This window comes from Protopterus annectens, chromosome 1.part2, assembly GCF_019279795.1.
Source record: "Protopterus annectens isolate FY-2018-M chromosome 1.part2, PAN1.0, whole genome shotgun sequence".
NCBI classification, from domain to species: Eukaryota; Metazoa; Chordata; order Ceratodontiformes; family Protopteridae; genus Protopterus; species Protopterus annectens.
Window position 1 is genome coordinate 1,157,058,912 of NC_056727.1, and position 144,179 is coordinate 1,157,203,090.

Genomic DNA, 144,179 nt, shown 5'->3' on the forward strand with positions numbered 1-144,179 from the left:
TTATATTATATAAAATAGTAAAACGTCTTTTGTGTTAAAGAAGCATTTGTACAAAAAATTATTTGTATAAAAAATCAATGTTGTATATGAAGACAAGAAACAGTGCAGGCAGAGATAAACAGTTTCACAACAGCCCTCCCTATGTATGTATCCGTAAAGGGGACATCTCATAACCCCCTAAATAGTGTGTCTTGATATTTATAGTATTAATAATACCCATGTCAGCTCATTGCTCTGAAAAACAGCCTACCTTGAATAAAAATAAAGATAAAGAAGAAGATAAAAAATATAAAAATGTGTTTATAAATGTGTTTATAAATGAGAAGAACCATGACTGGACTACCCCATTATAAATATTGATGTATGCCTATTTGGTTTCATCAATAAACCTGTTCAATTAGGACCAAGCAGGCAACGTCCCCAGTCAAATTACCTAAGGTAGCTTCTGTACTTCAGCATACATGCAATATTACAACTGTCGTTGAGACCTGGGTAAGAGAATGCATCTAGCTGGAGTTGCCACTCTAACTCACGGTTTTCTAAGATTAATGTTTGTGGACCCCCCTAATGCCACACTTAATAATGTCAATGCCCATGAATTGAAAACTGTGACCGCTGTTGCTCAAAATATGTTTAGAGAGGGCGTTATCACTCCTCTTATTTTTGATGGCATAGATATGTTGGTAAATACGGTCGCGAAAACGCCTATCCGTTTTACCTACATAGAAGGCACTACAGCAGTCACAGAGGGCTAAATAGACTATTGATTTAGTATTGCAATTAATCTTGTGGTTGATGTAGTATTTCTTCCCACCCACTATGAAGGAGTTGCCTACCCAGAGAAATCTACACCATTTACAAGACCCACAGCTATGTGTCCCTTTTTGTCTCACCATAAGGTCTGTTCCTTTATTTCTCTGTAACAATTCCTTGAGATTGTTGTCTCTTTTAAATATAAATAAGGGGGTCACACCTAAACTCTCATGTAAACCTGAATTGGTTATAAAGTACCAATTCTTGCGAATAATAGAACAGAGAGGTCCAGAATCCTTATTGTACAGGGAAATAAACCCTACATTGAAATTAATGCTGTTAGACCTAGTGAGAAATAGGTCTGAGTTATCTATTGCTGGGGTGGGTTCAGGTGAACTAGAACTTGACATATTTCCAGTAACCCCCATGGAAAGTTTCGTTGTATGTGAAAGCAAAGGAAGGTAAATGCCATTAAACCGTTTCATTGATACCTCCTCTAACAACCCACTGATAAGGGTATTGGGATAACCTCGGTTCAAAAACATGTCCTTAAGAAAGGAACACTCTAGTTCAAAGCCTTCGTCTGTGCTACACATACGGGCAGCCCTCACTAGTTGCCCTTTAATGATGGAGCGCTTCTGTTTCCAGGGGTGGCAACTGGAAAAGTGCAAGAACGAGTTGCAATAAGTAGCTTTCCTGAAAACAGATGAACTAAATCTTTGGTTCCTCACATCTTTGACTAGTTGGACATCCAAATAATCAATCTTCAAAGGTGAAAAATGGTGTGTGAATTTTAAAAATTCTGTTGAGGCATTCATGTGAGATACAAGGGTCAAAGCGACCTCCTCACCCCCTTTAATTAACATGAACACGTTGTCAAGGAACCTGGTATAGATAGAAACACTCTCCGTAAAGGTTGAAAAGTTGAAAAGGTGTTTCTTTTCCCAGTAAGCTACAAAAAGGTTAGCCACACTGCTCCCACATGGGGAACCCATTGCTATGCCTTTCTTTTGAAGATGGTACTGATCCTCAAAAATAAAAAAATTAGAAGAAAGGACAATATCCAATAGTGTAGTGACTAACCTGATGTCATTGTTCAGGGCCCCAGTTTCTAATAGCATGAGTTCAATCCATTCCACAGCCTCCTCATGTGGAATAGACGTGTATAAATCGACCACGTCAATGGTCAAAAAGTTGAGGTCGCTGTCGAATTGGACTTCATTAATCATGCTCAAAAAGGACCACGAATCTTTACAAATTTGTGGTATAGTTTTTAAGTATTTCCCAATAATGTTGTCAATGAGACGGGCACAGGGGTGTGTGATAGAGCACCTACCATCCACTAGTGCACGCATAGGCAGATCGGATAAACTCTTATGTATCTTGGGGATCCCAAACATGGTTGGGATCCTAGGGAAAGAGATGTCAATGAAGTTGTATGTATCAATATTAATCAACCCCTCAAGATATAAGTCCCTGAAGTACCCTTTAATTTTATTGTAGGTGCCAGTTAGTTCGTTTAAGGAGGATCTTTCGTAAGCCGGTTGCTCTAGTACTTTTAGCATTCTAGAAGTATATTGCTCCTTATCAAACAGAACTAACCCACCTCCCTTGTCTGGTTTAATTACTCTAACGGCCATACCACAAATTTTATTCAATGCCGTAATTTGGTCTGGTGAGATGTTCTTAATTGAACTAGTATGGTTACTATATGAGACCAAATGCCTGAAGTCAAGTTCACAAGCTTTTTCAAACGTGTGGAGACCAGGGTGTAGGGGTGGGTTAAATGAACTCGCTAATTTCAAGTTGGATGGATTTGGTGGTAAAACATTGTTGAAGAAAACATTTAAATTGAGCTTTCGCACAAAAAGTTTTAAATCCATAAGACTTTTTGCTAACTTAAACTTATTGTCAGGAACAAAGTTCAAGCCTTTAGCTAAAAGTTCAATGAGTTCTTCTTCCACCAAAACGCTTGAAAAGTTATATATGTGAAAGTCACCTTTTAGGTTTGAGGTAATGACAGGGGCCTTAGACTCCTCAAGGTCATCCCCCGGTACAACAATAATGGGAACGTTCAATTCCAGTTCTTGCCTTTCTGGAACCGGTTCCCTTTCTTCCCTAAAAAAGGTTTCTGTTGGTTGTTATTGTCTTTCCTATTAAAAGATTTTATTCTGTTGCTCCTCCTGGGGCCTTGATTAGAGCTTCCTTCACTCCCAGTACCACTCTGTGAGGCTTCCAAAGGAGTTTGTGCCCCAGCCTCACTGGCAAAGTTGTCAATTGTCGAGCCTCCATTCACATTATGGTTAGCAGGCCTATTAAGCTGTTTAGTCAAATTCGGATAAACCAAATTCGACCGGTAGGCTTGTCTGTCCCTTGACAACTTTTTGACTTTAGTTTCTTTCAATTTAACCATTAACGAGTCGATACTAGTGAATGTCCTATTATATTCATATTTGTACCTTTGAAAATTAATGTCCGCTTTAATTCTATCATCAATTTGTGAAGCTTCATCCAGTAGGACTGAAACATGTTTAGAGTAATTTTTCACCATTAGCTCTAAAAGTTCGGCTCCTTGTTTATTGAAAAGGTTCTCAAGTTCACTGAGAAAGGTAGCGTCAAAAAACAGCCCTGTAGGTGAAAATGAGCTACAAAGCCCCTTTGGTATAAGGCCTTCCGATAAGCACTACTTTTTGACCATTGACGTGGTCGATTTATACACGTCTATTCCACATGAGGAGGCTGTAGAATGGATTGAACTCGTGCTATTAGAAACTGGGGCCCCGAACAATGACATCAGGTTAGTCACTACACTATTGGATATTGTCCTTTCTTCTAATTTTTTTATTTTTGAGGATCAGTACTATCTTCAAAAGAAAGGCATAGCAATGGGTTCCCCATGTGGGAGCAGTGTGGCTAACCTTTTTGTAGCTTACTGGGAAAAGAAACACCTTTTCAACTTTTCAACCTTTACGGAGAGTGTTTCTATCTATACCAGGTTCCTTGACGACGTGTTCATGTTAATTAAAGGGGATGAGGAGGTCGCTTTGACCCTTGTATCTCACATGAATGCCTCAACAGAATTTTTAAAATTCACACACCATTTTTCACCTTTGAAGATTGATTATTTGGATGCCCAACTAGTCAAAGATGTGAGGAACCAAAGATTTAGTTCATCTGTTTTCAGGAAAGCTACTTATTGCAACTCGTTCTTGCACTTTTCCAGTTGCCACCCCTGGAAACAGAAGCGCTCCATCGTTAAAGGGCAACTAGTGAGGGCTGCCCGTATGTGTAGCACAGACAAAGGCTTTGAACTAGAGTGTTCCTTTCTTAAGGACATGTTTTTGAACCAAGGTTATCCCGATACCCTTATCAGTGAGTTGTTAGAGGAGGTATCAATGAAACGGTTTAATGGCATCTACCTTCCTTTGCTTTCACATACAACGAAACTTTCCATGGGGGTTACTGGAAATATGTCAAGTTCTAGTTCACCTGAACCCACCCCAGCTATAGATAACTCAAACCTATTTCTCACTAGGTCTAACAGCATTAATTTCAATGTAGGGTTTATTTCCCTGTACAATAAGGATTCTGGACCTCTCTGTTCTATTATTCGCAAGAATTGGTACTTTATAACCAATTCAGGTTTACATGAGAGTTTAGGCGTGACCCCATTATTTATATTTAAAAGAGACAACAATCTCAAGGAATTGTTACAGAGAAATAAAGGAACAGACCTTATGGTGAGACAAAAAGGGAAACATAGCTGTGGGTCTTGTAAATGGTGTAGATTTCTCTGGGTAGGCAACTCCTTCATAGTGGGTGGGAAGAAATACTACATCAACCACAAGATTAATTGCAATACTAAATCAATAGTCTATTTAGCCCTCTGTGACTGCTGTAGTGCCTTCTATGTAGGTAAAACGGATAGGCGTTTTCGCGACCGTATTTACCAACATATCTATGCCATCAAAAATAAGAGGAGCGATAACGCCCTCTCTAAACATATTTTGAGCAACAGCGGTCACAGTTTTCAATTCATGGGCATTGACATTATTAAGTGTGGCATTAGGGGGGGTCCACAAACATTAATCTTAGAAAACCGTGAGTTAGAGTGGCAACTCCAGCTAGATGCATTCTCTTACCCAGGTCTCAACGACAGTTGTAATATTGCATGTATGCTGAAGTACAGAAGCTACCTTAGGTAATTTGACTGGGGACGTTGCCTGCTTGGTCCTAATTGAACAGGTTTATTGACGAAACCAAATAGGCATACATCAATATTTATAATGGGGTAGTCCAGTCATGGTTCTTCTCATTTATAAACACATTTATATACACATTTTTATATTTTTTATCTTCTTATCTTTATTTTTATTCAAGGTAGGCTGTTTTTCAGAGCAATGAGCTGACATGGGTATTATTAATACTATAAATATCAAGACACACTATTTAGGGGGTTATGAGATGTCCCCTTTACGGATACATACATAGGGAGGGCTGTTGTGAAACTGTTTATCTCTGCCTGCACTGTTTCTTGTCTTCATATACAACATTGATTTTTTATACAAATAATTTTTTGTACAAATGCTTCTTTAACACAAAAGATGTTTTACTATTTTATATAATATAAAGATGCTGACTTAGATTTAATGCATGTTCTTGCATATACAGGAAGTGACATCAACATCTGTCACTTAAGAAGGTTTTAAAAATCACTTGAAGTGCTTGCTTTTTGTATGCTGATGAAGCTCCAGTTTTACAGGAGCGAAAACGCTTGTTTCTAATAAGTGGAATAAAGGTGTTTCAGTTCTTAACTCGTGGCTATTGGGACTTGGTTTTGTGTTTTAAAAGTTTTTCGTTTGCTTTTTTACCAAATACAATTATATTCATCACCAGGACATTGCTGACTGCCGCTGTAAAAACAGGGACACCATATGAGAGACTGTACACATATTTTATTCACACACATGGAATTAAGGGACATGCATGGCCTGTCCATCCCTGTGGACACAGACGTTTGTGTAGCATTAGCCATCCTTGCTACTGGGGCCTTTCAGTATCCAAGCAGGAAAATACTAAAATCCTGCACCAGTTACTTGACATGATGCTGTTGCATGTGGAAGAGCATATATGACGTCTACAAACAGAAAGAGACAGAATCACTGCTATGCAGACAGTCTGCAACACAGACAATTTCCATGAAGTCACAGAAGACATTGATTGCACCTAGATTACTCTTGAGGCCTCACCGGCACCAAATGACGTACATTACCTCAGCTGGAAGGGCTCTCACTCCACTGTCATGTATTATGCAATGCACAATGTATTATATATAATGTGCTTCTGTACCACTCAGGCAGTTCCCATGATTCCCATATTGGACAAACATGCAGTCTTTACCAGCATTTCATGTGGGGAGGATTCTTACAATATCATCAGTCAGTAGGTATACATATTGGGGAGTACATAGGCCAAGAATCCTCATACCTCTCAAATGTCATTGATTTTGCAGAATGTTTCTGATTTAACCTCATATTTGTGATCTGTCCCTTGTACAACTTGTGGTTTGCTGGCAAATCCTTAAGAATTGCAGTCACTAAAAAGTGACTGACAGCTGAGTTTCAAACTTCTTATCTTTCAGAGAATATATACTAATGCAAAACATGATATTTTAATAACTTTCTAAATAGATATGTGTAATATATTTAAAATCTGTTACTGTTAATACAACTTTGACCCACATAATCTTTTGGCTCTTTCCCGGATATTTGAGCTAAGTGGATGAGAGCTATGGTCAGGATATGTTATTTTATTCACCCAGGCAGCAGGCTACATATAATGGTGTCCACAGAACCCTGGCTATGCATTTTAACCAAGATTAATGCCTTCTTTTGAAACCCCCTAGACCATTATCTGAGGTGGCAAGAAACAATGTACATTTGCTGACCTACAAAATGTGTTTGGACTTCTAAAAGGATTCTTCTGCTGCTTGGACACATCGTGTGACAGACTGCAATATACAACTGAGACCTGCAAGCAGCTATCTGTAGTCTGTGATACATGTTACAAAATACGGTAGCAATACAGAAGAATAAACAAAATAGGAACACTATATTCTTGCATTAGACACCCATTGCAACAGTGGTTAGGGAGTCAGGTGTAATGTCATCAGAAGAGCTAGATGTAACACTAGACTCTATTAGGTGGGTATGGGTGCAATCCACTGTGGCACTGGCAAAGAGGGAGCATTGTACCTATAATTACAAGTCAAAATACAGGCAGCCCAGAATAAAACTGATATATCCATTGTCACACTGCCAGCCTAGCTATCAGGAAATTTGTAAATAATTCTATGTCATTTATGAAGACTGATATGATTTATACAAAAGTGTGTGTAAAGTACTGAGTTAGAATGTAGCCACAGCATGCCCTATTGGAATAGAACAGGAATGCACTGTTATGACTGTTTAGATGTATATGTTTAATGGAAACTGGAACACAGAAGGTTAACTTGAAAAAATTTCAGAAAAATAGTTGAAATTTAATTGTTTTTTCATAATTACTGGGCCATAAACAGACGATGTTATCTTTCAGTTTCAGTGCAGTAGCAGACACAATGTCTAGAGCTGGAAGTTTTTTGTATTGTCTTGAAAGAGAAGTAATTACGAGGTTACAATGTAGAAGTGTTTTATTGTTTTATGACTTTCAAGATCTGCAAACATCTGAGACATACATATTTGTCACAGAGAGATGCTAAATTCTGTTAGTTTCTGACAATAGGGTTTAGCATGGGAACTAAAAGTCAGGTGACAAAAAGAGATGCAAGCTAACCCAGAAGTAATATTTGATATTAATTTAAGAACTCTCTCAGAGAGAGACTGTGCATTTTGTATTTTGTCTTTTACCTAACAAAAACATCTACTCACCTCTGCACTTGCCTTGCTTTAAGTAAGTTTCTAGGGCATAGTAACTCTTTTAAATTCAGATAATATAGTAAAGTATAGCTTAGATGTTGTCTTTATTTATTTGAGACTGTCCTGCAATGTTGTTTTAAATATTTCTTGTGATTTTGAACTCTGATGTAACTGATTACTTATGGAGTATTCTCTTGCTCTTTTATTATTTATTATTAAATATATTTAAACCTTTCAATGGTGGCTGGTCTGTTTACAGATATTTAAGCTCTTAGAGTACTTGCATATCTATTTGGTGACACTGTACAGGCTACTCCTAAATATGCTTGCTCTTGGTCAGACTACCATTTGGATTAATAGTAACATTACACAGTAGGATTGGACACCCTACATTAAGAGCCTTAAAGTAGCTGATAAGTAGTTGCTGGTGGCAGTGGAAACTACCTTATAGTCTGGGCAGAAGGGGGCATAGCTAGTAAACCTGTGCCAGCCTTCTCCAGGTGTGTGTGTGTGTGTGTGTGTGTGTGTGTGTGTGTGTGTGTGTGTGTGTGTGTGTGTGTGTGTTTGTGTGTATCTGTGTGTGTGTTTGTGTATAAATCCAATCTCAAGGAGTGTGTGTGTTAGTTACTTGGGCAGGGACACAAAGCACTGGTTGGATCAAAGAGAGTACTGGAGATCTTGGTTTAGCCACTCAGCTGAGATCTCAACCCTATAGCTGTGGCAGTGGGGAGTCTTTTTGAGGATCTGGAGAAAGAGGGAGAAACCAGCCCCAGACTGACTATGATCTCTGTGTGCTCTTAAGGGAAATTGCACTTTACTGTGTGTGTACTTGTCATCCTCCCAGTGTGTACATTCCCTAGTGTTGCCAGTGGTAAGGATTAATGTTCCTTCATTACTGGGCCAGTGCAGCGGTGTCACATGCTAATTGGTTGGCAGTGGTTTGATAGCCACATGACATATTAATTGGCTTATAGTGGTGTGGATATTGAATTCCTGTAGCCTGTAAACAGTGGTCACTGAAGGTGTTTGTACTCTCAATCAGCCACACAGTGAACATTCACAGTTTCATATCACAATAGTTTTATTTATTTTTTTGGTAGCTTAGTTAATCAGGGACAGTAGTCAAGCATGTAAGCAGAAGAGTATGGCAAGCTGACAAGAAGCCAGTTGGCGGAGATATGCCAAGCCAAAGGACTGGGCATGCCAACCTGACTAAGACACAAATGATTGTAGCCTTGGGCACAGCTGCATTGCAGACCAGCAATAAGGAGGACAACCAGGCTGGCCTTGGAGATATACAACTCTTAGAAAATAGACAGTTCAACCTTTCCATAGAGGACTTAAAAATCCATCTGGAGTTAAAGAGACTTGAACTGGAGACCAAATGGTTAGAAATAGAATCATCAGAGAGACAGAGGGAGGAGAAACAAATGGAATTAGAAGCAGCAGAGAGACTGAGAAGTTTGGAAGCTGAGGAGAAAGAGAGGCAGAGGCAACATGATAAGGAGATGCTGACTCTTCACCAGAATCATGGAGGTAATGGGGAAGGGAATAAATGAACCATAGAAGCAACAAAGGTCAGTAAAGTTCTTCCACAATTTGCAGATGGAGATCATTTTCATAGTTTTATTCATATGTTTGAAATGGTATGTAAACAGTATAATGTTGACCAAGGATTCCTGACCCCCTTACTCCATGGTAAAGCTGTAACTGCTATTTCTAAATTGTCTGATACCGATTGCTTAAATTATATTACCGTAAAAAAACTATATTTTAGAATATTTTAAGTTAACACCTGAAGCTTATAGAAAAAAAATTTGTGAGCATAGACACAAGGTAGATGAAAGTGTGTGTGAATATGTTGCTGAACTAAGCACTTATTTTCATAGGTGGGTGAGTGGATGTCAGGTCACCACTTTTGAAGGGCTGGTAGACCTGTTGGTGAGGGAACAAGCCCTTAGCACTTTGCCTGAGGACATGAGAATCTGGTTAGCTGATAGGCAATGCAATACTGCAGATGAGTTGAGGAAGAAGGGAGGCATATACCTAGCAACAGGGCATCATTGCATAGGAAAGGGATACCCCCTGCTGCTCATGGGTCTAAAGGAACCCATGGTGGGCAGCCTAGACTGCCCCAACAGAGTCCGCCAGTAGCAGGAGAAGCCACTAGTCCAAGCACATGTACAGGACAAAGAGTTAATGCTTTAAATGCAACCAGTGGGGCCATATAGCATATAGATGTCCATGGAGGCATGGTGGGGAACAAAAGGTGGGAGAGACAGTAAGTGGGAATGACAGAATTCCAGCAGTAAGTTTTTTCGAGACAACAAGGGTAACAAACTACCACAAGCAGTTATATTATCTTAGTAAATGGGAAAGAGGCCATTGTTATGAGAGACACAGCCTCTGACCTAATCATTGTGAAGCATGCAATGGTTAAATAGGAGCACTATTTGCTTGGGCAGTCTACTCCAGTCAGAGCTTTATGAGGGATGCCATTCCAAATACCTTTGACTAGGGTTTAACTTGACTAGGAGGGTGGAAAAGGAAGCCAGCAAGTAGGTATGTTTGAGGATATCTCTGCAGATGTCCTGACAGGGAATGATTTTGATAATGCAATATCATGTGTGCATGCAGTGACACGCAGTCAAGCTTGAAGACAAGCATGTGGGTCTGGCAGCTTGGGGAGACCCAGACAGACCTCACACTTGCAGCCAGGACAGCTGAGGTGGTTAGTTCAGGGAGGGAGCTACCCTGTAGCAGTAAGACTGAAGGTGAGCCACAGCTGCTTGTGGGTACTGATGTTCCCTTGGACAGAGTGACTGCAAGGGCAGAGGTGAGTAGTAGTAGTACCCAGAATAACAGTGAGACACTGTTGTCAGAGGATACCAGACTTCCTGTGTAAGGGGAGCTTGGAAGGGTTACCAAGAGAGAGTTGAGACAGGCTCAGCTCTCAGACCCTACATTGCAAGGCCTGAGGGAGGTAGCCAGTGGGGTACCTGATTCTCAAGGGAAAGCGGAATTTGCATACTGGGACAATGGATTACTGTATAGAGAGCTGACCCCTGAATGAGGGCTAGAGGGTGAGAGAATACAGCACTCGGTAGTGCCCAGTGCCTACCATCTTGCACTTCTAACCCTAGAAAAGTAGAAAGACCAGCATACATTGTCACCAAAAAATACTTTAATAAAAGTATTCTTAAAAAACAAACCTTGTTTCGGCTGTATAGTTACATAGCCTTCATCAGTGTGAGTAATAGCAAATTAAGAAATACTTTAAATACAAAATACATAGGACATGTGATCAATTAAAGATGCTTATTAAGTCTTGGTTTAAAGAGACCTCCCAGTTTAACAATCCATTTTTTTCTCCATAGTGTTTAACAAACCATGCCAACCTAATGTATTATTGTCAATGATAATGAAATTAAAGGTGGCATTTTTGTGTAACAGGGTATGCTTATAAAGGACATTAGTTTCTTTATGGTGTTTTATCTTGCTAAGATGTTCAGATATTCTAAATTTAAGGGGTCTGGAAATTTGCCCTATATAGAATGCCGAACAGTTACAACTAGCTAGGTAAATATCCCAATCAGAAGTGCAATTAGCAAAAAATCGAATATCATAGACTTGGGGGGTATTTTGACTACTGAAACTTTTAGTTTTTAATATCCTGGAGCAGTGAACGCAATGGCCACAAGGGTGGCAACCAATTAAAGGGTCACCTAACAAAGTAGCTTGGGTTGAAATGGTTAAAAAATGCAGCAAGATTTTTACCTTTCCTAAATGAGAAAAGACATCTATCACCCAACAATTTACTCAGTCTGGTTTCACATGTCAAGATGTTCCATTGATGTTGTACAATGTCCATTAGTGCCTTGGTGTTGCGTCCATAAGTGGGGGCCCACCTCCTCTGCCACCCTTTTCTTTATAAAGAAGAAGGTTCTCATGCTCCATATTGTCTACCACATGTTTCGTATGTAAAACTTGACCCATTTTGTAACCTCTGTCCCTGAATCTAAGCGCTAAAATCATCCCTAAAATGCGTATAAGTGTTTCTATCGGAACAGATGTGTTTCATTCTCATGAACTGAAATTTGGGATTGTTCTTACAGATATGGGGGGATGAAAGCTGGTGGCATGGAGAAGCAAATTATTTTCGGGAAATTTCCAATAGACTTCAGTGGTCAACGTGTGATCAGGTGCTCTAGAGACCAAAATATCCCAAAAAATGATTTTGTTTTTATCATAGTTGACCGTGAATTCAATTCCCCATTTTTTTCTCATTTAGATATGTGATGAATTCCAAAAGGTATTCCGTATCCAATCTCCACACCAACCAGCAATCATCCAAGTATCTCCTCCAGATGTCCATTTCTTCTAGATATAAGTTATGGGAGTTGTCATAAATAATCTGTTCTTCAATATAAGCCATAAATAAGTCAGCATATATTGGTGCAAAAGATGCTCCTATAGCTGTACCTTTTATCTGTAAGAAGCATTTGTCCCGATAGAAAAAGATGTTCTTCGTGAGCACATGTTCAGTCAGACACAGTAGCAGTGTATTAAAACCTGGTTTGTACATTTCTGTTTTATTTAACCAATATTCTAAGGCCTCTAACCCTGCCCAGTGTAGAATATTGGTATAAAGAGATGTGACATCTAATGTACACATCAAGCAATCTGGTTCTAATTGTACCTCAGAAATGATCTGAAAAAAATCTGTGGTGTCTCTGATATGTGCTCTAACACATTTGAAAAGTGGTTGCAGGTATTTAGTAAGGAAAAGGGACAGAGGTTCAGTGAGTGAATTCCTGCCAGAGACAATAGGTCTACCAGGGAGGTTTTTTGGATCTTTATGTATTTTCGGCAGAAAATATATGTATTGTGGGCATGGGTTAGTTATGGTCAATTGTGTTTTGGTGTTATTGCTAATAATACCCTCTTCTGCTGCTAAAGAAAGGAAATTGTCAGGTTTTTTTTGTTTAAAGAAGGGGGTGGGGTCGATACTAAGGTGAGTATAATATCATACATCAGACAGTTGTCTATTAGCTTCCTTATCATACTGATGCCAATCTTGTACAACTACAGCCCCTCCCTTATTGGCCCCTATAATAATTAACTCATGGTTGTTGGCAAACTTGATGATATTATTCATAGATGTTTTGGATATATTGTTTGCCAAGGGACTATGGTTCCTAAACTGAAAGTGAAGATCCTTTATAATAGCATTTTGGAATAATGACACATTCTGATTCATAGGGTGTATAAAGGAAGACTTGTGATATTTAAAGTCATCAGTGATCTTTGAGGTTGTCTGTTCCTGAAAAAACAATTTTAGATTAAGATTTCTGCAAAATGAAAGTATATCATTAACAACACTTTCTTCAGAAACAAAAAAACAGGTATGATTGATAGTCCTTTATTCAAATTTCAACATCTGAGGCAGTGAGGGTATGTGTAGAAATATTAGTTATATTCACATTTGTTCCTTGTGTACAAACATTTGGAGCAAAGTCTCCATATTGTCTACTTCCACGGTGTTTCCTGCCCCCCCCCTCCTAGGTGTAAATCCTGTAGGGCAGTAGAATTCCTTCTTTTCATAGTGGGGGAGTCAGTGGTACCCACTGAATCAGTCTCTAAGGATGATTCCTCGCCTGATGTATCTATGTTGCGTATGGAGCCCTTTTTTAAAATAGATTTAGTACGTTTCCTTTTAAAAGGTGTCTGATTGTGTTGTGTAAATCGAACATGTTTGTCCTTACGAATGTTAAAAGGGTCCCCTTTATCATAATCCCCTAAGTCCCTAAGGAACTTCTTTTTCTTTCATTCCTTAAGCTGGGTTTCCAGAGTGATCAACTCTTTACCAAGATTCTTAAGGCTACTCTGATATATGGGTTGCCCTTCGCACTTTTTGGCCATATCACATAACTGGGTGATGGATTCTATCTCTTTGTCTATGATCCTATTGTGATGATTAGCTAGTATCTCCACAAATTTAAGAGAAGCCTGCTGTTGCACTTCCCCCCACTGTTTGATTAAAATGTCATCAGGGTTACTGTCCAGTGGTTGTGTGCGAATAAGTAAACCACGTGGTGTTATGCCTTTGGTTAAATAAGCCCGAAAAAGCTTGTAGTGCCAAACATTATTGCGTAATAAACACATGTTTATTTAAATTCAAAAATATTGCCTCACAACTTTTGACATTGGGGCCAGCATCAGTGCCTTCCACATTCTCTCCAAGCGTCCCTAGTCCAAAGTTTGATAAGTCATCCCTATCAGAAGCAAGGCCCTTTAATACATTATCCAATTCCATAATGTATGAGAAAGGTATAACAAAATATTAACTAAATGGGCCCAGAATCAATGATAAAATCCAAAATACTTGAAAAACAGAACCCAAAAGTTCTTGAAATATTAATAAATAAAGTAGCCACTGTGTTATTATAGCTGAAAACAATGTATCTCTTAATGTTATTATGTTTTTATGTATAGAAAAGACCATGGCCGATTCATACATAGGTCAATAAGCACTAGGCCCGGAATCATATGGTCACAAAGATATCACCAAAATATGATACATCCCATAATACTGTATCATATAAAACAATAGGCCATTAGCCAATCACTGTGTGAACCAATACGCCCCAGGTCTATAGAAAAGACATCCAAAATCCAAATGTAATGTTATACAAATTGTTTCCAGAATCAGTAGTCAACAGTGACTAGTGTAGGGATGAAAATGGGACCATCAATAGGAGATGAATGAAGGGACCCACTAATGCTGTGCACCAAGGCCAAAAATCAAGGAGCTAGGCTAAAAAATAAACAGTAATGTGGTCCAATACAAGCTTTTCAAGAAATGACCATAAGGAGCTTAGCTTATGTGTTGATATTAATCAACATTCAAAAAATGTAATCATAAACATGTGATATAATTATGTCTGAATGTAAGACAAAAAAATAGCATGATCCTCTAGGTCCAGCCAGCTATGCGTATCTGTAAGGATAAATCCAAATCATGGGTCTATCCAACCAAAAGACTAGAGTCCCTCAAAACCTAAATTGAATAATGCCAATGCTTACAGAACTGCCGGAATAAATAATCTTCGTAAAAAAGTGAAAAAACGAAATATCTAACTAATCTAATAGGATCAAATATGTAATAATCAATAAACCACACAAATATGCAAAGGTACAGGATATTAAATAAAATCTGTTATTGCAAGAAAATATGCAACAGCCTGTGATCGATTAGGCACTGCTCATAAGAAAACTAATTTCAAAAATGAGTAAAAGTCCCCAGTCTGTAAATCGCATTGTTGACCATCTTTGTTTCTTCCAATACAAATACTTGTTGTAGTAAATAAACAAAGTTATCAATCTGAAGACATAGATCGGTAAGGCAAATGATTCTGTATATCCAAAAGTATATTTATGTCCACACTCGCATATTTAAGATGGAATCTCAAGCACAACCTGCCTTAGTTACATCTCTCATGCCGAACTCCTGTTTAAATATATTGGCCCCATTAGTAGTGTAAGAAATGTAAAAAAATCATTGCCCTTGTCTTGATCCGATGGAAAAAAGGTCCAAAGAATGACACCAACAGTTATACACACAACCGCCCAAAAGAAACAAATGAATTAGTTACCAAAAATCCAATAATGGCGTTTCAAATAAAAGAAACCAAAAATCCAAGCAGAAATGTTACCAGAAAGGTCGTGTCCCAAAAAGTGCGTTGAAGCCCAAGAATATATTTCAAATATGTTCAAGCTGATATAATCCAACTAGAAGGCCGTAGCTAGATGAATGAATGTTTCTTGAAAAGAAGAAACGGCTCAAGCATACTGCAAAACACCACCGGTTGAGGAAAACATCCAAATGTTATATATTGATAAATAGAATCCATCTCCTTCAACTTATGGAGAAAATGGAAAATATTCCAAACAGGGTCCTCAGAAGAGCAAATAAGACCACAAAACTACATCCTAAGTGCAAAGGGGGCCACAGGCCAACCGCAGAGAAAAGCAAGGAACTGGAACAACAGAAAACTCTGCAAGTGCGGCAGCTGCACGGTCTCAATAAAGGTGAATGCACTTCAAAAAAGTAGAAAGACCAGCATACATTGGCAACAAAAAATAGTTTAATAAAAGTATTCTTAAAAAACAAACCGGTAGCATTCATCAGTGTGATTAACAACAAATTAAGAAATACTTTAAATACAAAATACATAGGAAATGTGATAAATTAAAGATGCTCATTAAGTCTTGGTTTAAAGAGACCTCCCAGTTTAACAATCTATTTTTTCTCCATAGTGTTTAACAAATCATGCCAACCCAATTTATTATTCCTGGGCCCCATGATTTTGTCAATGATAGTGAAATTAAATGTGACATTTTTGCGTAACAGGGTATGCTTATAAAGGGCATTAGTTTCTTTATGGTGTTTTATCTCATACGATGTTTAGATATTCTAAATTTAAGGGGTCTGGAAGTTTGCCCTATATAGAATGCTTAACAGTTACAACTAGCTAGGTAAATCACCCAATCAGAAGTGCAATTAGCAAAAAATCGAATATCATAGAGTTGGGTGGTATTTTGACAACAGAAACTTTTAGTTTTTAATATCCTGGAGCAGTGAACGCAATGGCCACAAGGGTGGCAACCAATTAAAGGGTCACCTAACAAAGTAGCTTGGGTTGATTTTATATTAGAAGACTGCCCATGTTTGAACTGGTTAAAAAATGCAGCAAGATTTTTACCTTTCCTAAATGAGAAAAGACATCTATCACCCAACAATTCACTAAGTCTGGTTTCACGTCAAGATGTTCCAGTGATGTTGTACAATGTCCATTAGTACCTTGGTGTTGCTTCCATAAGTGGTTATTAATCTTGGGGGCCCACCCCCTCTGTCACCATTTTCTTTATAAAGAAGGTTCTTACACTCCATATTGTCTACCACATGTTTCGTATGTAAAACTTGACCCATTTTGTAACCTCTGTCCCTGAATGTAAGCACTAAATGATCCCTAAAATGTGTATGTGTTTCTATCGGAACAGATGTATTTCATTCTCATGAATTGAGATGCAGGGATGTTCTTACAGATATGTGGTGGATGAAAGATGGTGGCATGGAGAAGCAATTTCTTTGGGGAAATTTCCGATAGACTTCAGTGGTCAACGTGTGGTCAGGTGCTCTAGAGACCAAAACATCCAAAAAATGATTTTGTTTTTATCATAGTTGTTTTTTAAGATTACTTTTATTAAAGTATTTTGTTGTATGTTGTTCCACTTCTAGCCATAGCCCATGATATTCCCTTTGCAGATCATATGGTCATAAAATGTACAGAGACATATTATGCAGAACGTTTATTGGCCTGGGATTTCCAAAGATGTAACAGGGTACTGCAGTTCCTGTGAGCAGTGCCAAATGGTAGACAAGGCAGGAGACAAGATGAAAGCTCTTTTGATGGCTTTGCCTGTGATTGGGGAGCCATTTCAGAGGGTAGCTATGCATATTGTGGGGTCTTGGTGTACCCCAAGTTCCACCAGGAAAAGGTATATCCTAGTGGTAGTAGATTATGCTACCAAATGCCCTGAGACAGTGGCTCTGTTTTCTATTGAGGCAGAAAAGGTGGCAAATGCTTTGCTAGAGATTTTCAGCAGGGTATGTTTCCCAAAAGATATACTGACTGACAGAGGTGCCAATTTCACATCAGACCTGCTGGCTTTTCTGTGGAAGCACTGTGGGATGAAGCACCTTAAGACCACTCCCTACCATCTCCAGATTAATGGTCTTGTTGAGAGGTTAAACTCAACACTTAAGACAATGCTATGGACACTTGCAGACCAGTTTAAGAGTGACTGGGACAAATATTTGCCCTGTCTATTCTTTGCTTACAGAGAGGTGCCCCAGGAATCCACAGGTTTTTCGCCCTTCGAGTTGCTCTATAGGAATAGTGTGAGGGGACCTCTAGATTTGATTAGAGATGAGTGGGAGGGTGAGTGTGAATCCTACAAGAAGTCTGTTGTGGCATACATCCTAAACCTCAGGACAAGGCTCAGGGAACTCATGGACTTGGTCCAGGATAACCTGACAGAAGCCTTACAGCAGACAGAGGTCTGGTATGACAGGAATTCTTGAGCTAGAAAGTATGCTGTAGGGAAGCAGGTAATGGCTTTCATTCCTGTCAGACACAACACGCTGCAGGCAGCTTGTGAGGGACCCTTCACGGTGGTAAGGAAGGTCAGTGATGTTAACTACATGGTAGAACTGCTAGGCAGGAGGCAGGGGCATAAATTGTACCATGTTAACATGATGAAACCTTACCGTGATAATGAGGCAGATGTGCTGAGTATTCACAGTAGATGGCAGGAGGAGTCTGAGGGGGATCTGGTGAGTGATCACTTCAGTGAGCCTCGGACTGATACCTCAGTGGAAGGGGTAGCAATGTCCCAGTAGCTATCCCCTACCCAAGTTCAAGAAATCCAAGCAGTGTTACAGGAGTTTGGGGTCATGTTTGCTGGAAAACTAGGGTCCACCCACCTGGTGCAACACCATGTGGATACAGGACCCCAAAGGCTAATTAAGCAGACCCCTTACAGGGTGCCTGAGAGAGTCAAACAGACCCTGAGGGAGGAGATACAGGAAATGTTAAAACTAGGGGTAATTCAGGAGTCCAGCAGTCCCTGGGCCTCCCCAGTGATGCTGGTACCAAAGAAGGATGGTAGCACCAGGTTCTGTGTGGACTACAGGAAATTAAATAGTCACACAGAGTCAGATGCTTACCCCATGCCTAGAACAGATGAAGCCCTAAAGCATCTTACCAGTATTGGTCTTACCAAGGGTTACTGGCAGGTGCCCTTGACTCCCAGCGCTAGACAGAGGTCAGCCTTTGTTACTCCTTTTGGCTTGTATGAGTTCATGAAGATGCCCTTTTGGATGAAACGTGCCCCAGTGCCTTTCCAACAGCTGGTAGATCATATCCTAGCAAGCGCAGGAGATTTTGCCCTTGCTTACCTGGGGTATATTTTTTAACAGTGAACGATCAAAAGATCGAATGCTGTTATATCAACCACAAAAGAACAAAAACAAAAAAGAGTGAACAGCCAGAACATCAAACCCCCCACCAAAAAAACACACTAAACACTACTTTAAGTGGGGGGCTTCGCACCCCACACCCCTTACTTAAATATACCAACTCAGAGATCACACTACAGTGCCAGAAATGGCAAAGTGACAAAGCGGCCAAGCGACTTCTTTCCCAGAGAAAGAATTCGCTTAAAAGCAGCTTCGGCATTTTGCATTTTTGACATTTCCAGTTTGACGAAGATGCATGCAACATAATGTGCCTTCATTCTTCTGACAGGAACCCGCTTACCTGGATGATATTGCCATCTACAGCCATTCCTGGCAAGAGCACCTCCAACATGTCAGGGAGGTACTGGGCAGACTACATAGGGCAGGGTTGACCATTAAGCCCAGTAAGTGTCAGGTGGGTATGGCAGAGGTCTCCTACCTGTGACATAGAGTGGGGAGTGGTAAGAACAGGCCAGAACCTGCCAAGGTGGAAGCCATTCAGGCATGGCTTGCCCTGTTACCAAAAAGCAGGTGAGGGCATTTTAGGGACAGCAGGGTACTGCAGAATGTTTGTCCCCAAATATAGTACCATAGCTGCTCCCCCTCACAGACCTGAGAAGGAAAAACAAACCAGATAAGGTAGTGTGGACCCTAGTATGTGAGCAGGCATTCCAGAAGCTTAAAGGAACTTTGGGAGGATGCCCTGTGTTAGCCAGTCCAGATTACAGCAAAGAATTTGTTGTGCAGGTAGATGCTTCAAACCATGGGGTGGGGGCTGTACCCAGCCATGTCTCTTCAGAGAGAGAAGAGCACCCAGTGGTATATCTCAGTCATAGGCTCCAACCCAGGGAGGAATGCTATGCAGCTGTAAAAAGGAATGTGTACCCACAGTGTGGGCACTGTAGAAACTTTAGCCTTATCTGTATGGAAGGAAATTAACTATAGCTACAGACCAAAATCCCTTAACATGGTTACATTGAGCCAGCCAGAAAAATGCCAAGTTACTAATGTGGAGCCTGGGGTTGCAAGCATATATGACAGTGCAGCACCGCAGTGGGGTTAGCAATGCCTGCAGATGGGCTCTCAAGACAGGGAATGGGGTGAGGTATTCCCATATGGTCACCCCATTCAAGCAGAGTTTCTCAAGGATCGCTTGAAAAACTAGCTTGAGTTTTCAGGGCTGGGGGAAATGTCACACTGCCAGCCCAGCTATCAGGAATTTTGTAAATAATACTGTCATTTGTGTATATTGATATGATTTATACAGAAATATGTGTAAAGTACTGAGCTAAAATGTAACCACAGCATACCCTTTTGGAACACAACAGGAATGTACCTGCACTATTGTGACTGCTTAGATGTATATGTTTAATGCAAACTGGAACACGGGAGGTTAACTTGAAAAAAATTCAAAGAAAATAGTTGAAATTAAATTTTTTTTATAATTACTCGGCCATACACAGAAGATGCTATCTCTCAGTTTTAGTGCAATAGCAGACACAATGTCTAGAGCTGGAAGTTTTTTGTATTGTCTTAAAAGAGAAATAATTACTAGATTTGAGATATAGCTGTGTTTTATTGTTTTATGACTTCCACAATCTGCAAACATCTGAGAGATATGTATTTTTCACAGAGAGATGCTAAATTCTGTTAGTTTCTGAGAATGGGGGTTTAGCTTGGGAAATGAAAGTCAGGTGACAAAAACTGATGTCATCCAAGCTAAGCCAGCAGTAATATTTGATATTAATTTAAGAACTCTCTTAGAAAGAGACTGTGCATTTTGTATTTTGTCTTTGACCTAACAAGAATATCCACTCACCTCTGCACTTGCCTTTAGTAAGTAACTTTCTAGGTCATAGTAACTCTTTTAGATTCAGATGAGAATATAATAAAGTATAGCTTAGATGTTTTCTTTACTTATTTGATATGGTCCTGCAATGTTGTTTTAAATATTTCCTGTGATTTTGAACTCTGATGTAACTGATTACTTACTGAGTATTGTCTTGTTATTTTATTATTTATTATTAAATATATTTAAACTGTTTAATTGTGGCTGGTCTGTTTATAGATATTTAAGTTCTCAGCATACTTGCATATCTATTTGGTGACACTGTACAGGCTACTCCTAAATAGCCTTTCTCTTGGTCAGACTACCATTTAGATTAATAGCAACATTACACAGTAGGATTGTACACCCTTTGTTATGGGCCTTAAAATACCTAATAAGTGGTGGCTGGTGGTAGTGGAAACTACCTTATAGTCTGGGCAGAAGGGGGCATAGCTAGGAAACCTGTGACAGCCTTCCCCAGCTGAGTGTTTGTTTGTATATAAATCAAATCTCAAGGAGTATGGGTGTCAGCTACTTGGGCAGGGACATAAAGCACTGGTTAGACAGAGAGGGTACTGGAGATCTTGGTCTGGCCACTCAGCTGAGATCTCAACCCTATAGTTGTGCCAGTGGGAATCTTCTTGGGGATCTGGAGAAAGAGGCCGAATCCAGCCCCAGACTGACTGTGATCTCTGTGTGATCCTATGGGAAATTGTACTTTACTGCATGTGTACTTGTTATCCTCCCAGTGTGTACATTCCCCACTGTTGCCAGTGAGGCTCCTTGATTACTGGGCCAGTGCAGGGGTGTCACATCCATTGTCACATGGGCTATCCAATGTAGTGTATTGACTAGCCTTGCCTTTCATCACACATCACCATATTGAGATAAGATAGATGCTGGGTAGGTACAGTCATCATCATTTGCACAGGTAGGTTGGGGCACACTGACAGCTAAACACAATGCTGTCATATGGGTTAGGATCATGGGAGGTCAATACACTCAAGTCTGGTAGCAGGATGAGTGGAGACAGGAATCATATCTTTCAGCGGCAGGGTGGTTCTGCTGTGTCATGAATGCTGGTCATGTTTATTGTGTTGTCATGTAGATGATGTGTTCACTGGTAATGATGACATAATGTTTCCGGTGCATGCAGAGGAACCCAGATATGGTGTGTGATGTTAGGAGTGAATAGATTGATAAGGTCCATGATCCAGATGATGGCCACAAATGTTCTTGCATTCCAAAAGACAACAGGTCATATGGATGGTGTAGAAATGTGGGAACTAGAGTGGGTGACTTGATGAGGTGTTCCAGGGTTAGAACCTAAGGACTGTCTTCAGCCATGAAAACGAATAAACACAAATGTATAAAAAACTGTATAACCAAAAAGTCATTGATACTATCATTTATTTGTTGGAATTAGTACTTAAAAACAACTATTTTTTGTTTAATGGACATCTGTACCTGCAAAAAACTGGGGTGGCTATGGGTTCCCCCTGTGGCGCAACTTTCGTCAATGTAGTAATGGCATTTTGGGAGAAACATTACCTGTTTACCAACTCTATTTTTGAGAACAAAGTTGCATGGTACACCAGATATTTGGATGATATTTTCATCTTATGGAAGGGCGACAGCACTTCAGCTAGCAACCTTTTGAATGAAATGGAGAAACAGACTAACTTTTTGAAATTTACCTGGGAATTTCGAACTGACTTATTCTCATATTTAGATGTAGAACTAAGAAAGGATTTAGGTAGAAGGAGTTTCACTTCTAAAATCTTTAGAAAATCAACATACTCTAATGCCTTCTTACACTTCTCCAGTTGCCATCCACAACATCAGAAGAGAGGGGTTGTCAAGGGACAATTAGTTAGAGCCTCAAGGATGACAACTTTAGATGATGATTTTTTTTCAAGAATGTGAAATTCTGAAGAACATGTTTGTGAAACATGGTTACCCCAACAGATTGGTTAACAACTTGATTAGGGAAGTTTCAAATAAAAGGACCAGTGGTAGTTTCAAGCCAATCTTAAACATCAGGGAACTGAATACAATGCTAGAACAAGTCATAGAGAGAACTGATGTAGGAACACAGATAGATTTGGGGTACCCACATTTAGATAACTGTTCCCAAATTCATTTGAGGACCGATGGGTTGACCAGTTTGAATTTCATCACTACATTTTCCTCAGACGCAGACTTGTTAAAATCTATTTTTTGTAAAAACTGGTGTTTTTTTGTCTGAAGATCAAAGTGTCAATAAATACATCACCGAATACCCCCAGTTTACCTTTAGGAGGGGAATGAATTTGAAAAGCATATTAGAACACAGTAAACCTTACTGCCACAAACCACACTGTGGTATGTACAAATGTGAGAACTGCAGTTGGTGTAAATACATCAAAGTGACTAGTTCATTAACAGTGGGTAGAATTAAAATTTACATCAATGACAAATTCAATTGTAACACCAGAGGAGTAGTTTATTTAGGGTTATGTTCCCAATGCTCTTCTTTTTATGTGGGCAAAACGGATAGATCACTGAAAAATAGAATTTATGAGCATTGTTATGCTATTAGGAAGAACAATTCCAATAATGCACTAGCTAGACATGTGTTTAGCTTTCCAGGACATGAATTTCAGTTTTTAATAATTGATAAGGTCTCAGATAGTGGTAAGGGTGGCCCTATTTATTTAAAACTAGAGGAAAAAGAAGTGTTGTAGCAACTAAAATTGAATGCTGCAACACCACCATGATGTTATTTCCATCAAAAGCATTTTAAAATTAAAAGCTTTAATAAGATGAGATATTTCTCTCATTAGGTATACGTTATGTGTCTTTTACGACAGTAAATGGAACATTTCATGCTATTTAGTACTATTTATTGCATTTTATACCATGCTTTATTATGCTTGTTATTTGTTTCTTTAAAATGAGGTGGGTCATTTCTTCAATTGATGACATCACTAATTTAATTGTATTTAAGGTTTGTGAATTGAATTTTGATTGTCTGAAGAAGTTTACAACATTCAAGTAAACGAAAGCGCTAACTTTTAAGTGTGTTGTTTCCAGTGTGTTTTTATCCTCTTTCTTTTTTGGTTATACTGTCTTCAGCCATGACCATCAGAATAGGAACACTTAGGTGTGCTGGCTGCTCTGGCCAGAGATGATAATGATGCAGTCTTTGAAACTGTGTTTGCCATCTGTTTAACATAGACATATGAACATATCTATCACATCTGGGCCATTGTTTCCTCAAAGGCCAGTATGGTCTGCAGAAATATAGTGGGGCAGTTGCCCCTACCTTATATGCATGCCATTAGAGGCCACGTGAGCTATCTAGGATCTGAAAAGTCATGTTTGATCCAAGTCCCTTTATACAGGATCACTCTGTATGTGCAGGTAGTTGGTGCTTGCCTTCATGCAGGCCATCAACCACAAAAACCCTGTCTAACTTGGTGTTTAAAGAAGATGTCTGCATTGTTTCACAGACCTGCATATCCACTAATTAAATAATTAAATCCAAGTGTGATACCCTCTTAGGAAAGTACCTGGAATCATGGCAGCAATGCTCACCAGCATGTCTTCTTCAATATGGTTTGCGCATGTACATTGAAAGCAGTGTGGCTAACAGATGCAATGTGTCATGATGACTCATGTATTCCCTGGTGGAGCTCATATTTATGTGACCTCCATCACCAAGCACTGGTGATGCTGAAAGTCTCACCTATATCATCCAGTATTACCTCAAATGTAGGGGTTGTTTCTGAGCTCTCCAATGTTACCACTGTTGATGGTGCCACTATGTCATCTAATTGTCACATGTGTAAGTTGCCATCATTGTCAGTCAAGTATAAAATGCCATCAGGCATGGGCAGTCCTGTTGTGCTGGACCCTCTACCAATGAAACATTTGAAATCATAAAGATAATATACCTGCCTCAGTGCTGAAACATATGCCTCATGCCACCCTATACATACTGGTATATGACAGTTCTATAAATAGCATAGATGCACATAGTGAATTACAAAGAGTATTGCAGTTATGACCATAATTTACTTGCCAATCAGATATGCAATCAAGGAGCCCCAATCCTCACCATTAACACCAGAGAGGGTGTCTCATATATGAGTAAAGGATAACAAATACACACAGTAAAGTGCAATTTCCCTTAAGAGCACACAGAGATCACAGTCAGTCTGGAGCTGGTCACTCCCTTGCTTTCCGGGTCCCCAATAAGGGTCCCCACTGGCACAGCTATAGGGTCATGATCTCAGCCTAGTGGGCAAGCTAAAACCTCTAGCACACTCTCTGTCCAACCAGTGCTTTGTGTCCCTGCCCAAGTAGCTGACACATGCACACAGTCGTGCACTCTGAAATAAGAGTTTATACAACCACACAGACACTCCTGGGAAAGGCTGGCAAAGTTTCTCCAGCTGTGACCCTTTCTCCAAGACTATATGGTAGTTCCACTTGCCACCACCCACTAATACTTATCAGTTACTCAAAGGCCCTTAAAAGGGTGTCCAATTATTACTGTGCAATATTATTATCCAATTGGTAGTTGTGACTAAACAATCAAGGTTTATTTAGAGTGACTTGGGCAGTAAACTCTATAAATATGTAATGTACGCTAGAGCTTAAATTATCTTTACACAAAACAGCCACAGTTAAAAGGGTTTAAAAATATTTAATAATAAATAATTAAAAACACAAGACAATACTTTCTGCTACACAATGCTAGTCAAGAGTTGAGAGATCACAGAGAAATACTTAAAATAATGTAGTAAAGTTCTGACATCACAGAAAAACAAAGTCTAATCTTTCTAGTTCATAGCTATTTCTAAAAGAAAACACAAGTCTAAGATAACTTATATATGAGCAAGACAGTGCTGTGAGCTGGATGATCAAGAAAAAATGCTTAATGCCTTCTGATTCTCTCTGTTTAAATTGCTATTGCAGTCCTGATTCCCATTACATCATTTTTACATGTTCCTGATGTTCCCAGGCTGACAGAAACTGCATTTACATTCTTTTACACCTAGGCAGAAACCAGATCAATAAAGGACATTCCACCTGTAAATTCTGGTCATTAACTTTAGCCTTAAAACAATAGGCAGGAAGCCTTCACCTAGCTTGGCTGGAGCCAAATTGTAAACATCAAAGACAGTCATGAAATAATTTCAATTTCAAAGGAGACACAAGAAATGCTTGACTTAGCTTTCTTACAGCAGAGGCAATGTTGCTACATTGTTTTGAGGGGTTCCTATTAGAACCATGAACATTTGAAATTTCGAATGGCATATGGTCGACACCATATGATTAAAATTTCAAGAGTTCGAAGGTTAAACGTAACAGCGCCGTTTGGTGCAGACTGAGAGAATTTCCCTTTTCTGCACTGAAGTGAGATCTCGGAGTTGGTATATTTAAATAGGGGGTGTGGGGGCTGCAGTCATGCACCGCTAAGGTAAGCTTTTTTTTTGTTTGTTTTATTATATACTTGAACTTTCAAACTTTGATCATATGTTGTCGAACTTATGGGATTCAAAGTTTAGAAAGTTCATATATATAATATAGACTCGTTTTGAGTTCAACATTTCACAGCATATTCTTTTATTTAAGAAAACAAGCCTGTATGCCAACATTTATATTTATAAATGACAGAATTATTTGCACAATTCTATCTGGCTAGGCTGGCAGCCTTCATCCATCTCTACCAGTCTTCACACACAACATGGAAATGTACCTGCTATTCTTTGTTAGGTGAATCCCTTATAGGCACTTAGGAAGTAGTCACAAGCCAAATTCCCACATTCACATCACATCCAGGTATGAGGGTCTGCTCACCTATCACAGACAAATACATGAGTGAACCCAACAATGAGCTGCTCATGTACTAGTGGTTCACCTCCTGTGATAGGCCTGATCCTGACAAAATCTATTGCCTTGGTGGGCAATATTTTACTGGTGACTATTCACTATATTCATACAAGTATTCAATTATGACATCATCAATATATTGAACTACTCCTGCCATACCTTGTCCCAAAAAGCCTTGTCTGCTTTACCTTTCTCCAGGTTGCACATACCATGTATGCAAAGGGCCTGTGGTAATATTTCTTTCTCCTGGATGGTGAACCTTTTGTTATTGCTTTCTTGATAGGCTCATGACAAAATAAGCACACATGTGGACTGCATGTAGTCAATGTTTTTGTGTATGGCTGTCCTTTGTTGAACCCTGTGTATATGCACTACCACCCTCATGCCCTTGTACTATGTTCATTTCTATAGTGGACCCCCACAAAATCTGTATGTGCATCTGCTGTGTCCTTTTCTTGAGTTTTATGTGATAGTGAGGCTCTCCAGAAGGACACGCACTTGTTATACCTTTGAGGTGCATACTCTGTGATAGTAAGCACCTTACCCCCTTGAAAGAGATGTGTGTCTTGATGTTGTTTTGTGTTCTATATCTTGGTGGGCCCTTGCAAAATGGATGTGTGCCTGCCATGCCATAGTGATGTGTTCCCTTCCATGAAAGCTACCTGTTATGCCATTGTGCTATGTCACCTAACCCACATCTACTGACTTCACTCTGTACCTGTTGCTGACATCCACCATGAGTGCTCAGTATAGAGCAAATGTACATTACCAGGCATTTTGTCTATCTTCACTCTGTCTGTACCAAAGTTAGATGAATTCACCAGTGAAATTTACACCTGACTTGCTCATCTCAGTGTCTTTTGTAGTAACATGACCTACATTTTTATCTCTCAAAGCAGGCTTTGTAAAATGGCAATTATGCTGATGGTGGAATCTGGCATAATTGTCTCTGAATTGCTGCCATAATGCATTGCACTGTCATATCCAAGCATCATTAGCATGCCAGTCTCTACCTCTCATTGGCTAATGAGACTTGTGCCCAGAATTCTGGTAAATGGACCTTAAAAGCCCATAAATAATGCTGTGACTGTTCTAGTGATACAGTTCGCGGATCATTGTTGTCCAGACTCCAGCAAAGTGCATCATATGATATCCAAACAGGCAGCTATGTGTACAGGGTTGCCTTTTTGTTCCATGTTATGAACAGTAGAGTGGACATGACAGGTTCAGCTACTGGTTTCAGTAGGGATATTGCCTAGTGTGAATATGAGATCAGTATTTTCCTGTCCCTGCTGCAAAGGGACTATAAGAAGCATCTGCTGAACAGTTATGATGGCCCATTATGTAAGGTGGGTGCCTGGCAACAACTTTCCAGGGATGTGTGTCATACCTGTAACTTGGGGAGGATAAAGAGGGCAACCTGTTAGAGGATATTATCATGGAGTGTGAGTGCAGTACTACATGCACAATCCATAGTTCCTGAAGGGATGTGAGTTCAGCACTGGCATTTATTTAAGAAGTCTTGGGTGATATTGTGGCCTTTTAAATAAATGTATTTAGTAGCCTAATGTGTTGGTAACAGTTGTTGCAGTTAAAGTGAGCTTTCCCACCTTGGTCCTTAGTTTGGATTAGGGCACCAATCTGGAACTGCCAGGGTGCTAGAAGATGTAGTTATGGCTATGTGGTGTTTGATAACACTGGCATTGCCCTCACTGGTGAGCAATGCAGGCATTGCTACAGTAACCTACATTGGTGGCACCCCAGCTTGCTTCAACAGAGGACGGTAGATGTTAGGAAGAGTTGTTCACTGCAAACCTTTTTATTGTAAGCACCAATATGTTTTTTTTTTTTTTTTTTTTTTTTTGCTGTTGTCTGCTTTCTTGCAATCATTTAAAATGTTTCATAGCATTTTGAATTATCCCTTCTTTCTTTCAGGGCAACCAAGGAGTGTAAGTTCAACAAGTAAGTCTGTCTCAGAGAAGATGACAGCCTACCTTGACAGTGGGTTTGAATATTGCGTTTCTGACTGCATTATGCACGTTCAATTATATCTGTAACATATATGTGTAATAATGTGCTTTGTTTGTTCTCTTTCTGATATTTTCTCATCCTTACACAGGCCCAGCAGTGGTTCAGGATGAGGAGTGGCAGGAGACATGTTAGTCTGCATCAGGTGAGACATCTGGTGCTATGTCACTAGTGGTTTCTCAGTCCTGCCTCTCATCAGTGGGATGAATGTTACTCTCATAAAGTCAGTCTGTAGCACTCACTGGTGGTGTTTCTGGTCATATTTCAGGAGAGATTATGAAGGCTCCTCCTCTGAGGGTACCATGGAAGAGTCCCTATGATAACCTACAATCAAGTGCAGATGCATGTTCCATTCAAGATGCATCAGTTATAGACCATCAGCCTAACTAACCTGATCTGCAAGGCCATGGAACGGATTATCATGGACCTCATTAACAAGGACATTGGCAACCTCCAAATACTTAATCCCACACAGTTTGGCTTCATCAAGGAGAGGTCATGTCTGTTAAATTTGGTTGACTTTTTTGACACAGTCACCAAACCCATTGACAAAGGGAAGGAAGTGCACAAGCTTACCTTGACCCGGCCAAAGCATTTTGACACTATTCCCCACTTGGGCATAATAGACAAACTCTCTCAACTAGACATCAATCCATATGTTACCAGATGGGTAGCTAACTGGGTCACTGATAGAACCCACCTAGTCAAAATAGGGGAAGCTACCTCAAGCAGTAGACCCATATCGAGTGGTATATCCCAGGGTTCAGTCTTGGAGCCTCTGTTATTTGGGATATACTTTTCTGAGGTGCAGGCCAAAACCAGTGGGCTATGGCTGACCAAGTTTGCAGATGACTGCAAGCTGGGTGCTGTCATCAATTCCCCTAGTGAGGTGGACATCCTCCAAGAGTGTCACACCCAAATAAATGACTGGTGCCAGAAGCATGGCCTCAAGCTAAATACAAAAAAAAATGCATCATCATCCCCTTTGGGGAGAGTGATGTCCTCACAAATTATCACATTAATAACAATGTCCTAAGCATGCAGTCAGTGTGAGGGATTTGGGCACCCAGATTAATAGCAGCTTACCTTTTGACAACCATGTTGCTACCATTGTACTGAAAGCTTTCTACATGGCCTACCTCATAAGTAAGGGTATCTCATCCAGGGACAAGGAGGTCATAACATCCCTGTATTCTTCCCTTATAAGGCCCATTATTGCGCACAATGCCTCATTCGGCATGTACCTTGCAAAGCACATGCAGCAGCTGGCAAAACCACAGAGATTCCTAACCAGGAGAATCCAAGGCCTCAAAAATCTATCATACACAGATAGGGTAAAATCCCTATCCCTCTACTCTGTTTCATACAGACTCCTCAGAGGTTACCTCTGTCTGGCATACAAAGTGATATCGGACCCCGCCTTGATGGGACTGCTGCATATCCACAAGTCAAGCTCCACTCTAGTAACCTGCAGTCCTGCACACGCAGCCTCAGCCTGGTCTGTGACATTAATAGGACTTGTTGGTAGGGCAGATTTGTGTCCCAGAGACGCTCCCATCTGTGGAATAGACTCCCTCTCCATGTCAAGCAGAGTACTTCTTTATCACTTTTTAAGCGCAACCTGGATAACTTGATGGAAAATAAAAAATACATCCCTGGGATTCCACCCGTGTCTCTGCTGGACAGGGGCATTGGGTACTGATTTGCCTATACATGGGCTAAACTCTTGGCTAGGCATATAAGGGCCTGAGGGCCAATAGCCTTGTAACTTCCTATGATCCTATGATCCTAAGAAGTTGACTGCTCACATCTGCACTGTGAAGCTCCTCCTGGTATGGCTAGTACAGCTGTGTAATTATCTGATCCTGACTATTGGGCCACTGGAGACAGAGGATTCCTATTAAATCAGCAACAGAGTTGAGTGGTATATGGGCCAATCAGACAGAACATTTGAACCCCACCCTATCTTCCTTACTGATGTTCTAATCTCTTCTTTGCCATTCTCCATACCCTGTTTGAAATATAAAAATCCCATCACCATTTTGTCGTCTCTTTGTACATCTACATTCCTTAGCTGGTATCCTCTTCTTATGTGCCCATACTGCCCCATCCATCCATGACATGCATTTTATGTTTGTTTGCCCCTGTTACCTTTACTGTTCCCTCTGTCCATCAAAAACAAGCACTTTGCTACCTTCCCAATCTACCCTTCTTCTTTTTTTCAGATATATAAAATGGAAGTTGTCTTTCATCCAACAATTTTTCCTCCAACTAACTTTACTTTTTATTGCTACTGTGCATGTTCCTTTAGTTGCTATTCCCCCTTTTTCTGCCAGTGCTATCACCTCTTTTTTCTCCATTTAGATTACTTAGATGAACTGTTGATTCTTCCTCTGCTTGACTTCTATGGCTTGCTCACATTGCCTGAGTTACAGCTATGAGGAATGTCATTAACTGAGTGAGCATGCATACCCTTGGCATACCCTTGGGCACAGCAGCATTCAGTTCTTATCCCATTCATTATATCACCAGCAGTAGTGCAGCTCCTTTTGCTGCAGTTTGGTAGGGTGACTGCTGTGAGTAACATAGCTGCACTACTGTACTAGGCAGTCCCTTCTTCGAAGTACTGCTGCAATGCAGGTGCTAATATATAGCTAAGCAGTACCACATCATATCTCACTGCACAATCTTTGATATTTGCTGCTGTACTTTGTTGTAGTGCGAGTTTCCGAATAATCCTTCCCCGTGTACTTTCATGCTTAAAATCAATAAAAATATTTTCTATCAAAAATGTATCTGATGCTGAGTAGAACTAAGCACACTTTGAATTTCATGATTGTTACAGCTAACAGTATGTTTTCCTTAGAGTGCAAATGGCACCAGACTTCAATTCCAGCAATCCTTAGTTTAATATAGTGAGATGGAGGTTAGTCTTGATGCATTTATTCTGATACTCGGAACTTCAGAACAGATCTACTTCAAGCAAACCAAGCAGTTCTTAAAAGTCAGGCCATGACTGTGGACAGATAGTATAGTGTATGCACCAGTAACACTGTTTATTACTTTTCCTATTAAATATCCAAACATACTACTCAGAATTAAGTTTGGTTTGTGACCCAGTGGCAAACATGACAAGATAAAGAGTTCAGAGTTTGCATATCGCCGTTATAATTTCCCTGCAGCAATAGGAAAAATAAAGTATAAATACACTGAGCACTTGTCTGAGAAGTGCAATACATAATAATAATAATAACCATAATAATAATAATGAAATATTATAATCCCTCCCCATGTTTTTTTCTTGCTTAGTCAATGACATTCACTCAATCAACGACATTCCTCATGAATTTTAGAAGAAAATAGCTCTTGCATGTATAAGGAAAGATGAATCTGAGTACAGAGTAGAAATGATGGTAGCTATGTGACAAAATGGCACAAACAATAATAAAAACAATGCATACTCTCCACCTGTAGTGTATTCTTCTAAATACCTGTTGACTAAAACCATTATACCAAGTGGCTAAATTTTACCATTTAGAAAACTTAGCAAACAACTGACATTCCACCTGCTAAAAAGAGCAACGACTCAGGTAAATCATAATCCACCACAAAAAGAAAAAACAGGAATTGATTCACCATAAAACCATAAAACTTTCAATTCACGCACAGAATCTATTCTCTTAGTGCCTCAGCTGACAAATAGCCTTTATAGAGTAGTATCACTTGTCACAAGCCTCAGCTTCTAGAATTTTACATCACTTTCTTAATGCAATGCTACAGCATGCAAGGGATCATATATAATTCCCATATACAGCAGAGGATAGATCCACAATCATGCAACGATTGTATGCCATAGCACACATCCCTGAGGTTCTGGGGGCCATAGACTTCACACACATAAAAACAAAACTCCACTCAGTGAATAGGAAGAGTGATACATCAACAGAAAAGGATTCCACTCCATTAACTGTCAAGTTTTCTGAATGCCAAAGGTATCATTTATAATGTGTGTGCAGGTAATCCTGGTAGTTTCACAACTCACACATAGGGTACACCAGTGACAGGTACACATGGTTTGCTATGGCTGACTTTTCACAAAGGTCATCTAATGCGGGATGCAGGCTATGCACTAGAACCATGACTCAAGACACCCATTAAAAACTCACGCAACCATACTGAGCAAGGATGCAATAATGCCCAAACTCAAATTAGGAATATAATATATAGTATATTTGACTTTCTCAAATCAATGTTTCATTGCCTAGACACGTCAGAAGGTGCTCTGCAATATGACCCAGCAACTTCTGTAAAACTACTCACTGTCTGTACCATGTTGCATAGTATAAATCTCAGGAAACAGCTTCAACAAAGACAACGAGGCCCTGGACCACGGTTCCCAGAACCACAGCCAGAACCAGCAGCTGCAGCAGATACAGGTGAGGAATCTGAGGAAGAACCAGCAGCTGCAGATGGTGCTGGCAGGCGTAGGTGTGCACAGTATGCCATGACTCTGGCTAAAAGGCAAAGGATAGCACACACACTAACTACTTAAGAGAAAAACTAAGATTCTAACCAGAAGCAAATATTAAAAGTGATGCCTGCAAAGTCCTCAACCTTTACTTAACCATATAATGACTGTGTCCTGTCAGCATCAAACAGAATCATCCCCCAGGATACATCTTGTAGCTGCAGTTTTATCCAAGTTAAGTGTTGAACATGTCACGGTGGTGCAGCGGTTAGCGTTGCCACCTCACAGCAAGAGGCTCTCTGGTTCGATTCTCGGCTGGGGTGCCTTCTGTGTGGAGTCTGCATGTCCTCCCTGTGGTCATGTAGGTTTCCTCCCACATCCCAAAGACATGCAGTAGGTGGATTGGACACTAAATTGGCCCTAGGTGTGAGTGTGTGCATGTGTGTGCCTTCTGTGGAAGGTTGGGCGCCGGGCTGGCAATTCGACACTGTAAAGCTCCACTGCCAATCATGAGCAAACAGATGATCTGCTGTGGTGACCCCTAACTGGAAAAAGCCAAAAGAAGAAGTGTTGAACATGTAAAAAAAAATTCTGAATGTTTGCTTTCATATGCAAATACTTATTTGACAGCATGATGAAACATGTCTCAACTATACAATAATGTCAGCAGTAAATCATAATTGAGTTATGCAATATACATCTCTGATTGTGCCAAATACAGTGGATCATGCATGTCATTTGACCAATGTAGATAACACAACAGTGAGCAGGTCAATGTTAGCCATCATTTTCACAAGTTTAACAGCAAGGAGCAATTCATAACTTATAAGACTGAATTACTAAGTATAATACAACCGATACTATTAAAGTCAACGAGTGCATAATTAATGCTTTACACAACTGAACAATAAAAAGAAATGCTAATAAAACATTTTTGCAATACATGTGATGAAAGCAAGTATCTGACTAAGCAAGCTTAGCTATTAACTCTGTGAATAAGACATAGGCAACCCAGAATCACAGAGAAATGTGCAATGGGCAGGGCACAGTCATCATGACTTGCACATGGTGGGGTTGGGAGAGGTTACAGGACGGCAAGTCTGACATCAAAGAGTTGAGAGTGTGTCTGGGAGTAAGAGAGTAAGAAACCAGTTTTGCAACAAGTATACAACTTTCAAGGTTATTAACAACAGATTGCTATCACTCGGTAATAATTGTTTAAATAAAATTTGTTTGTGTGTGAGGTGGTATAGGCAAGATTATCTTTAACGTGTATGGATCTGCATGAACACAATCAAAACACATGTGCTAGTACTACATCCTTGCATTTTGTATAGGTATGAGCTGTGCAAGATAGAGTAGTCAGTTCACCATCGTTTTCCCTGACCATCAGAACGACCTGTGTCAGGAGTTGTACTGCTGGAGGTTGGGGTGCTCTGTGAATGTGAATGTTGCCTGCTGGATGAACTGTCATCATGATGACATCCAGGACCACAACCACATGGTCTACCACACCTGGGTAAGGACACTCAACAACTAACAGAGCAGTGAAAGTATCGCCAGTATAGGAGCAGGATCTTACACAGACATGTCAGCTAATACCTGAAGATGTAGTGCCTCTCTGAACATGCGGATGCTCCAGCAGACATTCCTTTACAGACACGGCCCGGTCCAATGCTTCATTCATCCTGTCCGAGGAGTCACCCATACAGTTCAGGTAGTCCCACACATCAGGATGCACAACATTTATAACTCCCACTGTCTCTTCCAAGGGCCTTTGTGAAATGTGCTTTTGGTTCCATGATGGCCTTACACATACATTGTGCTGTACCTAATGACACACCAACAGTAAGAGTGTGGATAGCAGACCTCCTCTAAGTACTTCTATCAATACCCCTGTGTGGTACCTTGCCCTCACAATGGCTATGGGGATACTCAGCCAGCTCTACATCTGAAATAACCATACTACCCTGATCAACTGTGTTAAACTCAACCTGTCCTGTCTCTTAGGGTTCCATGTCATGGGATGTAAATATACTATGTCCGAAATATGGGCAGGGGATGGGTGAGCCACAACCTGAGTGCCAGACTTACCCTCTGCATCACAAGGCTGTGCCTCATCATCACCAGACTCTATCATTTCCCTAACATCAAGCACTAGGAGTTCCACAGTGCCAATGTCAGGATCACCTATGATTACAAGCAGTTAACACAACAAAGAGAGAAACAGAATAAAAAAAATATTAAACTTATGTCATAGAAAACATAATTTAAACAATACTCAATGTAATGCAATTAAAAAAGTACTTTAATATATGCAGAAATCTACTTTATGTACAGTAATAAGAAAAAATGTCTAGGTGTTCATGCAAAAGTAGTACCAGATGTGCTTAGAAGAAATGGAGATAAAAGATGGATGATAAGTATCATAATGCAAATGATACAATAAGCAGAAAACAATCCACTTTACATCTGCTTAATAAGAAACATGTATACAGAAATCCTCTTTCCAGTTTCTTTCTCCACCAACCATTATCTCTCTCTCTCTCTTTCAGTCTCTCTTCTCTCCCACAATTTCTTATACGGCACACCTGGAAGTTCAGCAGTAGACACACTTTGGTTGTCCTCTACCTCAGCATCAACATCAATGGCTCTTTGTGAACCTCCTGATGAGCTCTCTGGATCTCTAACAGTGGACAGGAATTCCTCTCACTCAGTTAGTGGTGGTTTTCTAGCAGGACCACCACCTGTAGATATGCTTTCCAGGGCAACTGCAGCTGCACTACTGGCATGATGCCTTATCTACTGGTAATCCCAACAATGTCCTCCAACTGCACTAATGTTGTTGACTATCTGATCCAAATTTTTTATTTATTTATTTAACATTTGTTTACCAGGATAATCCAACTGGACAACTGGTGTCCATTTTCAGCAGAGTCCTGGGGAGAAGAATTCCATACAGTACAGACAGTAAAAGTAATGGTAACATTATTTGGTTAGAAAATGAAAAATGCTAGTAACAATTAGATGACATGCTATACCTAGTAGATGCAATATTTGCAATATAAACAATGAGCATAGTTAGAACACAGTATTGTAAGGCATTTACTGAGTAATAGCAATCATACACTATGTGCAGTAAGCATTGGTAGAGAACAATAATAGTGAACAGCAGAAGCATAAGTGAATAAAGTCTTACAATAGGGGGAGGCTTCAGGGGGGGCATTGCAGTGATAAAAAATGGTTAGTGTAAAGGTATGATTTAAGAAGGTTTTTGAAAATGGAAGTACAGTTTTGTAATCTGAGGTCAGGGGGAGGGTATTCCATGTTTTGGTGACTTCATTAGGGAAAAGAGATTCACCAGAGCTATTTTTACATGGAATTGTATCGATCAGAGCTTTATTACTGGATCATAAATATCTATTTGAATGTAAAATTTAGAAGATCAGTCAGGGCATGGGTTTTCTTAGGATAATATAGTATTTGATGAGCTAGGCTGAGTTGGGGTAGAGTAGTAAATTAGGAAATTTGAGCAAAAGTAATGAATGTAGGGATTGGCAGTGGTGGGAATGTGATTTTGCACTGATTGGAAACCTGGCAAGTTTGTTGTAGCAAGTTGAAAGGTTGTTCAGGTCAGTTTTATTTAGTTTTTTTAGAACTGTGGATGCAAAAAGTAATGTGGATAACAGATGGGTTCTGGCTATATCAGTTCTAGACTTGGAGGTAAGGTACCTTTTAGATAGAGGGTCCCTAGCTTCTTATGGACTTTGGAAATAGTTATGGAGATATTTTATTTATTTATTTATTATTATTTATTCCAGTTTGGTGACTGGGGAGGTCCACTGGGCTCGAGAGCCCATTTTCAGTGGAGGCCCGGGGAGAAAAGCTCCACATAACTAGTTACATAATAGTTTTGTTTGTTGTATCTTAGTTATGTTATGTTTGTTGTATCTTAGTTGTGGATCAATTGTAAGTCCTAGTAGTTTGGTCTCTGATACTGGGGTGATGAGGGTCTTGTTGACTGAGAATATGGAGAAGGTAGGGTCACTGGTCTTTGTTTGGTGGAATAACATAAGTTGTGTTTTCTTGGGGGTTAATGTCAATTGTGACTTACTTAGCCACTTTTATATCTCTGTGAAGGATTCTTGGGCTTTTTGTCAGAGAAATTGGATGTTAGAAGCAGAACAGATCAGTGTTGTGTCATGAGCATATTGGACCACATCAACTATTGTGGTTCCTAAGTAAAGTTGGTTTGTAAAGATGTTAAAAAGAAGGGGGCCTAGAATTGAGCCTTGCTGTATGCCTAGTGTCACAGGAAGTGGAGAGGATAGGGAAGAGAGTCATTTGACAGATTGTTGGCAGTTGTCTAGGTAACTTTGAACCAGAGTATGGTGGGGTTGTTGATGTTAAGTTTAGAGAGGCTGGTTAAGTGTTTATTGTGGGAAACTGTATCAAATACATTGGATAAGTCTAGAAAGGTAGTGGAGACAAGTTTGCCTTGGTTCCTGAGTGAGTTTAAAGTGTTGGTGAAGTGTATTAGGGCAGGGGTGGTACTGTGGGATGGGTGAAATCCATGTTGAGATTTAGAGAGTAGGTTATTGGAGAGAAGGTGGGTGAGGAGTTGGTGATGGATGCATTTTTCTAAAGTCTCTGATAGGGGTGAGAGGATTGCAATGTGTTGGTAGTTAGAGAGATCGGTAGAGGGGCCATCCTTGTGAAGGGGAATGATGAATGACATCTTCCACAAGGGTGGGATGGTATTTTCAGTAATGGATCTATTTATTAGTAATGAAATGGGGTAAGCTATAGCTCTGGATGCAAGTTGAAAGTATTCAATGGGAGAATTGTCTGCAGCAAGGGTGGTTGATTTAAGTTTAGTTAAGTATTTTTGGATGATAGAAGTTGGTACTGGAATGAGAGACAAGGGGTAGTGTTCTTTTGGGCCTTAGGGGCTTGTGGTAGGTTGGTAGTGCTTGTATTGTTTATGAGTTTAAGTAAAGAGGAGGTAAAGTAGTTGTTGAAGTTGTAGGCTATGTCTTGAGTTTGTACCTTCTATATTGGGGTTATGGTGCTGTGGTTTTTCTGGGCTGGAGGATGTTGTTCATTGCAACCCAGAATTTTTTAGGGTTGGTATTGTATTTTTTTGTAGGGACATGTACTGATTTTGCTTGTCAATCTTAATTTTTTTTGCCTTATTTCAAAGTTCAAGAAAGTTTTGTCTAGTTGTGGTGTCTTATGTTGTCACCAGATTTTCCAAGCTTTGTTCCTGTCTTTGAGTAAGACACTTGTGGTTTTCTGTATCCAGAGGCAGGATTACTATGTTTCCTAATTGCTTTAACTGGGGCTATGTGGTTAAGGATGTTTAGAAATGTGGAGATGAAGTATTCAACTGCCTTGTCAAGTAGGAGGCTTTTGATGGGAGACCAGTTACAGGATTTTAAGGCTTCTAAGAAGTGGTCTGTGGGAAGTTTTTGTGGGAGTGGGTTTGTATTATGGAAGGGGAGCTAATAGTTTTAAGTTTGTGTTTATGGATAAAGGTGGGTTTGTGGTCACTGAGAGAGTTGGGAATGTACTGCACTGATGGGCTGTATTGTGTTGTTTTGTGAGGATACAGTCTAATATGGATTCTCTTTTAGTAGACTTACCAATGAGAGTAGGTGTATGCATGAGTTGGGTGAAGTTATAAAGGTTAATATGGCTGGTGGATGTTGGGGAGTGGATAAAGTTCCAGTCAATGTTGGCATCACCTAGGACTATAGTTTCATGGAGAAGGGAGTGGGAAGCCCAATGAAGTATGGATTCTAGGATGGCTAGGTTATCGTCTGGGGGTATGTAAATCTTGAGCAAGTTTAGATGCTTGTGCTGGCTTAAGTGAAGCTTAGCAAATATAGTTTCTGCATTTTTGAAGTCTGGGGATTCATTTTGTAGAAGATTAAATTTTAAACTAGTTTTGTGAAGCAGGGAAATGCCACCACCTCTTTTGTTAACACTGTCAGTCTTCAGAATGTTGTATCCAGGTGGGGTTATGTGCTTATCTTTGATATGTTGTTTAAGCCACATATCTATAATGAGCATTATATCAGGGTTATAAATTGAGATAGTAAAATGCAGCTCTGCTGTTTTGTTTATAATACTATGAATATTCAAGTTGAGTGTTAGTATGTCAGTGGGTTTATGTTTAAATGGGAGGTAGAAATGGCAGGTGTTAGTTTGAATTGTTACTGCTCTGGAATTGGGGTGGATATTACCTCCTAGTAGTAACTGGGCTGCTATGGTAGTGATTGTTTTGAGGTATAGCATTGTTCTTGTTCTTCTTTCAGCTTTTCCCAGTTAGGGGTCACCACAGTGAAACTCAGATCAGCTAATGATTGGCAGTAGATTTTTACAGTACCAAGGTGCCACTCCGATGCCCAACCTTCAACGAAGGTATGCCCATTCACACATGTCTTACAAACACCACTCGACAGTGGGGAGGACAGACAGACACCACACAGAAGTGTTATAACATCAAGAATCCGCCACATAACACAAGCACTCAGGTCACTCCAAAGCAGGTACAAATATGACTCAGTCATTGTCCATGCTGGTGTGAATGACTTGAGACGTACCTCCCTGGACTACATGAAAAGAGACATAGAGGAGCTCTCTGATTATGTAGCCCAGGCCGGTATGACCCTGACCTTGAGCAGCATGTTACCCTCACCAAGAATGATGCCACAGTACAAAGACAAAATGATCAATTTTAACAATTGGCTTAAGTATTGGTGTCATTCTAAGGGGATCCAATGTCTGTCTGCTTGGGATGACATGCTCGACAAGCCACGCTGCTTAGCAAGGGACGGCTTGCACCTGTCACCCCTGGGCTTTCGGATATTGGCAAAGTCTCTTGCCACCCCCATAGTGCCTTTTTTAGGCAAGGCTCAAAAGACAAACCCACCTCCCTAAAAAACACAAGTAAAAAGAAACTAAGGGTAATGCTGCTCAACGCCAGAAGTCTAAACCTCAAGATGCATGCTCTCGATGCCCTCCTCAGCATGGAGAACATAGATGTCTGTGCAGTGACAGAAACCTGGTTCAAGGCTCCAGAGAGCACCCCAGCACTACCAGGTTATACCTCATATCATGCTTTCCAGCCCCAGAACTTGGACCAAACCACAAAAGGAGGGGGAGTGTCCATATTCATCAAGGATATCCACACCTCCAGGTTAGTGGCAATGCACAAAGCATCGGAGACCATCCATGTGCAACTAACAGTGGGCAAAACCGCCCTCCAGTTTGTAGCATGCTACAGACCACCCACTCAAACTCAGGAACCCCACTCGGCCTTCCTAAAGACACTGGAGAATATGAAGGTCTCTCCAAACACCAGCATATTGGGGGACTTCAACTACCCAAACATAGACTGGGAGCATTACTCAAGCCCCAATACCCTAGCCCAAAGGTTCCTAGAATTCATAAACTCAAATGCTATGGAACAACTAGTCACCTCTCCCTCAAGAGGGGAAAACATATTAGACCTGATCATCACAAACATGGGGACACAATGCTCCATACCTGAAGTATACCCCTCATTGGTAAGATCGGACCATAAATTAATCTCCCTGGAAATCCACATCCCGCCCCCACCCCCAGCACAGAAGACCACAGTGAAAAACTTCTCAAAAGCTGACTTCACACTTCTTAAGACCAAAGTGGAATCCTTCAAGGCCCCTGGGCCAGTGGAAACCACAGCCCACTCTGCTGAATCCTTTATAAATGATTTCTATGGACACCTACAGGAATGCATGGATCATGCAATCCCAAATAAAACCAAGACCCATTCCCCCAAAGGCAGGCGTCCTGTCTGGTGGACCCCAGCCATTAATAAACTATACAACAGAAGGAGGAAGCTACTACATGATAGAGCAAAATCCATAAAAGGGAAGGCATCTCTGATCAGTACTAGCAAAAAACTACGATCACTCATAAAATCATCCAAGGCCAACTTTGAGAGAAAAATTGCACAAGACACTAAAGATAATCACAAGGCTTTCTTTAGTTATGTTAGAAACCTGAGTGGAAACTCTCAGATATGCTCAGAGTTAGTCCAGGATGACAAAAAATACACTGAACCCACAGACATTGCCAACATACTGGCAGACAGGTTAGTGCAAATTTTTCTCCCCACTCCATCTATCCCAGCAGAGTGTTGCCTCCCTGACATCTCAGATGCCCAGGTGAGAGCCGCCCTCTCCAAAGCTAAAAACACAGCATCAATGGGACCAGATGGTGTCCCGGGTTGCGTGCTACATGAACTCCAAGAAGAGCTAAACCCACACATAAGGCAGCTGTTTAATCTCAGTCTTACTATAGGATATGTACCCAAAGAATGGCGTACAGCAACAGTGGTCCCACTCCACAAAGGAGGTGCTTCTATGGACCCTGGAAACTACCGCCCCATAAGCTTGACAAGCCTTGTCTGCAAAGCTATGGAAAGGATCATTATGGACCTCATTAACAAAGACATTGGGGACCTACAGACACTGGATTCTACCCAATTCGGCTTTGTTAAGGGCAGATCCGGCCTCTTGAACCTGGTCAACTTCTTTGAAACAGTCACCAAGGCCATTGACGAGGGTAAGGTAGTTCACACAGCCTACCTTGACCTTGCAAAAGCCTTCGACACAATACCCCACTCGGGCATCATAGACAAGCTCTCCAGCTTAAATATAAACCCCTATGTCATAAGATGGGTTGCAAACTGGCTCAAGGATAGAACCCACAAGGTTAGAACTGCTGGAGTAATGTCAGACTCTAAACCAGTCACAAGTGGCATCCCACAGGGCTTGGTCCTGGGACCCCTCTTGTTTGGTATTTATTTTTCTGAGGTACAGGCAAACATGGGAGGATTGTGGCTGACCAAGTTCACAGATGACTGCAAACTGGGTGCCATAATTGATTCTCCAGCGGACACAAGCATCCTTCAAAAGGGTCTCATAGAAATGGAAAACTGGTACCAGAGCCATGGCCTTAAACTAAACTCCAAAAAGTGTATAGTCATACCCTTTGAGAAAAACAAAGTGCCCACAAATTACATACCACATAGGTGGTAATCCATTAAGTACGGAAGAAGTAATTAGGGACCTAGGGACCCAAGTTGACAGTAACCTCTCATTTGACATGCACATTGCCAAAGTGGTTAGAAAGACCTTCTATATTGCCCACCTTATCATAAAGGGATTCACATCTAGATCGGGAGAGGTCATTGTGCCCCTTTACTCTTCCCTCATCAGGCCCATAATTGAGTACAATGCCCCATTTGGGATGTACCTTACCTGACACCTGCAGCAATCGGAAAGACCCCAAAAGTACCTCACCAAGAGGATCAAGGTACTCAAACATATGCCATATGCTGCCCGGCTAAAGAAACTCCAGCTCTACTCAGTAGCATACCGTCTACTCAGAGACGATCTATGCCTGACGTACAAGGCCATGTCCAACCCAGAATTAATGGACATTCTCCACCTCAGAAAATCCAAATCCACCAGAGCTACGCGAGTGAGAGATTTGAACCTCAGCACAGAAATAAATAGGACATGCTGGAGGGACAGATTCATAACCCAGAGGTTCCCTTCACTCTGGAATAAAATCCCAGTCCATGTTAGGCAGAACCCCACACTGACTCTCTTCAAGAGAAATCTTGATGAGTGGATGGGAGATCGTAGATTTACCCCGGGGGTCACTTCTGTGTCACTGTTAGACAGAGGTACAGTAAACTAAACCTTAAAATGGGCACAGTATACTCATTCCAAGGGGTGGCGAAAGCTAAACACGCTCTGGCTAGGCTTATAAATGCCCTAGAGCAGACAGCCTAGTATGAACCTATGAACCTATGAAATATGGCCACCGAGTGATTCGGGTATGAGTTGTTTCCACGTACACTACCTGCATACGCTACGCCCGCACAACTCCTGAGCCTTGTATGCTAATTACCCAATGTTCAGCAGTGTAGCATGTAAATGAAGGTATGTAGCAATTCAGGAAGTGGTGCAGGTGTAGTGTAAGCATGCAGAAATGTAAACCGTAGAAAACGGTTTACATTTTTGCAAACATAAAATTGAAGCCATGACAGCTGGCCAAACACATGCATTATATTATTAATATAAGCCAATGGCTAAATATATAGCCATTGGCATAAAAAACATGTACAAAATATAAAATTAACATTTAATATATATAGCCGCACTATCGCGATGTGGAAGCGCAGGGCAGCAGTGCGCAAAGGGGATCACAAGGAATATATACAAATATAGAGTAAAACTGCAATGAAACACATATCATGATTTCCCCATAGTAGTCAATGGCAAGCATGCTACACCATATTTATGGTGCAAGGGTTGTTAAGGGGCAGTGACAGTGTTATGCGCAATAGCTAGGAATTAGTAGGCAATGCTATGCAAATGAGAGGAGTAATAGTGAATCACAGAATCCCTGCTGGTGTAAGGATGCACCTTACAGCGTAATGGTATAACACCGAGGTGTGCCCTTGCGATAAAGATGACATCAAGAGATGGGTGTGTCGCCACTGCTGTAAGCACATTGGAGCATTGCTAAACCAGATTGCCTCTAGCTAGGCAAAGCTGCAGGATAGGGGTGTGTCGAATTGGCCATAGCTATGCTTAGCTGAGAGTACACAAGGTAAATGAGTATGCACATGAACGGAGATGAAAACGCACGTAAACCCGGTATACGGGTATGAGCAGCCAGCACTGCAGCTGGAACAGGAAGGATATAGGAAAAATAAGGAAATGCTGCAGCAGTGAAATTGGAGTATAAAAGACTAAATAACACCTAGGAGCCTACAGTGGGCCATTGGCAACAGCTAACAAGGCTGCAAGCAGCTACCTGCAGACAGGAAATGGGTGGGGCTGAACTGCAAAGAAAACAGTAAAGTGTCAAAGCAGAACAAAGCCGATTTGCAGTATATCAGCTACAAGGCATGTTTTGCCATGACTGGGTAGAGAAAGTACAAAACAAGAAAGACGGCAGGTGGATCCATGCCTGATAATAGGAGGCGATCCAGGTCCAAAAGTGAATTAAAGGGCAACAGATTAATCAAGGCAGGCAAGTACATCTCCACAGTAATGGCCCCACACTTGCAGTACTCATTGCAAAACCCATAATTAGGACACACTGCAGCTGGAATAGCTCATACACACCCACTGACATCAGCAGCATCCATAGCACAACCCTATAAAGTGTGAAAGCACCTCACACACATTTGTGTATTCCCATACACTGTAAACCAGTGGTGTATACAGATGGAGAACTTTTATTATTTTCCTGTTAGGGGCTGCCATAGCTTTGATCTGCCAGCATGTGCTGGAGACTGAAGGTGGTGAGGAGGATGATGCACTCGACCACCTCGGGCACCAGAAGAGGAGGTGAGTGTTCAGAACCAGAGTAACCTACCAGGGACTTCATAGTCTGGAGATAGTAGAGCATTACAGGGTGGACAGGGACATCCTACAGCAACTTGTGGAGCTGTGCCCCCCACACCTCAGAGCCAGAACAAACAGAGGGGAACCCATCCCAGTGGATACAAAGGTATGTGTAAGCCTGATAATACTAGCTACAGGTACCTTTCAAAGACCAACTGGAGATATCATGGGGATCTCACAGGCATCAGCATCCAGGGTACTACACCAGTTCCTGGATGCCATGTTACCACATGCCAATGAGCACATATACTTCCCCCAAATGCAGGAGGAGTTGGCCAGCAATATGCATCTCTTCCACCATGTGGCAAAATACCCGGAGGTACTGGGTGCAATAGACTGCACGCACATACACATCAAGTCACCACCCGATGAGTAGGGTAGGCACTACATAAACCACAAGGGATACCCCTCCCTCAAAGCTATCACGACTCCCACATCTGGCATGCCTCACAGCTGTTTCAGTTATTTGCCAGGGGTGACATCCCAAATGGCCACCTGGTGGGGGATGCTGGCTATGCACTGGAACCGTGGATGATGACTCCCATCAGAAATGCACACACACACCCATGCAGGAACACCATAATGAGGCACACGCACAAATAAGAATCATCATAGAGAGTGTGTTTGGGATGCTGAAATCATAGTTCTATTGCTTGGACATATCTGGTGGAGCATTGCAGTAGTTTCCAGGCACATGTGCCCACATCTTCATAGTGTGTGCCATGCTACACAATATGGTCCTGTGGAAACAGCTGCAGCAGGGACAGAATGGTGAAGGCCCTCACAGCCCACCACCTTTGCCAAGGGCCCCACAGGCACAGAGGTACTCAGACCAAGAACACCCTGAGCCAGCCCCAGTAGGCAGACGGAGGCATGCCCAGGATGCCCATGCCTTAGCAAAGATGGAACATATAGCACACACACTGACAGTGTTGGCACCTAGGGACTGACACCTTTCTCCACCTGCACACACAGTAAAAATGGATGGCACACACACAAGACTACCTGTAAATTGCCATTTATAGGCAGTCTACTGAGTGCATCCAACATAGGCAGCCCTCAACTATTGCACACACAACTGCCATTGGCACAAAGTAAGTCAGCACCTGAACAGTAAATTAAGCTATCAGCATATGCAGATACTGTATGCACAGATTCATAGGTAGTTACTTAGCCAACTGCCAGGGGCCATTCATAAGCCCAGCAAAAATGTGTCAGCTTTTTCCACCCCATGGATTCATTAACTATCCATCTGTGGAGCAGAGCCAATGGCAGGATCCCTGGGATGCATCTACTGTTCCCCATCCACTATTCAAGGTTTCTCTTGCAGAGTGTTAGTGAGGGGCTCTGTATAATGTAGTTAGGGATGTTGTTCCAAAGTATGGGGAGTGTCTGTGACAGGAAGCTGTCCCTTCAGCATCTTCCAGTTATTGTTGTTGCAAGGTTCAACTCACTACAGTGTGTGGCTCACTGTGACATGGATTCCCATAGGAGGAGCATATCCATCAAGCCTGAGTTCGACACAGCTGTGTTGGCCAGTGGAGACCATTTGTGGGTAAACAAGATGCCACTGAGTAAAGCAGGAGTTTATTCAGTCTGGCTGCATAGGCCATATATTGGAGGCCAATATTTCCTTTAGCGAGGTACATTTGTGGACCCCCAGCTTTTGGAAGTGTCTTCTGAAGTACATCCCACATGGGTTATTATACCCTATGAAGGGACTGATGAGTGATGAGTAAAGGGGCACTATAACCTCAGTATGTCTAGATGGGAATCCTTTAGTAATCAGATGCCCTGCATACAAGGATGTCCTAACTACTGTGTAGATATGATTGCCAAAGGGGAGATCACTATCTTCCTTGGTGCCCAGATACCCCAATACCTCATCCGTATTAAAGTGGCTGCCACTTATGTGTTAATATGTGGGTGCCAATTCCACAATGGAATGGCTATGCAGTTAGTGGCACTTGGCTGGAGGCCATGATGTTGACATCCTCTGACATTCTCTGTGAGGCCCCTTGAGGGATGTCTGTGTCAGCTGGACTATCAATCATGGCTCTGAGTTCACAGTCATTGCCAAACATGGTCTGTCGTAGTCCACCTATGTTTGCCTGTACCTCTGAGATGTATATGACAAATAGTAGGGCTCACAGGACTGAATCCTGTGGGACACCAGTCATGACTGGTCAAGTTTTGGACCTAGAGACAGCTAGTCGTACCATGTGGGTTCTGTGTGTAAGCCCATTGGCAACCCAAACTGTGGTGTATGGGTATATGTACAGGCTGGTGTGTTTATCAATAATACCTGAGTGGGGCATGGTGTCAAAAGCCTTGGCAAGGTCCAGGTAGTATGTGTGAACCACCTCCCCCATCATCTAATGTCTTGGTGACAGTTTGTAAGACATCAAACAGGTTCAGTAGGCATGAACAGCACTCAACCAAGTTGACCGGGGTTGGGTCACGTGTTCGTGGGTTACCAATGTCTTTGTTAATGAGTGCCATGAGGATGTGAACCATACCATTGCAGACCAGGCTAGTTAGGCTTATGGGGTGGTAGTTACTATGGCCAGTTGTGATTCCACCTTGATGGAGTGGAATAATCATTGCCACGCGCCATTGTACGGGCATGCAGCCTGTGGAGAGGCTGAGGTAGGAAAGCTTAATTGGGTGGGGGACAGGTTGTCCTGTACAGTTTGCAAGATGCAGTCTGGGACAACATCTGCCTCCATTGATGCTTTGTTTTGCTGTTAGAGAGGGCCATTTCTACCTGTGTGTCTCTGATGTGTGGGATACTGCACCTTTCAGGTAGTGTAGTGGGCTCTTTAGGAGGTGAAGTATGCACAGAATGTATCTACAAGGATGTTGGCGATATCAATAGGGTCAGCATATTTTGTGCTATATTTCACTGGCACAGTGCAAATCTGTGTGTCACCATGTAGATCCTTGACATAGCCAATGAAGGCTTTGTGGTTAACTTTCAAATCCTTATGTATTCTCCTGCTGATGTTAGCCTTGGATGATGTCATGAGGGACCTATGTATCATACTAATAGTGTTCATGGATGTCTGCCCATCATGGGATTTGCTGTTTGTCTGGAACACTGTCCTACTTCTGTAGTATAGCCTGTTTAGTGCAGAGGTCCACCAGACCGGTGTCCTTGTCTAGGAGGAGTGTGCCTTGGTTTACCAGTGATGGCACGATCCATACATCTGTGTAGGTGCTTATACACTGCATTTGTAAATCTGTCTGTATCTTGAGCAGTGTTTCCCTTAGAGTGGGGGATGTGAAACCCCCCACCTCTGCCACTAGTAGTGTAAATTTAGCTGTAGGAAAGGTATACACTGTGGTATCCATGGGTGGGAGAGATGCTTGGGTGTGGAAACAGTGAATGTTATGGTCAGATCAAACCAGTCACCGGTTAACCTCTCTTGTGGTGCACCTGTTGCACATGTTGGTGATGACCACTTCTAGTAGTTTCCACCCCACATTAGGGAGGTTATCACCTGATACAGGGCATATGTGGTGATAAATTCCAGGAAGCGCTGGGCCTGGAAGTGAGTACCGGAGTAACTATCCCAGTTAATGTTATGGTAGTTGACATTGACCAATGCCACGGTGTGAGTTAGGCCAGACATGTTCACCACTGTCTCCAAGTAGGTGAAGTGGTGGTCCTGGGTCATGGAGGGTGATCCGTAGCAGGCCACAGTTTACATTGCAGTTGTGGTTGATGTTAGTTGCACATGGATGATCTCAGAACTATCATGCTGCCCCAGTAACCTGGAGGTGTAGGTATTCCTGATGAATATGGGTACAGCCCCCCCATGTCTGTTAGTCCATGTTCTGGGGCTGAAATGTGCAGTATGGGTTGTAGTCTGGTAGTGCTGGTGTGCTCTCAGGAGCCTTAAAACAGATCTCTGTTACTGCACAGATGTTGATGTTGTCCATCCTGAGGAGTGCTGTGAGTGCAAGCATGTTGTGATCACAACCCCTGGTGTTGAGTAGCATAACCCTCATTGAATCTTCTATTGTGCTGTTTATGGAGCTGGTATTCACCTTTGAGACTCTCTTAAATAAGGTACCATGGGGGCGCCAATAGCCTTGGACAGTATTCTAAAGCCTAAGGCTGACACATAGGCCTGTATGGTATCATTGCATGCATGGTCCCCATCTGTGATTGTTGTTCATCTCTCCTGTAGGTAACCAACTGACAAGCAACTGAAAGCCTTAAACTTATACAAGTCTTCTAGCTTCCAAGATAGGCTTTTGGAGTGACTAAGTATCGGTGCTCTGTATGTTCTTGCTGTACTTAACTGTTACCTGATTACATGGTGATTTCTCACTGTATATTATGATCTGAAGGTCTGTTTATTCACATAGTATGGCTGTGATGGCCTGTACTTTAGAGGTTCACAGATAGCCTACTACATATGTGCCCAAGGGTAATTAGAAGCATAGCTACAGTGTATTGGCTGTCCCTGCACCATTGATGAAGTAACTGAGCCTCTGTCAAGCATAGCCAATTAAGCAATTCCAGGCAGAGTTGCTGGAAGCTGTTGAAGACTGGGGTTGTGGAGGGTGATAGGGGCACTTAGTGATCGAAAGAGGGCATGTTAATGTGACAATTCAACACCATTCAATTCTCCCAACAGGTCTCACAGCTATAAAACTGGACAGGCTCCCCCACCCCCTGGTTGTATGGTTCTGGGACACATGATCCTGGGGTATATATTCTGTTACCCATTCACACAACAAGGTTTCCCTTGAAGTGTGTCAGTGAGGGGCTATGCCCAATGTAGTTAGGAATGTAATGTATTGTCTCACAGTACATTTGTTGCATGTTGTTATTTCAAGAGTACGTGAAGCTCAGTGAGTATGGGGGCCTCCGCCCTTTGCTTAGCCTAGCTTACACATAGAAAGCATCTAAATAGGAAATAGATGGAAGCAACATTAATGTAAACAGTGTAATGGTTACAGCATCAGCATAGTATCTGTGCATTCCAGGTTCCAATCCTGATAAAGGCAGGGATGTTTATCATGTTCAAAAGTATACCTTAACCACAACTTGCATATATAGGTAGTAATCGTCTGAATAATAAAAATTTGAGAAACCCATATAAACCCATGTGTGCTGAAGATTACAGTCAACAGAGAATGTAATGTTATGTCAACACATAGTTTGATGTTACTTCACTGACATGTATATATCCTGAGTAGTTAGCGGGTGTGGCCGTGTTTGCGCGCACAGGTTATACATTACAAAGTTTGCTTAAATGTGTTTAACCACTGCAATAATGTCACACAAACACTTTTAAACATGCTTACAACTGCTTAAATGAGCCTTATTCTGGAGTAAAAAACATTTGTAAAGCATTGCAGGTGTTGAACCCTGGAACATGCATTCTATAGTTATGGGACTTACCACTAAGCCATCCAAGGTGTATACATGTTTCATGGTCCTGAGACTACACCTTACACCATATGCATTCCACTGTAATGATCACAAATGGGACAGTCACTTTGTGTACATATGTACAATATATTGTAATGTACTGTAGTTCATGAACCAACACATTCCAGTCCACATATGTATTACCGTTACACATTAATATGAAAAAAAAAAATATATATATATATATATATATATATATATATATATATACATACATACATGTTAGTGATGTCTGCACATATATATATATATATATATATATATATATATATATATATATATATATATATATATATATATATATATATATATATATATATATATATATATATATATATATATATATATATATATATATTATACAGTTACATCAATAGCCATATATATGTTCTTGTAATACTCCAGGCTAACTTCCCTCTCCTTACTCTCTCCTTACCTTTTACCCTTCATTCTGCCTCAAATCAAACTTCTACCCTGCTTCCCTTCCCAGCTGTCCTCTTATGCTCTGACCTACATCTACTATCTCTCCCACCTCATCTTGGCTGTCTTTTTCCTTCTCCTCTCTTATGACTCTGGCCTTGTGCCTTATCTTTTCTTTCCTTCATACTCCTTCCACTTCCCTTCCCTTCGAGCTATTACTGTAATCTGCTTGGCTGATGCCTTACTGCATTACCTTTTGCTTTAGTAACCTTGCTTTGAAGTCGACTGAACATTGTGTATGAGTTTAAATTGTTGAGTTCCTTTAATGTATGCTGATTTTGACTACAAGTTTATTTAAATGTATATTTTATGTGTAAGTCTTTATTAACAATTTGTCTATCTGTATTGCTAATGTTATGTGTGGAGCTTTTCTCCCCGGGCCTCTACTGAAAATGGACATATATCCAGCTGGATTAGCCCGGTCAACAAATGTAAAATAAAAATAATAAAAAAATATATAAACATCTATGAACACACTTCGTGACACAGAAGCACTCCAAAGGAATTGAAGTGTACAAAAAACACATGCAGCTCTGGTATTATAACAATTAATATTAACCTAATTCACCATAGAAGCGGTGATTGTTGAGTATGTGAAGATTGTGGGTGGGGGAAGAATGATGGGTAATGCAATCATGCATCAAGGAGGGCCTGGGTCGGATGTCCAATAAGTGAACTGGAGGGGTATACATGGAGTATCGGGACAATATAAAAAGGACACAAAGCAAGAACCTTTCTCATTCATAATACACCCTGTCATTTCACATTGCAACACGTAATTTCACAAACATATGAACATTAACATGTATCACATATATTTACACCAACTGACTGTCACATTTGTATTCAATAGTAAGGAATGTCTGTAGTACAATGTATATTCTAAACACCATAACATTTGTACATATCTCAGATGCCATAGTGGTAAAGTCAGTGACTGTGGTGTTCATGGTCCCAGGTGCAAGGGCTGTTAGGTTATTTTGAGGGCCAGAGTAAGGGCTGTTGGATGCAGGTGGATTAAAGCACTCTTAGGCTGTTGTAAGCGGGTTTCCCTGGGTTTGTGCGATGGCAAGCAGTGTTGAAACATGGTAAATGGAGAAGCGTCTCACAAGTTTAACCTTTGCTTAACGTCGTGCAGACCACGAGCAAACCCGCTTACAACTGCATAAATGTGCGTTATTCACACTTACCATACCAGTGCCTACTGAGAGGTAAAATAATAACACCTTCCAGGAGAAGAACCTGCAACCATGTACTCCATCCTCAGAGTAACCTAACACTAAGCTACCTGGGATGTACGTATCCCAGTTGTGTATGCAGACAGGTTAAAACACAAAAGGGAGGAATGTGTTGAAATAGGACAACCTGCCATGTACCCAATTAAAGGTGTATACTCATCTATATATATATATATATATATATATATATATATATATATATATATATATATATATATATATATATATATATATATAGAGAGAGAGAGAGAGAGATACATAGAGACATGTCGATACATACAGGTCTACATACATATGTAGACATATAGATAGATTAAAAAAATCTACACATCTATGGAGGTACAGATAAACGTATGCAATAATATATATATATCCATATATATATATATATATATATATATATATATATATATATATACATATATATATATATATATATATATACATATATATATATATATATATATATATATATATATATATATATATATATATATATATATATATATATATATATATATATATATATATATATATATATATATAGATATACACACACATGCATACATGTCTGTAGACAGCATCCGAAGTGGTCATATCTGAGGATAACATGGACCATAGCAATCACACATTACACCTCCCCCAAACAATATGAACATAACATATGAAGAGTATATGCCAATACACTACTACAAATATGTTCTATGGACACAGTCACCAACACATCTGCAATGACTGCAAGTATCTATGGCAGAAATACACAGACAGCTTTCATTTTGCAAAATGTTGATACATTCCGATGTATTGCCAAAAGGATTCAAGGACTAACATTACCTGCACGCTATACAGGAAGCATTTAATAGTGCCTTAATGAATCAGCCTGCAATTACCATACTATTAGTCCACTAAGGGATAGGCGTTCACATAGGGAAAGAACACCCCACACATATAGACGTTGTATAAAAGGTGTTCCTACACACCTGCATGTGCTATGTACACCACCAACATCTACCCCACATCCAAACTAATTACATCAATACATACTGTCATACCATAACTAATTATTCAACTACTGTACAACATCTGCTGAAACCTTAACATACCTGGACACAGACACGCTACCACGGCCCTATGTGAAATAGTTGCCATTATACAATTGAACAGCTGCTAATGTCACAGGGTTTGTATGAACTAATCCCGTTTCAGAGGGTTGAAAGGTTCGTACACCAGGAAGTTTTACCAAGTATTGATTATCAGCACAGTATGATACACAGTAACACCAAAATAAATATGTCTGGCAAGCACACTGTAAACCCCCTAACATTATATGCATAGCTATGCAGCCTTGAGCTGGTCAAACAACCTGGCTACACTGAAACATATGCAGAAGTATTAGGTACAGACAAACCCTGCACAAGTAGCAATGTTCAGAAATATAACAGCAGTACTCACATTTAGACCAAATCCTCTAGGCATTATACAGAATATATTACTGTTCATCTCCATACAGCTGTTGCAATAGATTACAAACAAAACTTCCACACTGTCTTCCTCACAAGTAAGGCAAACGGACAACGCCCAAGTGGAGTACTCAGCTATACTCCACTGTAGCCATGGTATTGGCTAAGGCAGTAGCAGCACAGCTGATGTGCATGTAATTAGCTACTTAGGAACACCAATTGGTTATCGGGATAGCACATGTTACTGATCTGTAACTATAAAAGGTTGCCCTGTCACACATTCAAACCATCTGTATCTACCTGTAGGACAGTGCAAAACACTGAAAGACAAAATGAAAATTAGTATTATACTAATCAATAACACCTCCAATTACTAAGAAGGTATGTATAACATGTAGTATGGCTGTGTATGTAGTACCTGTACAGTAAGAATTACAGTGTAATCAATGCATATAGTGGAAATAGCTATCTTGTAGCGATTTATTGTTGAGCAGTAGTAATGCTTGTAGTATTCTATGTGTGTACTGCTGTAGGTCACACGACAACCTCCGCATACACCACAAGAGATGATATGGGCTTGGAACCCACCAATTCGCTTCCAGCCACTGTCAGTGTCAGGACTGATCCAACAAGTATGTGCTATAACAGGGGATAGTATATGTTGATATATTGTAACAGTCAACATATGTATGGGTGTATAAGTAAGATGAACATGTTAAAGGTGGGATTACTGTGCAAATATGGTGTGCAGTGTGGGATATTGTGTCAATAACTGTGTAATGTACAGTATTCTAGGCAGATCTGTATTCTATTCCACATAGCAGTTCCATTATGTTATGCAAACAGTAGTTATGTCTCTTGGCAATTACAATACCCAGTAACAGGATACATATCATTTGTATTCATCTGACAGTTTAGCAGCATGATAGCAAAGATAACTGGAAGAGCCAGGTAACTATCCATGCACATAACACATGTATTATCCATCTCTCTAGTATCATTTGCAAGCAATAACAGCTGTGCATGCGCACATGATATGCAAATGTGTAGTGACCCTTGTTACAGGGCTGAACCTCTCTAGTATCGTTCACAAGCGATATCAGCTGTGCATGTGCACATGTTATGCAAATGTGTAGTGACCCTTGTTACAGGGCTGGTCCTCTTTAGTATCGTTTGCAAGCAATAACATCTGTGCATGTGTACATGTTATGCAAATGTGTAGTGACCCTTGTCACAGGGCTGGGCCAAATGACTATGTGCACACCTACATAGAGTGGATATTGAGAGTACAGACACACTCGGTGAACTACCAGGTTTGTGTAGCCCAACCTCTCATTGCCAACCTAACAGCTGCTTGCACATACTGTATGTAAGGTTGTGCACAGCACTGGTAATGAAACAGGTTGCATATCATCTTTAACTCCAGTGTAACATCTGCAGTAGGAGTGTAAAATGTAGGGGACAGCTGCCCATGTGTAATAGCCACTTCATAGGTGATGGCGCACACTATCTGATTGTATCCAGATCATGTTGATAGTGGCATCAGAGTCTATTGATACATGCCTCTGTTTGGAGAGTGGGTGTCTGTGCCCAACAGAGCTCATGGTCCTGGTGGATATGTGAGTATATACCCAGAGAAGGAAACAGACCTGTAGACACTTGCACATCTGTAATCGACTAACAGGATGTGATGTGCTCCTCAGAGGAGGACTGCTGCTAATGGTAGCTACAATGTTTCCGTAATACCCAGTGTTGTCACGTCCATAACACAAATAGTTACATGTGAACATCACTGTCAAAAACATCATATGCAATACGTAAACTAAATACAGTACTTGGTACTTGTAGTACTGAATGCTCATACAGGCATGTCCACTAGTCAGCTACTGGTGTCTACTAATGTCAACTTTGTGTATGTGGCCATCCTGGGGGAATGTAAACTCTATGCCATGTACACTGCCAAACCCACCTAACACCATGCCCCACACATTGTTTGGGATGCAGCTACAGGGGTAAGCTGCAAGGCAGCCCAGTCTACAGCCATAACTGGACTGGAAAGTCATGAGGTGCAGGGTAACACAAGCAGCTCATCAACACAACCTACACATACCTTTACTAGAACACAGTAAGGACACCCACACACACTATCAGAAATCACACACATTCACAGACGCTTCTAAGTATCTGGCCAAACAAGTGACCCCCCCCCCCCCCCGAAGCAGGAAGAGACAGACACTGAATACACAAACTGTATGACATAGTTTGCATAATTGTGCCACACATCAGAACACGTGACCGGAAACATGCCCAACAGTACTCATTTGTGAATGCAAACTCCAGCACTATGTTACACACCAACCTATAAGAGGGCATACATACTGTCAGCTGCCTGTCTGCCATGATTGACCACATACCCATACACTCAGACAACAGTTTGAACTGTACACATGGCTCTGTCATATTCCACATTGTTGTGCAGGACCTGTGATGCAGTAGCCTGGACTGCATGGAAGCACATGTAGGAACTGTCAGGTCTTGTAGCCCATGCAGGTATTTCCCAAGGCCTGGGAAGCATTCTGCCATTGGCCAGAATGATACTAAAGTACAGGGACAGAGAGATTGTATTCCACAATTGTCTAGTGTAGTGGTGCAAGTCAAAGGGTATCCACTATCTGTCGTCCTGGTATAACATGGTTGACAGACCATGACACTTTGCCAGACATGGCCTGCACCTGTCACCCCTGGGAATCTGGATACTGGCAAGGGCTCATGCTTCCCCTAGAGTGCCTTCATCATGCATGGTTCAAGTGAAGGTTCACTGTTGTTACAGGAAGAGCCAAGCAATAAACTGCGGGTCTCGCTACACAATGATACATGTCAGAAACAATATACGGACACACATATGTCAATCCCTAACATGGAGAACATATCTGTGCAGTGGCTGAGACATGTTTCCATGCTCCGGAGAGCACACCTGCATGACCATGTTGTAACACATGCCTCACCTCTTGCCCATTATCCTTTATTGGAACACACGGGCCGCAGGTGTGTCCATATTCCTGAAGGATATGTACACCCCCATGCTAGTTGCACTTGCATAATGTCAGATGCATTATGCTGAGCAACTACCTTTGCGCCAAAGTGGAATTCAAATTGCACCTTGAGACAGATCACCCACCAGGCCGCGAATTTCCCAACTGTCATAATGTGCTGCAATGGGGAAGATTAGGTCTGAGACAGAACCATAATAATGGCTACTCTCAACTATTCCATTATGAACTGGGAAGATTCCTCATGTACCAACACCTGTGCTCAATGCATGTTGGATTCCATCAACCCCACTGACCTGGATCACAGTGGTCACACAAACAGGGCTAACAGTAAGCTACACATAGTTAGTCTCCAATGCCAATTTTATGTTTCCTAAGAGCAGAGTGATGACTGTCATGGCACCCATGCAGATGGATAATGCATATGCAAATGCTGAATCCTACACAAATGAACCTTAAGCAGTCACATATGTGCGATGATTGTGCCATTGAAACAGAACAAGGATGCAACCCAACACAAACAAGAAGGCAAATAGGTGGAAACATGCTTTAAACTGTACCACAGAAGGTAGTAACTGTTGCAAGAGTGTACACACATGAGTGTAGGTGATCCCTGGTCAGCCTTAGTAAGATGCAGATACACCATATAAAACCACACAAAGCTACTGTGGAACTAATCAGCCACATATTATGAGGCCAAACACAGAGCATTCTATAGCTGTGTCGTTAATCGTAATGGCAACAATAAGACCTGCCGTGCTGCACAACACTACGGCATGGGAAGTACTGCACCTACAGAAATAGCACCCGTTCATCCAGATAGGGTCTTGAAGAACCTAAACCCACTCCCACCCCCCCCAAAAGGTACATTTAGTAATATATATCTATGTACACTACAGGGCCCCTGTAAAAACGACTATGCAGGTACAAGCTGCACTCTCTAAAGCCATACATACAGCTTTCATGGAACCTGTCAACATCCCAGGGTGTATCCTACACAGATGTAAGGACATTCAGCTAACCGCATACATATCATGTTCAATCATAGCTCCATGTCAGGCTGTGTACACACTAAATGGTGCACAGCAACAGTTATCACACTCCACAAAGGGGGAGATATCATTGATAATGGGAAATAGTGCACAACTACCCTGCTGAGTCTGGTCTGTAAGACCATGAACCGTGATCAATGTATTTGATATACACGGTATAGATGTAAATGACAATAGGGTTGATTCACATTGCATATCATGACCTTGCCAGTTCGTAGGACACCATCACCCATACTGTGTTCCGGTTACACTCAGTAAACTAGGTGTATATTCCTATGTCACAGGAGTTGTTGGCAACTGGACTGCTGGCAGAATCAACACTACAGAAGGTGTCTGACTAATATACTCACATCAAACCAGTGCCAGCCACAGTAATACAGGGTTCATTCATAGTACTCCCCCTCTTTGTTATCTATACCACACAGACTAACACAGAAGGCATCAGCCTATTGATGTTTGCAAATGACTATGAACTAGGAGCAATAGTTGACACAATGTGTGCTGCGTACAACATACAGAAGGGCTTTTGTGTGTCAGATGTGTGGTGTGTGATGTATGGCCACAATCTGACAGCTACATATTGCATTGTAATCCCCTATGTTACAAATCCTGTACCCATGAACTACCACCTAGGCAGCGGTCAACATAATGACAACTGTGTGTATGGGATGCAGCTGGACAATACTCTTTCCTTTGATAGTTACTTCACCACACCAGACAGGTAGACATATGTGGCACCCCTAATCATGACAGGGTGCCATCCAGGAATATAGTGATAATTGCTCAGCCATACTCAACACCCATGTGACCCATAATAGATCACGTATTTCCTTTAAGCATTATTGCCCATGTATAGATGGCCTACACTGCCCTTACCAATCCCTAGCTGCACTATGTAATTTACAGCCTACCCTAAATAAAGTCATGTCCAACCCAGAGGTGTTGGACATGCTACATGGAATACATCCTTACCCCAGATAAACACATACTTAATGGACATTCACCTTTCTAGTACAAGGATCACAACATGCCTGACAGATCTCTGTCCCATTCACTTAACATACTCTTGCTATACTATGCATCCCTGTCAAGCGAAGATGCACATCACCCCTCTCTGTGACATGGTGTGAAGACCGCTTGCCAAATATATCAGTAACCCTGTGGAACAGTTTTGTGGCACTGCTTGAACTGGCCACTGAAACATACCTGTCTGTTGCTTACAGCTAGGTAACCTGTCTGCCTAGGCTCATAAATTGCCCAGGGCATATACCCTACTAGATCACTATGACCATACATGCTATAGTTGATATCCAACTCTGCAAATAACATCAGGCTAGCTATTGTCCCATGTGCTACACATGTGCAACACAGGCAATACATGGCAGTATGCTACACAGCTGTACAGTGCCACGTAGATGTATATGGCAAAACACATACATGCTTGCAAGTCTTGAGGGTCACAAGTCATGTCCCTCATGGCTATGTATGTCTATATATGTAACATATACACAGCATTAAGGTCGATTGCATTAATGTGAACACATCCAGGCATGCGCTGATAGGTAAAGACACCAATAGAGGCAAACAGACATGCCCACGTCAAGACAACATCCACATGGTGTATGAGCAATGTCATCACATGACACACGCATATATGGTGATAACATCACATCACCAGTAAGTGTCAAATGTGTGTGACTAATACATGTCAGTGGTGTTAGTGTCATGTAGATCTGCAAAGAAGTATTTGTAATCTTAATACTTTCTGGATTTAAGTATCTTTGCTGCTTTTTTACTTGAAATAGCTTCTCTAGCTTACCCTAAACAAGCTTAAACTGTTTTTTAGCTGTTTGCTGCATTATTTTAAAATCTGCACTTAAAGTTACTTTTTAGTCGGATTTGATCGAAAGTTTGTTTGTTTGTTTAATTTAACTGTTGAGGCTGCCCACTAAAGTGTGCTAGCCTGTGTAACTGATTTAATACTGTTTCTGCATTTTCTGTGTGTTTCTATCTAAAAACAAAAAAAAACAAAAAAAAAATCCTTGTTTTCCCGCCTCTCCTCGACTAGTTTAGACCAGTTTACAGGCATTGCTGTATTCTGGGCTGTGGTGTAGTTCCTGTGTTGTCCATTACCTTACTTGGATAGAAGGAAGTTTCTTTGCTCACCAGTGGGAGTGGGGAGCCTTGAGCAGCCAACCTGTCACTGTAGGAAGTGATCTCAGAACAAGAGCTGTAGTAATTGGTTGATTTGGACCATTTCTAGCTCTTTTGAAGTTCCCTGTTTAAAATCCGCCTCTGGGCGTTTTTTTCTGGCTATACTACTCAGACAAGCTCCACGTGGTCCCGCAGAGTGGTCCTAGCTACAGAGAACTCAGAAAAGTGACTACTTTCTGGATTTAAGTATCTTTGCTGCTTTTTTACTTGAAATAGCTTCTCTAGCTTACCCTAAACAAGCTTAAACTGTTTTTATAGCTGTTTGCTGCATTATTTTAAAATCTGCACTTAAAGTTACTTTTTAGTCGAATTTGATCGAATGTTTGTTTGTTTGTTTGTTTAATTTAACTGTTGAGGCTGCCGACTAAAGTGTGCTAGCCTGTGTAACTGATTTATTACTGTTTCTGCATTTTCTGTGTGTTTCTATCTAAAAACAAAAAAAAAAAAATAATCCTAGTTTTCCCGCCTCTCCTCGACTAGTTTAAACCAGTTTACAGGCATTGCTGTATTCTGGGCTGTGGTGTAGTTCCTGTGTTGTCCATTACCTTACTTGGATAGAGGGAAGTTTCTTTGCTCACCAGTGGGAGTGGGGAGCCTTGAGCAGCCTACCTGTCCCTGTGCGAAGTGACCTCAGCACAAGAGCTGTAGTAATTGGTTGTTTTGGACCATTTCTAGCTCTTTTGATGTTCCCTGTTTAAAATCCGCCTCTGGGCGTTTTTTTCTGGCTATACTACTCAGACAAGCTCCACGTGGTCCTGCAGAGTGGTCCTAGCTACAGAGAACTCAGAAAACCGACTACTTTCTGGATTTAAGTATTTTTGCTGTTTTTTTTCTTGAAATAGCTTCTCTAGCTTACCCTAAACAAGCTTAAACTGTTTTTTTAGCTGTTTGCTGCATTATTTTGAAATCTGCACTTAAAGTTACTTTTTATCGAATTTGATCGAAAGTTTATTTGTTTGTTTGTTTAATTTAACTGTTGAGGCTGCCCACTAAAGTGTGCTAGCCTGTGTAACTGATTTATTACTGTTTCTGCATTTTCTGTGTGTTTCTATCTAAAAACAAAAAAAAAACAAAAAAATTATTCTTGTTGTCCCGCGTCTCCACAATTAGTTTAGACCAGTTTACAGGCATTGCTGTATTCTGGGCTGTGGTGTAGTTCCTGTGTTGTCCATTACCTTGCTTGGATAGAAGGAAGTTTCTTTGCTCACTAGTGGGAGTGGGGAGCATTGAGCAGCCTACCTGTCCCTGTGGGAAGTGACCTCTGCACAAGAGCTGTAGTAATTGGTTGTTTTGGACCATTTCTAGCTCTTTTGAAGTTCCCTGTTTAAAATCCACCTCTGGGCGTTTTTTCTGGCTGTACTACTCAGACAAGCTCCTCGTGGTCCTGCAGAGTGGTCCTAGCTACAGAGAACTCAGAAAAGTGACTACTTTCTGGATTTAAGTATCTTTGCTGCTTTTTTACTTGAAATAGCTTCTCTAGCTTACCCTAAACAAGCTTAAACTGTTTTTATAGCTGTTTGCTGCATTATTTTAAAATCTGCACTTAAAGTTACTTTTTAGTCGAATTTGATCGAAAGTTTGTTTGTTTGTTTAATTTAACTGTTGAGGCTGCCCACTAAAGTGTGCTAGCCTGTGTAACTGATTTATTACTGTTTCTGCATTTTCTGTGTGTTTCTATCTAAAAACAAAAAAACAAAAAAATAATCCTAGTTTTCCCGCCTCTCCTCGACTAGTTTAGACCAATTTACAGGCATTGCTGTATTCTGGGCTGTGGTGTAGTTCCTGTGTTGTCCATTACCTTACTTGGATAGAGGGAAGTTTATTTGCTCACCAGTGGGAGTGGGGAGCCTTGAGCAGCCTACCTGGCCCTGTGGGAAGTGACCTCAGCACAAGAGCTGTAGTAATTGGTTGCTTTGGACCATTTCTAGCTCTTTTGAAGTTCCCTGTTTAAAATCCGCCTCTGGGTATTTTTTTCTGGCTATACTACTCAGACAAGCTCCACGTGGTCCTGCAGAGTGGTCCTAGCTACAGAAAACTCAGAAAACTGACTACTCTCTGGATTTAAGTATCTTTGCTGTTTTTTTTCTTGAAAAAGCTTCTCTAGCTTACCCTAAACAAGCTTAAACTGTTTTTTAGCTGTTTGCTGCATTATTTTGAAATCTACACTTAAAGTTACTTTTTATCGAATTTGATCGAAAGTTTGTTTGTTTGTTTGTTTAATTTAACTGTTGAGGCTGCCCACTAAAGTGTGCTAGCCTGTGTAACTGATTTATTACCGTTTCTGCATTTTCTGTGTGTTTCTATCTAAAAACAAAAAAAACAAAAAAAATAATCCTTGTTTTCCCGCCTCTCCTCGACTAGTTTAGACCAGTTTACAGGCATTGCTGTATTCTGGGCTGTGGTGTAGTTCCTGTGTTGTTCATTACCTTACTTGGATAGAAGGAAGATTCTTTGCTCACCAGTGGGAGTGGGGAGCCTTGAGCAGCCTACCTGTCCCTGTAGGAAGTGACCTCAGCACAAGAGCTGTAGTAATTGGTTGTTTTGGACCATTTCTAGCTCTTTTGAAATTCCCTTTTTAAAATCCACGTTTGCATGGCTTTGCGCGGTTGTGCACATAGAGCAGCGCTGGTTAAACAAGGTTAAACTTCTTCTGGCTCCGCCAAGTCTGCTCTTCAAATTTTCCCTTAAGAAAGCTCTACTTTTAGTATAATCAGACTACTCGCTATATTATAAGCCTAGCACTTGTTCTCAAAACTTCTCTACTAAGTAAGCACTCTCATACTAAGTAAGCACTACATCCACCTACCACCCCTGTGAATATCCACTTCCCTTAAAGGCACAGCACTCCCTTATACTGTTCTAGCATGTCGAGTGGTAGATTACTGGCATCCTCTCCAGTTCAGCTGGTTAATCTGGGTATCTTGAGACAATGCTACAATTGTCTCATGTACACAGACAACCCTCTCCTCCCAACAAACACAAATACATGTGAGAGATGCAACTATATAGCCAAACTGGAGGCTGAACTCTCTCAACTCAGGGCTGGCATGACCAGACAGGAGGAGATGGTAACCACACACACAACAAACCCAGTCCCACATAGACCTATCACAACTGCAAACCAAACACATAAAAACACAAAGACATACTCGGAGGCTCTAATAAAAAACTTACCAAAACAACAGAGGCTCCCAAAGCAGACATCCAAAAATCCACCACCTCAAAACAAAACACATGCAACACATACTTCAATAAATCAGTGTGTCAATCAATCACAGCCCTTAAGGCCAAACACCATGCCTGATACACTAGTAATAGGTGACTCTATAGTCAGACACACTGATGTCCCGCTTACCAGGCTGAGCAAGGAGAGGGTGACTGTGAGCTGCCTATCGGGAGCTAGGATCCGCCACATAACACATACACTCAGGTCACTCCAAAGCAAGTACAAATATGACTCCGTCATTGTCCATGCTGGCATGAATGACCTGAGACGTACCTCCCTGGACTACATGAAAAGAGACATAGAGGAGCTCTCTGATTATGTAGCCCAGGCTGGTATGACCCTGACCCTGAGCAGCATTTTGCCCTCACCAAGAATGATGCCACAATAGAAAGACAAGATGATCAGCTTTAATAATTGGCTCAAGTACTGATGTCATTCTAAGGGGATCCAATGTCTGTCTGCCTGGGATGACATGTTGGACAAGCCACACTGCTTCACAAGGGACGGCTTGCACCTGTCACCACTGGGATTCCGGATATTGGCTAAGACTCTTGCCACCCCCATAGTGCCTTTTTTAGGCAAGGCTCAAAAGGCAAACCCACCTCCTTAGAAAACAAAAATGGAAAAAAACTAAGGGTAATGCTGCTCAACGCCAGAAGTCTAAATCTCAAGATGCATGCACTCGATGCACTCCTCAGTACGGAGAACATCGACGTCTGTGCAGTAACTGAAACCTGGTTCAAGGCTCCTGAGAGCACCCCAACGCTACCAGGCTATACCTCGTATCATGCTTTTCGGCCCCAAAACCCAGGCCGAACCACAAAGGGAGGGGGAGTGTCCATATTCATCAAGGACACCCACACATCCAGGTTAGTAGCAACACATGAAGCATCAGAGACCATACAGGTGAAACTAACCATAGGCAAAACTGATATACAACTGGTAGCATGTTACAGACCACCCTCCCAATCTCAGGAACCACACTCAGCCTTCCTGAAGACGTTGGAGGATATGAATGTATCACAAAATACTATCATACTGGGAGACTTCAACTACCCAAACATAGATTGGGTACATTATTCTAGCCCTAACACCCTAGCCCAAAGGTTCCTGGAATTCATAAATTCAAATGCACTGGAACAACTAGTCACCTCTCCCACTAGGGGAGATAATATACTAGACCTGATCATCACAAACATGGGGACAAAATGCTCCACACCGGAGGTATACCCCTCACTAGTGAGATCTGACCACAAACTAATCACCCTGGATATACATATCCCACCTCCACCCCTAGCACAAAAGACCACAGTGAAAAACTTCTCAAAAGCAGATTTCACTCTTCTTAAGACTGAGATGGTATCCTTTAAGCCCACTGGGCCAGTGGATACCACATCCCACAATGCCAAATCCTTCACAAATGCTTTCTATGGACATCTCCAAGAATGCATGGATCATGCAATCCCAAATAAATCCAAGTCCCTCTCCGCCAAAGGCAAGCGTCCTGTCTGGTGGACCTCAGCCAATAACAAATTGTATAACAAAAGAAGGAAGCTACTACATGACAGAGCAAAATCCCATAAAGGGAAGACTTCTCTGATCAACACTAGCAGAAAACTACGTTCTCTCATAAAAACATCCAAGGCCAACTTTGAGAGAAAAATCGCTAAAGACACTAAAGATAACCACAAAGCCTTCTTCAGCTATGTTAGAAACCTGGGCGGAAACCCTCAGATATGCTCAGAGTTAGTTCACAACAACAAAAAATACACTGAACCCACAGATATTGCCAACATTCTGGCTGACAGGTTCAGTGCAAATTTCTCCCCTCCCTCACCTCCAAAAGAAGAAATACTTATCCCAGCTGAATGTAATCTCCCTGTCATCTCAGATGTCCAAGTGAGAACCGCCCTCAACAAAGCTAAAAACACAGCATCAATGGGACCTGACGGTATCCTGGGTTGTGTGCTACGTGAACTCCAAGAGGAGCTAAACACACACATAAAAATGCTATTTAACCATAGCCTTACTACGGGATATGTACCTGAACACTGGTGTACAGCAACAGTGGTCCCACTCCACAAAGGGGGTACCTCTACAGACCATGGGAACTACCACCCCATAAGCTTAACCAGACTGGTCTGCAAAGCTATGGAAAGAATCATTATGGAACTCATAAACAGAGACATTGGGGACCTACAGACACTTGACCCCACCCAGTTCGGCTTTGTAAAGGGCAGATCCTGCCTTTTGAACCTGGTTGACTTTTTCGAAACAGTCACTAGAGCCATTGATGAGGGCAAAGCAGTCCATACAGCCTACCTGAACTTGGCTAAGGCCTTCGACACAATACCCCACTCAGGCATCATAGATAAGCTCAACAGCTTAAATGTAAACCCTTATGTCACTAGATGGGTTGCAAACTGGCTAAAGGACAGAACCCATAAAGTTAAAATCGCTGGAGCAATGTCAGACTCAAAGCCAGTCACAAGTGGTGTCCCACAGGGATCTGTCCTGGGACCCCTCTTGTTCGGCATTTATTTCTCAGATGTTAAAGCAAACATGGGAGGGTTGTGGCTGACAAAGTTCGCAGATGACTGCAAACTAGGCGCCATAGTCGATACACCAACTGACACATACATCCTACAAAAAGGCCTCACAGAAACGGACAACTGGTGCCGGAGTCATTGCCTTAAACTAAATGCCAAAAAATGTATAGTCATCCCCTTTGGGAAAAACAAAGTACCCACAAATTATCACATAGACAGCAACCCACTGAGTACGGAAAAAGTAATCAGAGACCTAGGGACCCAAGTCGACAGCGACCTCTCATTTGACACCCACGTTGCCAAAGTGGTTAGAAAAACATTCTACCTTGCACACCTTATCATGAAGGGATTCACATCCAGATCCAAGGATGTCATTGCACCCCTGTACTCCTCCCTCATCAGACCCATGATTGAGTACAATGCCCCATTTGGTATGTACCTCACCCGGCATTTGCAACAGCTGGAGAGACCACAAAAGTACCTCACCAAGAGGATCAAGGGTCTCCAACATATGTCTTATTCTGTCAGACTAAAGAAACTCCAGCGCTATTCAGTAGCATACCGCCTGCTCAGAGGTGATCTCTGCCTGACGTATGAGGCCATGTCCAATCAGGAACTGATGGACATGCTCCTCCTCAAAAAATCCAAATCCATCAAGACCACGAGAGCTAAAGACTTAAACCTCTGCACAAGTATGAATAGGACATGCTGGAGGAATAGATTCATAACGCAGAGGCTTCCCATGCTCGGGAACAAGATCCCAGTTCATGTTAGGCAGAGCCCCTCACTGACTCTCTTCAAGAGAAATCTTGATGAGTGGATTAGAGATCATAAGTTTACCCCAGGGGTCACATCTGTGTCACTACTAGACAGGGGCACAGTAAACTAATTCTATTATATAAGGGGACCTTCACTGTGTCACTACTAGACAGAGGCACAGTATTCTAAATCTATTCTGTGCATTTTTGTACCATTTCATGGGGTGGTGAAAGCCACATCTCTATGGCTAGACTTACAAATGCCCCAGGGCAGATAGCCTAGTACTAAACTATGAAACTATGAAACTATGAATAAATGTGATGCACATGTATGTTCAGCTGTACTTCTCTGTGAGTTACTGTGACCTGTCTCCATCATTATGTCTTCCAGGTATGCCATGTAGCAGACTGCCGGCATATAGCCACTTGGAGGATGAGGTCCTTGTCCCATACCTCCTCGACAACCACACCACACTATTCAGCCATGTGCTATAGGAGGCACAGCAGCAGGATGCCCTGTGGGAGGATCTCTGCAAGAGGGTAAATGATATTGGTGGTCACAATCACACCTATCAGCAGGTGCATTGCTACCGCACTGACCTCATAAGATGGATGAAACAGCATGCTAATGCAATCGCCAGGGAACAAGGTGCAACAGGTGGGGGGCCACACACCCAGCCCCCACTCACATGTACCGAGGAGCTTCTGGCTGACTGGGGACACCTGCAGACCTCCATCCACAAGCTTTAGCTGGTATTGTGGAGGTGGGTGTCTCTAAACCACTGGGCCTGGAGTTGCCTGGTAAGTCACTACTGCACATATAACACAACTATATTTCACATAGTTACATGTGTTACTGTGCAATATGTAATGTAACATCATATGCAAGGCATGTATGCACACATGCCACATACTATTGTCAGCTACTCTATGTATGGTCTGCCACTCTATGTATGCACAGATGTGCATACTCCATGGTATAGTGTATTGTTATGGCTTATGTGCTAACCTGGACATTGCACCCTGTAGCTATCACACAGGTGTGTATAATGTTCTTACCAATGTGATACTCCTGTTTAGGTACCTCTGGCATTTTGCAGTGACAGCAGCCTGTGTCAGGTGAGATTGTTATTATTTACCAGGTTTGATAATGCATGGAACATATTAATTGCATGCTATCTGCCATAACGCACGTACTCAGAATTTATGGTGGTCTTGTTAATGGACACTGGTCAGACCTGCAATGCATCACAGTGTCTACCCATGTGAAACAATTGAAGACTATATGAAGCACCTATACTAACCCTTCCAAACTGTCATTGTCAGATGTGTGGACAACACTGAATACAATGGTGGAGGTGTGTTCCAAGGTAGGGACAGGTACTACATAACAGCATTACACATGTTGGAAATATGAACAGTACTTACAGAGAGCATATGTGTGCACACACTCTAAATGTGTTGGATCTGGAGTATAAACAGCCCACAGGATGCACCATTGTGGAATATACCCTTGCTATGAATGTCACACAATGTCATGTGCAATCTGACATGTCCATGACATGTAGTGGGCTGACTGCAACACTGCTCAACTATCCTGCAAAACATGTCTTACATACCACCCTTTGTCTGCATAACCCTGTCCTCAGTGGAGTATATGACATCTATGGGTGTATGTCATATGGGATAATACTGACATGTGAAATAGGATGGCCATCACAACCATTGGACAGAACATGTGCACACATGGCCATGGAGGATGGACAGAGACATGAAGCAACACACACAGTAGAAGCGATGTACATGTGTGTACACCCTGTTGTACATTGGCTCGACACAATACAACTATGGCCTTTGTGTAATGGTGAATTGCAGATGTGAAACACCAAACATCATACAGGCCCATGCACAGCTTGTGTAGGCATAACATGAAACCACCACATAACATGTCTTGAACATCTTGAGTGTGTCACGACATGGAATCATTCACCTATACAGTATCCATATACATACATGTGTTGCACAACATACACATACAACCAAATCAGGCCATAGATACAGTACAGTCACCTTGCTGGTGTCAGACATCACTGTCATGCCTGCTCCTCATGTGTGTGAGGTACACAGATGGCATGTGGGACATAGAGTACTGCTAAGTTAGCCATGTGTGGGCATAGTTGCCTAGCATCAGTAATATGGTTGCAGATGTGCAGGGGTTTCACCTGTATACCCTTCTGTGACCTGTGTCACACATTCCACATTAGGGTTTAGTGTGTATACACCTAAGTGATGTGGGCCACATTCTACATTAGATATGTATTGTATGTGAACATAGTCATGGCTATGAACTGTCAGTAGCTCACACTGTATAGAACTTGTGAAGCCACATGATGCCCTGCAATGACTATGCACATCAGCTCAATGTGCAGTATGTCCCTGCATATTTGTAGGGTGGACAGACAACACTGCATCAGCTGAAGGCCCAAGTTAGTATAAACGCCTCTGCATTGGGACACCATTACCGTACTGTAGATTGGAATGGACACCATTGTGTTACACATGTATGCATGTCATTCAACACGTAAGCAAATGGCATGTCATACTACATGTAATTGGCAAGGTCATACACCACACAGCAGGCCGGAGTACTGTAAACCTGTGCTGGTCTGTGGCACCATTGCAAAGTAGGGACAACCATGTCAAACATGTGTGTACAGCCACATGCTCAATGTCTAGACTCAGCTCAGGAGTAGGTGGAATAATGTTGAAGAGACATGCACTGCTTTCAGGGAGATAAGCAAGCTAGAGTTCAGGCAAACAGTATGCAGTTGACATACCCTACTGCTCATGTCCTCACACATAGGGTGGTGGCCAACACAAAGCATCAGTGGCAGATGTACAAAGGTCAACGATGGTCTGTTAACATGTGGTGTATGTTACACACACAATGGCAGTGCGGTGCAATGGTGCAAAGTGAATGCATTGTGTTGCAGGTATGGGGCATTGGCTACTAACACAAATGGTGCAATACAGGTATGTATGGTAACCACCACTATAATTGTGTAAGGTGCACGCCATCTACTGTAACACATGCATGCTGTTGTGTGCAACTCAGGGATGTCTGATAACTACCACTATAATTGTCTAAGCTGAAACTATAATTGTCTAAGCTGAATGCAATATCACCTGCATGTAGTGTGTTTCTGTGTGTGTGTGTCTGTGTGTGTGTGTCTATATGTGTGTGTGTGTGTGTGTGTGTGTGTGTGTGTGTGTGTGTGTGTGTGTGTGTGTGTGTGTGTGTGTGTGTGCATATGTGTGTGTGTGTGTGTGTGTGTCTGTGTATGTGTGTATCTGTGTGTGTGTGTGTGTGTGTGTGTGTGTGTGTGTGTGTGTGTGTGAGTGTGTGTGTGTGTGAGTGTGTGTGTCTGTCTGTGTCTGTTATAGCTTGTAATGTACAGTTCTTGTCTTCCTCTCACAGGTGTTGATGTAGGTGTGTTGCCTTCCTGCAGCCACCTGATGTTAGTGTCCCCACAGACTCTAGCAGTGGTGATGATAGTATGACTGAGGCACAGGCAGGTTTGTCAGGGGCTGAATCTGTGCTATTGGTTGCCATTCCACCTGTCTCCCCCTCATTTTTGCACACAGTTCCCCTGCCTACACATACCACATCACCACTGGCCATAGAGGAAGGACAGTTTACAGGTGGTAGCATGGAACAGGGAAGTGTGGAGACTATGGAAAGTGTGCCTGCAGACCATAATCCCAGTCAACTGACTGGTGATGCCCCACACAGGCATGTGCCCAGCGCTGCCTGTAGGAGGACCACTGGCCAACATGCCCCTGCAGGACAAAGCACATCGACTGGAGTCACCAGGTGCATGTTTCGGGCTGTAATAGAGGCACAGGAATGTGCTAAACATCACAATAGAGATGGTCTGAGGCATCAGAGGGCTGCTGTCCATTCATTAACTGACAACATCCAGGCACTTGCAAATGCTCACCATGATCTTGCAGATGTTTTGGATAGACGATTGGTTGACATGGTGGGAGTCCTTGACCATGGCATGTCCATCCTCAAGCGTGGAATGTCTGTGCTGGAACATCTGGTGGGAGTGATGTATCGGGCACAAGGACGTAGATCAGCTACATCACTTGTTGAAGGTCTACGTGAACATGCTAATTCATATGCCCGCTCCCATAGAGGTGGTAGCAGCAGCAATGCAGCTGGTGCTGTGCAGTCCACACCAAGACACAGCAGGCCACGTGCTTGTGGTCCTGGATGATCCCAACAGGGACACGATTCCAGTGGACATGTGTCATCAGACAGTACCCAATCTGAACCTCTGCCTGGTAGTGCCCGTGCAACCCCTGGCAGGTGCAGATCACGTGGCCATGGCCGGACACCATGAACTGTGAAACTTGCCTTGTAAAGTCTGCAGCTGTCAATAATACCCCTGTGTAGGTCAGCCACATGCCAGACCTGTGTGCATGCATGCACACATACTGAAAACAAATGTAGGGCACCTCAACACACACGCATAACATCCACACACGCCCAATGATATCACAGGCCCTAACACACACACATGATGTCATCCAATGGCACAGCCTATGCCTCTGGCAAACATTATCACCCTGTGCATATGATGATGCCTGTGCTGCATCCCTGTCATCCACACCATCAATGCAGGGACATGCTCATATGGTCTGATACACAGGGTGAACATACTAGGTAGAAAATTGTAGATTACTATTGTTGAGTAGTGCTGACAGGCAGCAGACATACCATATATTACAGTTTTAAATGCATTTTGTATGTTTGACAGTATGTATAATGTGTAACAACACTAACAGTATGTTGATCTTGACGTTCTGCCTTCCTCTTTCAGGTGTAGTTGCATGTGCTGGGGGATGTCGGTGTCTGCGGTTAGTGTCCCATATGTACATGTTGACTACCCACAGGTCAATATGACAAATACCTGCATGCACATTGTAGCGTCCACATCACAGTTATATTCGCCCATGTTCATAGGTTCATAGGTTCATAGGTTCATACTAGGCTATCTGCCCTAGGGCATTTATAAGCCTAGCCAGAATGTGTTTGGCTTTCGCCACCCATTTTAAATTAATTTTGCTATGCCCTTTTTCGAGGTTAGCATACTGTGCCTTTGTCTAACAGTGACACAGAAGTGATACCCGGGTTAAACCTACTTTCAATTATGTTTACTGTTCTAATGATCCAAGAGCATGATAGCTGTGTATTAAGCTACTGTGTTCAGAGCCGTCATATCCATAGTGGGTAACATCACAGGTATAGTTACCTGGAGCACGGAGGAGGTAAAAGAGTGGTATGCTAGTTGACAAGGGTAAAGGCCAGTGGAAATAGTGGCTTCTCATTGGGAAGCAGTAATACCCACTGCCAAGGCAGCATGCAAACACAGACACACCCACACACCCAGGGATTCACAGACACAGTAACACACTGACATACACACACAGTTGCCAGTGTTTGGATGAGAACCCCTGCCTATGTGCATATCATCTTTATAATGCTATGCAATTACAAGACTTGCCACAGAGATTACACATGTACAGGTAGTTGGAATAGCCTAAGATCGAGGACATTGACAGGGATACTACAGTGCAGTGAGTGTATGTGGGGAGGGGGGTCCATCAGTAGGCTATGTAACAACAGGTCACACCCCAGGATGTACATGTTAACATTCGGTTAGATTGCCTGTGTACGATTGATGATATCTACAGGGATGCTAGATTGCATTGAGTGGATGGGGGAGGGGCTATTAACATTTCACTATGGTAAAATACAGCCTCACTCCAGGGACCGGACAGCCACACACACACACACACACACACACACACACACACACACACACACACACACACACACACACACACACACACACACACTGTGGCATTCACAAAGAAGTACACCTATGTCACACATATACAGACACTTTACATGTGTGAGGTTCAACCACCTGCCTATGCCTTTCTTTATACACTTCACTCTGTACTGGTGTCAACAACAGTGTTCAGGAGAATGATAACATGTGGGATGTATTCCCAACCATACTTGACATATATGGACACACACACCCACACGTACCAGTACTGTGAATCAATCACCTGCCTATCCCATGATAGGTATTACAGTTGTACAGCACTACCACATCTGGTATAAAGCTTAATGACATTTTCCTTTGCCAACTGTGCTGATATATGCACAATATATGCACAGGGGAGGTATTACTGTTATAGGTGTCATGAGGTTTGCCTTCAGTGTCACCCTTACAGCATTCTACATTGTCTGTCTTCCACTTCATTTAACAAAACCTGACCTTAGCAGTTACACAGGTTATTGTAGGACTGGTTGTAACACACCAGTGAGCTGTCCTCAGTAATCATTCATCTGCAAAGAAGCCCCACCACTTAGTAGTCATGTCCAAACATCTGTCCATACCTCATGTACGACTTACTGTACATAGAGCATATCAGTGTATACAGTTGGCAATTTTGAGGCTGTATTGCAACAGCATGATGTACTAAGACAACAGTCACCTTCAGACATCAGACACTGCACACACATAAAATCTACACAAACATCAATACATGTACACATATGTGGTCTACATCAGTAAGTGCACTAGCAGGTCAAGAGGATACATTCCACACATTCCCCATGCCATGAGTGAAACATAGCCGAGCATTACACCATAATGGATGTTGTATTCATGTACTGGTAAGACACCACCACCTTAACCGAATATATATGACAACAGCACATATCAGCGAGACACACACAGCATTATTCCATGTCATGCTCCTACAAACTGTTACTTGACAGTGCCATGGTAAAGCCAGGGCTCTGTAATGGTCAACAGTGAGCACATTTTATTTGCCACACACATCTCATGTTTACTGGAAGAGTGCCAGCAATGTGTTCTATTAGAGCTAGGCGGTACACTCATTCAAGCATGTACGAGGTCAGTGGCTTGTAAGCATCTCACCCCAGCATGTACTGGCTATTTTGGTACTAAGGCTAATGTCCAAACAGCACACAGCATGCATGGCATGCAATTGTTGACATGGGGTATATGTAGGAGCTGTGGCCATACATGGCTGTACATGTCATGAACATATCACCTGTGACCACTCAGGAACATACAGAGTAGAGCTGGATTTCCCTGAGTCTGTCAATACAGGCCTTGTGTAGGTTCTATGATCCTGTTATTTGGGTATGTTTGTAGGCATTGCATTAGGTGGACATGTCTAGAGACATACATGCCACATGGGGGTGTTGTATGATATGATAAGTGCCATGGGTGACCAGTAGAGAGGGAATATTACCTATATTAACATAGATATCAAACCTTATGTACTGTTAGCATGCTATCTGCCATGTGCATGTGTGTAATGACTGTAGCCACTTGTATGTAGAAAGGATAACGAAAGCTATGGTAATGTCATTTATGTTGTATGATTGTCGGATGTACATATCTAGGGCAGGTACAGTTAAGTCATATCTAACCATGAGGGTGTTGTTTACTGGTGTACAGCAACAGTTGAACGTGTTACTGCTGACAACATCTGAGAGACCCTGGTATGTGTACAACTGAGCTGGTTAAAAACAGTGGTATTATTGCATTGCATATCACATTATGCAGCTGTGTCTGTACATGGGTACTTTGCACAGTTGATGTAGGCCTAGGTACAGTCCACCACTCGAGGGTTATCTGGTGGTCTACCATACTGTGTCATACCACATATGTATGTGTGTTGGTAGTCTGGGGACAAAGTGGTGGATGTATATGGGGATACATCCTAGAATGCAACATTTTTCACTGTTGCCTGTACATGACTCATCTGTGATGCGTTATGACAGAGTAGTGATCTTTACATGTGAGTAGCCTTTATGAATATGTCCATACCACTGTTATAGCCCACATGTCTGGATCTGAGTTATATAGTGGTAGTGCAATTGTGCACTACAGAGTCTTCAGCCAGGTGTTCCTCACTGCACAGATGTCAGCATTCCCCATTGTAGGTTCTACATTGAGCAAATGGATTACTAAATCCACACATCTAGCACTGGTTAACATAAGCATTCATTGCATTTGTCTTGTAGGTGTCAGGGTGTAACTTCTGTGTGTAGGACATTTGCCTTGGAATGCAGCTGTATGGGTAAAAGTGACCTAGGTATTATCCACACACACGTGAAACATGGATTCATGTGCTCTGTGTTGAAGGCATGTCGTTCAGTCATGATAGCTTGGAATGACAGACACTTGACAACCTCATAATAACAGCAGGACATTGGCTCATTGTTTTGTTCTAGCAGTTGCCACTTGAACCATGACATCACTGCGAGTGGCAGTAATGTGCTTGGTAGCAAATGCCTCATGTAAGGTGACGGACAGCAGCAGAGATTGTGTATATGACCAATGTGAGATATACTTAGGGTAGCAGTCCTGCTAATAATGACAGCTACTAACACAGCCGGGAGAGGTCAGCCTGACACCTGCACCTCAGTACCATTACACAATGTGGCTCACAAATTATGCTTGCACATCCCACTGTTCCACGTATAATGCCACTGTCCACAACCTGCTATCAATGTATGCCTTTCAGGGCAGCAAGGTGTGGGACACATGCTGTAGGTAGCATCCACCTGTGTGACCCAGGTCACCAGTTGTCTGTCACGTCCACACATGCATGAATGTGTATACTTAACATATATATGTCAATACTTCATGTGCATGTATGCATGTGTATTACATAGCACAGACACAGATATATCATTTACGGCCACATACAGGTATCAGGTAGTAAATCAATATGATGTGCATATACACTGACAGCTAAGATGTACATATCTGTAAACCTGTGTGTTTACAATAGGAGTCCATTACAATGTGTTCTGTACATGTAAGTGTATGAACATGCACACTGTGGCCTTCTGTGGTTAGAATTGGAGTGTATCCCAAACAGCCCTGTGCTAAGTGTATGAGCGTACCCATTGCCAACTTTTGTAATTTGAGTCAGTGCATCCAACAAGCCCTTTGTTACTAAGTGAATTAGCATGCCCAGTATAACCTTATGTAGTTGTAGTCATAGTGCATCCCAAATGGCCCTGTGCTACTAAGTGTATGAGCATGCCCATTATAACCCTGCATAGTGACAGCAGTTGTCCATTCCACACATCACCATACTCCAGTTCAGGTTCCTGTTGTGCTACAACTATACCTCTCAAGCCTACCTGCAGATGATGTGTCTTGTTTGTGCATACAGGTTGTAATGGACACCTACTTTAAACACACAGGTTTACAGCTATGTACTTTGTGACTGTCAGTCTCCCTGTTGTTGTCCTCAATCTTAGAAGGGCAGTCTAACTGCTTTGGAATGAGTAATCTCTGTGGCACGTCACTTAACTGAATAGTACTATAATAGTGATCTGTAGATAGGCAGGTGTTCTGATCCCACCACTAGCAACTGTGTGCGTGCGTTTGTGTGTGTGTGTAACAAATGCCTGAGCATGTGTGTGTCTCAGCAAATGCCTGAGTGTGTGTGTCAGCAAATGGTTGAGTGTGTGTGTGTCTCAGCAAATGTCTGAGTGTGTGTGGCTGAGTGTGGTTTTGTGTGTGTATTTGTGCCTGCCTCCAGTCATGACAGTGGGTTTTACTGCATTCCAAAGTGATGCCTCCTTTTGCACTGGCCTTTACCCTTATCAAGTGCTAAACCTCTCTCTTCCCCCTCCCCAATGCAAGTAATCGGTCCTGTGATGTCACCCAGCTCAGAATTGGAATCAGTAAGTGTAATTGTATGTGTTCTGTGGCACATACCCCAACTGCATACCACTGTACTAGATACCTTTACATAGTCAAGACGTGTATGCACAATACTGGCAAGTGTGTGTGTGTGTGTTTGTGTGTGTGACTACCTTGTAGCCAGGCATACACATGTGTAATGTCTTTTAGCACACCATGGTAGCCATCTGTGGTGACCGGTGTTTACAAACTATTACATAGTTAGAAATGGTAAAGAATATACAGTCAAGCATGATTACAGTTGGGTGTGTTATTTTCCTGTGCCACTGTCGAGCAGTGACACAGAAGTGGTCACTGGGGTGTAAGTCCATACCCGTCATTCACCCACACTAACTCCACAATCCCCGGGGTAGATTATATTAGCCATCATTCCCCACCCCAGACTCCACATACACAACAACCATCCCTTCTTTTGTGAACTGCTTAAGATGTAAATGGTATAACACAAGGGATGCCTCTGTTTTGTGTACACGTCAGTTCCTTTGGAACCTTTCTGTGTCAAACGGTGCTAAGACACACACACACACACACACACACACACACACACATATATATATATATATATATATATATATATATATATATATATATATATATATACATATATATATATATATATATATTTTATATATATATATGGCTATAGCTGTGTACATGCATATGTATATATATATATATATATATATATATGTGTGTGTGTGTGTGTGTGTGTGTGTGTGTGTGTGTGTGTGTGTGTACACATCCCGTAGGTGCATATATATTTATATATGTATATAACATATATATATATATATATATATATATATATATATATATATATATATATGTAGTTATGACAGTTGTACAGATGTAGACTTGTCTTTGATGTTTCATAGAGTACAGTACATTCAAGGGTACTGTGCATATGTAAACAAAGTGACTGTCCCATTTGTTTTCAGTACTGTGGAATACCTGTAGTAAGATGTGCATTATAGACTCTGTGCAACATGTATACAACCCTGATGGCTTATTGATACTTCCAGTGACCTCAGTGTGCATAGTCCAGGGTTCCAGACCTCCAAGCCTTGTTGATACTGTCTTTTAGCACTGCATAAGACACTTTTAAGAAGTTGTATGCAAGTGTAAATGTGTTTTCATGACAGTAAGCAGTGGGTACATGCAGGTAACAGACATGTACAACTCGCAGTACACTTGAAATGCCCTTTCTGGCAATCCTGCTGATGTTACCCACCTATGAATACACCTCTGGGAGTGCTGGAATCCAATAATCTCCATTGCGCATGCTGTAACTGCATAATACTGCAGTGTGTTAAACTAATTTGGTAGGGGTTTTATTCCAAGAGAAGCCAACTCTGTGTGTGTCTCTTTCTGCCTGAGAAAGGAACAATGCTTTTTAGAGTATTCATTCTTTACAGTCCACATACCCACCTTTGGCAATCATGCTGATGTCACCCACCTAGAATTATACCTCTGATACTGCTGTAATCCAGTATTCTCTGTAGTAGCATATTGCTGTAGTGTGATAAACTAGTTAGGTAGGGGCTCTATTCCAAGAAAGGCTGACTGTGTGTGTGTGTGTGTGTGTGTGTGTGTGTGTGTGTGTGTGTGTGTGTGTGTGTGTGTGTGTGTGTGTGTGTGTCTGCCTGAGAAAGGAACAATGCTTTTTAGAGTATGCACACTCTTTACTATTCACGTATCCACCTTTGGCAATCCTGCTGATGTCACCCACCTAAAATTGCACCTCTGGTAGTACTGTAATCCAGTATTCTCCATAGCACGTGCTGTATCTGCGTATTGCTGTAGTGTGATAAACTAGTTAGGTAGGGGTTTTATTCTGAGAAAGGCTGACTGTGTGTGTGCGTTTCTGTCTGCCTGAGAAAGAATCAATGCTTTTTAGAGTATGCACACTGTTTACAATTCACATATCCACCTTTGGCAATCCTGCTGATGTCACCCACCTAGAATTATACCTCTGGTACTGCTGTAACTCAGTATTCTCCATAGCGCGTGCTATAACTGCGTATTGCTGTAGTGTGATAAACTAGTTAGGTAGGGGTTTTATTCCAAGAGAGGCTGACTATGTGTGTGTGTGTGGGGGGGGGGGTGCCTCTGTCTGCCTGAGAAAGGAATAATGCTTTTTAGAGTATGCAAACTCTTTACAATTCACATATCCACCTTTGGCAATCCTGCTGTTGACACCCACCTAGTAATACACCTCTGGGACTGTTGCAACCTGGTAATCTCTGTAGTGCCTGCTGTAACTGTGTAATGCTGTAACGTGATACACTAGTTAAGTGGGGTTTCTATTCCAAGACATGGCAGGTGTGTGTATGTGTGTGTGTGTGTGTGTGTGTGTGTGTGTGTGTGTGTGTGTGTGTGTGTGTGTGTGTGTGTGTGTGTGTGTGTTTGACAGTCAGAGCCTGTGTGGAGGTGGCTGTGAGTGTCTAACCACTAGACATGTTGGGGAGTGGATTTTGTAGTTTTCCTATATGGTGACCATATTATATGTTACAATGTCCACCTCACGAGGAGTACAGATGTCAGTCAGTCAAGGGACTGTGTTGGTAAGCCATACCCCTACATCTGGCAAAAGGCCTGGTGAACAAAGTATGCAACCCTACTGTTATCCGGAATACGTTCTGAACCCATGTGTCATACACAAACACACTTGCCTAGAATACCCCCTATGTTCCTAGTACCCAGCACATTGATGACAGATAGTAGGCATGGTGTGATTGCAGTGGGCTGCAGAGGGCATGGCACCCTGTACAGCAGTACAATAGGCACATAATTGCAGACAATGTGCCTTCACTATGTTCCCCACTGGATGCCTGCAACATATGTGGTGCAATCAAATGTGATCCACAGAGGCCAAACAATGCCTGACACATGTGCCCTGTATGGACCGATGCCACTGACAACAGGGAATATCTGTATCATGCTATCAATGCAGGTGCAGGGTTAACCTACCGTCTATAAGCAGGTCCTGCCACACCAGGCCAGTGTTGGCATATCTGAGGGTAACAGTCTGTGTACACAACATGTGCCAGCTAAACCAGGTACGCTTGTACATGCCACTGTACATTATTGTGGGACGTGTACATCCCAGGCAATGTCCATGTCAAGGACTATCAAACACAGACATGGCAAGCATTGTAAAGCTATGGTCATACACAATGGTAACCAGGATGTCAGGGCAGTTCTTACAATACCCATCTGTGTGAGACATTGCAGACACTACACCCCTGTACCACACTGCACACCATTGTCAGGTGATGTGATGCCAAGAATTACCCCTCACCCTGCCTTGTACAGCCATCTTGCAAAGCCAACCACTACACACCCATGTAAAAATGCACACATGCATGTCAGTACTGGCACTTTGTGTCTGCGTATGGGGTATGATGCTTCCAACCACAGTCACACCCAGTATAACACCCATTGGCATACCGGCTGATATCAAACACGTTCACATGCCCTAGCCCATAGAACCTCCGGATATCCCCTGTGGAGCATGTAGTACTTGAGCATTACTGCAATGTGGCAAACTAAGTTGTTAGAAAGTGTATTTGTGGGCCTGGCAAGGTGTGTCAATGTGAGTCCATTAGAGAGTGTGGTTGTGTTGACAATGACATCCATTCATGTGGACAGCCATGTGTGCTACACCTAATGTATGTCTACTATATCTCTGTTACAGATGTCTCTCACCAGCACCCATATATGTTCTTACAGCGCACCAACATGTCAGCTTTGTGACGCATGGAGTAACTGCATGTACTTGTAATAGTAATGACTAGGCAGTCAGGGGTTTGAACCAATGTATTGGTAGGTGTGTGACAGATGATGTTTAGGTTTTAGTCTCCAAGCCCTTCTCTGATGTACCTTGCCTCTGTCTGTCTCTCCCACATACTCTCTGGTGGCTGTGGAGTTGTACACCTGCTCAGCAGCAGCTTGCGTTTTGTACATGATGTTCATGATCAGGTGATAACCTCTGTACTTATTGCAGTCCTCCTCTAGCTGATTGCATGTGGAACAGCTGTGATGTTGTTCTCATAGCCAATCACATGGAAACACAGTACAATATCTAGGAACATCATGTTGGTGTTTGCCCATGACAGTCGCTGTGAGTGATACCTGGATCTGGTGCTTGGTAAACGGCATCACAGATGCTACCTGGATGTTCCTCAAATAACATACACCATGGGAAATAGCCTAAAGACAGCAGAGTGTTGTGCCAGACATGACTACAGCATGTAAGTGTAGCTATGCTTCATTGAGACTACAGCCTGCTTAACAAGTTGTGTGTGGTAATGGCTATTCTGCATGTTTTAACACTGACAAGACAGTGCTATATTTGTGAGAGACCCCCATCTGTTGGACCATCTGTGGACAGGTCAGTGTGTTGAACCATGTTTCCTGTGTTCCTCATGGAACACACATTTGTGAACTGCAGGAGCATAGTGTGAGGATTGCACTCAGTACACAGTGATAGTGATGGGTTACTGCCATCGCATCCCTGATTGGACATATGTCACATGAAACAGTGGTATGACAGACACTGTCTGGGGTTCTCAGTGACATGCCAATAATGGCCCACTCTTCATAGCTGCAGTCACAAATCTTCTACACTTTGTACAGATGTCATGCAGTATATATGCATGTGATGTGCTCCCTCTGCAAATGTATACCATCTGTTGTGTGGGGTTGATGGTCATATTTACGTATGATGTTATAGGTAATCCTGAATGCTGTTGACTAATACTAAGCAATATCTGCGTTTAAACTGCAACACCATAAGCTGTATGGGTTTTGAGGTCCCGGCAGGATCTTCTGTCCCACTTCAGCTGGCCATGGCACCAGGCACCAGCACATCTGGGGCCCAGCCTAGGACCTCCACCTCTGCTGGCTCTGCACCACCTTCTGGTGGAACCGCCACTGAGGATGGGGCCTGTGTCCCCCCTGGGAGCAAGTCCAGACAGGAACATGTCCGCTGTCGTACAATCCCGGACGTGGTGCGTAGGGGGCTCAATAAGGGGTTTTGAGGCCAGATACACCAGCTCAAGGGCAGAGTGTCATATTTACAGGGTGAGCCTGCCCCTCCTAGACAGCCCCCAGCACTGCCACTTTTGCGGCTGTTTTGGTGCAGTGGTGGCTGCCCATGGCTGGGGACCTCTGTCCCACTGTTTCCATCTGGGGGCTCATGGGCTTGTGACTGCTGAACACCCCTCCCCATCCAAGGTGTATCCCCCACATGTGTCATATACCGACCCTGTATGCTGTCTTGTCTGTCATCCTACCAAACCTATCCTCCACGAGCATACCTACTCTCCTTCCCCCACATCCCACTCTCACCCTATGGAAACAAAAGGCCAATCGGTTCCAAGAACAACATTTGCCCCATACATAGCTGTCCATTTCACACACGTGTCCACTGGACACATGGAACCCTTTTAATATGCATCACAACATACTCCAGTTGTCCTCACTCGTCTCTCAGGCACACGATCCTGGTATGCACATGACTCCTAAAGGTTCCAGGTACACATGATGCAGGTGACCCCATTGTACACACAACACTACAGGTCCCTCTATGGGTACCCCATTTACCTTTTTCATGATGCTGATATCGCACACAGCACCTTGCAAAAGTACTGTTCTCACATAATGATTGGACAGAAACTGTTGCGTTAATGTAAATAAAATGCACAGAGTGATGTATTTGGCCAATGTACAAATGTTTGCGTGTATTAATGACACATGTCTGTCTGAGGGAGTATTGATATTACATAGGACAACAACAATACATAATACAGGCGTTGCTGGTGTTTCCTTTTTCATTCCTTTGTAATGCTTTATTGTCACATGGGACATTCTTGATATATCTATATAGATATATATATATATATATATATATATATATATATATATATATATATATATATATAGATATGCATGTATCTATATCTGGACATAAACACACACACATACATCTGCATGATGGAATACATTGCCTATACTGTTGAATGACTGCGCTGGATGATATGTCTGTGATAACATCTGATGTCTGTATATCTGTCATGGCTTAGTGGTAAATCACAATAGCTGTGTGTGCAGGGTCCTGAATTCAAGACTTGCAGAGGCCATTTATTTTGTTGCTGGGCAGAACAAGGTCGTTGGATAGAGAATGAATAAGGCACATTAAAGCAGTTGTGAGCAGGTGTGCGTGGGTTTGCATAGAGCTAAGCAATGCTAACCTCCGATTACAGTTTCATACACTCAGTTAGCCTCTGCATTCCATCACCAGTGTAATACTCGCATACTGGCGGCCAAACAGGCTTACACCCGCTTACTCCCACACTTGCAACTGCACTGCATTTGGTGTTTGCATCTGACACTCACACACCTGGGTGGGAGTGAGGACTACGATATTACCTTGTGATGCCTATTACATCGGATTACATGCCTACAGTAATGGAAATGGCTGCCCTTAGGCGAAAGCATGCCATTCGACTGTACGGAATCCACGGCCTGTCCAGAGTTTCATCCATATTATTGGTGTGTTCCTGTTACAATCTGCATCTGTTTGGCTAATACATCGGAGCTGACACTCTTCAATACAAACAAGTAATTGGGTTTTGGAACCCACATCCTTCAGCCGAGTCATGCTACTGCATACCTAATATTCTATCATCTTTCTAAGGTTGTCAGTGGAATATATGCTTTCTGTTCCTATCAGACCTCTCATACGATTGGGGAAAACTACCAGCTGAATCAGGGACACGTCATAACAACATCAGGGACACATTTAAATTATTAGTGCTATTAACGTGACACATTGACAGACTCAGACCATATGAATTAATACACATTTTCTGAGATAAATGATGTTTATAACCCTTAATTGCTGTCATTATTCATTACATGTAATTCAACACCTTTCCTCCAAATGTCACTTGTTTTAGGAGGGATTAAGTGGGACAGAGTTAGAAAGTGAGTCAAAATCAGGGACATCCATGGAAATTGGGGACAGTCCAGAGGTATGGTCCCTATTTGTTCTCCCAATGGTTTATGTCCTGTCCAGTGGATTTGCTCTTAGGGGTTGAGAGGTATGGGCATCAGCTATGCCCATTTCGGAATATTACTTACATCCCCGGGGCGGTCCTAATATGACTTCGCCAGCCAACACCTGCATCCCTAGGCCCATAATTGCATACCCATAGTTCCCCCACCTGCCCCTCCTCTACAGCACTCATCCTTACTGTGGGAGCAGGTGCAGGTGGGGTATAAACACACCACTACACACTGCCCACTCTCCCCATGGGTTATCAGGCTTGCACAACCTACTGGTCCGTGTACATCTACAGCCTGGTTTGATGAATCATTACGGGACTGCCTCCGGTGATCATTAATTTTTGGTATTCCACAAGGGACATCGAAGTCTATGTTTCAAGATTAGACCTGGCAGGTCTCTCCCACTGTTAGTATCCTGCCAGTGGTCTGGGAAGCAGTGGTGTGTTTACAATTATTGTGTGTCTGTATGTCTCACAGCCTAGCTGGGTGGGTGGGGGGTTTGATGCTACGTGTTACACGTTTGTTTATTGGATCCCTCACCCCCTTATGCACGGCCTGTGAACATATGTAACTCGTAACTGCTGTATCATATCCTAGCTATATACATGTGCATATTTACAGTTCTATATATATATATATATATATATATATATATATATATATATATATATATATATATATATACATATATATATATACACGTATATGTATATGTCTGCAACTATATATATATATATATATATATATATATATATAAATATATATGTATGTATATATATATATATATATATATATATATATATATATATATACGTGTGTGTGTGTGTGTGTGTGTGTGTGTGCACCTGTAAAGCGATGCATACCCCGCGCAAATGCACTTACACATGCTTACTGGTGTTTATATATGCTTAAACCTGCTTACTAGTGCCTTATTCATTATGACACTTCGCTCCAGTTAACTTTTAATTGTTATTTTATAGGTTATACAGTGGACAGATGTTGCAATATCTTCATGTGCAGATTACCGATGGTAAACGGTATGTGATGCAGTGGGATTCAGTAGGGGAATGTCTGTTCGTTAGGCGGTTGCTCTAACCAATACACTATTGCTGTGCTGCTTCTTTTGCATATATACCCATATACCCATGGCTCCTGGTTCCCAAACACACACCCCAACGCCTCCCTAACACTGCAGTAATCCATTCTCCAGCTGGATTCACGGTGTATCCACACCACTACACATTGGCCACTCCCTACTCCTATAGACCCATCCCATCGGTTGACTCAGTCCATGTATCCTCTGAACGTCCAAACTTTTAGTCCAGAAACATTGGTGACATGAGCGACCAAAAGGACACTATTCGCAATTTTTGGGTTGTCTCACATGGGACATGCATGTGTTTATGTCAAGATTAGACTCTATGCTTCATTACATCCTTACTCCCATTAACATGACACTACAATAAATTAATAAGTATGACTATGTGGTAACGCACACGTTACACATGAGAGCCGAATTATGTACGTGTTCGGCGTATTTCTTTTACAAATAGACCGGTTTAGTAATTGGCGTTGCCGTAGCAGGCAGTTCACAGGAATTATTCCATGTATGGGAAAGTCCTCACATTTGATTTTTTTCAGCACAGCACTGACTTCGGACATTGTACACACTTCTGCATTTTAGCAATTTCGTCCCTTCCCTCTTATGCACAACCTATTATTCTATCTACTGTCGAGGTTTGTAAGGGTACATTCATGTTACTTATGTCTGCAAATGGAATGAATGTGTTACAGAGAATGTACTTCTACATATTGATGTCTGCATGTGTGTATGCATATATACTTATAACGACCTTGTTGACCATGGGGCAGACCAATTAGAACCAGCCCGTCCCAGCATTAGGGGCCCTACACATATGTTGTCTCAACCCATGTATTCTCAGGCTCTCCCACCATTTAGTCCTTGAACATACCTGCCCTTGCTTGTGTAATGGTCGGATGGCCAAATAGCCTATCAATTTTTGGATAGTCCCACCAGGGACTACCCCCTGTGTGCAAAGGAGACTTATCAGATCAACAATGTTGCTCCCACTGGAAATATCCTACCTGTGGTGTGAGTAGCAGTGCTTTTCTCACTCCTGCCCAGCTTGATATGACATATGCTGACAGTGCTATATAATACTGGGGTTGCTGTTGACTCCCTTCTCATTCCTTTTGTATGCTTTACTGTTACGTCATTCTTTCTTCATAAATAAATAGATATATATATGTGTATATATATATATATATATATATATATATATATATATATATATATATATATATATATTTTTTTTTTTTTTTTTTTTCCCTATGCTGGGCACTGCTTAGACCAGCGCAAGCACACTCAGACTTGCTTAATGGTACTTATATGTGTTTACTGCTGCTTATTTGTGCTTACACCTGCTTACTAGTGCCTTATTCATTATGAGAGTGCCAATTTGCTTGAATACTATTTAAATTAAATATCTCATGCGATACTCTTATGTTGGTTTTACAGCAAAACGACATGCATTCCACATGGAAAATGATATGTGCTATTGTTGGGCTCGAACCGTGAATGCCTGTTCATTAGGCAGATGCTCGAAGCACTACACTATCGACATTTATGTTGATTCTGCATGTGTTTCTCTATTTGACTGAATTTGATGTGTAAGCTACACTCGGCGAAGGGCAATGATGTGCAAACACGCTTACACCTTCGATATTGCAGCAATTCAAATGTATAAAAGGGACACAGGGAATCTAATTGTGAAAGTTCCTTGGACAGGGCTCAACATTCCACTACATGCTTGTGTGTTTACTACTTTGATTTAATTTCATTGTTCGTGGGCACTCTTGTATGCTTAGCATACATTTCGGTATCCACAGACACTGGATTACTGACTTTCTATTAGAGGCGGCTTCTACTAGCTGGCATAGTAGGTTTTGCAACTGTCGGGGCATGTTTACTCCTCCGTAGAGCACTTGTACACACTCCCTGCACTTGCACACATTTCCTGTGCACGTCGAGGGTGCAGTGGCATCCCCTCATATATATTCATATGGTGCTACTGCACCATCTGTAGTGCGGATGCTCAGCACAAGGCTAAAACCGTCCTTGAGCTGAGCTTCTTGAATCATGGGGAGAGTCGTTCAATGTGGAACATTGAGGAAATTCGAGGATCATGAACTTTTTAAGACCCCAAATGAGGTACATTCCTTGTAATGAGGTACACTTGAGAGGTATGATGATGCCTTCATTCTCTGCATCTGTGTATGGAGGTTTATGGAGAACAGATGTCTTGGACACCATAACCCTTTTTTTAATTTCTCCAAATCTTTTGGGTTTCTAATACCATAATGGGAATTGACACCATAACCCACTATGAGATGAAACATATGAAGAGATAAAAAGTGAAATCAACCAAAAATGTCAGGTGTTAATGAAATAAATATGAATGCATTTATTCAGGCATCCTACACAGAATAAAAATAAAATATAAGAGTCTCCAGGAGTCCACAGAAAGGTACTACAATCATGTACCCCCCCACCCCAACAAAACAAAGTAGATGAAAAACACTGATAAATGTCTGTAATGATGATACCAACTGTGCATACCATACAGTGGCATTATAAAGATATTTCTACTTAATTACAAATTAATTGGATATCTACTTGTGCTGATGGCAGACAGATGTATGTCAAAGACTTAACACACTTGTTAGACTAGAAATGTAGACCTCCCAACATTGCTAATACTGATAGAACACACTTTTGTAAAAAATGTTCATATTCTCACAGAAATTTTTTTTCTAAGGGCAGGCAACATGTATATGAAACAAACATTTCCATTAAAACAAATAACTTATATACATGGCTATGACAACAGCAATGGAGAAGTAGTGCAGATAGCAAACAATGGTTATACAGAGTTAAATGGATTTATAATGCCAAAACAAATCCCTTGATAAGAAACAATGGAGGCAATTTAATAAAGCCTACATGGTCTTTTTTACCATGTAGACATTGTGCCGTGCTGCTTACATGAAAGTAAATAGGTTTTCAATTCAGTAAAGACTGCTGGGCGGCATGCATGCACATGCCAACACAGGAAGTTCCATGGTATACAAATCACCTCATAAGTAGGTGAATCGCATGCAAATGAGGCAGGTAGACTGATCCAGCAAGCAGATAGGCAGCTCTGCAGACCCCATGTCAGTGCCCTTAGTGTACATGAAAAAATTCTCTGTACAGGAATGTAGACAAAAAAAAGGGGCTGTATAGCTTTACATAGATGGACTGAAATGCCATAGCACGTACAGATATGAGTGAAAATATCCTCTATGTGTCTGAAAAATTAAAGGAAATAAGTTAAATTAAAATTATTCTTTTTAATAATCTGGGCATGTTTGCACGGCATGCCGCAGTAAGCAAACATGCCTTATAAAAAAAAAAAATTGGAAAAACTAAATTAATAGTATGTGACACAAATGCATTACAGGACCCTGCATGAAGTATCTGCAATGGTGCACTGATGCAGTTGCTAATGTGGTAGGGCTTTGAAGTGTGTAGTTTCCAGGCTGTGAGCATGGATCCCTATGCAAATGATATGGAGTTACTGAATAGAGTATAGAGGTAGTCATGTCCGCATATCCCCTCCGTGTAGGCAGAGAACTATGTTCGTGTTTACAGAGATAGTAGGTGACATCAGAGGAGGGTGTGTCCAATAACTTCTAAGCTTATCTCAGCTGATCTGCTCCTGTTTGCACGGTGTGTCACCATGCTGAGCATGTGTTTTCAGTGGGCTGTGTGCACTAACTTCTAAGCTTTGTTTAGCTAAGGGGCATGTGTTTCATCGCCATGCTGAGCGTGTCCTTTCAGGGGTGTGTGTACACTGACTGTTAAGCTTTGTTTACCTACTTGGCCCATGTTTGCATGACACACTGCAGTGCTGAGTGTATCTAAAAGCCAATGGCATATTAATTAGTTTGACCCCTGTTTATCTTAAACTAAGGCCATTAAATGATGTTAATGATATACTAGGCAGGTGGGATGCATCACAGGTATCCAATCACACAGTCAGCACCCATAGCAGAGCACTATAAAGTATGCACACACCCTACACTCTGATTTTTCCCCCCATACTCTGCACCATTGGAGTACAGGCTTGTGAATTTTAACTGAGAGAATGCTAGGGGCTGCTGCAGGTCTGCTACATCTGTATGTGCTGGATGCTGAAGTCAATGCTGCTGCTGACAGTACACCTAGACAGAGAAGGAGAAAAGTGTTCAGGCCCAGGGTAACCTTCCAGGAGCTACATTTGCTGCTGATTGTAGAGTGCTACAGGGTGGACAGGGACATACTACAAGAGCTCACTGAGCTCTGCCGCCCTTAACTCAGACCCAGAGCCAACAGAGGGGAAACCATCCCAGTGGAAACAAAGGTATGTGTAGCCCTTAGGATACTAGCTACAGGTACCTTTTAAAGACCAACTGGGGACATGATGGGGGTCTCACAGACATCAGCATCCAGGTTACTCCACCAGCTTCTGAATGCCATGCCACCACATGCCAGTGAGCACATTTCTTTGCCCCTCACCCCTGAGGTGAGGGCCAGCAATATGCAACACTTTTAACATGTATCACACTATCCTCAGGTACTGGGTGCCATAGATTGCACTCATGTACATATCAAGTCACCACCCAGTGAGGAGGGTAGAATCTACGTCAACCGTAAGGGTACCACTCCATCAACTGCCAGATCGTGTGCAATATCTAGGGCATTATCATGAATGTGTGTGCTGGCAACCCTGGCAGTTATCATGACTCCCATTTCTGGCGTGCATCACAGCTGTAATGGATGTTTGCTGGGGGGGGCATCCCACATGGTCATTTACTGGGGGATGCTTGCTATGCACTGTAACTGTGAATGATGATACCCATCAGAAATGCACATACACCTATGGAAGAATGCCATAATGAGGCACATGCACAAACTAGGAACATCATAGAGCATGTGTTTGGGCTTCTGAAGTCATGATTCCAGTGCCTCTATATATCTGGTGGAGCCCTGCAGTACATTCCAGCCACATGTGCACATATGTTCACAGTATGTGCCATGCTGCACAATATGATCCTGTGGAAACAGATGCAGCAGGATCAGCAAAAGGAAGTGATACACAGCCCCCAACCAGTGCCTAGGTCACCACAGCCACACTTACAGGATAACTCTTAAGATGAACCTCCTGATGATGTTCCTGTAGGCAGACACAGGTGTGCTGAGTATGCCCTGGCTTTGGCTAATAAACAACCCATAACACATTCATTGACAATCTAGGGCCCTAGTGACTGGCATCTTACTCCTACTCACATACATAGTGTAAAATTGTTGAAGCCAGGCAACACACACAACCTGGACCTATCCATGTATTGGCTATTTACTGCTTACATCACACAGAGTAAGCCCTGAGCTACAGTATTGTCAACTGCTGCATTTGCAAAGTAAGTCTCTAATCTACACACTACTTGTCAGGATTAATATAATATGGCATTGTATATATGGATCTGCTGCATTTATGCAAGGAAATATAGTGGGGTATTTTGACAGCTGTAACATCCACATAGGACTATAGATACCCAGTCCAATAGTACATGTCCCCTAATGATCACTACGTCTCATAGTTGGAATATTCACTACATCAGTGAAAGGAGATGATATCTGGACTACTGTCTATCCCAGCAGATCATGTGCTGTTGTTCCCACACCCCCGACATGACAGTGTTGCCATATAACTGCATTAACAGTAAGTCAGCAATGCTATATCAGCATACCAGACAATCTCAGGGCTGTAACATAGTGCTCTATTACACATTGTATGTTCCACATAAAGCAGAAATAACAATGTACATATTTATGTTATTAAATGTGTGACGAATGACTCATCTCTGTCTGGCAGCCTGTGTGGCTCAGTGGATTAGGGAAATTAGCATGGGTGATAGTGATGATGGGTCTAATCTGGAAGTAGTTAAATCTTTTGCACGTGAGGTATTATTGTGTCAGTGTTTTTACATGTTGTCATTTTGTGTGTGGGGTAACATTGTGAACCTCAGTCACATATTAAGTACAGCAGACAGCTGGGGCATGCCATGGACATTTTGAGTGAAGCGCATTACTACAGAAACAGGGACAGATGTCAATGTTTGTAACATACCTTTCAACCTCTTAATGCAAGAAATCTGGACAAAGCATGACAAAATGGGGGTTAAAGGCCCACAGAGAGGGGCATATTTTAAATATTGCTCTCATAAAGTTAAAAAGTTGCTAGAATAGCAGGGTTTGTTTCAACATACACTTTTCTGAAGGATTTGAAGTCAGAATCTCAAATGTATGTCATTATTTAGGGACTTCAAGTCCTCAGTTCATCCAAGTGATTTGTGATAAAAATGCAAATTTTATGAGGAACAGACCAAAACTATGAGCCAAAACTCGGGACAGTTTGCAAAACTCTGAACAATTTAGAGGTATGGTCTGTAGCACACAAAATCCTGGACTGGAGTATGGGTAGGTGTGGCCTGGAGTCAATTTATAAGTACTGACAGTCTCACTGGGCATGCACAAACACTTAGTTAAAATGAACACAATTCTGTTGCCCCATCATCAGAATGACCTGTTATATATAGATATGTCTATAAATACAGACATATACATATACATATCCGTCTGTCACTATCTCTCTCTCACATGCATAGTATATCTGTTGCTATGTACTGTCAAATATAGACCAATATATATAGCTATATATATCACAATGACACAATGATATACAGACTCTCCCCATATATCTACATAACACATATACATATTACACACACGCACACACACACACACACACACACACACACACACACACACACACACACACACACACACACACAGATATTTATATACACATCCCTTTTAATTACTTAAATATGTGTGTGGATGTGTATATTGTCCTACATACCCTAACAATGGTGAGTAAATCTGCACTATCACACATCCATACTTTTGCTCAAAGGATCCAAACAAAGGGCACAACAGTACATAATCCACTTACCTATAGACCCCTGTGCCTGCTGGATGCCACCAGTTAGAGAGCCACAGATGAGCAAGTGGTGTAATGTATAATGTTATCAATGCACGCATGGACAGGGCACATTGTTCCTGCACACAGGTGTGTCTATCTAACTGCAAGCAGCCACATATGGCCATACCACTGTAGAGACTGTACACACATAGCTAGATAAATAATAGTTATCCCACTGCTAGGATACTAGATGCAGATAACAGTATGAAGTAATATCACTTTGCTGGGCACAGATGCTGTTCAGTACAAGCCTAGTTTGTGCAATGCACAAGTACTGTGCCTGCAATCACATGTACAATAGACTCAACCTGTGTTGCATGTGATAGTACTGTGATCTATACTGAGTAAAACTAGATAGGTACAGGTTCTAATCTCACTCCAAGCTACTTGGTGTGTGCCTGTGTGTGTATCCCCTTGCAGAACAACTGACATGCCCTTATGGGCAGGGGTGTAGCCAGGATTTTAAGATTTGTACTCACAACTCCCAGTCTGCTGCCCCACCACCAAACCACACCCACGTCAACACATTGATCTCCACCCACATCCCTTACAAATTGCTGTTCAAGTCACATCCCCTTCACAGTGCAGCTCTCTCTCCCATCCCCGACAAATACATGCCAGGATGCTAATCATTTATAGGATGAAACAATAAAACAAAAATGGATATTTCAGTTCAAGTGTGGAAAAGCATGTAAAGTAGATTACCACATTTACATTATGGCTAAATGAATCCAGATAAGCACTCGTGAGTGCATTTTTAACATTGCGTGGCACAGCTCTCAAACATCCATCATATAAGTGACTGGCCTTTTGTGGTAGTGTTACAGTTCAAAAAGTCACATTACTGTCCCACAAATAATCTTTGTACCATGTCAATCTAGCCAGTCACAGCAGTCCATTCAGTTCACACAGTTATAACTATACTAGGTGAAGGCTGTCAAGGAGTTTACCCAACTAACCATTGAATGTTATATTCATACACCAAATTTACATAGGTACATACAATATGTCAAATAAACCAGGATAACTATAGCTACCAGTGACAGAAAACTGCACCAAACACTTGTTGTGATATAAAACTGTTGAATACAGCAGTACTGCCTGATCAGATTGTCTATCTATCTATCTATCTAGCAAACTATCGTTGATCAGGTCAGTCCCTCTAGGCCAGAGGCTTCTTTTCAGGAGACCGCAGGTAGTATTCATACTGACTACAGGAAATTTGGCCAGGTCAAAGGGCAGCATTCTCTATTTTTATCTTAACCAGATTCTCCCCACAATTCCTTGGCACAAATTCTCTAAATGACTTCACTCACTGCACTGCTTAAAATCATATTTCCAGAGAATAGAAGAGTGTCTTTACTAACAACTCTTAAATAACCATCAAAGGATCTCTTCCTCATGAATGCTTGCTCACTAAATTTATCCAGTGTCACCTCCAATGCCAATAAACTCTTCATCGCCAGATGCACAGCGTCCCAAGCTCTACCTGTTTGGTATTGAAAACATAACCAATAAAATTCCCGGTGACAACCTTCAAAACAATATTATAACTCTACAGACCCTACATCAGCATTTAGTATGTCACGTATCATACTGGCCATAATGCAAAAGAAGCTTGTGGTTCATAAAATCTAATGCTGAACTATTTCATTCACTCTTCTTATGCTGCAATTAGTTCCTAAAATATAGAACGGTGCCATTACTAAATAGATTCCAAAAACAACCCAAATGCACACCCATTTCAATACCCCAAATGCTTGGTAAAGTGCCAAAAAAATTAGATTAAGTGTGTTGCTGACCAAGTACTCCTATTCCCCAACCACCATGGATTCTGGGCCAAAAGGACCACAACGACAGCTATTGAGACAGTAAGTGATGACATCCTAGTGGATACAGCAAACAGCAAGTCACAGTAGCAATTGTTTACATCTAACTAAAGCAGTTGACATGGTAGCGCATCCACTCTTTCACACTGCCCTTCTAGCCCATGGTATCCAAGCCAGGCTTCCAATAGTTCCTCATCTTTCTTTCCAACCATAATTTCAAAGTTTAAATAGGCTATTCATCCTCAACCAAAGCTCCCAACTCAAATGAGTTCCTTGGGGCTCCATTCTATCATGCCTGCATTTCTTCATTTACTTCAAAAGACTCTCAACAGACCTCCCAAATCTCTGCATTATTGTCTATGCCAGCAGCATGGTTATCAACAGATCTCATCAATCCCTTCACAATATTAACATTCAACATCAATAAGTCCTCCTTCCCCTTTCCTTTTTCAAATGGTTAAGCTCAGAGTACCTGACTGTTTGATTTAACCACACCTTTTCTATATTAAACACCACATTCTGGAAAACTATAATGCCAGCTGTAAAAACTAATTCACTCCACTGCAATTCAGGAAAGTCTAAAACATTACCTAACTTAATTAGCAGAATGATAACTTAACCCATGCAACATATAATAGCTGCTACCTAATTTCTTTAAAAATAATTATGCCATCACTATCCAGCAATTTTTGAACACCTAAACCAATGCCATTTAAAGGCTCTGTTCCAGTTTCTTCTTCCAACTGCCCCAACTCCCCATCATACCCCCTTAACACTCCTCTTTACACCCTCCTCCTTCCTTCGCACTCCCCTGTTCCCATTCTTCTCGCTTAACATCTAGCTCTCAATACTTCCATTTTTGATAGCTTACTCAGTAAACAATTCTCTCTTAACTGACTGCTTCCATCTCTCTTCCTCTGTACCTTCCCACCACTCATGCTTCTGTTACCAGCCAGCATCCCTCTTGTTCTCATTATACATTTTTTATTTGTTTATCTATTCTTTGTTGACTGGGTTAGTCCCAAGGCTTAATGTTAAAAGATGACCAAATAATCATCCCCTATAAACTGTGAAGATGAATGGTTTGAAGGATGCATAAACAATATCAGGAAATAGTGCCTACCTTAATACCCTCAAAAAATAAATTTAGTTACCTTCTGTGAAATTCCATGCTGTTACATTGGAATGAATATGAAAGATCAAATGCCCATCATCATAAATTTCAAGTTATTGCTGCCATACCCACAACAGCATGCCTCTTCTCTCTTATCCCTAAGCCAGCAACTTTTTGTGTACCTCTCGGGTATTAGACTTTAACAAAAGTAAAAGAATATACAGTGACAGTAATATAATACAATGTGTTGCCATCAAATGTGCATAGACAGCATGAGTCTGTACCCCTATTCACAAAAGATAGCCACCTGCCTGATATTTGACTGAGAGGAAAGTGGAAAAAAATCATTTCAGAAACATATTTGAACTTGTTTTGCTTAGACAGTATGATACCTTAGATAAGGTATGGAGACCTTCTCTGTACACTTCTGAAATTTGAGAATAAGGAACGTTAAAGAAATAATGACCAAACAGTCACCAGCACATCAGCCAGAAGAGTTATTTGCTCCTCATGCATTGTGTATCTTTAAATAAAAATACTGCTATTTGTCCACAGATTAAAACAAAGTTACACTGCCCCTGACAAGCCAGGTCTATCACTAGATGTACACACATGCATGCATATGTATCATACACACACACACACACACACACACACACACACACACACACACACACACACACACACACACACACACACACACACACACACACACACACACACACACACACACACACACACACTTATTGCACAATTGCTGCCTTGGCTGTTACAGTTTAATATAATAACTGTGGATAACAGATTACACAAAATAATAAAACATACTACTTGCCAGCTTGTATAAAAAAACTTCTTCAAAACTTTCATTGTTCTCAAATGCTTGCTAAGTTGCGGTTACTTACCTTACTCTGCCCTACATATTCAGGAGTGAGACATGCTCTCTGTCAAGAGGAAAAGAACAGTAGACTTTACTGAAGAAAACCACAGTCAGACAAAGCAGTTAACAGTCTAGAGCTTGAGATCAGTAAAATAAAAATAAAAAATAAACAAGGATTAGCAGCCAGTACACAAGTACACAAAAGAAATAGCCACAATCTCCACCCCTCCCTTCTAGCACAACTCTTTCTGCAGGCATGATAGGTACAGGCAGCACCACTACTCACTGAAGCAATACTGGAAAAAGAACTAAGGGAAATCCACACCAGGGCACCAGGAGATCATTTTGATTTCATACAGCCCCCCCCCCCCTTTCAGATAGCGTTCATTTGTCAGTCAGCGCTCTTTAGACAACATCTTTCTGATGCAGTCTTAACCAAGGCATTTTTTGCATTATGTGACTATCATTTATTTAGTTGTCTTTCATTTTTTTTCTGTTTGCCCCTACATTTAAGACAGTAAATATTTCCTGCCTCAGCTATTACTACTAACATCAATATCATTAATATACAATGATATAAATGTTAATTGGGATACAACAGAAGAAAAATCTGCAGACAAAAAACGTTTAATAATAAGAAACAGTTTCTGAAAAGTGTTATAGTTAACTGTGTTCTAAAACAGCCATCATAAAAATTAAAGCACATACTGCATCTGAACTGCTAAGCCTGTAATGCCACACTGGCAAGTGACAAGATGTTGCTTGTTTACAGAGATCATAATATAACATAATCTATAGACATTGTTCTAAAACATTAAGGGATTAAAGAAGTGCTTAGAAAGTTATGGAAGATACAAATTCAGTACCCCTGTGAATTCAAATTTATAGTTTAATCTACATGTTTGACATACTACATTCTATATTAGATAACAGCATATAATTTTTTTTAATACTACCTCTCAGCACCTTATAATATCTCCTTGCAACAGACTCAGTGAAACTCTTCTGCTTGCACAAAGAGCCCTGTATATCCAGTCCCATAATATCCATACTATATTATCTGCTGCCTGGCCTGGGTTATTTTTCTGTTTTACTTACTAATTTTACGATCTCATCCTGCTGGCGGTATGGAGTGCACCAGTGCTTTTGCTTCCTGTTCGTTCGTGAGTCAATGTTCGCTCGCATCTGCATTGGAATCTGCCAAGCTAATAGCTCTTCTTTTCTTTCCTGACTCTCCCAACTAGATTAGAAGATTTGGGTGCAGTAAAACTTCAGAAATCCTCTCAATGTGTTTTGGCGCAATGCCGCGTACTAGCAGTCACGCAAAGTTGCCAGATAATGATTGCTTTACTTTCCCGATAGTTAGTTGTTCATGCAACACATGGCTCTGAGTCTAATTGTAATCCCATTCATCCTTGCGCATTGCTGACACACCCCAGGGCATGTTGGCACTGTATGATGATGCAAATTAAGTGAAAGATAAACCGGAACCATTCAGGAATATGTGACACCCTCTTACTTTCATACCTAAAACAGATCTTTCTGTAAAATTCGGGATAGTTGAGAGTTTTTTTTTCTTTTCAGTTTGGCATGGGGTTCTCCCTGGGTCCTAGTGCCTATCTTCTACCCCTCCATTTGAAAAACTGTACTGAAGTGCGTACAGTACGTACGCTTCCCGACGTCCTTGCTCATGGGCTATCCACCTGCAATGGTTATGAATATTTTGGCCTTCTAACTTGCTGCTGACCTCCAAACTGCCCTCTTCTACAAGGCCTGATTATGTCATTCACCTTAAGGCTACCATCTGACAGTGTACTGTCAGACTTAAGCCATGGCATGTGCGATAAGTGCTGTGATATATAGTGAGTAAAACTAGATAGGTAGGGGTTCTAATCTCACACCAGGCTTCTTGGTGTGTGTGTGTGTGTGTGTGTGTGTGTGTGTGTGTGTGTGTGTGTGTGTGTGTGTGTGTGTGTCTGTATGGCGTAAATATTATCACCTAGGTAACTTAAGAATAAGTAGGGTTTTGCAGTGTTTTATTTGTAGCAGGTGTTGTGGCCCTCAAAGGACTGACCACAACAATGCCTGCTGATGTCATCAAGCATAATATGTCATAAACTGATAATAATAGCAGACATGTGGTGTGTTGCATGCAACATGTACTGTGGTCTGTAGAATGCACCATTACATAGGAAAGTGTTCTCATCTACAAACAGACAACTTTTACTAAGTGTGTGCCTTGGCATGTCTTGTGCACAGTGATTGGAAATGGTGCTAGCCTCAGTATAGCCTTGATTGTGTGTGAGCCTGTTAGAACATTTTACATCATGTTATAGAACCATAAGATGTTTTATACTTAACTAGCATAATAGCGATACAGTCCACACAATCATAGACATCTTTATACAGGATCAGCACATATTGCCCCAGACCAAGAAGGACATAGGCAGATGCCATGTGTTGAGATGACGGTCTCCTAGACAATCATACAGATGACATGTGTTGAAGTGCACTGAGGTGTTCTGCATGCCATTAAGCAGGCTTCTGTGTCATGGGTGTGTTTACATCTGCTAGACAAATCTTTCCCACAAGCATGTACTACTAATGTCACATACTAGGTTAATGTCCTTACAGTGAGTCATCCATCTAATATGCCACCTGCAAATAGGCAGCATAGGAAATCAAGCAGGGCCACACATTGCCCTTTATGCAAGGCACAGATTACCTCTGAGTAGTCTATATGCTGCAGGCAACAATAGCACTCATTGCAGACATTCCCCAATGAACACATACTGAAGACATGAAGTGTCCTTGTGAGGGACTATACTGTTGTGTGCAATTGCCAGTACTGCTTGGAATGGTATGGCAATAAATGGCCATTGCACTCAGATATTGGCATGCTGAGGGTAGAGTAGGTGGATGTTAAGAGTATTTTGCGTACTGGTGACTGTGTCCTCATTTCCTCAGCTATACCATATGTTTGCTGCCATACCACTGTAGAGACATGTTGATTTCAGGCACATTAGGTGTAAACCTGTGTGACCAGGTCTGTGTATGCAGTTCTTTCACCCCTGAGTATGGATATCGCATGCTGTGACTGATGTGCTACTTACCAGGTACATAGGTCTAGCTGATAGAAATTATACTATATATATATATATATATATATATATATATATATATATATATATATTTGCATGGAGTTTATGGCCATTACTGTGTCAAAATGCATGTGTTCACAATACCCTCTTGCAGGATAGTGACACACCACAGAGACTCTATGAGTGCTCACAATTTGCAGGAATCAACCAACATTGTTAGCCACAGTCAGTCAGTAGTTGTGTGTATTGTGGTTAAATGGATTCCAAGCAGTAGAAGACCCAGGACTGCACCCTGGTGTGCACTGCTGCTTACAGATACGCTATTGGATGTGGATGTCTCTATGTTGTCTATTTGTGCCATCAGTAGGGCCCATAATGACCCCTACAATGACAGTATTGTGGATGCCTACATGGGTGCTTTGTAAATGTTGCCAGAGTGTGGACTATAGTCAGACAGCTTGTTTCACTCTGAGGGTTGTACGCCCTGATATACCATCACACAGGTCCTTGGTGACTGCCTTGGACATGTCCACCATGTGTAACAGATATGCTCCCCCATCACACATCCAAGCTGTGTATAGATTACATAGATGTGTGCTGATCAGCTCAATGATGATTGCCCCTTCAGGCATACAGATATGGATACATAGACAAAGAGGTGCATAGTTCTGTTTGTTAGTGAATGCACCACCTCTGTGCAAGGGTGTAACAGTTGCCGCTGTCCACCCAGCTGGTGTGCAGCCAGTGGTGTCAGTATGATTGCAAGGTTTGCCCAATGGTGTGAGTCATCCTTGCCAGATCACATGTGGGTTACAACCTGGTATGTTAGCATGTGTAATAGATGCTGTGTACCTTCCATTGACAGACCATTTACTAACTGCTCTGTAAATATGGACATTATGGGACATGTTGTAGAAATGTCATGTGTCACATGTGTTGGATAAAAAGGGAGTGTAGTTGATGAAGACATTGTGGGAGCACAGGTTAGGTATGACTACAGACACACCATATGTGGCATCATGGTGTATGAGGTCATAGACAACCTGGGCCTGTCCTTTGAGTCCACACATGCAATTACACGGTGCCTTCTGGTTCTGCTTTGTGTGGGTGGCTAATTTTGGCACTTGTCGTATTTGCACAACATCACAACAACACCATGTGCTTCTATTAGATGAAGAGGTAGTCCCTCCATGTTTGGAGGGCATCCTCGCCCCAGCTGTCAAACAGCACTGTCCACCTGTTATTGTACAGCCGGCTAATGGCAGCTGTCCACCAGTTAGGTTTGCTGAGCCATAATGAGCCTGTGTCCCACCTGTCCCATACAGCCAAGTTCATGGACTTGTAATGCTGCTGACATAATGCATTGTTGTACAGCTCTGCATACTTTTCTGTCCAATCTGAAGGCGAGTTGCAGTCATGCTATGTCAACCATCCCACAGGATATGTCTATATTGTCTGCAAGCGGGGGGGGGGGTGTGCACTGGTTGTTCTATGGAGTCTGATCTGTGGCCAGATCCCACTAGGGAGGACCTCACATTGGGGGTGGCTTTAGGGGTTACACATATTGGTAGACATATGATGTGATACGTTGATTCCCATTGCAGAGATGTCATGGCACTGCTCCAGGGCATGGTAGGTAAGGACCTGGACCATCCTTTGGGCAAGTGAGCCATGGCATGACTAAGCAACACAGTGTGTACATATTACACTTCCCTAACGTGTTTGTCTGTGCTACACACCTATAACATCACTGTGGTGTACATCGGACATGCTGGAGAGACAGGTATGTAACACAGACAGTACACCCTACCTGAAATAGACCCCATACATGTAAAGCACACATCTGCTGTGACACACATCATGTGCAGGTTACACAATGGGATGCAGAACATGACAATCATAACTGGTGTCCGGCAACTGTCAGTACTGGACAAAGGATATTTGTAGATGGGTCATCATCATCACTACAACTTGTAGTTGTGTTAGTTCCCAAAATCCTGGTGACATTTATCAATAGCAGCAGACCTTATCACAGATTAATGGTGCATGGGTACACTGTATGCTACCATTGTCCTTGTTAGCCTATTATACACACAAGAAACTATGGAGCCATGCACTTATAGTGCTGTACCTTGCTGAAGACATATTTCTGCTGTGCTGACATACCATCCTGTGCTGCTTTATTGCCACTGTGCATCCATAGGTTATCTCAGCAAACTCCTGAAACAGAAACAAGTCCATGACACACCTGTTATTGTGTAACTATGCAGCCAGTACAACATCATACAACATAAGGTACACCTGATGGTGACTGCTGTCTGCTGGGACCATGTCCCCCATAGGACTAGCCAGAACCACAAGTCCATGGCATGCCACATCATGGTGTGGACAGCACACTCCCCTCTGTAACCTTGGATGTGCTGCCACTATGGGAGCATGATTGTGCAAGGCCACGTAGACTCTCAGAAGATGGGGTTGCTGAACTATGTCCATGGTTCCAATGCTCAACTCCAGCCAGACATTCCATCACATTGTGCAGTCAAAAGCAGACACTGTCTTAGCCCACCTTATGTCCACTGCATCAATGAACCAATCCAGAGTGTGCTCAATGTGGTGGAGGCAGTCACAGATGTCAGACTGTGCTGCATCCATAACCCTGAGCATACGTCTGGTGTTCATTTCAAAATGTGCCTGTGCCTCCATGATGGCCTGAAACATGTGCTGAGTGACCCATGATGTGACACCTGCAACAGGTGGTGGATGGACAGCAGGCATCCTACAAGCAACCATGTCAATCTGACTGTCTGAGACCTCATCAGGTCCCTGGTTATGGCCAGTGTCTACACTCAATGGAGCCATAGTTGCCACACTTTCCTGTTTAATGTCCCCACCTTCTGACTGTCCAAAATCTGTGGCCTCCAGGACTGGGTATGTGTGGGCATACTGACTGTGTGCAGTGACAATGGAGGCAGAAGAGGGATGTTTACCTCTGGGACAGATTCAGCCCCCAACATCCCCACCTAGGCCTCACTGTGGCCAACATCATCATCAGAGTCCAAAGAAGCACTGACATCAGGTTGTGTAGGGAACAGACATCATCCCCTCAGTAACCTGTGATAAGAAAGGAAAAAGCGGTACATGAATACCTGCACTATTGTGTGTGAAACATCTACCAGTACTCATAATAATGAATAGCCACAACTGGATTAGTAGTCAAAAATTTTTCTTTTCCATTTTCCTCCAAAAAAGACTTCCTCAGAACAAAATACACATTCAACTCAAGATCTTTATAACAATCACTTCAAGTAAATCAAGCACAATTTGACCAGTAAAATTTGCCTTGTAATTAATCAATATGAAACTATACTTGATAAAACAACACATAAAAACCCAGTACACCTATCTTAAATATATTGAAATGGATCTATGACATTTGCCCGAATGAGCAAATGCCCGACTCCATAACAACTGAACACACTTTAATGAAAGCACTTTTATCAAAAAAGCACTTTCATTAAAGCATGTTACAAAAAAAAAATACTGCATTAACGTTTTAGCAGAGGGGGCTTTGCCCCCCTGTGCCCCCCACACCCCCTACTTTAATATTCTCCCTTCAAGACCACACTACAGTGGAGAAAAGGGAATTTTCCCTTATCTGCACCATAGTACGGCCTTGGCAACAGGCATACTTATGTGAAAGTGCTTATTCAGTGAAAAGCACTTTCGCGTAAGTATACTTGGCCATTTATGTTTCGGACATTTGCTCATTTGAGCAAATGTCCGAGACCCATGTAACTACATGTTTCACTGCCTAATTTATTTTCCTTTCAACCTTTTGCTTTTTTAAAAGGCATTTTAGAATAATTTCCTCATTTAAACCAGGAGGTTTATCTGCTCTTAACTGTCACTGCCAAAGTGTTTCTTTCTGTTGAACTACACTCCTGTGATTACCCCCTCTAAAATCATTTGGTACCTGTTCCAGAATGGAAAATAAAAATATTTTACTCTGTTTGCACACAAAATTATGTTTAAACAGGGCATTAGTCTGGCCCTTAACTTTTATAGAATGTAAATGTTCTTTAACAAAACAATGTCATGCTTATCAGGAGCAAGACTGTGGCCTTGGCCAATAAATGATGGACCTGTGAAAAGTTTAGGGTGAGGTATTGTCAGTACCAACTCATGTTGCAACACAACAAGGTAATACATTCATATATCTCACATTTACAGTAGCTACTGTGTTACTTGTTGTATTGGTCACAATCTGAGTATAACAGTATAACTGAGGTTAACCCCCCAAAGAAGAAAGACCTGATACCCATGTAAAAGTATGTACAGCCTGACACACTGACTGCTGCAACATTACAATGTTGATCACAGTAAGCCTACCTGCATGCTCCTCAGCTGTGGAATATGTGGCACCCACCTTCATGATGTATGTTGGGATGGATGCCTGGGAGCTGTCATGTGTGCCTAGGTTCACCAGGAATTCCTCAGTGGTCGAGAGTGGTTATTCCACTGCAGGCCCTCCACCTGTGATGGCATGATCCCTGGCTACATCTGTTGCCCTTCATCATGCAGCATTGATTATGTCCATTGTGTGGTGTCAAATCTGCTCATATGTCCTGCCTGATAGCCCATGCCATTGACATCAAGTACAAGGGCTGCCCACAATGTAGCACACTGTCCATGTTTTGCCTCCCCTTGGACAGTAGGATGTGATGATGTTGCCTTAGTCCTTCCAGTATAATTTCATTTCCAGCATATGAGAAGGGTGCATGGCATCTAAGGTACATGATTCCTGAGAGGCATCAAAAAGGGAACGCAGTACAGGATCGCATACATGGAAGTATACTATGTAGAGATACAGCAAGGACTAAATGGCTGGCAATATCCACTGCTTGCTCACCCATGTCATACTCCACAGTGTGCAAACTTACTAAGTGTGTGGATACAACTGAGGTAGTAGCAATAGTCAGGTATTTAAGTGTGTTCCATGACAAATACTGCTTGAGTCTACTGTGGTGTGCCCCCTACGGGAATCCCACTGATAATATGTCATAAGAACAGTGCCACATAAATAGCAGTGTACTATTACAACAACTATAAAGGGACAGTCCAATAAGAGCAGTGTGCCACAAAGAGAAAAGACAATGCACCCTTGATGTATTGTACGTCCCGTGTAGGTGCAAGACAGCAGGAGATCAAAGACATGTCATTATCACAGGTCTAAGACAGGCTTAATGCTGTAATCCCTATTCCCTGTAAGTCTATTCACCCATCTGCATCCTGTTGCACACAAAATCAGTCACATACATGATGGACTGCAGTACTCCTCTGTTGATATGTGATGATAGCAAAGTTTTCACAAAGGCTTGCTCTGTGTGATGACAATCTCATACAGAATGTTTGCCCATAGCCAGCTGCTTGTCTTTTAAACATGCTTCTCATCAGCAGGTGATTGGCTCTAAATCAATCTGTGGGTCTGAAATGCTAATTGCAGCCAATACAGCTGAGTTGCACTATCATCAACCAATGACATGTAACCACTGTACAATATATAAGGCCTTCATATAGATTAGGGCCCTTTTCTAATATGATGTGCTGGACATTACTGGGGTTAGGAGACTGCATCGTCACAGAGGGCAGGTCTGTAGTAGAAACCTTTATATAAAAATGTGTGTGCTACAAGCTGCAGCTGCTGCTGCAGGTAATAGACATAAGTAGAGAGTGTGAACACTTTGGAGGACAACAAGCTGTAGGAGTAACTGTGGGAGCTGTTTCAGCCTTGTTGTAGAAGCAGAGCCAGAGTGAAGCTACCCTTTCCACCCCAGTTAAGGCATGTGCTTAAGATAGGTATGTTAGGCAACAGTATTAATAACAGAGTACTAGGCGACATGTTTGGTGTGTCCTTGAGTAAGATGGGGTAAGGATATAAGAATATGTCCACAATTTGTGAAACAGTAGGGCCTTGTGTTACTGACTGGTAGTAATTTGCAGCATGTATGAGGGCAGGCCTTGTTATAAGCAGGGACTTCCAATGTATATGTTAGCTGTGCAGCTGTGATAATCTGCACAGTGACTTTGGAAAGATTGTGTGGTGCAATCTGATATTAGCAGCCCTCATTTGCAGTAATGGCATTGACATTCTCTGTAAATGCATATTAATGCATGACATAGCAATTTATGCACATATAGTTTTACTATATGGAAATGTGAAGTGTGTTCCTACCTGCAGACCTATGACTTCCATTAGTGAAAAGCAGACGTGTCATTTGCAATGTATTGTGTGGATAAAGAGTGCATGACTCAGTTATTAATTGCTGCATTCACAATACTGTAAATTCATTTCTACACATTAATCATAGGCACTAAACAGCCTATAATTGCAAAGTACCTTGCAAAGGTAAGGGAAAACAGCTCTTAAACTTTACAAAAAAGCACCTAAACAGGCATGTCCAAGGGTCAGCTTCTGGTGATTTCTCCTGTCCACCTGGTGAATCTGGGCATACTGGGGCAATGCGGCAACTGCCTCATGTACACAGACAATCCTCTCCTCCTACCACCCAACACTACAACCTGCGAGAGATGCACTTACATAGCCAAACTGGAAGCAAAGCTCTCTCCGACCAAGATTGTGCTAGGCAGTCAAGAGGAGAAGGTTAACACCTGCATTACACCTCAAGCAACTCATAGCCATTCAAAACCCACACCATCAACACCCACACATAGCAACACTAAACCCGCATATGCGGAGGCCCTTAACATTAACCTGCCCAAGCAAGAAGGACCTCCGAAACTGAAATGCAAACACCAGTGACAACCAAAGTGACACATAGCTCACAACACCAGTGTGCCACCCAACAACAGCCCCTAAGGCAAGACAATGTACCCACTTTAGTCATAGGTGACTCTATAGTCAGGCACACTGATGTCCCACTGACCAGGCTGAACAAGGAGAAAATTACAGTCAGCTGCCTATCGGGTGCCAGGATCCACCACATGATGCATGCACTCAAGTCACTCCACAGCAAGTACAAATATGACTCTGTCATTGTCCATGCTGGAGTGAATGACTTGAGACATACCTCCCTGGACTACATGAAAAGAGACATGGAAGAGCTCTTGGATCATGTGACCCAGGCAGGTATGACACTAGCCCTGAGTAGCATCCTGCCTTCACCCAGAATGATACCACAGTATAAGGACAAAATGACTGACTTCAACAATTGGCTAAGCTTCTGGTGTCATTCAAAGGGGATCCAGTATTTGTCTGCCTGGGAAGACATGATCGACAAACCACAATGCATTGCCAGAGATGGTCTGCACCTGTCACCCCTGGGATTCAGGTTACTGGCTAAAGCTCTTGCCACCCCTATAGTGCCTTTTTTAGGCAAGTTTCAAAGGATAAAACCACCACCGTAACAGATACAAGCATGCAAAATCTGAAGGTAATGCTACTTAATGCTACAAGTCTAAACCTCAAAATGCACTCTCTTGAGGCACTCCTAAAAATGGAGAACATCGATATCTGTGCAGTAACTGAGACCTGGTTCAAGGCTCCAGAGAGCACCCCTGCAATACCAGGCTACAATTCTTACCACACTTTTTGGCCACAAAACCAAGACTGAAACACTGAAGGTGAAGGAGTGTCCATATTCACCAAGGATATTCACACCTCCTGGCTAGTTGCCCAACACAATGCATCTGAAATTCTCCAGGTGCAACTAACACTAGGTAAGACTGCAATCCAAACTGTAGCTTGCTACAGATCCCCCACCATCCTCCAAGATTCTCAATACACCTTTCTAAACATAATGGAAAATAATAAGATACAACCAAACACCCTAATACTGGGTGATTTTAATTACCCTGCCATTAACTGGGAAAACTAATCGGGTACCAACTCCTTTTCCCAACGGTTCTTGGAATTCATAAATTCCAACACCTTGGATCAACTAATCCATTGTCCCACCAGGGGCTCCAATATCCTAGACCTGGTCATTACCAACATGGGAGATAGATGCTCCACACCAGTGGTCACCCCCTCATTGGTCAGGTCTGATCATAAGCAAATCACCCTTGACATCCATATCCCACCCCCACCCCCCAGTAAGGAAACCTCCTTAAAAAACTTCTCCAAAGTCAACTTCATGGAACTGAAGTCAGACGTTTCAAACTTCACAACACCCATGCAGACAGGATCTGGAAGTTCGACTGCAGAATCCTACACTAAGGCACTGTGCGAGCACATCCACTCGTGCATGAATTGTGCCATCCCAAATAGATGCACTTCTCCAAAAAAAGGAAGCCAATCTGGTGGTCCCCTGCTATAAACAAACTATACAACAGAAGGAAGATACTGTTGCAGAAAAGAGGAAAATCCCAGGATGCAAAAATCTCCCTCATCAGCCTCAGTAAGAAGCTGAGATCCCTCATAAAATCCTCAAAAGCTAGTTACGAAAATAAAATTGCCAAAGATTCCAAAGACAACCACAAGGCATTCTATAGTTATGTCAAGAATCTAAATGACAATGATCAGATCTGCTCTGAGCTACAACAGAATTGCATTAAATATACTGATCCCAAGGATATTGCCAATATCCTGGCAGATCGATTTAGTGCCAACTTCACCCCTCTCTCACCCCCTAAGGGGCCCATCTCAATACCAAAAGATTGCCAAATTCCGGTAATCATGGCCACACAGGTAGAAACCGCACTCTCCAAAACTAAGAATACAGCATCCATGGGACCAGATGACATCCCAGGCTATGTACTACATGAACTACAAAATGAACTGGCACCTCACCTAAATGTCATGTTTAATCATAGCCTCACCTCAGGCTTCGTGCCCACTGAGTGGCACACAGCTACAGTTATCCTGCTCCACAAAGGAGAATCTGCCTTGGATCCCAGGAACTGCCATCCCATCAGTCTGACAAGCCTGATCTGCAAGGGCATGGAATGCATTATCATGGAACTTATAAACAAAGACATTGGCAACCTTCAAACACTGGATCCCACCCAGTTTGGGTTTGTGATGGGCTGCTCTTGTCTCCTGAATCTGATCGACTTCTTTGAATCAGTCTCCAGAGCTGTGGACGAGGGTAAGGCAGTCCACACAGCCTATCTGGACCTTGCCAAGGCCTTCGACACCACCCCCCCACTCTGGAATCATAGATAAACTTAATAAGCTGGGAATAAATCCCTATGTCACTCGATGGGTTGCCAACTGGCTTACTGACAGAACCCAGACTGTAAAAGTAGCCAACTCCAAATCCAGTTCCAGAGAAGTGACAAGTGGAGTACCTCAGGGTTCAGTCCTGGGACCACTCTTGTTTGGCATCTACTTCTCTGAAGTACAGGCCAACACTAAGGGACTCTGGCTAACAAAGTTCGCAGAATACTGCAAACTGGGAGCCATTACTGAATCCCCAAATGATGTGGATATTCTACAAAAGAGCCTTACAGAAACAGATGCCTGGTGCCAGAGCCATGAGCTCAAGCTTAATGCCAAGAAAAGTATAGTTATACCCTTTGGAAAAAAACATGTACCCATGAATTACCACACAGGTGGCAGGACACTAAACATCGAAAGTGTGATGAGAGACTTAGGGACACAGGTGGACAGTGGTCTCACTTTCGATAACCACATCACCACAACAGTCAGGAAATCCTTCTATGTGGCACACCTCATCACTAAGGGCTTTTCATCCAGAAAAAAGGAGGTCATTGTCCCACTGTACTCATCCCTCATTAGACCCATTATAGAGTATAATGCCCCATTTGGTATGTACCTCACAAGACATCTGCAATAGCTGGAAAGGTCACAGAAATACCTCACTAAAAGAATCACAGGCCAAAAGCAGATTCCATATGCTGACCGTTTAAAAAAAGTCCAGCTATACTCTGTGGCATATCGTCTACTCAGAGGCGATCTCTGCTTAACATACAAGGCCATGTCAAACACTGAGCTGTTGGACATGCTCCACTTAAAGAAATCCCAATCCCTCAGAGCCACATGCTCCAGGGATCTAAACCTTGTAATTACAATGAACAAAACATGCTGGAGGGATAGGTTCCTGACTCAGAGACTCCCCATACTCTGGAATAGACTGCCCATACTTGTCAAGCAGAGCGCCTCATTGGCCCTCTTCAACAGGAACCTTGATGATTGGATGGGAGATAGGAAATTCACCCCGGGGATCATGTCAGTCACCCTGCTAGACAGGGGTCCAGAGAAGTAAATATTGTGGGAAGAAATATCCAGGGAATTGTTATGGCTAGGCTTGCATAGGCTCTAGGGCTGATAGCCTAGTACCAACCTATGAACCTATGAACAAATCATCAGATTTGAACCCAGGACTATGTGTGGCAAAATATACTGCTTGCAAGGCAATTAAAAGACTGATTACTGCTACACAGCTGTATTTGCAAGATATATGTGCACACATACAGGTTGTGACATACATTTTCTACATCCATCAGTATGTGCTTGGCTTTATATGAATGTATGTCTGTACCAGGGTCCCAGTTGAACATGTATTTTGCCAATAATGCCTTAGCAGGTGTCATTCTACATGATGCTGATGACGGGTGCATTTACCTGCTACCACAGGCCCCACTTACATCCATTATTATGTCTTTGGCTTTCTAGAAGTGTACTATTGCTCCAGAGTCCAAAATACACTCTGATTTTTTTCTATTACCTCTTAATCAAGTTTGCTCAGCATGCAGCTCCATTGAAACACACTTAGTGACTGCAACTGGCAATTATTATGTTTTGTTTAAAACACCTGCTTTAATTAAGAGTTGTGTGGCTTGGCAGGTTAATGCAGTTGTCTGCAAGTGTGATGTTCTTGGGTCTGAAACATGGGACAGGTGTTTATTTTGTAAGTGTGTATTAGTTTAAAAACACATATAATCAATATAGCTCGATTTAGCTGAGCTTAGCAAAGCTACACGATGTGGCTTTGAACAGCAAAGTGGTAAAAAATATAAAGAAAAGAAAAATGGGGAGATAGAAAAATGATAAAATGGGGTACAAGCAGGGGGAAAAACATAATGAAAGGTAAACAGGTATGTGCAGGAAGGGTGTGAAAAGTACCATAGCTATCCATTTCTTGTACAGCAACAACTGTGCATGTTGAATTTGTACATGAATTGGAACTCTCAACCCCAGAGAGAGGGGTGTGGGCAACATAACTGCATTGTCAAGCCAGTTGGATCAACTTAATTGTGTCTAATGGACACATGTTCAAAATGGAGAGCTATGTATAGGATGATATTTTTGGGGGGAGACTGGTGCCCTTTTTTTTACGGTGAGAGTGGAATGTTGGGGAAGGGTCATAGGTATGTGTGGGGTAAGTAAATTGGGTAGGTGAGGATGCATTTGCAGACAGACAAGACAGACAGGGGTGGTGTGTAACAAATGAGGGGGTGAACACCTTGAAAAGAGAGGATGTTGTGGAATCTGAGTCCGATGGGCCTCCACAAGGCAGCAGAGTGGCTCACATCCCCACCCATGTGACTATCTGCACTGCTCTTCATTTCCCCAGGGGTAGCAGTGCAGGTGGCTAGGCACCAGGGTGAGGATGCCCTACCAGGTCAGCCAGCATACCATCCATCTGGCACAGGCGGTGTTGAAACCCATGGTAGACTATCCTGTGCACAAGTCGAGCAGCTCAGCCTGGGTGACAACTCCCCCTCCACCACCATTCCCAGAGGGAGGCCCGTCCTCATCCAGTGGGGTAGTACTACCAGATGCCACAGGTAGTGCAGGGGCAGCAGAGGGAGTAATACCTGTTTGAGTCCCAGATGTGCTGGGACCCAGTGCTACGGACGGTTAAGGCAAGGTAGGCGGATCAATCAGAACCGGCCCTTCCTTGACATGCTGTGGTAAATAAGGTATAGCAATAAGTTAAGGTCGGTATTAACCACACCATTGTTAGTATTAACAGAATGGAACATCATTTTAATTAATCCAAATACATATTAATGTATATTATGTGTAACACAACAGTAAATAAAATAACAGTCAGTATGTTAACAGCATGCCAGTAAGAATTAAACCATAAGGCCAATAAAACATTTAGTTTAACAAGATATGTTAATATTGAATTATAATGAAACATAACAATAATAAACCACATTTTTCAAAAATATAGTTAAATAAAATATGTTAATATTAAATCATAATAAAATATAATAATAAACCATATATTTTCAAAATATAGTTAGTTTAACAAAAATATGTTATAATTACATCATAATAATAAATAACAATAATAAATAAATGAAGTTAAGGGTGGGTAGAGATAGAAAAATATTCCATTACTGACATTGCAGATTATATCCCTGAAAACACTGATAATAAATACTCTACAGATGTGTAGTGTGAGTTTTAAGTACAGTGACTACAGTTCTCCTATAGCTGATGTGGCATGTACATACCTCTCAAGCTGTTAGCATGAGTCACTATGGGTCAAACAATAACAAATGCAGGTACACAATTAAACAGAACAGTTTCATATAATGTGGACTTATATAACAAACAAGGTGTTCTGTAAGTGGATTTCATAATACATTGCATTTCAGGTAATCATTCTTCTGATACTCCTGTGACAGATGGATTAGGCAGTTTTAATTACATCACAAGAAATCATGACACTTGAGAGGCATGTTTGTGTACAGTACATAAAACAGACATCTGTCATACCTTAGTTGGTAGGCATTGGAATAGAACACAATAGCTGTAACCGCAGGGGACATCTGCAAATACTATAATAATTGACTTCGGCAACTTAGTACAGACATGCAAGGAATACATCAAAACTGAAAATTGTTACACAGATGTATTTAGGAATCAGCAATGCTGACTAACACTTTATTGATATTGCTGATAAGTGTCTGTGAAATCTAAACGCAATATCTGCTCATAACTTGGGCTACCTCACCCATATACCTTTTGTTTCTAGAGTGGAGGGAAATGAGAGCATTATGTGACTGATAATAGCCTGGAGACCACCTTGTACCAGTAGTATGAGTTTAACAATACATGTTACAGGACATTCATTTTGTATTCTAGAACTATTACAGTGTTATATTGACCGCAGTGACAGGAGAACTTACATGCATGGAATACAACTGTACTGCATATATTACATCAGATTTATTTAGGAATCAACAATGCTGGTAAACTTTATTGGTATTTCTGATAAATGTCTGTGAAATCCACACAATATCTGCCCATAGAGTGGGCTAACTCACCCATATACCTTTATTACCTGAAGTAAGAGGAACAAAGAGCATTATGTGACCGATATTGGCCTGGAGACAGCCTTGGACCATACTATGAGTTAAACAGTGCAGTTTGCAGGTTATTGGTTTTACATTCTACAGCTATTACAGTGTTACACTTGATTGAGGCAACCTTACCATAGAAAAGCAATGCATGCAGCTCTACTGCAAAGGTTATGACAACACAATCCTGCTGTACACCATTTTGCTTACTGTTATTGGTATTGTTTATTGTTTATTCAAATACAGTTGTTATTGCTCATTTATTGCACTACAGCTCTAATTGTCCATTTATTGCACTTCAGTTCTACTTGCCCATTTATTGTACTGCAGTTTGTATTGTGTATACTTTATTGCAGTAAATGCTTTACTCTTTATTGCTTATTGCACTACAGTTAGCATAATAAATCCATACTTACCACACTCACGGTGCAACCTTGCCAGGTGCCCGGCATGGGACTCAACATTGCAAGACCTCTCAGCTGCAAACCAGTTTTGCAGACATTCACCTTGCATATAGGTAAAACACTAGAAAACATGCTTACATATTTGTGGGCCATTCCCTACTCTGGCATCTTGGACCTGGGTGCCCAAGGTTCCCCTCTTGTTCCTCTTCAGGCCATCAAAATGGTGTCAACACTGCTCATCTGTGTGGGGGATAGCAGTAACACTGGTGAGTTCCCTGGCCAACTGGTCATACCTCTCAACTGTACAGATTTTTGCAGACTGTCCAGATTTTTGCCTAATATTTTTGGTAATTTTTCATAGAATTGTGGCTTTCTGAAAAAAATTGTGGCAAATCATTAAAGACTGAAGTTAAAAAATAATGACAAATGTTTGAGTTTAAAAATTCATACCAATCAAAAAATTCATACAAATGCAAAACCTGTTATTCTATCAACTTTCTAAGTTTGTAGGAACAATATTTAAAAACTGTCCCTATTTCTGGGCCTTTGTTCCACTTTTATTTTTGGCTTTGTCCATATTTCATGCTCTAAGAGGTTGAGAGGTATGCAACCAGTCCCAGGCCTCTGCCTTACACTACGAGCCCTGGAAACTGTCTTGAAGCAGCCTGGGTTCATATTTTTTTACCAGGAGCCCAACAAAGATACTGGACTCCTGAACACCCCTTTTCTGCACCCAAAAGCATGCACAGCACTGCTCACCATATCCACAGTCAAATAGACTCCAAGTAATGGTGCAAAATTCCTACTTATTGCACTTAATATAGGTTGTTTTCTCACCCTTACACGTCATTGAGTTACAGTCAAAAAAGCACCACATTGCTTAGCAGTGTGCAAACCAGCTAAGTAGAGCTGAGCAGCGAGAAAGCTCGTACAATTAAGATTTTTGCGAAACTTAGCACTGTGAAAAGTACACTAGCCAGTAATATGTTTAAGCAGTGCTTCGCACCACACACTGCATTGCCATATTTCTCAATTTTTTATAAAATTAAAAAAAAAAACAGTAAATTACATTACAGACATGTTATGACTGCTATGGACTTGAACCCAGTACCTACTACACATTAGGCTGTAACTTTATCCATTTAGCTACTTGGATAGCATGATAACTAGTATACCTTCACATACACCACTAGGGTAGCTGTGAGCATCCTGCACCCTGAAAACAGGCTTAAACAAACCTAGACATAATCAATTAATTACATACAGTTTCAATTTTTAGATGTCTGGCAGGTGTCGGCTATGTATGTATGAGAGCTGCTTGGCTTTTCTGCACTTCACGCCATGCAAATGGAAACAAAACAAAACAAAAAATAAATGAATAAAAGAATAAATTAAACAATTTAATCATGATAATTACATCTGGTTTCTATTTTTAGATGTGTAGCAGTTGTCAGCTTTATATATCTGAGTGCAGCTTGGCATTGCTGTCCTTCATGCCAGAAAAACATACAAATAGGAAGAAAATTCATAAAAATAAAATATTACATGTTTAAAACAATTCACAGCATTTCAACAGTAGTGGGGAGCATTACAGGTTGCCTCACCCTGTACATTACATCTGACCAGGCATCCGCAACCATGGGTAGCCTCTACACTTCTCCATACATGGATTCAATAACTCTGTTCCTATGCTTTCTCTCAGCAGTGTGCCATCATTAATATACACAGTGCACTGTCGAGGGGGAACCATGGTCATGTACACAGACACATTCCATGTAGGCTCTACACAGTACCTACATATATTTTATTAAATCCTGGGGAATAACATACCTTTACAGAAAATCAGTTCTGAAAGTAGACAAAAGTATTGCTAGTCAAATAACATTAAAAAGTGAGTATCCCCTCCTATGATACAAGTGCCTTACCTACATTTATAGCTTATGTAAAGCAGATTAAACCTTGTGAGCACTTTGAATATACAAATTATGTGTCCAATCATTAGCATTCATGAATACCACAATCTGCACTAAATTCTGGGAAGGAAAACATGGTGTAAGGACCTACTCAATTTTGTGCATACACCCTAGCAATGCAAGAACAGGCATTGAAAAGTGTTACTTGCTAAGGGCTTGAAAGTGTGAATGATTAGTCTTACTTCAGGAATAATTATGTTTTTCACACTCCTGCTAATTTGATATATATTTATTGAGGGTGTGACAGGGAGAATAGAATAAACAAAAAGTTAGAACATTAAATTAACTGACAAGAGAAAAACCCTTTGTTTTACTGCAATTTGTATTACTAAATGCTTATGATCCAAATGCAACTATGAGTGCAAGTTGGTTTCTGTAATTCATATGCATGACATAGGAAATTATAAAATGTGTATCAAAATAAATGTAAATGACATTGCATTTATGTCAGACTAGCACAAAAAGGGGAATAATGCTAATAAAAGAAAGGTTGTCAAAAGCTGTTTTACTGTAAATATTTATTATTATTGTGACAGGAATTATTAGCTTAATTGCTGCATATGTACTGATTATTTGCAGCTCTACTGGGAATTTACAAAGAACAACTGTAAAAAGATGTTTATGTAGGATCTTTACTGTAAAGTGGTACAGTGCCACTTCTTGAGTATGCATAAGCTACTTTCTCTTCTTCATAAAGCAGTCTGTTGTCTGTGCTAAACAGTGAAAATAGTCTGAAATGTGCAATGGTCATGCAATGGTATCAAGGCTCAAATCTAGATGTGGTGTTGTTTGTGTACCAGTAGTAATGTGTCTATTTTCATCTAATAAGAAAGCCAAAGTTGAGAGAACTCCACAAACAGATACACACACACACAAAAATATTATTTATTTTTTTATCATCATACTTTGGATGGTGCTTGACATTGCACTAGGGATTGGCTGTGGTCACTAACAGTGAACAATGGTTCATTTTTCAAGGCAAAAAAAAAGATGTAATTTGGCCTGTTGGGCCTAGTGCTGATGGGCTGCCTTGTGTACTTTAGATATTTGTGAGTAAAGAAAATGGGCCTGCTAACTACCAGTCTCTGTGTCATAATATATAATTGCACTGAGTTTAGGGAAAAAGTTTAGATAGCATAGGGCTTGAATCCAGTTTACTTGTAATTGTGGTTAAGAATATATATACCTTGAGATACATCTTTGTATATGAATGTATTGTTATTAGAATCTCAAGTTTTCTTAGTATTAATAATGTGACATGCATGAGGTGAAATTTGGCATTTTCTAAATTATTATAACAGAAAAGCTGTAACATGACATTTGGAAAGCTATATTATATTTGATGCATTATATCAACATATCTCATGTAATAATCCTGATAGATATTTCCTTTGAAATGATGTCAGTATTAATTGTAGCTATACCCTTTGGTTGTTTTCATTTCCTTTTAATGTTCTTTTAAGTGCATTGTTTTCATTTTTACATTTGCATGCCGCTTGGCAGTGCATAAGCATGGTTCACATCTGAAGACAAAAATATGAAATTTAATTTTAGCTGCCTTCTGTAGTGCAAACGAGATTGGTGTTAGTCTGCCACCATCAGCACTATGGATAGTACTGAGTGAAAAAAAATGTTCCTCCCAGCTATCTATCTCTGAGGCACAGGGTGTAAGTACAATAAGTCTGGAAAAAGGAATGGTAATGCAGGGTTCAAATCCAGTTTACATATATTTTTACTGAGGGGGTCAGAATTACATTTGTCACAAATGATTATTTAGGACAGTAACAGGATATACATATGAGTACTATAAATATGATTTTTGCAGCAAAGTTATCATTGATGTCTTGCTATACAAGTCCAATATAATGTGAATAAATTATGTTAAGCACGATAGTGATAAGGATAGCTAATTTAAAATACACTTGCATAGGTATGATGTGCACAATTGCTTTGTTATAATTATTATGATTCATCACATATTGCAAGTATGTGTTTAGGACAGTATGCCATACAGAGTATGTACAGAACATACCTCAGCATGTATTACTCATGTCATGAAATTCCATGCCTCTGAAATGTATTTATAACCATGAATGCTTCCTTTTGATATACATCTAGCACCATGAGTAGTACAAGTCACACACATACAGGCATATCTTAAGTACATTTCAACTAATTTTGAAAATAATATATCTCAAGTGAAAATGTAAAAAGGTATGTTCTATTGTGGCATTGACACTTTATAAGTAAATGTTAACATTCTTCCTTCTTTTTCTCATGGGTTCAATTCCAAGGTGATAGTACTAAATGTTGACAGTGTGTTCCTCCCAAAATCCTAGTATGTCACAAGCCATACTATTTTCCCTCCAACCAGCAATGATTGTAAGAAACATCATAAGTGTGTCAATATCTAACACTGGAACATCTGTAAATAAGTTGAATATTGCATATGGCCAAATCTCACTGCCACATTTCACATCTTCATTGCTTTTGCATGTAATCCATGCCATTGTGTCTGCCAAGCCGTTTTTGTGCTTTAAGTTGTGCAAATGTAGCTGACAAGGTTGTTTGTCTTTGTGCATTGTTACCTATGAGATCATAATTGGTCATCAATTCAAAAGCATAGGTCTAGCTTGACTTCTATAGACATGGGTGGTAAAGGTAAGGATGGTGTTCCATTTTGAGCACAAATCTGGGGTGTTGAGAAGTCCAAGACTTTTGTGGCACTCCTTGCAAAGTACTACAGCTGTAGGCTACTGCAAGGGGATTATACTAGCTCTCAGTATGAGGCTGAGACTTAGAAGAGCTTGGCCAAGGCTGTTTCCAGTGCAACTGTCATTGTGTGCAATTTCATCACCTTTACAGTGACATGAAGAGGCACAAGCAGGAACTTCTGAAATGATAGGATGATGAATTTAACACACAAAGCATCCTTCAGTCATGTAAGTATAGTGGTCCATCACCAGTCAGTGATATTGCATGGAATATCCAGCCAATACAGTTATTCTTTATGCTTATATAGTGTTTATTTTGTTCCCTTACTGCACAGCTGCAGAAGAAATAACACGGGACTGTGAAGCACTACAGGAGAGAATATTTCACCTCAGAGAGACACAGGGTAAGCATGTATCAGGTATGAATGCAAGCCAGATAATGTTTTTCATGCCATTAATCCATATTACCTTGAGCAGGCATGCCCACACTTTTGTACCAAGCAGACATAGCTTCACCAATAGCTCTTAGTGATTGCATTAGGCAATGAGTATACAAGCTTAGCTGTATGTGAGTTCAATTCCCATAAGCAGAAATTAGCTTTTATTACAGGGTAGCATTTATAAAATAACTGCAATACTGAATGTTATTAACAATTCAAAGTTGGAAAATGAAATTATTAACTTGGAAAGCATGTATTTCGTATGGCTTAGTCAAATAAATGTTTCCATTTCTTATTGGGCCTCTGCTGAAAATGAGCATTTCAGTTCCCAGATGGACTTTGCCAGTAAAGAAAAGCAAATAGATTATATAATAGCACTGAGATTGATTTATTTCATGACACATTAATGCCTTCACATCATATCTGGATGTGTCAAAGGTGAACATGTTTATTTATTTGTCAGATTTGTTTTTGTAGTGAAATAATAAAAACAATGTGACATGCCACTGAAATATTTCTCTCTGTTTTGTTGCCCTTAACCCTATCTATCTCTCTTTTTTGGGGGGATATATTGCTGCTGAAAGCAAAATGACCATCAGCACAGGCGCTAGACTGACCCCTGCAGTTCAGCTCAACATACATCCACAGCAGTCTGCAACAGCACCAGTACAGGTAGCATTGACACCCGCTCATCTGGGTCACAATCTGTCAGCACTGCCTCCAGAGCTGCTGCTCTACCAGCTCCACCTGCGTAAGGTAGCTCTACCCCCACTGCTGTTGCAGTGGTACCCTCTTGGAGCAGTACTAGTGGAGGTGGTAATTTTTCACCCATTGGGAGCTGACAGGGATGATGGAGGACATTATGGAGAGGGCCATCAGTGCCTGAATCAGCAAAGTTAAAAAAGTTCCTGTGCTGTACTGACAAAACAGAACCAAGAAACTGACACAGGAGACAGTGATGACAGTTCTGAGGGTGGGGACTAGATTCTCACTGTCCTCAAGTTGGATACAGATACATATCCAATGTACCCAACCTTTTGTAGCCATCACCATCCCTGTCTGTGTTGTATGTCCTGTATGTCTGCACTTGCTACCTAACCTATCTACCTGACCCTCTTATTCCTAAGCACCTTCTGTAACAGTCCATAATCTCCACAAAAAGGAAAAAAAATGGGCACCTGTACCACAAACAAAATCATGCACCATACATTGTTGTCTGCTTCACCTATATGTCATCTTCACACTCTTGATTTAGTCCATTTGGCTATATAACATTATTATGTTGTTGTTGTCACATTGCTAGCCCAGCTATCTGGAATGTTGTAAATAATTATATGTCATTTGAAAATATTAATATGATTTAGATAGAAGTGTGACAGAGTGAGATACTGTAAGCAAGGACAGCTATCTGGAATTTTGCAAATAGTTACATGTCATTTGTGAATATCAGCAGGATGGAATTGCTTGTGTTACCACTATATTAGAACTATATGTCATATTGCGTAGACATGTGTGCTGAAGAGATATTTTATACACTATAGTAATTGTTTAGATTTATGTATTTTAACAGGGGATTAGCTTGCAAAACTTAAGAATACTTGAGGTTAATTTACTTGATAGCTGGGCCATAAACAAAATATGTTATTTCTCAGTTTCAGTGCAGTAGCAGACACAATGTCTAGAACTAGAAGCTTTTTTGCATTGTCTTTACATGTGGAGGAATGTAAATTATTTTATAACTGACACCATTTGACAAAAGATCCAAGAAGGTCCTTGTTTATGTGTTTTCACAAGGAGATGTTAAATGCTACTAGATTCTAACAATGGGGGTTTAGCCTGGGAACTGAGGTCAGGTGACAAAAAGTGATATAATGCTGCAAGTATCCCAGCAGTAATATTTGATATTAATTTAAAAGCTCTCTGAGAGACACAGAGAGAGAGAGAGCGAGAGAGAGAAACAGGGCATTTTATATTTTGTCTTTGACTTAAGAACATCCACTCACCACTTCTGCACTTGCCTTGCTGTAAGTAAGTCTAGGGTACAGTAATTTATCTTTAATTCAGATGGGAATATAGTAAAGTATAGCTTAGATATTTTCTTTATTTATTTGAAAATGTCCTGCAATGTTGTTTTACATATTTCTTGTGATTTTTAACTCTGCTGTAACTGATTACTTACTGGATATTGTTTTCTTCATTTATTATTTATTATTAAATATATTTAAACCCATCTTTGTGGCTGATATTTGTGAGACATATTTAAGCTCTGAGAGTACTTGCATATTTATTTGTTGAAACTGTGTGCTACTCCTAATAGCCTTGTCTCTTGGTCAAACTACCATTTGGATTAATAGTAACATTACACAGAAGGACTGGACACACTTTGCTGAGGGCCTTAAAGTAGCTGATAAGGAGCTGGCTGGTGGCCATGAAAACTACCTTATAGTCTGGGCAGAAGAGGGCATAGCTAGTAATCCTGTGCCAGCCTTCCACAGGTGAGTGTGTGGGTTTGTATATAAATCAAATCTCAAGGAGTATGTGTGTCAGCTACTTGGGCAGGGACAAGAGGCACTTTTTGGACAGAGAGGGTGCTGGAGGTCTTAGCTTGGCGACTCAGCTGAGATCTCAACTCTATAGCTGTACCAGTGGAGAGTCGTATTGGGGATCTGGAGGGAGGGAGAAACCAGCCCAGACTGACTGTGATCTCTGTGTATTCTTAAGGGAAATTGCACTTTACTGTGTGTGTACTTGTCATTCTCCCAGTGTATAAGTTCCCCATTGTTGTCAGTTGTCAGTTGTGAGGATTGAGGCTCCTTGATTACTGGGCCAGTGTTGGAGCGTCACAGTTGTCACCTATCCCTGGTGTGCTGACTCACCCAAATGCATCAAGTTTTGTGTTCAATTCTGCATATAGGTTGTGTAGAAGTGGATAGCTATAGTACTCTCCCACCAACATCCTGAAAATTCCGGTGTTCTTTCCCCTGTGTCCACCCCTCTGATTTCCTACCATTATCATCACTGTGCTATCCACCCCTTTTTCATGTTTAACCTGGTCAAAAATTAAATAATACACAGTGCATATGGCCATAAATGGCCCATACCAAAAGCCTTTACTTTTTATATACAACAGTTTCACAGAGATTGGCATCTTGCACCAGTGCTGAGTCACATCCTATGACAAAAAAAACTGCTGAGTTCTTGCCTTAACACCATGCTTGTATGGTTACCTTCATGCAAATGTGCTTAACCTACTGTGCTAAAGAAAAACAGACTTAAAGCAGAATTGTGAGATATTTATTAGGCTGCTAAATGTTACATATACTTTATGTGATTTTATAGTCTTTATTACTATAATGAAGGCTAATGCAAACATTCTACTTTGATTCAATCTGCTGTTGTATTTTTAACTTTCTGAAAAAGAAATTCTAATATAGAGTATTGTGAAAATGCTCAAGTATGAAGATTCCTTTTGCATACTGTCAAGGTTTGAATCCAAAAGTATACAAAAGGGTTATTGAATATATTTAGAGGACTCTTGTGTGCAAATTTGGAATAGGTATTTTATTAACACAAGATCATCCTGCTTCTGTATCATTATGCTTGGTCCCTATTGGGAATTCTTTACTGTACAGATTATGACAGAATGATTATGATGACAAACATAAGAGTAAAACTATACAAACATAGGCTGAAATGTCCAATTAAACATAAATGCATCCTGGTCTATCAATACTGCCAACCCTACCCACTCTGTCTCTTTATTGCTTGCCCTCAATATTTGTGTGATGCCTGGCAATGTGCAGTACTAAGTGATGGCAAATGGCAGTTCATGTTAAGGCAAAACCAGGTGAGTTTTTGCCTTAGACCACACTATTACTTCCTGTGATAAACTGAGATGCTGCCAGCCCAACTAGATAGAATTTTGCAAATAATTCTATGCCCTTGTAACTATTAATATAATCCACAGGCTAGTTTGACAAATGTAAGAAAACTGTGCTATGTGCTGAGCTTCAAAAATGCAACCAAAGTGCACCCTGCTGGAAGAAAGCTGATAAGTAAATAATTTTATGACTTTGTGCGATCTCAAGCTAGGAGACAGGATGTCTGCAGCTGGAAATTCTTTCTATTGTCTTAAGACAGAGATAATTACTAGGTTTCATATGTAAAGTGTTTTTTGTTGCTGTGACTTCCTGGCAGCTGCAGATCACAAATAAATGTTAAATTTTGAGTTCTGTTAGCCTGGGAACTAAATCAGAAGTGACAGGAATGCTGCAATCTGAAATTACTCTAAATAAATGTGTATTATCAAGTTTAGGACTATCTCAGAAAAAAACAAGTGCATTTTGTGTTTTGTTCTGAAGCTGACAACAACTCACCAGCACTTGCTTGCTCTGTAAGAAGGATTTAGATCTTAGTATTTTTCTTAGAGATAGATAGGAGTATAGCAAGATTAGTCTAGCTGTTTTCTATATTTATGTCAGACTGTCCTACAATTCTGTTTTAAAGCATTTCCTGTGATTTCTGAACTCTCTATTATCACTGTGTTGAATTAATGAGTATTGTCTTGTCTTTTTATTATTTATTATGAAATATTTTAAACATTTTAACTGTGGCTGTTTTGTGTAGAGATAATTTAAGCACTTAAAGTACTTGCATGTATTTGGTGATAATATACAAGCCACTCCAATAGCCTTAGCCCTGGGTCACACTTACTCTTTGGATAAAAGTAACATTGCACAGTAGAATTGGACACCCCTTGGTAAGGGCCTTTATAGTAGCTGATAAGAGTAGTTGGTGGCAGTGATTACTACCTTGGGCAGAAGCGGGCATAGCTAGGGAACCTATGCCAGCCTTCCCCAGGAGTTTCTGTGTGCTTGTATATAAATCAAATCTCAAAGTGTGTGTGTCAGCTACTTGGGCAGAGACATGAAGCACTGGTTGGACAGAGAGGGTACCCAGGTTTTGGCTTGAATACTCAGCTGAAATATGAACCCTATAGCTGTGCCAGTAGGGAGTCTTATTGGGGATCTGGAAAGACAGGGAGAAACAGCCCCAGACTGACTGTGATCTTTGTGTGCTCTTAAGGGAAATTGTACTTTACTGTGTGTGCACTTGTTATCCTCTCAATGTTAACATCCCTCACTGGTGTTAGTGGTGAGGATTGAGGCTCCTTGATCACTGGGCCAGTGCACAGGCATCACACTTCCATACAAACATGCTTAAGGTATTGCACTGTAGGAAAACAGAGTAAAAGTATCAAAGTGTGATACAATTACTCTTGCATATCTATTTGGCTGCTGGATATCATGCATACCTTAAAGGATATTACTATTGATATAATGTTGATGAAAGCTGATGCTTACATTCTCTCTTTCTTCAACCTGTTGTCACTATCTCTTAAAAAGAGAGATTTTAACTTAACCCAATATGACTTCCCATGTGGTGATTTGAGATAATCCTCCAGTCTTCATATTTTTATTTTATACTGTCAAGGGTTTGAATCCACACATATGTCACACAGGTAATATTTTCCCATATTAATAGTATGTGTGTAACTGTGCTCTGCATATATTATTAACCCACCACTATCCCCATTCTGTCCTCATCATGTTTCCACTCTCTGACCCCTTCTCGATCCATATTGTAAACATTTTATTCTACAGAACAGTACGTTTAAACTATACAGATTTCCACATTTATGCATCTCGATGTTTGGAGTTTTCATCACTACATTAGTAAATTTCTGGGAAATCATTGAGAAGTAAAGTAATACATTTGACTGGCAAAATTTATAGATGACAGAAAAAGCATGCTAACAGAAAGCCTGTTATCCTAGCAACTTTGCATATTTTTAGGATTATTATTTAAAATATGTCCCTATGTCATTCTCCTTAGCATTTGGAAGATAACTGATGCTGAACAGCACATGTGACTGATAGGAAATGGCAGTACTCGGCTTATGGCAAAATCTTGTGAGTTTTTCCTTAAGACAAATTAGTCAGTAGGCCTATGTGCTACTCTGCTTGGCATTGGTGCTGCACATAAACTCAGGCTGATAGCAGGATGATGGGTTAGTTTGGGTCATGTCTTGCACATGCTGCCATATATGATGTTCAATTGCAAATTCAAGCAATTTTCTTCATTAGCACTCTAAAAGAAAAATATTGACGAGTGGATGGGAAATAGGAGATACACTTCTGTGTCTTTGCTGGACAATGGCACAGGAGAATAACTTTCTTGGGTGGCGTAAGCTATGGAACCTTGCTGGCTAGGCTTACGTAGGCCCTTGGGCCGATAGCCTAGTACCTACCTATAAACCTATGAACCTGTGAAATACTGTTTCAAAGCATACTGGCCAAAATATTCCTGGCTTCATAGTATTTCCATTGTCTTTTCTTACACCAACATTCACATGCTTTGTCCCTCATGTGTTTCAGAAATATTCACACCATGCTCATATCTGCCAAGAAATTACTGTAGGACATTAGGTACAATTATGCTTTTATGTGTTAACAAGCATAGTACAATAAGCACTTTTGGACAGTATTGCTTCTATGCATACATAAGGTGATATTATGAATGTTGTGTCATTTCCATCTGTGATCTGAGGCATATTAATTATGACTCATACATATCTGTTATATATGTCTTCAGTTCATTACTTAATCAAGTCATACAAATATGTACTACTGCAGAACAGTAATATATTGTATATATTATATATAGTTAATTTCTGTGTGCCTTTACTTTTGCTATATGTTACCATTTGTGCTTTGTCACTTTACTTTTAATGCTTTTCTTTTTCTTCTTCCCTCCTTGCTCTAACCATCCTTTCCTATTATCCCTTGTACTGTGTACTTTATTATTATTACTATTATTGATTCCTTGCTATCTGCCCACAACATTCTGTTTGCATTCATAATATTTCTTGTTAACTTGCTTGTCAACTGTTTTTTATATTTGTCTAGGCTGAGACTGAAATAGGTCCATTTGGATCAGTATTCTACTGAGCTTATCAAATTGCATAAAAAAATAAAAAACAATTGCAGTATGCCTAAATAAATGGACAGTTACCAGATATGAGGGCTGTGCAACTATAGACTTGTACCATGTATATAATGATTCATGTAATGCAAGTGTCCTGAGAAATGTGCAAATCATGACACATAATCCTTACGATAGCACATCTCTTTTCTGCATTGGATCATTTATTATGCTGCTTGATGTAATGTACAGAATGGATGTTCAAATTGTCATTACTGTGATAAAGCCTGTTGCCTACATTCTCCCTTGCTTCATTCTTTTGTCACTGTCCCTTCAATCAAGTCTATTTATGGCTGTGAACTAATATTTGCTGTGTAATGTGCTGAGATAATTTACATCTGTGGACTGCTTTTTGCATAGTGTTAAGACTTCAAATCCAGAACGTGAAAGTATTATTTAATATTTTATTTATATTACCATTATGTCTAAGTGTTGGCTGCATATGTTATTAAACCAAAATTATCCTGATTATGTCTTAATCATGTTTCTAATTTTTGACCCTTGCTTGCTTTGTAGTGGAGTCATGTGATTGTACAGAGCATTACAGGTTTATTACCAACACAGCCCAAAGATGTTCAGCAATGGCCCAGAAAAAGTATTTGTCTGTCTATATCCCTGTCACCATTCACAATCTCTCTCTCTGGTCCTCCTTCTGTATCTTCACTTTTTACTCTTGCATAGTTATTAGGCTACTGGGTGTTATATATAGCTTATGTGGTTTTACAACTGACATGGCTGCAATAAAGACTAATGGATGCATTCTACTTTGCTTTAATTTGCTGTCAGATTGCAACTTTGTGAAGTAGGAGTCCATATGCAAGGCGCTGAGATAAAGCTGAGGTCTTTAGATTGCTTTTTGTATAGTGTCACGCTTCAAATCCATGAGTATCTCAGAGTGTTACTGAATGTGTTTTATATGACTGTTTTGTGTGTAACTGCTGGCTACATATTTTATTAACACAGCATTATCTGGCTGTTGTATTAATCTGCTTACTCCCTACTGGGAACACTTTCTTGCACAGATTCTGACAGAATAATTATGATGACAAACCTAAAGTAACACAACACAAATGTGCAAAAATAGCCTGTAAGCAAATCTCTTCCCCTTTTATTGTCCTGAGCTTTTGTGTGGAGCTTGGCATTGCAGAGCAATGCTATCTGGCATTATGGTAAAAGCTGAAGATTGTAATTTTGACTGCACTAGCATGGTTCATGTCATGCAAATCTGCTTAGCTGTGCTGCACTATAAAAATGCAGACTGATAGGGCTATTGTGAGACATTTACTGTAATATATTTATTAGGCTGCTGGATGTAATATTCACCTTATGGGGTGTTGTAAACATCATCTCTGTAATAAAGCCTGATGCCTACATTTTCCTTTGTTTCAGTTTATCATTGGCCTTTCAAATGTGTGATTTTGACTTAAGAAAGAACAACTTCCTATACGGTGAGCTGAAATAATCCTTCTGTCTGTACAATTTATTTTAAATTGTCAATGGTCTGAAACCACATATATGTCATACAATTAGGTAGTGTTTTCACTTCTTGATAGTATGTGTATAAGTATGTGCTGCATATGCTATTAACCTCACTTTATCCTTCTTATGTTCTCATTATGTTCCCACTTTAATGCCCACTTCTTGATCAGTAATGTAAACACTTCAGTGTACACAGCAATACCTCTGAAATGCATATAGTTTCAAAAGATGTCCACATTTATGCATCTCAATGTTTATTTTGTGTTCTTCACTAAATTTGTGAATGTCTGGCAAATCACTGAGGATCAGAGTCTTTAAGTAACGCCAGACATTTAATCTGCAAATTAATAGTTGTCAGAAAATGTATGCTATGAATCCTGTTATCCTAGCCAAGTTTCAATTTTATAAGGGTAGTTAGTGTTCAAGAACTGCTCCCTAATTTTTGAGTTTCTTCACGTGATACATTGGATTTTGTCACCCAATATTTTTGTGTTTGTATGTACAGAGTCTGATATAAGATTTATGTTATAAAACACACACAATTAAATTACATTTGCAACATGCCTCAAGTAAATGGGCACTTACCACATATGAGGGGTGTGTCATTACAGACCTGTATCGTACATCTAATATGTAAAGTACTGTAACTGTCATGACAAACATGCAAATCATAACACATGAAACATTAAGATAACATATATGTGCTTTGGAATTTATCAGATTCTTAACAGTTTCCATGTCTATACTCTGTATTTGCACATAGGTTGCCGCAGGACAACATAGACTACTGCTAATTGTAGTTTGAAGTTCAACACTACATGATATGATTATATATGCACTAGTACTTTGCCATCAGCTGTAAAAATGAGCTTGTCAGCATTGTGCTTCAGGGAGATAGTTTAAAAAAAAATTATGTGAATGGATTGCACAACTTCTGTATGTGTTAATGGAGTGCTGTAGTCAAGATATGTGGATTCCATTGTGATATTGCCAGAATACATTATTCTGCAAAGTTACGTCTATAGACCAACACTTACACTTGTAAATGATGTACAGTGTTGTGGAACCTATTCACACATACTTTAGCAGTGGTATTCAGCAGTGGACTGTCATATTTTTTGATATGCATGGCTGTATTTACACTGTACAATGTCCAACCCTGAAATAATAAAAGTGAAAATTGTATAACAAAATTATCACTGTTTCCATTCAGTTATCCCAAGATAAACATGAATGCCTGGTTTTCAATCGGCGACATGTCACTCACAGTAAGACAATATATATATATATATATATATATATATGAATGACATAATATTAAATTATCTGAGCAGTATGCAATTACTTGGGATTGGCATATTGTTGTTGCTTCTGCATGTCAAACAGACCTTTTCACCAAAATCTATAGAGCTCATTAGCATTTGTGCAAAACACTGATGTGGTAATCCTTACAAATGTGTATCCTCACACATTTAGAGTCAGACTTCTCCTGTGGTGCAAAAGTTAATCCTGTGCTCTCTAGATTTTGTAACTAGTTAGGTAGGTGGTTCAGATTCAACATTAGTGAATGTGTGTGTGTGTGTGTGTGTGTGTGTGTGTGTGTGTGTGTGTGTGTGTGTGTGTGTGTGTGTGTGTGTGTGTGTGTGTGTGTGTGTGTGCAACTCTAGTGTCAGGTAAGTATAGCAACTGATGCTTTGTGTACAGTCGCAATCAGGAGAAATATTTACACTGGGAGACAGTTTCACCCCCACGTTAAACATAAACATCTTCTCTGAAACACAGTAATGAGGTCATCCCAACAAAAGCACTCTCTCTCCCTGTATAAGTCAAACTTCCTCTGTGGCATGTGCAATTAATACTTTGCTCTCTAGAGTGTGTAACTAGACAGCTCAGTTGTTTAAATACAACAGTGATGAGCTTGTGTGTGCATGGCTGTAGTATCAATTAAGTATAATGTCATCTACCACTGTGCTGTATCCACTTCCACTCAGGAGAAACATTTAAATTGGGAGAGGACTCCACCTTCACTTTATCCCACTTGTAATACAAACAGATTCTCTGCAAGACAAGGATGAGGTCATTGTGACAAAAGTGCACTGTCTCCATGTAGAAGTCAAATTTCTTCTGTGGTGCTAGCACTTAGTGATGTGATCCTTAGACTGTGTAACTAGATAGGTAGGTAGTTGAAATCCAACAGTGGTGAAGTTAAGGGTAATGTTCTAGAGTAATGCAAGCATATCTTCAACAACTGATGTGCTGTGTCCACTACCACTGAGAAAAAAACATTTACATTGGGAAAGGGTTCCACCTCCACTTTTAACACGCTGATGAAGGCATCCTGTCAAAAGTGCACTTTCTCCCTGCAAAAGACAGACTTCTCTTGTGGAGTCTGAGGTTGAAAATGTGTATTGCTTGAATAGTGTGACTGTGTGTCCTGTCATGTACAACTGGCTCCTTCACAACACCTGTTATGTCCACTTCTGCTTAGGAAGCATATCTTAACTGTCAGGGATCCACCCTGTTAAATTTCTAGTGTCCCCTGGCAAAACCTAGTTTTGGAAACACACCGACTAGATAATGCCCTAAAAATGCATGATCTTACAGGAGCAATAGAGCTTCTCATGTTGCATTGGCTGTTGATACTGTGTTCTCCAGACTGTGTAAATGGATAGGTAGGAGGTCTGAATCCAGCAATGAGTGACTTCTGTGAGTGTGCATTTCTCTCTCAGGCTATAGAGAAAATGCTTCAAATACAGATATGATGTGGAGCTGTGCAGTGTTATTGAGCTCTTCCACCACTTTCCTTCCTTTTTAGCCATACCATTACACTCTTAAAATGGCGATGTCATTCATTTAAACATGCACTGCCACAGGTGTAAAACAACATCTCAAGTGGTGTGTGAAATCCATGCAATGTTCTCTAGCTTATAATCTAGTTAGTGAATATACAAGTGGGTAGCAATGTTGTCACCCACCTGTCTGCTGTGTACACATGCTTATGATTCCTCTTACAAGAATTCTTGTCAAATTTTCAGAGACAAATGCTTTGTTTAACAATAATGATGCCCTTTGATAACATTTCCCATTTCTGATATTAGTATTAAGCCTTCTAATGTGGTGTGAGGAACTGAGGCAATGTTCAGTATGTTGTTGACTTAGTAAGCCATGAGTTTGAATCCATGATTACCTGCACATTGTGCATGAGTGGGATTCTGCCATTACAGTGATGACAACATTATGCATCACATATATCTGGGTATACATATCATCATGTAACATCTCACCATGCTTTTAACAAAATTTAGACACACGTCTTTCAGCAATAAGACAATGTAATTCCTTGCTTTAAACAGAACAAATAAACTTAAGAACTCGAACAAAATGGAAAGGCAGGAAGAATTGTCACAGTCAGAAAATCACAAATAATTGTGATTTTCTGACTGTGACAATTCTTCCTGCCTTTCCATTTTGTTCGAGTTCTTAAATGTAATTCCTTCAAATAAACATATATTTCACAATTGTAGTAAGACCACCTCAGGCATGTTCAGTCTTCATATTATCATGTTGTTTTAGTGAGCCCATAGGTTGGTATTCAAAACCCACAGTGAGTGACTATAATCGGGTCTATATTAGAACATTGACTTTTCAAAACATTGAATGTTCTAATATCGACTCTTATTCAGTGAACACTGACAATATCGAACATGCAGAACAGCAATTATTTTCCCAGGGAAAATATTTGCTGCTCTGACACACATACATACAAGACAAACACACCAAACAAACAACAATCCTCGCACATGCACCTAAAATCCTACATCTAACCCTGCACTAAACTGTACACACAACACTAGTTATCCACTTACCTTAACCCAAACCCTAACCCTAAGGTCTGTCACTCTCACACACTCACCTACCCCACCCTAAACCTCATGTCCACACAGTCGCCCACTTACCTGACCTGTGCCCTAACCCTAACTCACCTACCCCGCACCCTAACCCTCACGTCCACACAATCACACACTTACCTAATCCCGACCCGTAACTTTCCACCACAGTGCTGAACATAGGGAAGCCACAAGAATAGCCAACCAAATTCCTTTCCTAGGAAGAAATTTGGTGTTCCGCAGCTTCGCTGATTTCAGCATTCGCTGAATAGGGGTCGATATTAGAACATTCAAAGTTATGAAATTTTGATGTTCTAATATAGACCCACTATAATCACTGTGTGCCAGTACACTGATATTCATGATTGACATCCACCACAGCTGTAATGCATGCAATTACAGTGGGAGTGGCCTCCCTATCCCTTTTACTTCAAACAACTGGTTTCTCCACACAGTCATATGATGTAATGACTTTACATAGGTGGAGTCTCATAGTTGGGTTAAGACTTCCATTGTGGCACATGTGAATAATGCACAACTTGTTATCCCATGGACTTACACAGGCAGCTGCTCAATCCTAGAAAAGGACATTATTATATGAGTGTACTGATGTGAGACAGCCATCACTGCATCAAGTTATTTGCATCCATCTTATGTTGAACAAACAACTTTCAAAACATTTGAGGATTTAATGACAGTGAAAAAGGTTTTCTGGGATTCTTGTGTTGTGAGAGGTCCTGTGGCACATGCAGTTAATTCTGACTTGTATAGCATAGCTGCACAGCTAGGCTGTGGTTTAAATCTAGGACTGTATGTGTAAAAATCACTTTGGATGGAAAACACTGATATAGGACAGCTCACATGTGTGGGAACATTCACATAGCTTCCTCCTTTACATCACTCTGACAAATAATTATTGGAAAAATAACATGAATACCCCTTTCGTACCTCACACCTTGAATGCTTGTATTTGTAACAAGCTTCAGTACTATTGCCTGTGTCAGATGCAGACAATACATGGCTCTGCAGAGTACATAGTATGAACTGTAGGAATTTGAATCTGTTCACATCTGTCTGTTGGGTAGCTGTCAAACAGGAATGGCTTAGGGAAAGAAAGTAGTTGTGGCACAATCAGTGAATCACATTTTTAAGGTCTCACACTCCATGTTAGAGGATCCATACCCATTACAATAGGAGACTGATGCAATACTTTCAAGGTTGCTCTCCATAGTCCAAGCAATATGCCTGTTTCTGTGACATCAATGATTGATACACATCTCTCTGTGATCTACCCTCACCTGTGTTCAAGTGTGTCTGGATGCAAGTGCTGAGTATGTCAGTGATTAGTCACAGATGTTTCTTATTTTCTAAACAATAAAGCTCTGTATTGCATGTCTTCATAAATAAGACCTAACCAGAGAATAAGGCTTAGCATGGTTTTCCAGGGTGGTCATGATATAAGCCCTACCCCAAAAATAAGCCCCGGTTAAAATCATCAACAAAACACGATGGACGTGTTGAATTATAAAATAATATTGACACCCGTTGACTGAGGTTATCGTACTCTGTTCACCATTTTTGGACCATTCTGCCACCCAACTTCTTTTCTTTGTAGAAAGTCATAAGATTCTTCCATGATTCCTACTGTAACCCTAATCATCACTCACACTTGATGGTTGAGATCCTTGGCCCATAAACACTGGCAGGTGTACTTTGATTGGTCAAAGTACAGACAACACACGTAAAGCCTGCACACTTGATAATGAATGGCTGCGGTTGTGTCTTCTTACAGTCACCATTTTGTGTTGCCATTCTGGTCTCAAAAGTCTTCAATTAAACCCCCCCAGACAAGATGAGTGCAAAAAGAAAGAGCTATTCCATCAAGTACAAGAAAGGAATCATGGAGGACTCCCGGGAAAAGAATCTGATGACTTTCTGCAATGAGAAGAAGTTAGATCTCCGAATGGTCCGAAAATGGTGTGCAGCATACGACAACCTCAGTCAACAAGCCGATGAGGGAAATGCTAAGAAGTGCAAGTGTGGATCAGGTCAGCAACCATTATTTCCTGAGCTGGAAGACATCATCTTATAATGGATTGCTAACAGTAGAGCAAAGGCTTTGGTTGGGCGCAGGGCTGATATTCAAGCATTTGCCCTTGCAATGGCTCCACAGTTAGAAATATCCCTAGAAGAATTCAAAGCATCACAATGTTGTCTGGATGGCTTCCTTCAGTGATATGAACTGTCTCTAAGAAGATCAGCAACACTGTTCAAGCTGGAAGATACTGAAGTTATTAAACGTGCACTTGCATTCAAGTCCTTTGTTGATGGAATTGACTTTTCTAAATACCAGCTCTCCAACATGATTGCTATGGATGAAACTGCAGTGTTTATGGGCCATGGATCTCAAACAACAATTGATCAGAGGGGTGCCTTGTCAATCAACATTCCCTCCACTGGTTACGAGAGTGCACATGTTACCTGTATTTTTGCAATTTGTCTAGATGGAAAGAAAACCCCACTTCTAATCATTATTAAGGCCAAAAAAGATACGATTGAATGTGTTTCAGGCATTTACATTCTTGAAAACGAAAAAGCCTGGTGCACACAAGCAGTTATAAGGAAGTTATTTTATGTAATGCTGCCACTTGTTTTGCAAGATGGCGATAGAGGTCTGCTAGTCTGGGATTCAGCCAGCACTCACTGTGCTAAAGACATGAAGAAATTCCTTGCACAGAGAAGAATAGATCAAATAATGATTCCCGCAGGAATAACTGACTATCTCCAGACTCTTGATATTGCAGTAAACAAGCCTTTCAAGGGCCACATGTGCATGGAACTCAATGACTACATTGAAAATAGAATGGAGAGAAATCAGCATGGAAACTTTGTGAAGCCTAACCTGCACGAGGTCCTGACTTGGGTGAAAAATTCATGGGATAAAATCACTGATAGCTGTGAGGCCAATGCACTACGAGCAGGCTACTTGGACAAGCAGTGCTCATTTAAGGAGAGCTCTGTTGCTAGGCATGACAGATTGGGGCCAATGGTTCTACAGGAAATGGAGTCACAAGAGATTCAGGCTGGAAGTTGGGGGTTGGAGACTTATGACAATGTTCCAGAAGAAGATGACATGACTGTATATGAATAACTTTTCCATTATCGGGGCAACAGAATGGATTGCTCCTGCTTTCAGTTTTGTTCCCCTCCTCCAATACACATGTATTGAGATTTTTCTGCACTTTCTGTTAAGCATGAAATATTGCACTGTGAAAGCCAAGGTGGAGATATTCTGAAGTTGAAATGTTTGTTGCACTGTTAAAGTAGAATTCTCACACAACTATTAACGGGTTACTTAGAACTGTTGCCAAATAACAGAAAAGTACCAAATTAATGTCAATTTGTGTACATGAATAAATTTCAATTTTTGTACATGAATAAATGTCGATTTGTGTACATGAATAAATGTCGATTTTTGTACATGAATAAATATGGATTGTTGTATGGGTGTGGTAAATAAGGCATCCCTGATAATAAGCCCTAATGCGTATTTCGGCAGGGAAAGAGTATAAGACCCGGTCTTATTTTCTGGGAAATACGGTATGTACATATATATATATATATATATATATATATATATATATATATATATATATATATATATATATATAAAATATGGTTTACTATCACATGTTCGACACTACTGTGACCGAAAGTGCATACATCCAAAGAAAATGTTCGGAAATCACAACACTGACCACAGTAAATCCCAAACTGAGCATTTCAGTGAAGTCGAATGTTGAACATTTCAACTTCACTGAAATTCTGTTAGCCGTTAAACATATTTTAACATGTTTTGCAGGGGGGCAAGCCCCCCTGCACCCCCCACACCCCCCTACTTATATATACAAACTCCAAGATCGCACAACACTGAGGAAAGGGTACATTTCCCAATCGCCACTATAGTGCGATCTGCACTACACTGTCAAACTTTGCTATAGTGGCTGTTCGCTATTGTAAGGTTCGACAATATAGTACTCGCACTAATGGTTCTGCTATCTGATTTACGCACATATGTTGATCGCACAAAGTGCTTTCGACTATGTGATTGTAAACCATATATATATATATATATATATATATATATATATATATATATATATTTATATATATATGGGTCTACCTGATAATGCTGAAAGCTGAGAAGAATGGCAATGAAGATCGACAACAGAGAAGACGGACAGTTGAGAATCCCATTGCTGAGAACACCGACATGTTAAGGAAAGTGTGCGATAGGGACGGACATTACGGTCAGGGTGTGGGTAAGGTAAGTGTGCGATAGTGACAGACATTAGGTTTAGGGGCTGGTTATGTGAGTTAGGTTAGGGTGCGGGTAAGGTAAGTGTGCGATAGTGATGGACCTAAGGGTTGGGGTGGATTAAGTAAATTAGGGTTAGGGTGTGGGTATGGTAAGTGTGCAATAGTGACAGACTTAAGGGTTAGGGGCGGATTAAGTGAGTTAGGGTTAGGCTGCAGGTAAGGTAAGTGTGCGATAGTGACGGACCTTAGGGTTAGGGTTTGGGTCAAGGTTAGTGCATATAGAGTTGTGTATGTAAGGTTTAGTGTAGGTTTGTAAGGTTTTTGGTGTGCTTGTGTTGTGTCTGTGTTTTTTGGGAAAGTTATTTGTTTTGTTGATTGTCAGGATTGTGGTTTGTCGGGCATGTGAAGTTTCATGTTTTTGACCTTTCGGTTTTGTCGTGTCAGTTATTTCGTTGTCGGTGTTTTGGCATGTCAGTATTATCAGGCAGACCCATATATATATATATATATATATATATATATATATATGTGTGTGTGTGTGTGTGTGTGTGTGTGTGTGTGTGTGTGTGTGTGTGTGCGTATATATGTATATGTGTATATATATATATATATATCTATATATATATATATATATATATATATATATAGGTCTACTTCAGATCCTCAAAACCCCAGATAATTGAAGACCGCATCATCAAGACAACAATATTGGAAATCTGTTTCAGCAAACCACCAAAGCAATGAAGACCTTCCAAGGGTAAGTAAGCACTTATCCAAAAAGTAACAAAAGCTAAACCGCACCATCCCTAACCCAGCCGGATGGGAGGCTATGACCCCCGCACACCCCAATGTGGGGGGTTGCACCTCCCTCACCCTCCTTGCAAAATATATGAACACAGAGATCACACTACAGTTGGAAAAATGGCAAAGTTCATCCTGTTGGACAACAGGTTACTTAGCCTGAGACAGAAGTAGGCTAAAATTAAAAAAGATAGCTGGGTGCTCAAGATAGATGATAAAAAAGTGCCCAATCCTGGTAAGCACACTGGTGCCAGGAATGGAAAAGATGACAGTGTAGAATCCTCAAAATACAGAAACATTCCTACAATGGGGCCAGGCCAAGCCCAGGGGAGGATGGCCCTCTGTTGTAGAAGGAAGTAGCAGTCCACAAAAATCACAAATACTGATAGGCCAAAGAAGATCCATAAAGATGATAAAGTGGACTATTGAGGACAAGAAAAAAATTATGTATTGTTACTATTATGCAAAAAGCTCAGAATGTCCAGACACAAGATATAAAAAATTATTAAGAGAGGAAATTAGAGGAAAGGAAACTACTTCCACAAGAAAAACTGTCAGAAGCTTCAAATAAAAAAATGTACTAGTTAATACAACAGATTTATGAATAACAGTATATAGATCAAGAAACTTTGATCTGTTTGGAAGAAGAAACATCTGAGGAAGTGTGAAAATATAAACAACAAAAGATTATTTGTTGTTAAAAAGTCATAGTATACAAAAAATATTTCTTCTTTTCTTTCGGCTGCTCCCATTAGTGGTTGCCACAGGGGATCATCTGTTTCCATTTCTTCCTGTCCTCTGCATATTGCTCAGTCACACCAACCGCCTGCATGTCCTCTCTCACCACGTCCATAAACCTTATCTTAGGCCTTCCTCTTACCTGGCAGCTCCATCCTTAGCATCCTTTTCCCAATATACCCATCATCCCTCCTCAGCACATGTCCAAACCAATGCAATCTCACCTCTCTGACTTTGTCTCCAAGCCGTCCAACCTGAGCTGACCCTCTAATATACTGATTCCTAATACTGTCCATCCATGTCACACTCAGTGCGAATCTTAAAATCTTCAACTCTGCCACTTCCAGCTCTGACTCCTGCCTTCTTGTCAATTCCACCGTCTCCAACCCATACAACATAGCTGGTCTCCCTACCCTCTTGAAGACCTTCCCTTTCACTTTTACTGGTACCAATCTATCACAAATTACTCCTGACATTCTTCTCCACCCATTCCACCCTGCCTGTACTCTCTTCTTCACCTCTCTTCCACACACACCATTACTCTAAACTGTTGATCACAAGTACTTAAACTCATCCACCTTCGCCAACTCTACTCCCTGTATCTTCACCATTCCTGTATCCTCCCTCTCATTCACACACACACATTCTGTCTTAGTCCTGCTAACCTTCATTCCTCTCCTCTCTAGAGCATATCTCCACCTCTCCAGGGTCTTCTCAACCTAATCCCTACTCTCACTACAGATCACAATGTCATCTGCAAACATCATAGTCCATGGGGCCTCCTGTCTGATCTCGTCTGTCAACCTGTCCATCACCATTGCAAATAAGAAAGGGCTCAGAGCTGATCCTTGATGTAATCCCACCTCCACCTTAACTGGATCTGTCACTCCCTCTGCAGACTTCACCACTGTCACACTACACTCGTACCTATCCTGGACCACTCTTACATACTTCTCTGCCACTCCTGACTTCCTCATACAATACCACAACTCCTCTCTAGGCACCCTATCATATGCTTTCTCCAAGTCCACAAAGACACAATGCAACTCTTTCTGACCTTCCCTATATTTCTCCATCAACAGTCTCAGAGCAAACATTGCATCTGTAGTGCTCTTTCCCGGCATGAAACCGTACTGCTAATTGCTAATCATCACCTCCCTTCTTAACCTAACTTCCACTACTCTTTCCCATAACTTCATAGGTTCATAGGTGGGTACTAGGCTATCTGCCCAAAGGCATTTATAAGCCCAGCCAGAATGTGTTGGCTTTTGCCACCCCCTTATATTAGTTCCCTGTGCCTATGTCCTGCAGAGCCACTGAAGTGATTCCCGAGGTAAACTTTCTGTTTCCCATCCACTCGTCAAGGTTTCTTTTGAAGAGTGTTAGCAAGGCGCTCTGCCTAATGTAGATTGAGATCTTGTTCCAAAGCATGGGATGTCTTTGGGACAGGAATCTATCCCTCCAGCACATCCTATTTATTGTTGTGGTGAGGTTTAGATCCCTAGAGTATGTGGCTCGAGGGGATAAGGTTTTCTTTAGGTGGAGCATGTCCATCAATTCTGGGTAGGACATGGCCTTGTATGTCAGGCAGAAATCACCTCTGAGTAGATGGTATGCAACCGAGTACAACTGGAGTTTCTTCATTTGAGCTGCATAGGGCATCTGTTTGAGGCCATTGATCCTCTTGGTGAGGTACTTCTGTGGTCTTTCCAGCTGTTGCAGGTGTCTTGTAAGGTACATCCCAAATAGGGCGCTGTACTCTAAGATGGGTCTGATGAGTGATGAGTAGAGGGGCACAATGACCACTTTTGATCTGGATGCGATCCCTTTTATGATTACGAGGGCCACGTAGGAGGGTTTTCTAACCACTTTGGCAATGTGATTATCAAAGGTGAGATTACTATCAACTTGGGTCCCCAGATCCCTTATTATGTCTTCTGTATTTTGGGGGCTACCACCTATGTGGTAGTTTGTAGGTACTTTGTTTTTTCCAAAGGGGATGACTATGCACTTTTTGGCATTTAGCTTGAGGCCATGATTTTGACACCAGGTATCTGTCTCAGTGAGACCCTTTTGGAGGATGTCTGTGTCAGCTGGAGAGTCAATTATAGCATCCCTTTTGTTCCTTTCAGCTGTGACTGATTAGTTTTATCCCTCTGTAGTTACTACAGCTCTGCACATCACCCTTATTCTTAAAAATAGGTACCAAAACACATTTTCTCCACTCCTCAGGCATCCTCTGACTTTCCAAGATTTCATTAAACAATCTGGTTAAGAACTTTACTGCCAATTCTCCTAAGCACCTCCATGCTTCCACTGGTATGTCATTTGGATGAACAGCCTTTCCATTTTTCATCCTCTTCATAGCTGTCCATACTTCCTCCTTGCTAATCTGTTTCACTTCCTGATTCACTATCCCCACATCATCCAACCTTCTCTCTCTCATTCTCTTCATTCATCAGCCCCTCAAAGTAATCTTTCCATCTGCTCAACACACTCTCCTTGCTTGTGAGTACGTTTCCCTCACTATCTTTTATCACTCTTACCTGCTACACATCTTTCCCAGCTCAGACCCCCTGTCTAGCCAATTGGTACAGGTCCTTTTCTCTCTCTTTAGTGTCCAACCTTTCATACAACTCTCCATATGCCTTATCCTTAGCCATCGCCACCTCTCTCTTCACCATGCTCCTCATCTCCTTATACTCCTGTCTACTTTCTTTATCGCCCTGACAATCTCACTTCTTCTTCATCATCCTCTTCCTCTGTATACTCTCCTGTACTTCCTCATTCCACCACCAGGTCTCCTTTGTCCTCTTTCCTCTCTCCAGATTTCACACCAATCACCTTTCTAGTTGTCTCCCTTACCATCTCTGCTGTAGTTACCCAGCTATTCAGTAACTCTTCACTGCCCCCCAGTGCCTGTTTTAACTCTTCCCTGAACTCCAGCTCACAATCACCCTTTTTCAGCTTCCACTATTTGATCCTTGGCACTGCTCTCACACTTGTCCTCCTCTTCTTGATCACCAACATCATCTTCAGACCAACATTCTATGCTGCCTAACTACACTTTCCCCTGTCACCACTTTACAGTCTCCAATCTCTTTCAGACTGGCCCTCCTGCATAGGATATAATCCACCTGTGTGCATCTTCCTTCACTCTTGTACATCACCCTATATTCCTCCCTCTTCTTAAAATACGTATTCACCACAGCCATGCCCATCCTTTTCACAAAATCTACTACCATCTGACCTTCTGCATTCCTCTCCTTAACACCATACCTGCCCATCACTTCCTCATCCCCTCTGTTCCCTTCACACACATGCCCATTGAAATCCACTCCAATCACCAGTCTCTTACCCTTGGGTGCACTCACCACTACTTCATCCAACTCACTCCAAATTTTTTTCTTTCTCATCCATCGCACACCCAACTTGCAGAGTATACAAAAATGTATACTTCGCAATTGGGTCAGTATACAAATTGTATCAGTATACAAGAAGTATTTGATAGTATATATTTATTTATTTTATTTAATTTATTTAACAACCCACATTCATGGATAAAAGAGTGCTTAAAAATGCAAAAGATACACCCTACATTGATCAACTACATTACAGTGACTATGAAACAATGGCAGACCACTTTGCAATTAAGCCACGATAAAGGACAAATTATTATGCCAGGGATAAAATTCAAAGGGGGATATTCCAAGGTGACTCCTGTCACTGCTGCTATTCTGCCTTGCCCTTAACCCATTAAGCTGTCTACTTAACAGCTTAGGTCATGGCTATAATTTGGCTACTAGAAAACAACAAAGTGTTAAGACTTCCCATCTTCTCTTTGTTGATGATTTAAAACTGACTGTATAGCTCATCAGATGAGGAACTGAAAGCACAACTGCAAGTTGTCAAAACTTTTTCGGATGATATAAGAATGTCATTTAGTCTTGATAAATGTGCAAAAGCAATCTTTAAAGCAGGAAATCTGCAGCACCAGGAAAACACCAGTTTGGGACAAGACTATGATATAAAACAACTTGAGTAAGAGGGAATATATAAATAGTTGGGAAATGATGAAAGATCAACAATAAAATATGAACAAATGCAAATACAAATTACTAAGGAATACTTTAGAAGACTTAAATTAATCCTGAAAACAGCACTGACATCTAGGAACAAAATCTAATCTGTAAACCAATTTGCTCTTCCTGTCCTAACTTACAGTTTCGGAGTGATTGACTAGGCCCAAAACAGGTTGGATAGTTTGGACAGGGAAAACAAGAAGGATGCTCACCAAATGATTTATAAAAATCATTGCATACCAAGATTATATATTCCCTGCTCCGAAGGAGGGATGGGCCTCCTTGAAATTTGTTACATGTATAGATCTGCAATCGTAGGACTCCACACATATCTCCAGACCTCACAAGGCCCAAATGTAGTGAAAGTTTTGAAACATGAGGAGAATAAATCTAAGACAACTTCCCTACTTAATCCAGCAGAAGCATATCAGTGTCAATCAGGAATGGAAATCAAACCAGAAGTAGATAAATATCATGCAGCAACTGAATGTGCCAAAATACAAAAAAAAAAAGAATATGAAATGAAGGACCAGATGAGAAGGCAAGAAATGTGGAAAATGCATAAATATAGCTGCAAGTATAGAAAACTTCTGGAAGAAATGCATGCTGACTAGGAAGGAATGCAGGAATGGTTAAGGAGAGGCAAATTCCAACCAAGAGATGAAAGGTTAATATTGATGACCCAAGATAGTGGACTACATACCCATTGGTTTACAAAATCAATTGAAGATGTGGGAGAAACAGACAAATGTAAGTTTTGTAAAACCATATTGGAACCAGTCGCATACCTCATTGCTGGTTGTGACAGACTAATGGCAGAAGGACTGTATACTGAAAGGCATAATAATGTGGCAAGATTGTTGCACTGGGGATTGTGCAAACATTATAGTATTGAAGTGGCTGTAAAACACTGGAAACATGAGCCAAAAAGCATCATAGAAAATGGTGAAGTTTATATCACATGAGATCATCCATTACTAACAGTTCAAAAGATAGATGCTAGAAAACCAGATATAGTGGTCCAAGAAAAGAAGACAAGAGTAGCATTGATCATTGAAATCACCACACCCAGTGACTACAGTGTCTTGTGTACAGAGAGACACAAAGTCATAAAATATCTGGATCTACAGGGAGAAACAAGAGCAATGTGGAAGAAAGATACCCAGACAGTTCCAATAGTAGCAGGAGCAACAGGGTCTTATACAAAAGAATCTACAGTCATATTTAGATATGTTCCCGATCCATGTAATTCCATACGAATTGCAGAAGGAGTCATTACTAGGCACAACGAGAGTGCTGTGAAGAGCATTTTTGGCTGACATCAAAGATTGAAACAATGCTAATTCCATGAACTTTAATCATACTTTGACTTAGGAATGGGGTCCCTCCCCATCATGGTATTTATTAGAAACCCAAAAGACTTGCAGAAATTAAAAAAAGGAAGATCTTTCTTGCTACGGTGGTTCAATGAAATTGTTTTTTGATATTGTCATCTTGGCAATGTTATCTTCGATTATGTGGGGATTCAACGATCTGAAGGACACACACACACACACACACATATATATATATATATATATATATATATATATATATATATATATATATATATATGTCATTGTAATTAATTTGTTCAACTCTAGACATGAGGGCTTCTATAACTGTTCTTAATATGTAGCATACTGCAAAATTATCACAAAGTGTGAGTGAGCCTATGTTATGACATTTTCATGTGTTTTTGTGTTGTTTAGTTGAAGTTATGGTACTGTTTGTTGAACTTCCTTGTTTGCATGCCCATTATAACAATGTATTAGATGCATGCCATATAACAAAGAGAACTTTATTTACTGAATGTGATGCATTTCTTGTTCAGGATTTAATTAAATTATTCTCTTTAATGCTGGCTTTACCAATGTTGACCTACTGGTAGGCCAGTGTACATTTGGTGTATGTGAAATGTATATATATATATATATATATATATATATATATATATATATATATATCTCAATTACAATAAACTGCATTCAAGTCTGTACTTTAATAATACATTCATTCAAGTCAGCATGTTTGCACCGGGAAGGATGGACATTATATCATTGCTTACACTAACACAAATGCATAATTCTAACATGACAGTTGTTACTTTTGCCTATTAGCTGATGTCTTAATGGTATACTGTTGGCATGGTGTACTTTTATTTTGACCGTATCTTCTGTGGACTGCCTACCCATTTGTCATTTACACAGAAGTACTACTTAGGCATATTTATATACATCATGACATTCAGAAACACAACTCTTTTGTCAGGGGATGGACTATACTTGACTTGCACCTTGATTTACATGTACTTTTAGATAGTCTATAATAGCATTACTAACTGTGCATGTATGTATGCAACATCTACTATAGTTAGACATATGGTGGTATGTATTTCAGATTATTATTCTTTTTCTGTCCTGCTCAGTGTGACTATGTGCATGTGTCATGCCCTCCAGTATTTTTCTACATATATACACAGCATGCATTAACACTCACTAACCTTCTACTACTGGCAACATGCATGTTGCTTAACAATGTTTTATTTGATCACTTAATACCATTATTGTAATGACTGCACAGGTGTCTGTGATTCTTCTCCATCTTTCCGCATTGTCACAGGTGTGTACATTGCCATAACAACCATCAGTATTGTTTCCTAAATACACATAAGTCAATGCCAGCCTCAGAATTCTTTAACCTGCATGTGTGTTGCAATATTAATCATGTGGATGTAGTTTACTACTGTTAATAACTCCTGCAGTACACATTCCAATGACAGACTAGTTCACTACACCTGCCACAAATATAGCTAGACATTGTCAATACAATCATGTGAGTGACATAAATATTAACGATCATGTCATAAAACGTATAGTGGCAACCATGAATCTAGGTTTTATGAGTGTAATTATACTCACGTTTATCATTTACATTAATATACAACACATGCTTGGCTAATACATGTTTAAATGTACAATAATGTTTCTATGGTTACAAGAATCAACAAACAGAACAGACATATCCCTTTCTGAAGTGCATTACACAACAGTTGTAGAGTTCATTGATTTGTGTTTATAGATGATGAACGTGAGAATACAGCATACTGTAATTTACAACAGATCCATTTCTGTATACACATCTGATATACGATAACTGCAGTACATGTAAACATACAGTAATGTATCTACTGCATTTACTAACTGTTCTCTGAAATCAGCATTTGATACACGTGTATCATATTTCAAACCCTTTGTTACCTTACTGCTTTGTGTCCTTCTCCCATAATATAACAGCATTTCCATTTAATGTATATGGATCAATACAGTGACAGGATATCTTTTAGTACATCAATATGAATAATAATTTCTGACCTAAATGCTCTTTGTATATAACCACGTTATCACCAATAAGTGCACCAACCTCTTCTTCTTGTGAAAAATGGAATTTATTCCAAACACACTGAGCCATACAAAACCTTAAAAACATAAAATAACTATAAAAAACACGGTGTTGTGTTAAAACACAGTGTGTTGTGTTAAGCGCTTTCACCCACGACAATGTGGGCTTCTTCAGAACACTGAAACACTGAGCAAACGCTTCTTTTGTTTAAAATTTGGCGCCATAATAAATCAATCAGGCATTTAAAGCCATATACAAAATGTGCGCATATTGCAACCTTAAACATATACCAAAAGATATATGTACATAAACGTCCTTTGTAACTATAATTTACACATCAAACAATGTAAATCAGCTAACCTAACAAAAGAACATATATATGTACAACTAATAAAACAATTGCTGTTCATGATATGTACTGTCATTAATTATTGGATTATCTAAGTCCTAAAAAATATGTGGAAAATATATAACATACCAGAATTAAATCTAAATGAAACAGATGTTGATTTTATAAATTTAGATTTTATTAATGCTGTCTATATTGTATACATGATGATGAAAACTGCAAACTGGAGCTATGCTCTCCTACAAAAAAAATATTTAATGAATACAAACTATTTATAGTGGTAATTATACATAGACAATATAAACACTACAGTTCACATGGTATAAAATTTAATGTAGCTCTAAATTTGATTTGCAGGAAATGTAATCATTGAGTCCTGGTGGATTTGTAGCATCTAAATATAATTACCACCACGTTTCCCTAAATGCCAGCAATGCTTTGTGGTCACACCCCATGGGGTCTAAGTAGATAGTTTCGAATACAGCAAATCTGAATTCATGAGTGTTTCCCATCTTTTCAATGTGCCTGTATAGTGCATTCTTGGTATCTTTCCTTCTTATACAGTAAACATAATCATATATACGTTGTCTAAAACATCTTTCCATTTTACCTATGTAAAAATCGGGACATGCGATACACTTTGCCAAATATTTAATCCTTATATGACCCATATTGTCAAGCATAATACTGGCTACTTCTAGTATATATCCACATTGATTACACATCCCACATTTTATAGTATGTCTCCCTTTATTATTTTTTATAATGGGTGTCATTTGATTATTTCTCTCCAGATACCATTTAATATTGTGACCCATTTTAAGTACAAATCTAGGTTTAATTCCTATGATATCTGTCCAACTGGTATCCCTCAACATCGTGAACCAGTATTTTCTTAGTATATTCTTAACCTGTTCTACCTCCGTATTATATGTTAGTATACAAGATCTCTCATATTGAGTAATACTTGATTGATTGTCTTCGTTCCTATTACTTATATTATTAACTATAAATCTTTGAATATCTCCAAATCCCAACAATGGTTTGTGTTTTTTCCCCATTGCATTATAGTATTTTGCCCTATTTGTTCCATCATCTTAGGGGGTATCCCCACTCTTCAAATAAATGTGTGATGAACTTTACTTCTTCTACCATCTCCTTAGAATGTGAGGTCATTCGTACAGCTCTAATACATTGACCCTTGAATATGTTGTACTTCATTTTCTCAGGATGGTAGCTCCCATATTCTAAATAATCATCGGAGAAGGTACTTTTTCTTTGTATACGTGATTTAACTTCCCCTTCATG